Genomic DNA, 144,179 nt, shown 5'->3' on the forward strand with positions numbered 1-144,179 from the left:
GTCTCCTTATTTAAGAAAGGATGAGCTGACGTTGGAGAGGGTACAGAGAAGATTCACTAGAATGATTCCAGGAATGAGAGGGATAACATATGAGGAACGTTTGTCCGCTCTTGGACTGTATTCCTTGGAGTTTAGAAGAATGAGGGGAGACCTCATAGAAACATTTTGAATGTTAAAAGGCATGGACAGAGTGGATGTGGCAAAGTTGTTTCCCATGATGGGGGAGTCTAGTACGAGAGGGCATGACTTAAGGATTGAAGGGCGCCCTTTCAGAACAGAAATGCAAAGAAATTTTTTTAGTCAGAGGGTGGTGAATCTATGGAATTTGTTGCCATGGGCAGCAGTGGAGGCCAATTCATTTCGTGTATTTAAGGCAGAGATTGATAGGTATCTGAGTAGCCAGGGCATCAAAGGTTATAGTGAGAAGGCAGGGGAGTGGGACTAAATAGGAGAAAATGGATCAGCTCATGATAAAATGGCGGAGCAGACTTGATGGGCCGAATGGCCTACTTCTGCTCCTTTGTCTTATGGTCTTATGGTCTTATGATGCACTAACTTGAACTGTATCAAGGAATAATGGGCACAAGTAGATGAGTTATTAACCAAATGAAAAATTTTACTCCATTGATTATCAGAAAATGACTCTTGAAATTCTGATTCCCAAGCACATTTAATTTTATCATTAGAAATAATTCATGACTTTGATAACCTTTTATAGATTATAGCTATCAACCCTTTTTGAAATGGTTTACACTGAAAGAGAACATATTAAATGGATAAGCAGAAGGGTAATTTGGCAACAAACCACGTAAAAAATTCCTAATTTGTAAATATCTAAAAAAGTGTACATTAGATAAACCTTATTAAAAAGACATTAAACAGTCTCCTAAAAACAAATCTGAAAAAGTTATTATTCCCTTGGTTTTCCAAATTAAAAAGGCTTTATGGTTTAAAAAATAATTGAGATGGATATTACTGTACTGGAAAGAATAAAATTATTTAACTTAAAAGATTTGCGAAACTGAAACTAAATTCTTAATGTATGTCTAATAATGGGATTAAAATCTTGTCTACTAATCTTAGGAGACAAAAAGGGAAGAGGAGCTCCCAGTAAAGTGGCCAAAGAGAATCCTTTCACCGAATTTTCCTCCAAATCCAACCATGAAGGACATTCATATATATCTGAATAGTGAACCCAAAAAATAATATATCGAATATTAATTGCCCAATAGTACATTCTAAAATTAGGCAAAGCCATGCCACCAATATTTTTTAGTTTCTGCAATAATGAGTTACTCAGTCTAGGATTTTTATTGTTCCAAATATAAGATAAGATTACCAGGATCATTCTTGTGAACCTCCTCTGGACTCTCTCCAATGCCAGCACGTCCTTTCTTAGATAAGGGGCCCAAAACTGCCCACAGTACTCCAAGTGCAGTCTGACCAGTGCCTTATAAGGCCTCAGCATTGCATCCTTACTTTTATATTCCAACCCCATCTTGAAATGAATGTTAATATTGCACTTGCCTTGTTCACCACTGATCAACCTGAAAGTTAATCCTTAGGGAATTCCGCACAAAGACTCCCAAGTCCCTTTGCACTTCGAGGTGTATAAGATGAGAGGCATTGATCATGTGGATAGCCAGAGGCTTTGTCCCAGGGCTGAAATGGCTAACACGAGGGGGCACAGTTTTAAGGTGCTTGGAAATAGGTACCGAGGGAATGTCGGGGGTAAGTTTTTCACACAGAGAGTGGTGGGTGTGTGGAATGCACTGCCGGCAACAGTGGTGGAAGCGGATACAATGGGGTCTTTTGTGAGCCTCTTAGATAGGTAAATGGAGCTTAGAAAAATAGAGGGCTCTGCGCTAGGGAAATTCTAGGCAATCTCTCGAGTAGGTTACATGGTCGGTACAACATTGTGGGCTGAAGGGCCTGTTATGTGTTCTATGTTCTATGTTCCAATTGCTGAATTTGCTCCCTGTTTAGAAAATAGTCGACGCCTTTATTCCTTCTACCGAAGTGCACGAGCATAAACTTCCTTACACTGTATTCCACCTTTCAAATCCCAGTGTGACAGCTGGCGGTTTTAAATCTGGAATGAAGAGGCAATGGTGATGACGAGCAGAAAACTATTGCACAATGGTAGCGTGCCAGTCAGCGTGATGCAGTTACAGCGTGGGGCACCCAGAGTTCAGTTCCAGTGCTGTCATGGAAGTTTGCATGTTCTCACTGCCAACTGCGTGCGTTCCCTCCGGTGCTCCTGTTTCCAAAGGCGTACCAGTCAGCAGGCTGATCGGTCGTTGTAAACTGCCCTGTGATTAAGTTAGGGTTATGGGCAACGCAACTCATTGGGCTGGAAGGGCCTGTTCTGTACCGTATCTGTACAATAAATACATAAATAAAGAGATTTGGGCTGGCATTTAACACCCAGGTTTCGAAGAGTATTGAATTTCTGGATTTCTCCATCATGGACACGAGACTCTCCAGCATTAGACCACAAGACATAGGAACAGAATTAGGCCATTCAGCCCATCAATTCTGCTCTGCTATTCCATCATGACTGATCCTGGATCCCATTCACCTGCCTTCTCACCATATCCCTTGATACCCCGACCTATCAGGAATCTACCAACTTCTGCTTTGAGTATACCCAGGGACTTGGTCTCCAGTCTGTGGCAGAATCTTTCACAGATTCACCACTCTCCGGCTAAAAAAAAATCCCCCTTACTTCTGTTCTAAAAGATCGCCCTTCAATTTTGAGGTTGTACCCTCTAGTTCTGGATACCCCCACCATAGGAAACATCCTCTCCACATCCACCCGTTCAACATTAGGTAGGTTTCAATGAGATCCCCACGCATTCTTCTAAATTCCAATGAGTACAGGCCCAAAGCTGCCAAATGCCGCTCATATATTAACCCCTTCATTCGCAGAATCATCCTCATGAACATCCTCTGGAATCTCTCCAATGACAACACATCCTTTTTGAGATAAATAGCCCAAAACTATTCACAATACTCCAAGTGCAACCTGACTACTGTCTAATAAAGCTTCAGCATTAACTCCTTGTTTTTATATTCTACTCCCCTTGAAATATGTGCCAACATTGCATTTGCTTTCTTTACCGTAGACTCAACCCGTGAATTCTGGGAGTCTTGCACAAGGACTCCTAAGTCCCTTTGCAGCTCAGATGTTTGAATGTTCTCACCATTTAGATAATACTTTGCATTACTGTCCCTTTTACCAAAATCTGTTATCATACATTTTACAACACTGTATTCCATCTGCCACTATTTTTGCCCATTCTTCCAATTTGTCTAAGTCCTGCTGCGATTGCATTGCTTCCTCAGCACTACCTACCCCTCCACCTATCTTTGTATCATCCACAAACTTTGCCACAAAGTCATCAATTCCATGATCTAAATCACTGACAAACAATGTGAAAAGTAGCGGTCCCAATACTGACACCTGAGGAACACCACTAGTCACTGATAGCCAAACAGAAAAGGCCCCTTTATTTCCACCTCCTGCCTCTTGCCTGTCAGCCCTTCCTCCATCTTTGCCTGTATATTTCCTGTAACACCATAGAATTTTATCTTGTTAAGCAGCCTCACCTGCGCCACCTTATCAAACACCTTCTGAAAATCCAAGTACTTCCTCAAAGTACTCTAACTGATTGGTCAAGCAAGATTTTCCTTTACATGCTGACCATGCTGACTTTGATCTGTTTTATCATTAGTCACCAAGTAGCCCAACACTTTCCCAAACACTGAGGTTAGGCTAACTGGCCTATAATTTCCTTTCTTTTGCCTTCCTCCCCTCTTGAAGAGTGGAGTGACATTTGCAATCTTCCAGTCTTCTGGGATCGTACCAGAGTCAAGTGGTTCTTGAAAGATGATGACCAATACAACTGTTACCTCTGCAGCAACCTCTCTCAGACTCTGGGATGTAGTCCATCTGGTCTGGGATACTTATCCACCTTAAGACCATTGAGTTTGCCTAGCACTTTTTCCTTTGTAATCAAGTCAAGTCACTTTTTATTGTCATTTCGACCATAACTGCTGGTACAGTACACAGTAAAAATAAGACAACGTTTTTCAGGACCATGGTGCTACATGAAACAATACAAAAACTACACTGAACTACGTAAAACAACACAAAAGCTACACTAGACTACAGACAACAGGAATTCTGCAGATGCTGGAAATTCAAGCAACACACATCAAAGTTGCTGGTGAACGCAGCAGGCCAAGCAGCATCCTGCTGCGTTCACCAGCAACTTTGATGTGTGTTACTAGACTACAGACCTACCCAGGACTGCATAAAGTGCACAAAACAGTGCAGGCATTACAATAAATAATAAACAAGACAATAGGCACAGTAGAGGGCAGTAGGTTGGTGTCAGTCCAGGCTCTGGGTATCGAGGAGCCTGATGGCTTGGGGGAAGAAACTGTTACATAGTCTGGTCATGAGAGCCTGAATGCTTCAGTGCCTTTTGCCAGATGGCAGGAGGGAGAAGAGTTTGTATGAGGGGTGCGTGGGGTCCTTCACAATGCTGTTTGCTTTACGGATGCAGCATGTGGTATAAATGTCTGTGATAGTGGGAAGAGAGACCCCGATGATCTTCTCAGCTGACCTCACTATCCGCTGCAGGGTCTTGCAATCCGAGATGGTGCAATTTCTGAACCAGGCCGTGATGCAGCTGCTCAGGATGCTCTCAATACAACCTCTGTAGAATGGGGTGAGGATGGGGGGTGGGAGATGGACTTTTCTCAGCCTTCACAGAAAGTAGAGACACTGCTGGACTTGCTTTGCTATGGAGCTGGTGTTGAGGGACCAGGTGAGATTCTCTGCCAGGTGAACACCAAGAAATTTGGTGCTCTTAACGATCTCTACGGAGGAGTCGTCGATGTTCAGTGGAGAGTGGTCGCTCCGTGTCCTCCTAAAGTCAACAACCATCTCTTTTGTTTTGTTCACATTCAGAGACAGGTTGTTGGCTCTGCACCAGTCCGTTAGCCGCTGCACGTCCTCTCTGTATGCTGACCCATCATTCTTACTGATGGGACCCACCACGGTTGTGTCATCGGCAAACTTGATGTGGTTCGAGCTGTGTGTTGCAGCACAGTCATGGGTCAGCAGAGTGAACAGCAGTGGACTGAGCACACAGCCCTGGGGGGCCCCCGTGCTCAGTGTGATGGTGTTGGAGATGCTGCTTCCAATCCGGACTGACTGAGGTCTCCCAGTCAGGAAGTCTAGGATCCAGTTGCAGAGGGAGGTGTTCAGGCCCAGTAGGCTCAGCTTTCCAATCAGTTTCTGAGGAATGATTGTGTTGAATGTTGAACTGAAGTCTATGAACAGCATTCGAACGTACATGTCTGTTTTGTCCAGGTGGGTTAGGGCCAGGTGGAAGGTGACGGCAATGGCGTCGTTTGTTGAACGGTTTGGACAGTACGCGAACTGCAGGGGGTCCAGTGAGGGGGGCAGCAGGGTCTTGATGTGCCTCATGACGAGCCTCTCGAAACACTTCATGATGATGGATGTGAGTGCAATGGGACAGTAATTGTTGAGGCGGGACGCTGAAGACTTCTTCGTCACGGGGACGATGGTGGCGGCCTTGAAGCATGTAGGAACGACGGCGCTGCTCAGGGAGATGTTGAAGATGTCAGTGAGAATCTCTGCTAGCTGGTCTGCACATCCTCTGAGCACTCTGCCAGGAATACTGTCTGGTCCAGCAGCCTTCTGTAGGTTGACCCTGCACAGGGTTCTCCTCACATCAGCCATGGTAAGACACAGCACCTGGTCATTTGGAGAAGGGGTGGTCTTCCTCGCTGCCATATCATTTTCCACCTCAAAACGAGCGTAGAAGTTGTTTAACGCATCTGGGAGGGAGGCATCACCAGCACAGGCAGGTGGTGTTGCCTTGTAGTTGGGATGTCCTGAATGCCCTTCCACATGCATCGCGTGTCACCGCTGTCCTGGAAGTGGCTGTGGATTCACTGGGCATGTGCACGCTTTGCCTCTCTGATGCAAAGCATCATCCATGGCTTCTGGTTAGCGTGTGTAACTCTGGGACAGTTTGGCCCTCGCTGTTGTTCAGGCTGCCTTGTCGCCTGCTCTGAAGGCAGAATCATGGGTCCTCAGCAGCGCACGCACCTCCACGGTAATCCATGGCTTCTGGTTAGCGTGTGTAATGATGGTCTTGGCCATAGTGACATCATCGATGCACTTGCTGATGTAGCTAGTCACTGATGCCGTGTACTCCTCTAAGTTGGTAGAGTCGCCATCGGTTGCAGCCTCCCTGAACACGTGCCAGTCAGTGTGCTCAAAGCAGTCTTGAAGAGCAGAGTTGGCTCCTGCTGGCCAGGTTTTCATCTGCTCTGAACTGGTCTGGAGCGTCTGACGAGTAGTCTGTATGCTGGGATTAGCATAACAGAGATGTGGTCTGAGTAACTGAGGTGGGGGCAAGGATCCGCCCGGTATGTGCCGGGAATGTTTGTATAAACAAGGTCCAACGCATTCTCCCCTCTCGTTGCAAAGTCCACATTCTGATGGAATCTGGGGAGCACTGACTTAAGATTCACGTGGTTAAAATCTCCGACAACAATAGCAATGATATTACTCCTGCTCCCTGACATTCACAGACTTCGGACACACTGCTTGTGTCTTCCACTGAAGAATGAAGCGAGGTACCCATTAAGTTCATCTGCCATTTCTTTGACCCCCATTACTACCTCACCAGCATCATTTTCCAGTGGTCCAATATCAACTCTCACTTACCCTGTACTCTTTATATAAATGAAATAACTTTTAGTATCCTGTTTATATAATCAGCTAGTTTGTCCTCATATTTCACCTTTCCCCTTCTTATAGTTTTTTAGTTACCTTTTATTGGATCTTAAAAGCTTCACAATCATCCAACTTCTCACTCTCTTTTGCTACCTTACATGCCCTTTCCTTGGCGTTTTGCAGTCCTTAACTTCCCTTGTCAGCCATGGTTGCCTTGTCCTGCCATTTGAGAACAACTTCTTCTCTGGGACATATCCTTCCTGACCCTTGTGAACTATTCCCAGAAACTTCAGCCACCTCTGTTCTGCCATCATCCCTGCCAGTATCCCCCTCCAAGTCAACTGAGAAAGCTCCTCTCTCATGCCTCTGTAATTCACTTTATTCCATTGTGATATTGATACATGTGACTTCTGCTTCTCCCTCTCAAATTGCAGAATGAATTCCATCACTCCCTCCTAAGGGTTCCTTTATGTTAAGCTCACTATTAAGATCTGGGTTCCTACACAACACCCAATCTAAGATAGTCTTTCCCCGCATAGGCTCAAGCACAAGCTGCTCTAAAAAGCCATCATGTAGGCATTCAACAAATTCCCTCTCTTGCAATCCAACACCAACCAGATTTTCCCAATCCCCTTGCACATTGAAGTCCCCCATTACAATTGTGTCTTTACCCTTGTTACGTGCCTTTCCCAGCTCCCTTTGCAATCTCAACCCCATATCTTTGCTACTATTTGGAGGCCAATGTTTTTTTTTACCCTTGCAATTTCTTCATTCCACCCTCAAAGATGCAACATTCTCGGACCCTATGTCACCTCTTTCTGAAGATGTAATTCCATCTCTTACCAACAGAGCCACACTACCACCCATGCCATCCTGCGTATCCTTTCAATACAGAATATATCCTTTGATGTTAAGCTCCCAACTAAAACCTTCTTTCAGCCACAACCAGTGATCCCCTCAACATCATACCGACCAATCTCTAATTGCGCCATGAGTTCATCTACCTTATTCCGAATGCTACGTGCATTTAAATACAGCACCCTCAGTCCTGCATTCTTCACCGTTATGAATTTTGCCTCTGTGGTACAACTTAACTCTTTGCTCTATCTGCGGTTGTACCCAGTCATTGGCTTGTCCTTCCTTACGCTCCATGTTACACCCATCATTTACTTGTAAACCTGCTGGCTCATCCTTAGCTCTCTCACACTGGTTCCAAACCCCCTGCCATATTAATTTAAACCACTCCCAATAGATCTAGCAAACTTGCCCGCAAGGATATTTGTCCCGCTCGGATTCAAGTGCAACCCGTCCCTTTCGTACAGGTCACACCTGCCCCAGAAGAGGTCCCAATGATCCAGAAATCTGAATCCCTGCTCCCGCTCCAATTCTGCAGCCATGCAGTTATTTTTTATTAGCTCTTCCTTCAGTTAGTCCTGACGAAGGGTCTCGGCCTGAAACGTCGACTGTACCTCTTCCTAGCGATGCTGCCTGGCCTGCTGTGTTCACCAGCAACTTTTATGTGTGTTGCTTGAATTTCCAGCATCTGCAGAATTCCTCGTGTTTACAGTTATCTGCCACCTCATTCTGTTCCTGTCCTCACTGTTGCATGGGAAAGGCAGTAATTCTGAGATAACTACCCTCGAGGTCCTCCTTCCTATATTCTGTTTCAGGACTTCCTCCCTTTTTCTACCTATGTCATTGGTAGCAATATGGACCACGACTTCTGGCTGCTCACCCTCCCTGTTCAGGATACTGTGGACACGTTCAGAGAAATCGCAGACCCTGGCAACTGGGAGGCAAACTACCATCTGTGTTTCTTTTTCACGTCCACAGAATCGCCTATCTGTCCCCCTAACTGTAGAGTACCCTATTACTGCTGCCGTCCTCTCCAGTTTCCAGCCCTTCTCTGCCACAGGACCAGCATTAGTGCCACAGCTGCTTCCCCCCAGTTAGGTCATACCCCCAACAGTACTCAAAATGGAGTACTTATTGTTGAGGGGAACGGCCATAGGGGTGCTCTCAACTATCTGACGTTATCAGATATCAGCTTCCACATTGCCTCCCCTATCAGCATCCAGGACACCTTCCAAAGGTGATGCTTCGAAAAGGCGGCATCCATCATTAAGGACCCCCATCACCCAGGACATGCCCTCTTCTCATTACTACCATCAAGGAAGGAGGAAGAGGAATGTGAAGGCACATACTCCGTGTTTTAGGAGCAGACTCTTCCCCACCACCAACAGATTTCTGAATGGACAATGAACCCCTGAACACTACCTCCATATTTTTCCTCTCTTTTCACACTAATTATTTAATTTTCTTTTTTATGTATACTTTTTTATTGCAATTTATATTTTTATTACTAGGTATTGCAATGTATGGCAATGTACTGCCACTGCAAATCAACAAATTTCACGACATAAGCCAGAGATACGATTCTGATTCAAACTGCGAGAAAGGGATTCAAACGCACAAACGACCAGGTCGCACCCCCTCCTCACGGAGCACCGCGGAGATGGTGAATCAGCAAGAACAAAGTGCCTCATTTTGTGGGCTGGAGATGTAAACAGGAAATCCACTCTCAGATTTTGTGAGGGGCTGCTAGGCGCTCATCTGGACTGGCAGAAACTCTGTGCAAGTTCTTTGATAAAGTTAATCCTTCAATTTAGACCACGGACATTGGTCAAGTGGATTATGGTACCTTGTGCTACACTACAACCAACATGATACGTCAATAATTAGAAGTAGAATTTCGCAGTCCTGGGACATCCTGAAGTTGCAATGGGGTCAAATAACGTGGTTTTCAAGTGTTGCAATGCGGGTAGTTCTGCAACCAAACGGAACTCAGCAATCTCTCGCAATCTGTGAATGCCTAACTCGTCCACTTTCAGAGCCGACGGCTGGGAAATCCGAAGGCAAAACAGGGAATGAAGGAAGTGCTGGGCATGAGAGGGGAGGGAAAGAGCAGCGACGTTGCCACAAAGGCTCTTGGCTGGAAAATCGAATAGAAGACACGTTAAATGCAGGAAGGTGGAGATCTCCTGAGGTAATACGTGCTTGTGTGGAGTAAACTTTCGCAACTCTTTATTGGAATCAGGGTATCTGAATTAGAATCAGTTTTTTTATTACTAACATTTGTTGTGAAAATTGTTGTTTGCGGTAACAGTACAGTGCAATACGTAAAATATACTAAAATTACAAAAATATACAGTAAATACGTAAATAAATAAAACAAATTGACTATATTTATTTATTCATATGTATATATTTATACACACTCAATGGCTACTTTATCAGATACACCTATACACCCGCTTGTTAATGCAAATATCTAACCAGCCAGTCATGTGGCAGCTACTCAATGCATAAAAGCATGCAGACATGGTCAAGAGATTCAGTTGTTGTTCAGACCAAACATCAGAATGGGGAAGAAATGTGACCTGAGAGACTTTGATCGTGGAATGATTGTTGGTTCCAGACGGGGTGGTTTGAGTATCTCAGAAACTGCTGATCTCCTGGGACTTTCATGCAAAGGAACTCTCCAAAGTTTACAGAGGATGGTGTGAAAAACAAAAAAAAACATCCAGTAAGTGGCAGTTCTCTGGGTGAAAACACCTTGTTCATGAGAGAGGTCGGAGGTGAGTGGCCAGACTGGCTCAAGCAGATGAGAAGGTGACAGTAACTCAAAAACCATATATTACAAAACCAGTGTAATCCTACCATGGACAGTCATCAGCCTGTCTGTGACAGGAGGAGGGTTTGGCACGGGACCAACAACCTCATTTCATAAAAAAACTCAGAGCCACAGACCGGCCAACAGATGCTCTAAAATCCTCATCCTTGAGAGAGGAATGATAGCAGGTGGGCTGCACTTGGGGGCAATTTAGAAGTTTGATCCAGGACGGAGGACTCTGGTAAGCTGTTGGTGGCAGCCTGTGCCCCGGTAGGACGATGGGCTTAAGAAGAAGACGATAACAGCGGTGTGCAGCAGAGCATCTCTGGATGCACAACATGTTGAACCTTGAAGTAGATGAGCAACAGCAGCAGAAGACCACACACACACACACACACACTTAATGGCCACTTCATTAGGTACAGCAGGTACGTAGTAAAGTGGTCACATGTTCTGTAATTAAACAAGTAGTGCAAAAGTTGTGAGGTAAAGCTGATGAGGTATTTGTCCATTTAGAGATCTGATGGCGGAGGGGAAGAAGCTGGTCCTGAAACATTGAGAGTGTGTCTTCAGGCTCCCGTACCTCCTCCCTGATTGTCATTATTCATGAGAAAAGTCCCATGTTGATGGTGTGAAGACAATTGACTGAATCATGGCCGAAAGTAGGTCACAGTTGAGAGTTTAACATCAAATGATATACTTTGCATCGAAAGGATAGGCAAGAAGGCATAGGTGCTAACGTGGCTTTGTTGGTAAGAGATGGAATTACATCCTTAGAAAGAGGTGACATCGGGTCAAAGAGTGTTGAATGTTTGTTGGTGGAGTTAAGAAACTTCAAAAGTAAAAGAACAAATCGGGATTGAGATTGTAAAGAGAGCTGGAAAGGGTAATTAAGTTATTGTCTCAATTGTAATGGGGGACTTCAATATGCCAGAAGACTGGGAAAATCAGATTGTTGTTGGATCACAAGAGAGGGAATTTGTTGAATGCCTATGAGAAAAACTTCTTAGAGCAGCTTGTACTCAAGCCTCCTAGGGGGAAAGGCTATCTTAGATTGGGTGTTGTATGATTATCCAGATTTTATTAGTCAGTTTAAGGTAAAGGAACCCTTAGGAGGCAGTGATCATAATATGATTGAATTCCTACTGCAGTTTGAGAGGGAGAAGCATAAGTCACATGTTTCCGTATCGCAGTGGAATAAAGGGAATTACAGAGGCATGAGAGAGGAGTTTGCCCAAGTGGATTGGAAGAGGATATTGTCCGAGATGACAGCAGTGGCTGAAGTTTCTGGGAATAGCTTATAAGGTGCAGGATAGATACAGTACATCTCACAGAAGAAGAAGTTCTCAAATGGCAGGGCTAGGCAACCATGGCTGACAAGGGAAGTTAAGGACTGCATAAAAGTCTAGGAAAGGTCTTATGAGGTAGCAAAAGTGAGTGAGAAGTTGGACATTCGTGAAGCTTCTAAAATCCAACAAAAGGCAACTAAAGAAGCTATAAGAAGGGAAAAGATTCTTCAAGGAAGTAACAAGCAGCATGGACAAAGGAGAGGTGGAGAATGTCATTCACTTAGATTTGCAGAAGGCATTTGATAAGGTGCCTCACAAGATACTGGCACGGACAGAGGAATGGCTGACAGGCAGGAGGCAGTGAGTGGGAATAAAGGGGGCTTTTTCCAGTTGGCTGCCAGTGACAGGGGTCAGTATTGGGACCGCTACTTTTCACATTGTTTGTTAATCATTTAGACCATAAGACCATAAAACATAGGAGCAGAATTAGGCTATTCAGCCCATCAATTTTGTTCTGCCACTGAATCACAGCTGATCCTTTTTTCCCCATCTCAACCCCACTCCCAGCCTTCTCCCTGTAACCTTTGATGCAGTGTCCAGTCAAGAACCTATCAAGCTCTGCCTTAAATACACCCAATGACCTGGCCTCCACAACTGCCTGTGGCAATAAATTCCACAAATTCACCACCCTCTGGCGAAAGGAATTTCTCCGTATCTCTGTTTTAAATGGACGCCCCTCTATCCTGAGGCTGTCCCCTTTTGTCCTAGACTCCCCCACCATGGGAAACATCCTTTGCACATCTACTCTGTCTAGGCTTATCAACATTCAAAATGTTTCTATGAGATCCCCCCTTATCCTTCTAAATTCCAGCGAGTACAGACCCAGAGCTATCAAACGTTCCTCGTAAGATAACCCTTTCATTCCTGGAATCATCCTTGTGAACCTCCTCTGAACCCTCTCCAATGCCAGCACATCTTTTCTTAGATGAAGAGCCCAAAACTTTTCACAATACTCAAGGTGAGGCCTCACCAGTGCCTTATAAAGCCTCAGCATCACATCCTTGCTCTTGTATTCTGGACCTTTTGAAATGAATGCTAACATGGCATTTGTCTTCCTCACCACTGACTCAACCTGCAAGGTAACCTTCAGGGTGTTCTGCATAAGGACTCCCAAGTCCCTTTGCATGTCAGATTTTTGGATTTTCTCCCCATTTAGAAAATAGCCTACACATTTATTTCTACTGCCAAAGTGCATGACCATGCATTTTCTAACATTGTATTTAATTTGCCACTCTCTTGCCCATTCCCCTAATCTGTCTAAGTCCTTCTGCAGCCTACCTGTTTCCTCAACACGACCTGCTCCTCCACCAATCTTCTGCAAACTTGGCAACAAAGCCATCTATTCCATCATCTAAATCATTGATATACATCATAAAAAGAAGCGATCCCAACACTGACCTCTGCAGAACACTGCTAGTCACTGGCAGCCAACCAGAAAGGGATCCTTTTATTCCCACTCATTTCCTCCTACAAATCAGCTAATGCTTTAACTACATCAGTAATTTATCTGTAATACCATGGGCTTTAAATCTGGTAAGCAGCCTCATTTTTGTGGCACCTTGTCAAAGACCCTCTTAAAGTCTAAATAGATAGTGGAATTGGTGGCTTTGTGGCAAAGTTTGTGGATGATACAAAGATAGGTGGAGGGGTAGGTAGTGCTGAGGAAGTGATTGCAGCAGGACTTAGACAGATTGGAAGAATGGGCAAAAAAGTGGCAGAAGGAATACAGCGATGGGAAATGTATGATAATGCATTTTGGTTAAAGGAACAATAGTGCAGAATATTACCTAAATGGGGAGATCATTCAAACATCAGAGGTGCAGAGGGACTTAGGAGTCCTTGGGCAAGACTTCCAGAAGGTTATCTTAAAGGTTAAGTCTGCAGTAAAGAAGGCAAATGCAATGTTGGCATTTATTTCAAGGGGAATAGAATATAAAAACAAGGAGATAATGCTGAGCCTTTATAAGACATTAGTCAGATTGCATTAGGAGTATTGTCAACAGTTTTGGGCCTCTTTTCTCAGAGAGGATGTATTGTTATTGGAGAGCATCCAGAGGAGGTTTATAAGGATGATTCGGGAATGAAGGGGTTAACATGTGAGGATCGGTTGGCAGCTCTGGGCCTGTGTTTACCAGAATTTAAAGACACACACAAAAAAAAAGAAACCTACCAAATGTTGAAACGACTAGATAAGGTGGATGTGAAGAGAATGTTTCCTCTGGTGAGGCTATGGGAGAGAGGCAGAGAGCAGGGAGAGATTGAGAAGGAGAGAGGATTGGAGAGGGAAGGGTGGGGATGGATTGTAAAGGGAAGGAGAGGAATTTGGAAATGGGGAAATTGGGGAAGAAGAGATTGAGGAGGGTGGAGGGAGAGATTGAGAAGGGTGAGGAGAGTGAGGATGAGGGAGGGATCGAGGAGGGTGGGGAGAGAGTCAGAAGGTGAAGGGAGAGATTGAGGAGGATGTAGGGAGAGATTGAGGGGGATGAGGGTGGGGAGAGTTTCAGGAGGGTGTAGGGAGAGATTGGAGGATGAGGGAGGGATCGAGGAGGGGGAGAGATTGAGGAGGGTGGGGATAGATTCAGAAGGGTGATGGGAGAGGTTGAGGAGGGTGAGGGAGAGATTCAGAAGAGTGACGGGAGAGGTTGAGGAGGGTGAGGGAGGGATTGAGGAGGGAGGGGGAGAGATTCAGGAGGGTGGAGGGAGAAATTGAGGAGGGTGGGGATAGATTCAGAAGGGTGGGGAGAGATTGAGGAGGGTGGGGTGGGATCTAGGAGGGTGTGGAGAGATTGAGGAAGGTGGGGAGAGATTCAGGAGGGTGTAGGGAGAGATTGAGGAGGGTGAGGGAGGGATTGAGGACGGAGGGGGAGAGATTCAGGAGGGCGGAGGGAGAGATTGACGACGATGGGGAGGGTGGAAGGGGAAGGGGAACTGGCTGACGTTCTGAGCTGCGGACAGAATTTGGCCGAGGCGTACGAAGCAGCCTCTGGAGAAGAGCTGCCCGCTGGAAGTGGATCTCGGCCCGCAGAAGTACTTCCCCAGTGCTCGGGGCTGTTGTCCAACAGGCTGCAAGTGAACACATCATTTGCAGGAAGTGGGAACGGCGGACTCTCTCTCTCGCCCCCGGAGCGGAGTTTCCCTGTGAAATACCGCAGTGAGTCGGAGCGTCAGACAGTCGCACAGAGATAGAGAGGCAGAGAGCGGTAAGCTTCCATTCCTCGTCGGGGCGGGGGGACGGATGGTGTAGTTTCCGCTCAGGGTCAGCAAGCTGGAGTTGAGAGAAAGAGAGAGAAGTGTTGTTCGGGCGGGGGGAACAGAGTGACAGAGGGGGATGGAGAGGGAGAGAGAATGAATACCATACAAATAAAGAAAGATGGGGGGGGTGGGGGGAGGAGAGTCACACTCAAAGTCCTGATGCAGAGTTTTAGTTTGAAACATTGACAGCTCCGTTTCTCCCACAGAGGCTGCTCGATCCGCTGAGTTCCTCTAGCAGATTGCTTGTTCCTACAGGTATCCACCATCTCTTTTGTCTCCATTAAACGGGCTGGACTGTTTCCTCTGGACTCTCGAAGCTGAGGGGCCGCCAGATAGGAGTACTGTATATAAAATTATGCAAGGGACTGATAAGTTCAGTCTTTTCCAAGATGAAATTGTCAAATACTAGAAAGCATTGTGGGCAGTTTGATCCCAAATATAAGAAAGCATTTGCTGGTGTTGCAGAGGGTCTAGAGGCCACTCATGAGAAATGATCCTCATGAGAAAGGGTTAACGTACACAGAGCATTTGGGCCTGTTCTCACTGGAGTTTAGACGAATGAGGGCTGATCTCATTGAAATCTTTTGAATATCGAAAGACCTCAACAGAGTGAATGTGGAGTGGATGTTTCCAATAGTGAGAGAGTCTAAGGCCAAAGGGCACAGGCACAGAATACAAGGACATCCCTTTAAAATGGGGATGAGGAAGAATTTCTTCAGCCAGAGGGTGGTGAATCTGTGGAATTCGTTGCCACAGACAGCTGTGGAGGCCAAGTCATTGAGTGTATTTAAAGCAGAGGTTGATAGGTTTTTGATTGGTAAAGGTGTCAAAGGTTATGGTGAGAAGACACGGCAATGGGGTTGACAGGGATAATAAATCAGTCATGATCGAATGGTGGAGCAGACCCAATGGGCTGAATGGCCTGATTCTACTCCTATGGCCTTGGAATTGGGGTGAGAATGGGGATGTTTAAATAAGATTTCTAAGGCAGGTATTTTATACAGAGGGTGGTAGGCGTAAGGAACACTGTGCCAGGAAAGTAGCATACCGTGTACATAACAGTTACAAAAATGGCGTAAGGGCCATGTTGAAATGTTGTCACTTTAGAGCAGAAATTCCCAACTGTTTTTATCCCATGGGCCAATACCATTAAGCAAGGGCTCTGTGGACCTCAGGTTTGGGAACCCCTGCTCTAGAAGCAAATAGTAGTTGTCTTATATGACCTTGTGTTTCTCCTGCACAAATTTAACGATCATCTCTCACCCTGCCCTCTCAACTCTTCATACCAGCTATTTCTGATTCAGGTTCAGACTTATTTATCACATGTACATCAAAATGCATTGTTTGTGTCAACAGCCACTACACCCAAGGATGTGCTGGGGGCCACTACGCATTCTGTTGCCAACATAGCATGTCCACCATTTCCCCTCCACATTCTCATCCCCGGCGCTCTGGTTCTCATCCCCTTCAGCTCTAGTTTAACTCCCCCGTAGCTGCACTAGCAAGGATATTAGTTTCCTGCCAGATCAGTTGCAAACCTTCCCATCTGTACGGGTCCTACCTTTCCTGGAAGAGAGCCCAATGATCCAAAACCCTGAAGTCCTCCTACCCACACCACCTCCTTAGCCACATATTAAACAGCATTATCCTTCTAGTTCTCATCTCACCAGCATGTGGCACAAGTGATAGTTCTGAGATTATAACCTTGGAAGTCACATTCTTTAATTTAGCACCTAACTCCCTGAATTCACTTTGCAGGAATTGGTCACCATTCCTACTGATGTTATTGGTCCCGACATGGACCACGATCTCTGGCATTTCTGATATAATGTCTATTTCTTTGCTTCCACTGATGCTGCTTGACCTGCTGAGTTCCTCCAGCAGTTTGTTTCTTTTCCTCAGATTCTAGTATCTTGATAGCAATCATCTTAATTGCATTTGATCTGCTTCCAGTTTCTTTCTCTGTTCTCAAAGTTCAAAGAAAATTTATTACCAAAGTACATATATGTCACAGCAAAAAATCTTGAGATTTATTTTTTGCAGGCACACTCAATAAATCCAATAACCTTAGCGCAATCAGTGAAAGACCGCATCAACTTGGGCATTCGACCAGTGAGCAAAAGACAAGAAACTGCAAATACAAGAAGAAAGAAATAATAATAATAAATAAATAAACAAATATTGAGAAGATGAGATGAAAAGCCCTTGAAAGTGAGTCTATAGGTTATGGGAACAGTTCAGTGATAGGGCAAGTGAAGAAATCCCCTCTGGTTCTGGAGCCTGAAGGTTGAAGGGTAATAACTTTTTCTGAATCTGTTGGTGTGAGTCTTGAGACTGTTCTACCTCCTTCCTGACGACAGCAGCGAGAAGAGAGCATGTCCCGGATGGTGGGGGTCTAGATGATGGATGCTGCTTCCTGCAGCATTGCTCCATGCAGATGTGTTCAATGGTGGGGAGGGATTTACCCGTGATGGAGTGGGCCGTATTCACTACTTGTGGGATTTTCCATTCAAGGGCACTGGTGTTTCTATACCAGGCTGTGACGCAGCCAGTCAACATACTCTCCACTACACCTCTATGGAAGATTGTCAAAGTTTTAGATGTCATGCGGAATCTCTGCAAACTCCTAAGGAAGTAGAGCTGCTGCCCTGTTTTCTTCATAATTGCACTTATGTGCTGGCCCAGGACACGTCCTCTGAAATATAACACAGAGATATTTATTGAGAACTAAATGAATCATAGAAATACATGCAATATCATTTTTTAACAGGCTGACTTTTACAACGTTATACAGCTGTTGAAGTTGGAGTGTCATTCAATCTTCTTTTGCCTATGACAGTCCTGAATATTTTGGCCTCCTTTCTCATCCACTTTGTAATCCAATCTACTCAGCTGGATTAATATTGTTCAAGTAACAAAGTTCAAGTGTATTGCCATGGTCATACCACACCCAGGGTATAAATACAGTGAAAATTAGATTTTTTTCTGCAGCACAGTGCACTACAAACGTAACAAACATACAATAATGTAAACTTAAATTAACGAGTAGTACACGAGGTGACAGGGTAGCTTAGCGGTGAGCAGAGCATTGTAGAGTGCCTGCGGCGGTTCAATCCCTAATGTTGTTTGCACATTCTGCCCGTGACCATGTCGGCTCCTGCAGGTGAGGGTTAGTAAGTTGTGGGCACTGGAATCACGTGGGCTGCCTTGGACTGTATTGGTCATTGATGCAAACGACACATTTCACAGTACATGTGACAAATAAAGCTAATCTATCTACCTGTCTAATCTACGTAACTCGCACGGTTGTAGGTGAGTTATTGCTGTAGGGTAATAACTGTTCTTGAGCCTGTTGCTGTGGGACCAAAGGCTTCTGTGCCTGCTGCCCGATGGTGGCAGTGAGAAGAGATCATGGCCTGGCTGGTGGGGGTACTTGATGATGAGTGCTGCTTTTGTGTAGCAGTGCTTCTTGTGGACGTTCTCAATGGTAAATGAAGACATCGCCTTTTATGGGAGCTTGCTGTGCCCAAGTCTGTCCCACAATGCACTGCAAGGGTCCCGGAAACACCCTGAGGTTGTGGCAGATGCGACAAAATGGCAAGTCTTGGGTTCTATCATTATTCTGTGATCTTGAACACCTATTAAATCTTCTTGACTTTGTTGCCTTAAGGAGGTCAGTACTGTACCAGCTTCTCCACCTCCTTGAGCTGCTGATAATTTTACTGTTGTAGTTCTTGGAACCTAAAAACAGGTTCATTGAGTATTAGGATAAAAATCAACTGGATTATCAGTAAGGCTTCCACTGTGTTGAAGTGGATACATTTTTGGAGTAAGCTTGGCCTTGAGTTAAATCCTTCCATCTTTCTGTCTCATGACATGGTTTGTTCTGGGAATAATTCATTACGTGAGCGTGTGAGTGATAATTGGAGATTTTATGGGAAGGTCTTATCTCAGTCTGTCTATAATTTGACAGTTCCAGTGCTGTCCTCTCCTCCCACCTTCTGCAGATTCTTAGAATATGAATCAGAATCGGGTTTAATTTCACTGGCATATACGAGGGGTAATTGATAAGTTCGTGGCCTAAGGTAGAAGGAGTCAATTTTAGAAGACCTAGTTTTTCAACATAGTCCCCTCCTACATGTACGCACTTAGTCCAGAGTCATGGAGCATACGGATCCCTTCTTTGTAGAAGTGGTCCACAGCCGGGGTGATTGATAAGTTCGTGGCCTAAGGTAGAAGGAGATGAGTTATTAACTTCAAACTTTCTGCATTATCACTCAAAGAGTTGAACTGCACGTGCATGTAATGAAAGTGTCTTGGGCCTCCAGGTGCTGATTGATAAGTTTGTGGCCTAAGGTAGAAGAAGATGAGTTATACAGCTCTCGTTACATGCATGTGCAGTTCAACTCTTTGAGTGAAGATGCAGAAAGTTTGAAGTTAATAACTCATCTCCTTCTACTTTAGGCCATAAATTTATCAATCACCCCTGCTGTGGACCACTCATGGAGGTCCAAGATGCTGACTTCTACAAAGAAGGGATCTGTATGCTCCACGACCACTGGACTAAGTGTGTAAATGTAGGAAAAGTAAATGTGCAGGTTTTCTAAAATTGACTCCTTCTACCTTAGGCCACAAACTTTTCAATCACCCCTTGTATTGTGAGATTTTTTGTTTTGTGGCAGCAGTACTTTGCAATACATAATAATACATTAATTACAATAAGAAATGCTGTTTGTGCGTATACATGTGTATATACACACACGGGATGAAGCAGAGAGAAATAAGCTGTTCCTGAAACATTGAGTGTGTGCCTTCAGGTTCCTGTACCTCCGTATTGATGGTAGCAATGAGAAGAGGGCATATCCTGGGTGATGGGGCCCTTAATGATTGGCATCATCTTTTTGAGGTATCACCTTTTGAAGATCTTCTCGATAATGTGGAGGCTAGTGCCCATAATGGAGTTGGCTGAGTTTACAGCCCTCTGCAAAACTTCTGTAAAAGTTAATTTCTGATGATCCAAAGCACTTCAGTTTGTCCACAGGTCTTGTGCTTACTTACTGCTAAATAATGAATCAATTTTGAATTTCTAGGCTTTTGACAGCATCCTCTGCCAATCCCTCATAGTCGTAGTCATAGTCATACTTTATTGATCCCGGGGGAAATTGGTTTTCGTTACAGTTGTACCATAAATAATTAAATAGTAATAAAACCATAAATAGTTAAATAGTAATATGTAAATTATGCCAGGAAATAAGTCCAGGACCAGCCTATTGGCTCAGGGTGTCTGACCCTCCAAGGGAGGAGTTGTAAAGTTTGATGGCCACAGGCAGGAATGACTTCCTATGATGCTCTGTGCTGCATCTTGGTGCATCTCACCATTTAGAGTCAGTGTTATACGGCTCAGAAGCGGTCCCTTTGGCCTAACTCAGCCATGCCAGCCATGGTGCCCTTCTAAACTTGTCACATGCTCATGTGTTTAATCCCAAACCCTCTAAACCCCCCAAATGTATTTTAAGCAAAATTGATTCTAATTCCCACATTCCCGAAATTCTGACTCCTTGTTTCCAATTGACTGGACTGGAGTCAATGAGGGATGCTCTTCAGCTATGGCAAGGTTTGAATGCCATCACCTCCTACAGAGTTAAATCTTTGAATACAGGGCACAGCCAGATGAGCTCAATGCCTTCTATGCTTGCTCTGATCACCAGAACTGTGAGGAACTGGGAGTGCACCCCCATGTCTTCCAATGATCCTTTGGTCTCAGTATCTGAAGGTGACGTGTGGGCTGCCTTCAAGAGAGTGAATCCAAGGAAAACATCTGATCCGGGCAGAGTGCCTGGCCGAGTACTGAAGAATTGTGCTGACCAACTGGCTGGTGTATTCATGAATATCTTCAACCTCTTGATCCAGCAGTGTGTGGCACCCACCCGCTTCAAATGGGCTTTAATTGTGTGGCTGTCCTGTATTAACTTGTCTAAATGATTATCGCCCAGTGGCACTTCCATCCACAGTGATGAAGTGTTTTGAGAGGCTGTTGTTGAAGCATATCAGCTCCTGTCTGAGTGGCGACTTGGATCTGCTCCAGTTCACCTACTGAAGCAACAGATCCACAGCAGATGCTATCTCGTTGGCTCTTCACACAACCCTGGAACTTCAGAACAGCAAAGATGCATACACCAGGATGCTGTTTACTGATTGAAGCTCAGCATTTAACACCATCATCCCCTCAAAACTAATCAGCAAACTCCAAGACCTGGGCATCAGCACCCTCTTGTGCAATTGGATCCTGGATTTCCTCACTTGTAGACCCCAGTCAGTTTGAACTGGCAAAAATATCTCCTCCACAATCTTCAGCACAGGAGAAGGGCAGGGATGTGTGCTTAGCCCCCTGCTCTGCTTGCTTTACACCGCTGACTGTGTGGTTAAGTACAGCTCTAACACCCCATATAATTTTGCTGATGACACCACTGTTGTGGGCTGTGTCAAAGGGGTTGATGAATCATCACACAGGAGGGAGGTTGGAAACTTGGCTGAGTGGTGTAATAACAACAACCTCTCACTCAGCTTCAATAAGATCAAGGAACTGATTGTAGACTTCAGGAAAGGGAAACCAGAAGAAACCAGAGAATATGAGCCAGTAATATTCGGTGCCACAATCTCAGAGGACCTGTCCTGGACCCATCGTATAACTATAATTGTGAAGAAAGCACAACAATAACTCTACTTCCTCAGGAGTCTGCAGAGATTCAGCATGTCATCGAAAACCTTGGCAAACTTCTATAGATGTGTGGTGGAAGGTGTGCTGAGTGGCTGCATTACGGCCTGGTACGGGAACACCAACAACACCTTTGAGCAGAAAATCTTACAAAATGTATTGGATTTGGCTCAGTACATCACGGGTAAAGCTCTCCCAATCATCGAGCACATCTACATGAATTGTTGCCGTAGAAAAGCAGCATCCATCATCAACAACCCTCACCACCCAGGCCGTGCTCTTTTCTTGCTGCTGCCAACAGGTAGAAGGTACAGGTGCCTCAGGACTCACCAGGTTCAAGAACAGTTACTACCCCTCAGCCATCAGGCTCTTGAACAAAAGGGGTTAGCTACACTCTTTTCAGGACTCTTTTAGCTTGTTCATTCATGCTCGTTATTTATTATCTGCATTTAGACCATAGGACCATAAGACAAAGGAGCAGAAGTCGGCCATTTGGCTCATCGAGTCTGCTCCACCATTTTATCATGAGCTGATCCATTCTCCCATTTAGTCCCACTCCCCCGCCTTCTCACCATAACCTTTGATGCCCTGGCTACTCAGATTCCTACCAATCTCTGCCTTAAATACACCCAATGATTTAGCCTCCACTGCTGCCCGTGGCAACAAATTCCATAGATTCACCACCCTCCGACTAAAAAAATGTCTTCGCATCTCTGTTCTGAATGGGCGCCCTTCAATCCTTAAGTCATGCCCTCTCGTACTAGACTCCCCCATCATGGGAAACAACTTTGCCACATCCACTCTGTCCATGCCTTTCAACATTCGAAATGTTTCTATGAGGTCTCCCCTCATTCTTCTAAACTCCAAGGAATACAGTCCAAGAGTGGACAAACGTTCCTCATACGTTATCCCTCTCATTCCCGGAATCATTCTAGTGAATCTTCTCTGTACCCTCTCCAACATCAGCACATCCTTTCTTAAATAAGGAGACCAAAACTGCCCACAGTACTCCAAGTGAGGTCTCACCAGCGCCTTATAGAGCCTCAACATCACATCCCTGCTCCAATACTCTATTCCTCTAGAAATGAATGCCAACATTGCATTCGCCTTCTTCACCACCGACTCAACCTGGAGGTTAACCTTAAGGACTCCCAAGGACTCCCAAGTCCCGTTGTATCTCAGAACTTTGAATTCTCTCCCCATTTAAATAATAGTCTGCCCGTTTATTTCTTCTGCCAAAGTACATAACCATACACTTTCCAACATTGTATTTCATTTGCCACTTCTTTGCCCATTCTTCCAATCCATCCAAGTCTCTCTGCAGACTCTCTGTTTCCTCAGCACTACCCACCTATCTTCATATCATCAGCAAACTTAGCCACAAAGCCATCTATTCCATAATCCAAATCGTTGATGTACAACGAAAAAAGAAGCGGCCCCAACAAGGACCCCTGTGGAACACCACTGGTAACCGGCAGCCAACCAGAATAGGATCCCTTTATTCCCACTCTCTGTTTCCTGCCAGTCAGCCAATGCTCTATCCACGTATGTAACTTCCCCGTAATTCCATGGGCTCTTATCTTGATAAGTAGCCTCATGTGTGGCACCTTGTCAAAGGCCTTCTGAAAATCCAAATATACAACATCCACTGCATGTCTCTTGTCTAGCCTACTTGTAATTTCCTCAAAAAATTGTAATAGGTTTGTCAGGCAGGATTTTCCTTTAAGGCATCCATGCTGAGTTCTGCCTATCTTGTCATATGCCTCCAGGTACTCTGTAACCTCATCCTTGACGATCAACTCCAAACTATTTGCATAGTTTGTTTACAGTTTACAGATCCTGTTTACAGTTACTGTTCTATAGATTTGCTAAGTATGCCCAGCAGTAAAAGAATCTCAGGGTTGTATGTGGTGACATGAATATGCTCTGATAATAATTTTTACTTTGAACTTTGAACAATTGGAAATCCTGCTCTGGGCCAGCTGGTGGCGCAATGATATCAGCGCCAGACCCGGGAGCGGAGGTTCCTGGGTTCGAAACCAGTCGGGTCCGCTCCCGAGTACGCTTTCCATCCATGCTGGGTTGAGTGTCGAGATCGCAACTCGACCCCGTAAAATAAAGGGAAAAAATGCTGCGAAAATGTCTGTGTGAGGAGTAATGCGCCACACAGTCTCTCTCTCTCTCGCTCCGCGCCTTGTTAAAAGCCATGAAAGTGACATCGTCATGGATGCACACGTACAGACGTGCACACAAGCACATGCACAGACTCGCACGCACACAGGTAGTATATGCCAAAAAAAATTTTTAAAAATGGATATCCTGCTCAATCTCTCAGGCCTTCCTCCACCAACCTCTTAAATTTAAACAATCTTCCTCAAAAGACAATTGTCAGCTCAGCTTTTCTGGACTATGCTCCTGAACTGTGGAATTCAATGCCTAAAACTATAAGGGATGCAGTCTCAGTTGGCACTTTCTAATGCCAGCTCAAAACCTATTTATTGAACCTTGCTTCTAAGTAACATGTTGCACTTTATCCCAGTGTAAAGCACCTTGAACTACATCAGCTATATGAAAAGTGCTCTATAAATAAGTTATTTTTGTTATTATCATTATTATGATTTCCAATGCCCCACTTTTGGTTAGCATGTCAACGGCTGCCTGGGCCCTAATCTCTAGAATATCTCCCTCAAACCATTTCCTGTCCCTCCCACACTTCCTCCTTAAAACATAGAAACATAGAAAATAGGTGCGTGAGTAGGGCATTCGGCCCTTCGAGCCTGCACCGCCATTCACTATGATCGTGGCTGATCATCCAACTCAGAACCCTGTACCTGCCTTCCCTGCATACCCCCTGATCCCTTTAGCCACAAGGGCCATATCTAACTCCCTCTTAAATATAGCCAATGAACTGGCCTCAAAAACCCACCCCCTTCATTTAAGATATTAGGACAAATGATTCTGCAGATGCTGGAAATCCAGAGTAACATACATAAAATGCTGGAGGAACTCAGGAAGTCAGGCAGCATCTTTGGAGGGGAATAAACAGTTGACGTTTCAAGCCAAGAAATTTCATCAGGCAGGACTGGAAAGGAAGCATGTACTTCTTCCTCTGCCTCACCCCCTCCTTCTTACTCTGTCCTCTTCCTGCTTTCTTTCCAGTCCTGGTGAAGGTCACTGTCACACGCATGAGGGGAAGGACGGCACCTGTTAGATACAGAGTGAAGTTCCCTCTGCACTGTTCCTCATGGCCAACCCTGGGTTATACTGCGTCTGAGTTCCTCCAGGTTTTGTGGGTGTTGCTCTTTCATGTGTGATTCTGTGTCTGTTAAAACACTAGTGTGACTCATCTCAAGCTCCGTTGCTATGTTAGAGAGGCTGTATTAAGTGATTTATAAATAAGACTGGTTTTCCTTTCCCGTTGACAGTGGAAACGCTTGAGACACGTCCTGACTGGTGCCATTAGCAGGCTTGCCAAGATAATTCACTTCACGTCTCTCTCCTGAAGTTTGGCCTACGAGCTGTCGTTGTCAACTTTGACGGTTTGCACTTCGGCCTGTAAGTATCTGCTAGTTTCAAACACAGTATCAACCCAGGGTTGACCATGGGGAACATGAGGAATAGTGCAGAGGAAGCTTCACTCTTCATCTAACTAGTGCTTGTCCCTTCCCCTGGTGTGTGTGACAGCACAGGATGGAGGGAGCTCCAATCCAGTACTAACCTCTGCCTAGGGAGTGTGGTATGGGATGGTGCAGATTTAATTGCCGGCCCTGTCCCCTTGGGAGTGGATGATAGAATGGTTTGGAGGGACCTTCAACCTGTCCTATCCTGTGGGTGAGTGTCATGGAATGGTCGGGGGGGGGTGCGGGGGGAGCTTTGCCATATATCTAAATTGTCCCATCCCTTTGTGGGTGGGTGATGGGATACCGTGCTTAGCTTGACAGTGAACCTATTCTGTCCCTGTGGATTCGGGTGACAGGTCAGTGTACAGGGTGCTTTGCTCAAGGTATCCCTCTGGAGGAGTGTGATGGGATGGTGTGGAAGGAGTTTTGCTCAACTTGTCCCTCTGGAGGTTTTTGGTTGGGATGATGGGGAGGAAGGTTTATATCTAACTTGTACTGTCCCTGCCCTGGGAGTGTGTGATGGGACAGTGTAAAGGCAACTTCATTCTGAGTCTAACCTGCGCTCTCTTACCCTGTGTGTGTGTGTGTGTGTGTGTGTGTGATGGAATGGTAAAGACCGTAAGATTATAAGGCATTGAATTTGGCCATTCTGTCCATCGAGTCTGTACCACCATTCCATCATGGCTAATTTATTATCCCTCTCAACCCCATTCTCTTGCCTTCTCTCTATAACCTTGAACAGTCTTACTAATCCAGAAACTATCACCCTCCTCTTTAAATACACCCAATGATTTGGCCTCCACAGCCACTTGCAGTAATGAATTCCACAGCCACTATTTGGGCCTGTGCCCTCTGGTCCTTGACTCACCTACTACAGGAAGCATCCTTTCCACATCCACGCTATCTTTCAATATTTGAAAGGTTTCAGTGAGATCCCCACTCATTCTTCTAAGTTCCAGCGAGTACAGGCCCAGAGCCGTCAAATACTCCCAACATTAAACCCTTTCATTCCCAGAATCAACTTTGTGAACCTCCTCTGGACCCTCTCCAATGCCAGCACATCTTGTCTTATATAATGTGCTCGAAACCACTCACAATATTCTAAATGTGGTCTCAGTACCTTATAAAGAGTGATTCTTGCTCTCTACCTAACCTTTGCTGACCCCGTCCTGGGGAGAATGAGATGGGACCCCAGAGAGGGATCCTCACTCTCTACCTAACCAGTGCTGTCCCTGCCTTGGGAAATTTAATTAAAATTAAGTGGCACCAGCATCTCACTAGTTAGTAGCAAAACACATTTTACCAGATGGGATCAGATCAATCAATTGCTGTTGAAACTGAGCATCAAACAGTTGTTGACAGCAGACAAGAAGTGACCTACTTTTCCACACAGTATCAGCACATAGCAGGGTTACTGATCAGTTGGTTGAACCACTGCCATGGGGCACCGGGGACCCGGTTTGATCTTGACCCCCCTGTGCTGTGTGCGTGGACCTGTTGTGTGATCATGTTGGCTTTCCATCCCGGTTTCCTCCCATGTACCAAAGATGTGCGGGGTCAGTAGTTTAAATGGCTGCTGTAAGTTGTCCCTAGAGTCACAGTCCATAAGACCGTAACACATAGGAGCAGAATTAGGCCATTTGGCCCATCGAGTCTGCTCCAACATTCAATCATGGCTGTTCCTTTGAACCCTTTTTCCCCTCCTTAGTCCTCCAGGGGTTGACAATACTCCAAGTGCAGTCTGACTAGTGTCCTATAAAGGCTCAGAGTAATCTCCTTGCTTTTATATTCTATTCTCCTTGAAATAAATGTCAACATTGCATTTGCCTTCGTTACCACAGACTCAACCTGTGAATTAACCTTCTGGGAGTCTTGCATAAGGACTCCTAAGTCCCTCTGCACCTCTGATGTTTGAACCTTCTCCCCATTTAGATAATAGCCTGCATTATTGTTCCTTTTCCCAAAATATATTACCATGCAATTCCTAAAATTGTATTCCATCTGCTACTTTTTTGCCCATTCTTCTAATTTGTCTAAGTTCTGCTGCAATCGCATTGCTTCCTCAGCACTACCTACCCCTCCACCAATCTTCGTATCATCTACAGACTTTACCACAAGGCCATCAATTCCATGATCTAAATCACTGACAAACATTGTGAAAAGTAGTGGTCCCAATACTGACCCCTGAGGAACACCACTAGTCATTAGCAGCCAACCAGAAAAAGCCTCTTTTATTCCCACACACTGCCTCCTGCCTGTCAGCCATTCCACTATACATGCCAGTATCCTTCCTGTAACATCATAGGATTTTACCTTGTTAATCAGCTTCATGTGTGGCACCTTATTAAATGCCTTCTGAAAATCCAAGTAAATGACATCCACTACCTCTCTTTTCTCCACCCTGCTTGCTACTTTCTCGAAGAATTCTAACAGATTTGTCGGGCAAAAATGTTTCTCTTTACAGAAACATAGTCATAGTCATACTTTATTGATCCCTGGGGAAATTGGTTAACCAAGCTGACTTTGATTTATTTTATCATTAAGCTCCAAGTACTGTACCTCAAAACCTCATCCATAATAATAGACTTAAACACATTCCCAACCACTGACGATAGGCTAACTGGCCTATAATTTCCATTCTTTTGCCTTCTGCCTTCCTCCTTTCTTAAAGAGTGGAGTGATATTTGCAATCTTCCAGTCCTTCAGGACCATGATGGAATCAAGTGAATTCTTGAAAGATCATGACCAATACATCCGTTATCTCTTCAGCAACCTCTCTCAGTACTCTGGGATATAGTCCATCTGGTCTGGGAGACTAATCCACCTTAAGACCATTGAGTTTGCCTGCACTTCCTCCTTTATAATAGCAATGGCACTCACTCCTGCTCCCTGACACTCATAGATGTTTTGCACACTGCTAGTGTCTTCCACTGTAAAGAGTGATGCAAAGTCGTCATTAAGTTCATCTGCCATTTCTTTGCACCCCCCCCCCCCATTACTACCTCACCAGCATCATTTTCTAGTGGTCCAATATCAATTCTGTCATCCCTTTTACTCTTTATATAGCTGAAGAAAAACTTTTTGTATTTTGCTTTATAGTATTGGATAGTTTGTCCTCATATTTCATCTTTTCCCTTCCTATAGCTTTTTAAGTTGCTTTTTGTTGGATTTTAAAAACTTCCCAATCATCCAACATCCCACTCACTTTTGCTACTTTACATGCCCTTTCCTTTGTTTATGCAGTCCTCAACTTCCCTTGTCAGCCACGGTTGCCTAGCCCTGCCTTTTGAGAACTACTTCTTTTGAGGGACATATCTACCCTGCATCTTGTGGACTATTCCCAGAAACTTCAGACACCTCTACTCTGCTGTCATCGGCACCAGTGTTCTCCTCCAATCCTTCTGGGAAAGCTCCTCTCTCTTGCCTCTGTAATTCCCTTTATTCCATTGTGATACTGATACATGTGAGTTATGCTTCTCCCTCTCAAATTGCAGTATGAATTCAATCACGTTATGATCACTGTCTCTTAGTCATAGTCATACTTTATTGATTCCAGGGGGAAATTAGTTTTCGTTACAGTTGCACCATAAATAATAAATAGTAATAGAACCATAAATAGTTAAATAGTAATATGTAAATTATGCCAGTAAATTATGAAATAAATCCAGGACCAGCCTATCGGCTCAGGGTGTCTGACTCTCCAAGGGAGGAGTTGTAAAGTTTGATGGCCACAGGCAGGAATGACTTCCTATGACGCTCTGTGCTGCATCTTGGAGGAATGAGTCTCTGGCTGAATGTACTCCTGTGCTCTTAAGGGTTCTTTGACATTAAACTCCCTAATAAAATCAGATTATTACACAACACCCAATCTAAGATTGCCTTTCTCTGAGTAGGTTCAAGGACAAGCTGCTCTAAAAAGCCATCTCGTAATCATTCAACATATTCCCTCTCTTGCGATTCGACACAAACCTGATTTTCCCAATCCTCTTGCATACTGAAGTCCTCCATTACAATTGTGACATTATCCTTATTACGTGACTCCTGACAGGTGGCTGTGGAATTCAGTTCCAAACTGTGGAACGCCTCGAGCTGTAATAGCATTGTGCTAACCACAACTCTACCTTGATGTCTTTGTAATCATGATGTTTTTCTAAATAAAATTAAAAATACTGTCAGGGATTAGGCTCTTTGGCTCATCTGGTCGATACCGACCAAGGTTCCCATCTAAATCTTTTCTATCCATGGTCATGACCAAGTACCTTTCAATTGTTCTATCAGGACCAACATCTGAGCTATAGGGAAAGGTTGAACAGGTTAGGACTTGATTCTTTAGAGTTCAGAAGATTGAGAGGAGATTTATTAGTGGTATCGAAAAGTATGCGTGGTGTAGGTAGGGTAAATGCAAACAGGCTTTTTCCACTGAGGTTGGATTAGACCACAATTAGAAGTGCAAACACGAGGAAATCTGCAGATGCTGGAAATTCAAGCAACACACACAAAAAATGCTGGTGAACGCAGCAGGCAAGGCAGCACATCTAGGAAGAGGTACAGTCGACGTTTCGGGCCCAGACCCTTCGTCAGGACTAACTGAAAGAAGAGATAGTAAGAGATTTGAATGCTATCTCTTCTTTAAGTTAGTCCTGACGAATCTGTCCGCCAGATTGCTGAACAGCTACGCTCTGTCCGCCAGAGAAAGCAGGATCTCCCAGTGGCCACACATTTTAATTCCACATCTCATTCCCATTCTGACATGTCTATCCACGGCCTCCTCTACTGTAAAGATGAAGCCACACTCAGGTTGGAGGAACAACACCTTATATTCCGTCTGGGTAGCCTCCAACCTGATGGCATGAACATTGACTTCCCTAACTTCCGTTAAGGCCCCACCTCCCCCTCGTACCCCATCTGTTACTTATTTTTATGTACGCATTCTTTCTCTCACTCTCCTTTTTCTCCCTCTGTCCCTCTGAATATACCTCTTGCCCATCCTCTGGGTCCCCCCCCCCCTTGTCTTTCTTCCCGGACCTCCTGTCCCATGATCCTCTCGTATCCCCTTTTGCCTATCACCTGTCCAGCTCTTGGCTCCATCCCTCCCCCTCCTGTCTTCTCCTATCATTTTGGATCTCCCCCTCCCCCTCCAACTTTCAAATCCCTTAATCACTCTTCCTTCAGTTAGTCCTGACGAAGGGTCTCGGCCTGAAACGTCGACCGCACCTGTTCCTACAGATGCTGCCTGGCCTGCTGCGTTCACCAGCAACTTTGATGTGTGTTGCTCAAAATGCTGGAGGAACTCAGCAGGTCAGGCAGCGTCTGTGGAGAGAAATGGGACAGTTGACATTTTGGGTTGAGACCCTTCATCAGGACTGAAAAACAGAGGGGAGATGGCTAGTATAGAAAGTGTGGAGTAAGAGCTGGGAGGTGACGGGTGGATCCAGGTGAGGAGGGATGATAGGCAGATGCAGGAGGGGATAGTGAGAATAGAGGCTGGGAGGTGATGGGTGGATCCAGGTGAGGGGGGATGATAGGCAGATGGAGGAGTGGAAAGTGTTAGATGATGGGGGTTGTGGTTGTAGAACACAGAGCACAGAACAGTACAGCTCAGGAACAGGGCCTTCGCCCCATGGTGTTGAATAGGTGAGGACTTTATTCCCTGGAGTGTAGGAGAATGAGGGGAGATTTGAAAGAGGGGTACAAAATTATGAGGGGTATAGCTAGGGTAAATGCAAGCAGGCTTTTTCCAGTGAGGTTGGGTGAGGCTCGAACTCGAAGTCATAGGTCAAGTGTGAAAGATGAACTGTTTAAGGGAAACATGAAGGGAACACCTTCCCTTCAGAGAGTGGTGAGAATGCGGAACGAGCTGCCATCAGAAGTGGTGGATTCAGGTTTAATATCAACGTTTAAGAGTAAGTTGGATAGGTATATCGATGGGAGGGGTATGGAGGGCTATGGTCCCAGTGTAGGTCGATAGGACGAGGCGGATTAATAGTTCGTCATGGATGAGATGGGTCGAAGTGCCTGCTTCTATGCTGTATGTCAAAGTTGTGCCTAAGTAATTAAACTTGTAATTAAATGTGTAACAGATCCATTTTACCTATCTGTCCCTCAGTTCTCTGTACATCCAAGTGCCTATCTAAGAGCCTTTTGAAATCTTCTCTTGTTCAGTCTAGATGAAGGGTCCTCACTTGAAAATATTAACTGCCCATTTCCTTCCTTGGATCCTGCCTGACTTGCTGAGCTCATCCAGTGGACTGCTGGGTTAGATATTCTGAGAAACTGTTTCCTGAACTTTTCTTCCGTACAGTGTTGGAGCATTTACAGCAGGAAGCCTGTTCTGTGCCTGTGGTCACAGCTCTCTTGCCTTCGGCTTCAACTCTCTTCTGTGTTCTTTAATGAAGTGCTAAGGCTGCTCTTGCTCTGTACCAGGATGCGTCGTGCCCTCTCGATCTTGGTCCTGGGCCTGTTGGTCAGCACTGAAGTCAGGGAGATCCACGGTGAATCTGGTGAGTGAGACCCTGCGATTGGTTGACTTTTTCAGTAGCATCAGAATGCGACCATGCTTGTAGGCAATATGACAGCCAAATCAATGGGGCCATTCAGCCCATCTGGTTTAAGGCAAGCCTATAAATTGGTGTTCAATGAGCTTTCATGCAAATCTCTCCTTTTCATCTGCACTCAGTGGCCACTTTATTAGGTACACCTGTATATCTTCTCGTTAATGCAAATATCTAATCAGCCAATCATGTGGGAACAGCTCAATGCATAAAAGCAAGCAGACATGGTCAAGAGGTTCAATTGTTGTTCAGATCAAACATCAGAATGGGGAAGAAATGTGATCTAAGTGACTTTGACCATGGAATGATTGTTGGTGTCAGACAATATGGTTTGAGTATCTCAGAAACTGCTGATCTTCTGAGATTTTCACGCACAACAGTCTCTAGAGTTTACAGAGAATGCTGCGAGAAAGAGAACAAAATCCAGTGAGCAGCAGTTCTGTGGGCAAAAATATCTTGTTAATGAGAAAGGTCAGAGGAGAATGGCCAGACCGGGTCAAGCTGACAGGAAGGTGACAGTAACTCAAATAACCACACATTACAACAGTGGTGTGCAGCAGAAGATTGCGAACATAACACCTAGTGGCCATTTTATTAGGTACAGGACATATCCTTTTAACACCTCAGTGGGAAGACACCTCTTCAACTCCTCAGACCCTGAAGCCCACTCTTGGAGATGGATATTTTATGAGTCCTTAGAGTGGCAGTTGATCCAAATCTCTGAGTTTGTTCAGTCTTTGAGTATTATCTTTGCATTAGATTAAAGCCAAGATAGTAATTAACCATCCTTGTTACTTTGTGGAACAGTTTCCTTTGTACTTATTGGTTGCATAGTTTAGTCACAGTCATTGAACCCTACAGCATAGAAACAGGCCCTTCAGCCCATCTAGTCTGTGCAAAACTATTAATCAACTGAGTCCTATTGATCTGTTCTTGAACCATAGCCCTTCATAGCACTCCCATCCATGTACCTATCCAAACTTCTCTTAATTGTTGAGATCAAACCCGCACTCCCCACTTCCAGCGACAGCTCGCTCCACACAGTCCCCACCCTCTGAGTGAAATCCCCACTCATGTTCCCCTCAAGCATTTCACCCTTCACCTCTAACCCATGACCTCTAATTCTAGCCCCACCGAATCTCAGTGGAAAAAGTCTGCATGCATTTATCCTATCTGTCCCGCTCATAATTTTGTATACCTCAATGAAATCTCCCCTCATTCTCCTATTCAACTGTTCCTTATAGCTCAGGTCCTCAAGTCCTGGCAACATCCTTCAAAATTTTCCCTGTACTCTTACTGACATCTTTCCAGAAGGCAGGTGACCAGACCTGCGCCAAGTTGTCCTCACCAATGCCTTCCCTACAACTTCAGCATTTTAGTTTTATTTAACGATACAGCACAAAGCAGATCCTTCTGGCCCTCCAAGCTACACCACCCCAGCAACACTCGACAAACCCCATTAACCCTAACCTAATCACGGGACAATTTACAATGACCAATTCACCTACCTGGAACATCTTTGGACTGTGGGAGGAAACCGGAGCACCTGTGGAAAACCAACACATGCAGGCCACTGTGCCAGAAGCACTCTTTACGACCCTGATGGGTTTTTTTTGGATGGTTATTTCTCTCATGCTCTGTGGACATGGGCACGGACATGTTTATTCATGGTTGCTAGCGAATTGCTGGATGGGTACATGGAGTTCGTCCATTAAAATTGTGATTCAACCTTGAAATAGAAAGTCTCACACTGATATGGTGCATTTAACAGCCTTTGGATCTCCCGAATTTAACCTGTCTGTGGCACTTGGAGGCCATGGAGAACTAACCAGCCAATTAGTATCCCCTTTATATGGTACCTAATGTGCTGACTGGCACAGTAAGTGCCTCATTGACACGACCTCACACTGACTCTGAGCTGGTTCTTGCTTCATAGAGACCAGCTGTGTGCTGGAAAAGGCACAACAGCGTCTCTTTCACCTCAGACGGTTGAGGAAGTTTGGTATGGACCCCCAAATCCTAAGAACTTTCACAGGGGCACAACTGAAAGCATCCTGACTGGCGGTATCGCTGCCTGGTATGGGAACTGTACCTCCCTTAATCGCAGAGTGTGGTGTGTACAGCCCAGCGCATCTATAGTTGTGAACTTCCCACGATTCAGGACATTTACAAAGACAAGTGTGTAAAAAGGGCCCAAAGGATCGTTGGGGACCCGAGTCACCCCAACCACAAACTGTTCCAGCTGCTACCATCTGGGAAACAGTACCGCAGCATTAAAGCCAGGACCAACAGGTTCTGGGACAGCTTCTTCCACCAGGCCATCAGACTGATTAACTCACTTTGATTTGAGTGCACTCTATGTTACATTGACTGCTATATTTATTATAAATTATAATAAATTGCTACAATCGCATATTGCACATTTAAACGGCGATGTAACGTAAAGATTTTTACTCATGTATGTGAAGAATATAAGAAATAAAGTCAATTCAATTCAATACGTCATAGAAGCAGGCCCTTCAGCCCATCTAATCTGTGTTGACCAAGATTCCAATTAAGCTAGTCCCATTTGCCCACATTTGGCCCATAGCCCTCTGACAATGTACTTGCCAAATAGAACATAGAATATAGGTTACTGCAGCACAATACAGGCCCTTCGGCCCGTGATGTTATGCTGACCTTTTAGCCACTCGAAGATCAATGTAGCCCTTCCCTCCCACAGAACCCTCCAATTTTTCTATCATTCAATAAATCTCTGAGTTTATTTAATGTCCCTAATGTATCTGCCTCGACTACCACCCGAGGCAGGGTGTTTCTGTCTCTCTCTCTCTCTCACACACACACACACACACACACACACACACACACACACACACACACACACACACACACACTTATGGGGACAGCCCACAAGTGGCACCAATGTAGCACACACACAATATTCAGCCTAACATCACTGAATCAATATACAACAAATAGCAGCAGGAAAGCAGACCACTTTTCTACCAAACCCCCTGCCTCCACCCGCACACAGCCTTGACCTTGGGGTGCTCCAACCTGAGCTCTGACCTCTGGCCCCTTCCGCTATATTTGTCACATTAGACTGTTGGATATCCTGTGGAACAATCTCTTCCTGTCTTCCCGTTCACATTTCATTGTACTTGTTCCCTGGTCTGTGATCTTGAACATCATTTTCAGATTCAGATTTATTTATCACATCACACACACACACACACACACACACACACACACACACTTATGGGGACAGCCCACAAGTGGCACCAATGTAGCACACACACAATATTCAGCCTAACATCACTGAATCAATATACAACAAATAGCAGCAGGAAAGCAGACCACTTTTCTACCAAACCCCCTGCCTCCACCCGCACACAGCCTTGACCTTGGGGTGCTCCAACCTGAGCTCTGACCTCTGGCCCCTTCCGCTATATTTGTCACATTAGACTGTTGGATATCCTGTGGAACAATCTCTTCCTGTCTTCCCGTTCACATTTCATTGTACTTGTTCCCTGGTCTGTGATCTTGAACATCATTTTCAGATTCAGATTTATTTATCACATGACACACACACACACACACACACACACAGGCCTCCAACACCACAGGCCGTCTCTAAGGTCCCAGGCTTCCGATGTCCAGACTTGCCTGCCTTGGGGCTTTCACCTTCAGACTTCAAACTCTGGATTTGCCAACTTCTAGCCTTTGATCTCTGGACTCACCAATCACAGGCCTCCAACCTCTGGGTCTGCTGACTGAAATCGGACCTCCGGTCCTAGGACTGAACTGACATCGGACCTCTGCTCCCAGGACTCACTGATCTCGGGAGTCACCGGCTCTCATTTATCAGGTCAGGGCTTCAGATCTTGGTCTTCGGAGATCACTGCCTTCCAACCTCGGTGCAATCTGACCTCCGCTCCTTCTCCTTGCCTCATTACAGTGTTGGATGTCCTGCGGAAGGATGCCCACATTGTTCAGCTGAACAACACAGAACAAAACAACATCGTAAATGACAAAGCAACAACAGCAAAACAAGCCCCTTTCCTCCTTGCACACGCACAGTCCTACAGTGCATTGTAGATTCACAGACTCTGGACCTTCAATATCCCCAGCATCCTCACAGAGATTTGCAAACTTGGGGCTTCAGCCATCAGGCCTCAACTTCTAGACCTTCAGTTGGCCTTTGCGCTTTGATCTGGACTTCTGTGGGACCTTCAGGCTTTGATCTTTGGTATTAAGCCAGGACTCATCGATGACAACGAATGAGGTCCCTCAATGAGGACCCCAATTCCAGGCCTTGAGTTTCGGACACACCGGTGTGAGGACCCCAAACATTCTCACAGGTCTGCAGGCCTGACATCCGACTACGCCCTCTTCTAAGGTGGAATGGAGACTCAGACTCTGGCTTGTCCTCTAATTCCCTCACATCCCTGTCCCTAAACCCTAACCTGGCTTCTAACTCCCATTTCTGCCCCAAAACAATCCTTAAGAACCTAAAAAAACTAACAGACAGCTAAGTCTGAGCCACCACCTCAGTGGAGGGAGACCATAGCTCAGCACCATCTTGACTGGAATACAAATCATTTTAATTATTCCAGTGCTTGGAAATATTGCGAATGATCAGAGATGGCAAACACAGAGGAATCTGATTGTAATATTAACTAATTTTCTAATTAACCTAATAAAGTGGCCACCGTGTATATGAAGTGCCTCAGACTACTTAAATTCCAAGCATTGCTTTAAACATTGTACAAACCGTAAAGTAGGACACAGTATAAATGCTCTTGGTTGGAGTGGCACAGTTGTACATACAAAGCAATGTTGCTTGGACAATAAAATTCAAATCAGTTTGTAGTCAACTTGTCCAGGTGTGTGAAGAGTTCCTGTGGTTTACTCTGCAGTTTTGTTGTTGGTTTTATATACAAGGCAAGAGAAATGCACCACAAGATAGATAATGTCCAGTGTTATCTGTGGCTGTGTTGCTTCTGAGCGACCAGATCAGCAGCTTCTACCATGGCTTCAGTCTTCTTACTGTAATAATCAGAATCAGGTTTAATATCACCGGCATATGTCATAAAAGTTATTGTTTTGCGGCTGCAGTGCGGTGCAATACACAAAAAACTGTAAAATAAGAAATATATGTAATTAAATTAGAGAAAAAAGAGAACAAAGATATGTACCTGTCTTCATTGTCTGTTTGTGTGGGCACGTGGCCAAGTGGTTAAGGCATTGGACTAGCTACCTGAAGGTCGTGAGTTCGAGCCCCAGCCAAGGCAACGTGTTGTGTCCTTGAGCAAGGCACTTAATCACACATTGCTCTGCGACGACACTGGTGCCAAGCTGTATGGGTCCTAATGCCCTTCCCTTGGACAACATCGGTGTCGTGGAGAGGGGAGACTTACAGCATGGGCAACTGCTGGTCTTCCATACAACCCTGCCCAGGCCTGCGGCCTGGGATCCATGGTCTCACAAGACTAACGGATGTTGTCTGTTCAGAAGACAATGAGCAGCTGCTTGTAAGGAGTTTGAATGTTCTCCCTGTGACCTCATAGGTTTCCTCTGGGTGCCCTCACAGTCCAAGAGCCTACTGGTTGGTAGGTTAACTGGTCATTGTAAACTGTGCCATGGTTAGGCTGGGGTTAAATTGGGGGTTGCTGGGTGGCGTGGCTTGAAGGGCTTGATGGGCCTGTTCCATGTTGTATCTCAATAAATAAAATAAAAAATAAACTCTGATAGCAGAGGGGAAGATTCTGTGCCTTCAGGTTCCTTTCCCTCCCCTCGTTGGTAGCAGTGAGAAGAGGGCATGTCCCGGCTGACGAGGGCCCCTCATGACGGATGCTGCCTTTTTGAGTCATCTCCTTTTGAAGGTGCCCTTGATGCTGCAGACACCATTGCCCATGATAAAATTAGCTGAATTTGCAGATTCCTGCAGCTTTTTCTGACCCTGTGCAGTGGCCCCTCCATACCAGATGGTGATGCAACCAGTTAGAATGATCTCCAGTTAGACTTTACAATTCCTAAATTGTAAAAATACTTTTCCTTTACAAGGATCCCTGGTGGACAGAGTACAGGACTAGAACACCATAAGGCTAGATTAAAACATTTTTGGGTTTCTGAGTAAGAATCTCCTTTCCACCTTCTTTATAGGCCCTCTGCCTCTTCTCTCTTCAGTCCTGATGAAGGGTTCCGGCCCGAAACGTTGACCAATCGTTTCCACGGATGCTGCCTGACCTGCTAAGTTCCTCCAGCGTGTTGTGAGTGCTGTTAGTGAGAGATTTAGCATGGTAACGACTATCTTAACCGCATGAGCTCACGCTGCCCAATACAGCCACGTGACCAATTAACCTGCACGTCACTGGAATGAATGAGGGGAACGGGAGGAAAGCCATACAGTCAAGGGGAGAACACACAAACTCCTCAGAGACAGCAGTGGGAATTGAACCCCACATGGCACTGTAGTAATTGGTTGCCCCTTGTATCGGATGATGACACTAGAAAACCTGTGAGGGAGAGTTTTAAAAGTGGAAAAGCTGCTGCAGTGGGGCGGTTCCACCTTCTCGACTTCGGAAGTCCTGGTCCAGTGGTACAAGTAGTTATCACAACTGGAATCTTCCTTGGTTGCATTGGATGACCGTGTCTGGTCATGTCTTTTGCTCCCACAAAGTGTTGCAGAACTGACTGGCTGGCCGTTAGATCTCACTGTTCATCTCATCTGACTGGTGTGATGAAGCTGACTTTACATGCTAGGACAGGTACGTCCCAATCTTACTGGCTCTCCTCACCTGGTTTGGCCTGGGGTCGAAGCGGCGTACTGGGACGGGCTGCTCTTGCAAGCAAACAGCTACTTGGAGCCACAGGAGAGTGTCTGGTGGGGAACAAATTGAGCGAGCTGCCCCAGAATTGACATGACAAACCCCTCCACCAGAAGCACTAGCCCTCCCTGGATGCCCCATATACACCCTAGGGTGGGTGGCGGTCTCTATAATCGTGAGTTTATGCATTGCTCTAAAATCGAATGGTGAAGAGGAAGAAGTTGTTCCTAAAATTTTGAGCTAAAGTCTCTTCTGTCCCAATGAGCCTGCCCTACCCAATTATACCATGCCTTCACACTGTGGGAGGAAACCCCAGCACCCAGAGCAGTCTCGTGTGGTCACGGGGAGAACTGACATGTGTAATGAAATTGCTGTTCTGTGGCAGCAGTTGCAGCAAGGCATATAAATTGCTTTGTTAATAAATAAACAGTGCGAAAAAGAAATTGAGTGGTTGTAGATTCATGGATTGCTTAAAAGCCTGATGACAAGAGTGGAAGAAGTTGTCGCCCCCATCACCCTCTTCTTATTGCTACCATCGATGACGAGATACAGGAGCCTAAAGACACACGCTCAGTGTTTCAGAACAATTTCTTCCTCTCTGCCATCAGATTTCTGAAAGTACAATGAACTCAGGAACACTGTTTTACTGTGCTTTCCCTCTTTTTGTACACTTATTTAATTATACATATACTTATTGTAATTTATATTTTTTATTATTATGTATTGCAATGTACAGCTGCCACAAATCAACAAATTTCAAGATGTATGCCGGTGATATTAAACCTGATTGTGATTCTGGTTGTCTTCTGCCTGTAGTGTGTTTACCTGTGCTACAGTCTTCCCCTGTGTGTGCTGTTTCAGGAGGATGTGTGGTCTGGGGTGCCAACGGTGGCATTGCAGTGGAGGCCTACGACGGAGAGCCAGTGAAAGTGAGCTGCCCTCTCCCCCTGGCAGACATCAGGACTAACCACAGTGAGTCAGGCCTGACACTATTGTGGTACAGAAGCAGGCAGGGCGAAGAGCTGGACGAGCCCATCGATTTTCAGCAGGCGGAGGAGCGGGTGTCAAGTGAGGAAGAGGGGCTGTGGTTCTGGCCAGCGTTTGTCAACGATTCTGGGAACTACACTTGCATGTTGAGGTACAGAAGCTCCAGCAAATTGATTGATTTCAATTTCAAGTTCAACTGTCATTAAACCATACATATGAATATGGCATTCCTCTGTGGCCAAGGATCAAAACGCAGTACTGACAGTCACACACAACACACAGTGCATATAGCCGAAAAATACACGGTTACAAAACAAGATTAAAAATAATAATAGCCTAGTCCAAGTTCCCAAGCGTCATGGTCTGTAGACTGATGGCTCATGGGATGTTGGCCCGGAGCCATGTTTCTGCAAGAACACACCCACAGCAGTTCCTCATTTCTTTCAAGTGCAGCCGCAGTTGAAAACAATCCAGCTTGTCTTCTTGAACAGGTTTGCCATGGAGGCAGAGAGGCATAGAGGCATGGGGCATAGGGTGGAATTTCACACTTGCTCAGCCTGTGTGCTCGCTCTATGAGCAAGCTCTCAAGTTAGTCCTTTCTTTTTTTCAGTACAATGTCCATATATATCTTTCATCTTCATGTATCTTCAATGCACCCCCCTCCCACATAGCTCTCCATTTTTCTATCATCAGTTTGCCTGTCACAGTAGTGTAGGGGTTAGCACAATGATTTACAGTACCAGCGACCCGGGTTCAATTCCTACTGCTGTCTGTAAGGAGTTTTACGTTCTCCCTGTGACCACGTGGGTTTCCTCTGGATGCTCCAGTTTCCTCCCACAGTCCAAAGAGGTACTGGTTCGTAGGTTAATTGATCATTGTAAGTTGTCCTGTGATTTGGCTAGGGTGAAATCGGCAGTTGCTGGGGGCCATGGTTTGAAGGTTGGAAGGGCCTATTCTGCACTGTATCTCAATAAATAAAATAAATAATAAATATTTTTAAATTTTCTTAAATATTGCTAATGTATCTGCCTCTACCACGACCCCTGTCAGGTTGTTACATGCACCCACCACGATGTGTGTAAAAAAAAAACACTACATCCCTCATTCCCTATACTTTCCTCCAATCACCTTAAAATTACTATTATTAATTAGTTAACTTTTCATTATCTATTATTATCCATTTCCATCTCGGGAAATTGTGTTTGACAACCTACTCAATCTATGCCTCTTATCATCTTGTACACCTCTATCAGGTCATCTCTCATCTTCCTTCTCTGCAAAGAGAAAAACCTTAGCTCGCTCAACCTTTCCTCATCAGACATACTCTCTAATTCAGGCAGCATCCTGGTAAATCTCCCCTGCACTCTTTCTAAAGCTTTCATATCCATTCTATAATGAGGCGACCAGAACTGAACACAATAGTCTAAGTGTTGTCTAACCAGAGTTTTATGTAGATGCCATATTACCTCGTGGTTCTTGAACTCATGACTAATGAAGGTCAACACAACAAACACCTTCTTAACAGCCCTATCAATGTGTGCGGCAATTTTGTGGGATCTGTGGCAAGATCCCTCTGTTCCACCACACTGCCAAGAACTGAAGTTAAATAGCCTTTGGAGTGAGAGGGTTGTCCCATCAAGACAGGCTGGATAGTTAAGGTGTGTATTCCAGGAGTTTAGAAGAATGAAGGGTGAACTTATTCAAGCATAGAGTATAATAGCACAGAAGCAAACCCTTCGGCCCAACTGGTCTATGCTAACCAGGATGACCCAAGCTGCTTGGTCCCATTTGCCAGTGTTTGGCCCAAAACCTTCTCAACCTTTCCAATCCATGTACGTGTCTAACTGTCTTTGAAATCTTGTTACTATGCCTGCCTCATGTCCTTGAAATTTTCTATGAGATCTTTACCTTCTCTCCTTAAACCTATGCCCCCTAATTTATGATTCCCAAACTCTGAGAAACCGCCAAGAGGAGCACAATCTCGTTGTAGGGTTTGGAGTCCTGCATGCCTCAGTGACCTGAAGAGCTGTGCTGGCTGGAGTTAGGGCTTCGTGCTTTGGCTCTTGGTCTTTTTGACCCATGCCAAACAGGTCAAAGGGTAGAGGCCAGGCTAAACGTGGCCTTCTGCATCTGTGTGCTGCTGAGGACCCTGAGTAACATCAGAGGCACAATAGAAAAGATGGCAATGACAGACAGAGATAGAGTGGAAAAGCCATTCCCCCCTGGACACTCATTGCTGCATTAAACACCAATGATGTAACAGGCAGTAAGAAACACTGGAGAAAATGTCTATTCATGCCTTTCATGGTTTTATACACCTCCGTGAGATCACCTCTCAGTCTCCTATGTTCTAAGGAATAAAGTCCCAGCCTGTTCAATCTCTCCCTTTAACTCTGTCTCTAAAATATATAACACCCTAAACTATGTTGAAGTACACTAAAAAAATTGAATACATTAAAGATAAAGTCTGATTCTGATAAATGGCTCCCACTCTGTCTGTCCCATGTGTGAGATCGGAAAATTTATTCCCTCACTTTTGTCTCTCTTGAGAGATTATACCCCCAAAGTGAAAACTCAAAAAGAACAGTGGATGTTTAAAATCTGAAACAAAAACTGAATAACACTCAGTGGCCATTTTATTAGGTACACCTGTACACCTGCTCATTAACGCAGATCTCTAATCAGCCAATTGTGGCAGCAACTCAATGCATAAAAACATGCAGACATGGTCAAGAGGTTCAGTTGTTGTTCAGACCAAACATCAGAATGGGGAAGAAATGTGATCGAAGTGACTTTGACTGTGGAATAATTGTTGGTACCAAACGGGGCCGTTTGAGTATCTCAGAAACTGCTGATCTCCTCAGATTTCCACATAACATAGAAACATAGAAAATCTACAGCACAGTACAGGCCCTTCGGCCCACAAAGTTGTGCCGAACATGTCCTTACCTTAGAAATTATCCAGGCTTGCCCATAGCCCTCTATTTTTCTAAGCTTCATGTAGAGTTTACAGAGAATGGTGTGAAAAACAAAAAGCATCCAGTGAGCAGCAGTGCTTTGGGTGAAAACACCTTGTTAATGAGAGAGGTCAGAGGAGAATGCCCAGACTGGTTCAAGCTGACAGGAAAGTGACGGTAACTCAGATAACCACGTGTTACAACAGTGGTGTGCAGAAGAGCACCTCTGAATGCACAGCACATCGAACCTTGAAGTGGATGGGCTACAGCAGCAGAAGACCACAAACACACACTCAGTGACCACTTTGTGAGGCACAGGAGGTTCACAATGAAGTAGCCACTGAGCGTATGGAGATAAACATAAAAATGCTGGAAACATGCTGCACATTTGGAAAGCAAAATGGTCGACGTTTCAGGTCTCAGGTGAAATGTTCTTGGAGTTAAGCTTTAACCTGTTTCTCTCTCCATGGTTACCAATTAACCTGCTGAGTGTTTCCAGCAAATCGTATTTCCATTATAACCCTGAGGATTTAATTTGAGTGCATGCTCCTTTTCAATCCTTCCAAGTGGATCAAGTTGGGATGAAATCTTCCTTGATCAGCATTTCAATATAAGTGTGAGGTGTTGCACTCTGGGAGCACCAGCCAGAGTAGGTCTTACACAGAGAGCACAGGGAACTGAGGAGTGCCGTAGAACAGAGATTCATTATTCCATGAAGGTGGTGTCACAAGTAGAGAAGGTCTCAAAGAAAGCTTTTGGCACAATGGCCTTCATTAATCAATGCATTGAGTACAGGAGATGGGATGTTATGTTGAAGTTGTATAAGACGTTGGTGACGCCAAATTTGGAGTATTGTGTGTAGCTTTAGGAAAGACGTCAATAAGATGGGAAGAGTGCAGAGAAAATTTACAAGGATAGTTCGTATTCTGCATGGTGGACGCTGACTAGTGGTATTACACAGGGAACAACAGGAATTCTGCAGATGCTGGAAATTCAAGCAACACACATAAAAGTTGCTGGTGAACGCAACAGGCCAGGCAGCATCTCTAGGAAGAGGTGCAGTCGACGTTTCAGGCCGAGACCCTTCGTCAGGACTAACTGAAGGAAGAGTGAGTAAAGGATTTGAAAGTTGGAGGGGGAGGGGGAGATCCAAAATGATAGGAGAAGACAGGAGGGGGAGGGATGGAGCCAAGAGCTGGACAGGTGATAGGCAAAAGGGATACGAGAGGATCATGGGACAGGATCCTACCCAAGATCCACAAACCTGCCTGTCCTGGCCGACCTATTGTCTCAGCTTGCTCCTGCCCCACCGAACTCGTTTCTCCATACCTCAACACGGTTTTATCTCCCCTTGTTCAATCCCTTCCTACCTATGTTCGTGACACTTCTTACGCTCTTAAACTTTTCGATGATTTTAAGTTCCCTGGCCCCCACCGCTTTATTTTCACCATGGATGTCCAGTCCTTATCTACTTCCATCCCCCATCAGGAAGGTCTCAAAGCTCTACGCTTCTTTTTGGATTCCAGACCTAATCAGACCCCCCTACCACCACTCTGCTCCGTCTAGCGGAATTAGTCCTTACTCTTAATAATTTCTCCTTTGGCTCCTCCCACTTCCTCCAAACTAAAGGTGTAGCCATGGGCACCCGTATGGGTCCTAGCTATGCCTGCCTTTTTGTTGGCTTTGTGGAACAATCTATGTTCCATGCCTATTCTGGTATCTGTCCCCAACTTTTCCTTCGCTACATCGACGACTGCATTGGCGCTGCTTCCTGCACACATGCAGAGCTTGTTGACTTTATTAACTTTGCCTCCAACTTTCACCCTGCCCTCAAGTTTGCCTGGTCCATTTCCGACACCTCCCTCCCCTTTCTAGATCCTTCTGTCTCTGTCTCTGGAGACAGCTTATCCACTGATGTCTACTATAAGCCTACTGACTCTCACAGCTATCTGGACTATTCCTCTTCTCACCCTGTCTCTTGCAAAAACGCCATCCCCTCCTCGCAATTCCTCCGTCTCCGCCACATCTGCTCTCAGGATGAGGCTTTTCATTCTAGGACGAGGGAGATGTCTTCCTTTTTTAAAGAAAGGGGCTTCCCTTCCTCCACTATCAACTCTGCTCTTAAACGCATCTCCCCCGTTTCACGTACATCTGCTCTCACTCCATCCTCCCGCCACCCCACTAGGAATAGGGTTCCCCTAGTCCTCACCTACCACCCCACCAGCCTCCAGGTCCAACATATTATTCTCCGTAACTTCCGCCACCTCCAACGGGATCCCACCACTAAGCACATCTTTCCCTCCCCCCCTCTCTCTGCATTCCGCAGGGATCGCTCCCTACGCAACTCCCTTGTCCATTCGTCCCCCCCATCCCTCCCCACTGATCTCCCTCCCGGCACTTATCCGTGTAAGCGGAACAAGTGCTACACATGCCCTTACACTTCCTCCCTTACCACCATTCAGGGCCCCAAACAGTCCTTCCAGGTGAGGCAACACTTCACCTGTGAGTCAGCTGGGGTGATATACTGCGTCCGGTGCTCCCGATGTGGCCTTTTATATATTAGCGAGACCCGATGCAGACTGGGAGACCGCTTTGCTGAACATCTACGCTCTGTCCGCCAGAGAAAGCAGGATCTCCCAGTGGCCACACATTTTAATTCCACATCCCATTCCCATTCTGACATGTCTATCCACGGCTTCCTCTACTGTAAAGATGAAGCCACACTCAGGTTGGAGGAACAACACCTTATATTCTGTCTGGGTAGCCTCCAACCTGATGGCATGAACATCGACTTCTCTAACTTCCGCTAATGTCCCACCTCCCCCTCGTACCCCATCTGTTACTTATTTTTATACACACATTCTTTCTCTCACTCTCCTTTTTCTCCCTCTGTCCCTCTGAATATACCCCTTACCCATCCTCTGGGTCTCACCCCCCCCCCCCGTCTTTCTTCCCGGACCTCCTGTCCCATGATCCTCTCGTATCCCCTTTTGCCTATCACCTGTCCAGCTCTTGGTTCCATCCCTCCCCCTCCTGTCTTCTCCTATCATTTTGGATCTCCCCCTCCCCCTCCAACTTTTAAATCCCTTACTCACTCTTCCTTCAGTTAGTCCTGACGAAGGGTCTCGGCCTGAAACGTCGACTGCACCTCTTCCTACAGATGCTGCCTGGCCTGCTGCGTTCACCAGCAACTTTTATGTGTGTTGCTGGTATTACACAGGGATCTCTTCTGGAACCCCTCCTCTTTCTGATTTTTATAAGTGACCTGGATGAGGAAATAGAAGGGTGGGTTAGTAAATTTGCTGATGACAGAAAGGTTCGGAGTGTTGTGGATAGTCTGGAGGGTTGTCAGAGGTTATAGCGGGACATCGATAGCATACAGTACTGGGCTGAGAAGTGGCAGATGGACTTCAACCCTGAGAAGTGTGAAGTGGTTCATTTTAGTATGTCAAATTTGAAGACAGAATATCATATTAATGGTAAGACTCTTGGCAGTGTGGAAGATCAGAGAGATCTTGGGGTTAGTGTCCATAGGACACTCAAAGCTTCTGTGCAGGTTAACTGTGTTAGTTAGAAGGTGTATGGTGTGTTGGTATTCATCAACCGTGGGATTGAATTTAAGAGATGTGAAGTAATGTTACAGCTATATAAGATCATTGTTAGACCCCACCTGGAGTACTGTGTTCAGTTCTGGTCACCTCACTACAAGAAGGATGTGGATATTATAGAGAGATTGCAGAGAATATTTCCAAGGATGTTGCCTGGATTGGGGAGCATGCCTTACAAGAATAGGTTGAGTGAACTTGGCCTTTTCTCCTAGGAGCAAGGAGGATGAGAGGTGACCTGACAGAGATGAATAAGATGATGAGAGGCATTGATCGTGTGGATAGCCAGAGGCTTTTTCCCAGGGCTGAAATGGCTTACACAAGGGGGCATAGTTTTAAGGTGCTTGGAAGCAGGTACCGAGGGGATGTCAGAGGTAAGTTTTCCACACAGAGAGTGGCGGGTGCGTGGAATGCACTGCCAGCGACAGTGGTGGAGGTGGATACAATAGGGTCTTTTAAGAGACTCTTGGATAGGTACATGGAGCTTAGAAAAACAGAAGGCTCTGCGGTAGGGAAATCCTAGGCAGTCTCTCGAGTAGGTTACATGGTCAGCACAACATTGTGGGCTGAAGGGCCTGTAATGTGCTCAAGGTTTCTATGTTTCTATATATGTTGCTGGGACTATCAGGTTGGTACTGGACCCCAAGAAAGGGAGTTTGTGGAATGCCTCAGAGATGGATTCTTAGAGCAGCTTGTTTTGGAGCCTACCAGGGAGAAGGCAGTTCTGGATTTAGTGTTGTGTAATGAGCCAGATTTGATAAGGGAGCTTGAGGTAAAGGAGCCATTAGGAGGTAGTATGATAAGTTTTAATCTACAATTTAAGAGGGGGAAGAGAAGATCGGAAGTGTCAGTATTACAGTTGAACAAAGGGGACTATGGAGCCATGAGCGAGGAGCTGGCCAAAGTTGACTGGAAAGATACCCTAGCAGGGATGACAGAGGAACAACAATAGCAGGTATTTCTGGGAATAATACAGAAGGTGCAGGATCAGTTCATTCCAAAGAGGAAGAAAGATTCTAAGGGGAGTAAGGGGTGACCGTGGCTGACAAAGGAAGTCAAGGACAGTATAAAAATAAAAGAGAGGAAGTATAACATAGCAAGGATGAGCGGGAAGCCAGAGGATTGGGAGACTTTTAAGAAGCAACAGAAGATAACTAAAGAGGCAATACGGGGGGAAAAGATGAGGTACAAAGGTAAGCTGGCCAAGAATATAAAGGAGGATAGTAAAAGCTTCTTTAGGTATGTGAAGAGGAAAAAATTAATTAAGACTGAAGTTGGGCCCTTGAAGACAGAAATGGGTGAAATTATTATGGGGAACAAGGAAATGGCAGACGAGCTGAACAGGTACTTTGGATCTGTCTTCACTAGGGAAGACACAAACAATCTCCCAGATGTAATAGTGGCCAGAGGACCTAGGGTAATGGAGGAACTGAAGGAAATTCGCATCAGGCAGAAAATGGTGTTGGATAGACTGTTGGGACTGAAGGCTGATAAATCCCCAGGGCCTGATGGTCTGCATTCCAGGGTACTTAAGGAGGTGGCTCTAGAAATTGTGGACGCATTGGTAATCATTTTCCAATGTTCTATAGATTCAGGATCAGTTCCGGTGGATTGGAGGGTAGCTAATGTTATCCCACCTTTAAAGAAGGAGGGAGAGAGAAAACAGGCAATTATAGATCAGTTAGTCTGACATCCGTGGTGGGGAAGATGCTGGAATCAATTATAAAAGATGAAATAGCGGGATATTTGTATAGCAGTAACAGGATAAGTCTGGGTCAGCATGGATTTACGAAGGGGAAATCATGCTTGACTAATCTTCTGGAATTTTTTGAGAATGTAACTATAAAAATGGACGTGGGAAAGCCAGTGGATGTAATGTACCTGGACTTTCAGAAAACATTTCATAAGGTCCCATATCGGAGGTTAGTGGGCAAAATTAGAGCAAATGGTATTGGGGGTAGGGTACTGACATGGATAGAAAATTGTTTGGCAGACAGGAAACAAAGAGTAGGGAGTAATGGGTCCTTTTCAGAATGGCAGGCAGTGACTAGTGGGGTACCGCAAGGCTCGGTGCTGGGACCACAGCTATTTACAATATACATTAATGATTTAGATGAAGGGATTAAAAGTAACATTAGCAAATTTGCAGATGACACAAAGCTGGGTGGCAGTGTGAAATGTGAATGAGAATGCAGGGTGACTTGGACAGGTTGGGTGAGTGGGCAGATGCATGGCAGATGCAGTTTAATGTGGATAAATGTGAGGTTATCCACTTTGGTGGCAAGAACAGGAAGGCAGATTACTATCTGAATGGTGTCAAGTTAGGAAAAGGGGAAGTACAACAAGATCTAGGTGTCCTTGTTCATCAGTCACTGCAAGTAAGCATGCAGGTACAGCAGACAGTGAAGAAAGCTAATGGCATGTTGGCCTTCATAACAAGGGGAGTTGAGTATAAGAGCAAAGAGGTCCTTCTGCAGTTGTACAGGGCCCTGGTGAGACCACACCTGGAGTATTGTGTACAGTTTTGGTCTCCAAATTTGAGGAAGGACATTCTAGCTATTGAGGGAGTACAGCGTAGGTTCACGAGGTTAATTCCCGGGATGGCGGGACAGTCATATGTTGAAAGATTGGAGTGACTGGGCTTGTATACACTGGAATTTAGAAGGATGAGAGGGGATCTGATTGAAACATATAAGATTATTAAGGGATTGGACACGCTAGAGGCAGGAAACATGTTCCTGATGTTGGGGGAGTCCAGATCCAGAGGCCACAGTTTAAGAATAAGGGGTAGACCATTTAGAACGGAGTCGAGGAAAAACTTTTTCACACAGAGGGTTGTGGTTCTGTGGAATGCTCTGCCTCAGAAGGCAGTGGAGGCCAATTCTCTGGATTCTTTCAAGAGCTCTTAAAGATAGTGGAGTCAAGGGATATGGGGAGAAGGCAGGAAAAGGGTACTGATTGTGGATGATCAGCCATGATCACAGTGAATGGCGGTGCTGGCTTGAAGGGCTGCATGGCCTACTCCTGCATCTATTGTCTATTGATTTGAGGACCTGAGTTATAGAGAATGGTTGAATAGATTAGGATTTTATTACCTTGAACATAGAGGAATGAGGGGCGATTTGATAGAGGTGTGCAGAATAATGAGGGATGGACATAGGGTAAACGCATCAGTGTTTTTCCACTGAGGATAGGGGAGATGAGAACGAGAGGTCATGGGTTAAGGGCAAAGGGCAAAATATTTAAGGGGAACATGAGGGTAAACTTCTTCATGCAGAAGATTGTGAGAGTGTGGAATGAGCAGCCAGCAGAAGCAGTGGATGCAGGTTTGATTTCAATATTTGAGAGAAATTTAGATAGGTACATGGTTGGGAGGAATATGAAGGGCTGTGGTCTGGGTTCCGGTCGAGGGGACTAGGCAGAATAATATTTTGGCATGGACTAGATGGGCCAACAGACTTGTTTCTATGTGGTAGTGTTCTATGAATCTATCTTCAGGAGTGGGATTTGAACCTGAGACTTCTAGTACAAGGGGGGCTCCCACCAAAAAAGAATCTCAGGGTTGTATGTGGTGACATGTATGTACTCTGATAATAAATTTTACTTTGAACTCTGAGTGAGTCAGTTGACTCTTTCCCTGGAAGATGAAAGCTGGCCAGTTGATGTGTGTGTGAACCAGAATCAGGTTTATTATCCCTGACATATGTTGTGAAATTTGTTGGAGAGAAAGCTCTAAATTTACAGCCGGAACAAGTGCTACACATGCCCTTACACTTCCTTCCTTACCACCACTCAGGGCCCCAGACAGTCCTTCCAGGTGAGGCGACACTTCACCTGTGAGTCGGCTGGGGTGATATACTGCGTCCGGTGCTCCCGATGTGGCCTTTTATATATTGGCGAGACCCGACGCAGACTGGGAGACTACTTTGCTGAACACCTATGCTCTGTCCGCCAGAGAAAGCAGGATCTCCCAGTGGCCACCCATTTTAATTCCACATCCCATTCCCATTCTGACATGTCTGTCCACGGCCTCCTCTACTGTAAAGATGAAGCCACACTCAGGTTGGAGGAACAACACCTTATATTCCGTCTGGGTAGCCTCTAACCTGATGGCATGAACATTGACTTCTCTATATTCCGCTAATGCCCCACCTCCCCCTCGTACCCCATCCGTTATTTATTTATATACACATATTCTTTCTCTCTCTCTCCTTTTTCTCCCTCTGTCCCTCTGACTATACTCTTGCCCATTCTCTGGGTCCCCCCCCCCCCGTCTTTCTCCCCAGACCTCCTGTCCCATGATCCTCTCATATCCCTTTTGCCAATCACCTGTCCAGCTCTTGGCTCCATCCCTCCCCCTCCTGTCTTCTCCTATCATTTCAGATCTCCCCCTCCCCCTCCCACTTTCAAATCTCTTACTAGCTCTTCCTACAGTTAGTCCTGACGAAGGGTCTCGGCCCGAAACGACGACTGTACCTCTTCCTAGAGATGCTGCCCGGCCTGCTGTGTTCACCAGCAACTTTGATGTGTGTTGCTTGAATTTCCAGCATCTGCAGAATTCCTCGTGTTTAAGCTCTAAATTTGTTATGTTCTGTAAATTTTCTATTTTTAATGCATCTTCTGCCCTTTTTCTCCCATCCCAGAAATGCGTCTGGTTGTCTCAGGGTGTCGATATTGCTGTTCGTTATCCAGAAGAGACCCAACAGATGTGCTAGCAACGTTGAGCTTTATCTTGGTGACGTGAGCTACCAGCTATGTCCAGGAACCAGCGATTTCTCCCCAGCATTATTCAACACGTCAACTGCCTGGTACTGGGTATGGTCAATTAGGAGAGTTTAATTTAAAAACCCCTCCTTGTGAGGAACTTGGGAAGCCGTGCTGTGATTTGTGCCTTTGTTCTGTGTCATGTTACAGGGACTGAGATGAGGAGAACTCTCTTCACTCATAGAGCGCAAATGTAGGCCCTTCAGCCCAACTGACCACAGTGTCCACCCTGCTATTCAGCCCATCTCCCTCGAAATCCTGTCCCTCCATGGACCTGTCCAAGTGCTTTTTAAGTGATACTGTGTACCTGCCTCAACTACTTCCCCTTGCAGCTCGTTCCATCTCTGTGTGAAAAAGCTGTCCCTCAGGACCCTTTTAAATCTTTTCCCCCTCATCCTAAGACTATGCCCCCCAGTTCTGGACTCTCCTACCCTGGGGGAAAGACTGTTACGATCCAGCTTATCCACATCTCTTGTAATTTTAAACATTTCCGTGAGGTTGCTCCTCATTTTCCTATGTTCCAAGGAACAGAGACCAAAATTGAGCAGATAGCCGCAGACTTTTACCCATGCTGGAAATAGCAAATGCAAGTGGGCAGAATTATAAGGTGATTGGATGGAAGTGTCGGGGTGTGTCAGAGGTAGCTTTTTTTTTTACACAGAGAATGAAGCACACTGACAGGGATGGTGGTAGAGGCAGATACATTAAGGACATGGGGAGTTTGGGAAGAGGCTGAAGATCAGGACTTTCAAGGTCATAATCTTTGGGTTGCTCCCAGTGCCACATGTTAGTCAAGGTAGGAAGAAGATGATAGTACAGATGAATATGTGGCTGAGGAACTGGTGCAAGAGGCAGGGTTTCAGATTTCTGGATCATAGTCATAGTCATACTTTATTGATCCTGGGGGAAATTGGTTTTCGTTACAGTTGCACCATAAATAATAAATAGTAATAAAACCATAAATAGTTAAATAGTAATATGTAAATTATTTATGCAGGAAATAAGTCCAGGACCAGCCTATTGGCTCAGGGTGTCTGACCCTCCAAGGGAGGAGTTGTAAAGTTTGATGGCCACAGGCAGGAATGACTTCCTATGACGCTCTGTGTTGCATCTCGGTGGAATGAGTCTCTGGCTGAATGTACTCCTGTGCCCAACCAGTACATTATGTAGTGGGTGGGAGACATTGACCAAGATGGCATGCAACTTGGAGAGCATCCTCTTTTCAGACACCACCGTGAGAGAGTCCAGTTTCATCCCCACAACATCACTGGCCTTACGAATGAGTTTGTTGATTCTGTTGGTGTCTGCTACCCTCAGCCTGCTGCCCCAGCACACAACAGCAAACATGATCGCACTGGTCACCACAGACTCGTAGAACATCCAATCATTGCACTAGTCTCCTGGGGAAAGGTATGACTTGTACAAAAGGGACAGGTTACACCTGAACCCAAGGGAGACAGATATGTTGGAGCTGTTGGGGAGGGTTTAACAATTTGGCAGGGCGGGATGGGAACCGGTGTGATAGGGTGGAGGATGGTCCAGTGAGTATACAAGTTGAATCGGTGTGTAGTGAAACTGTGAGGAAGGACAGGCAGATGAAAGGGCTAAGTTGCAGTTAGTGGGATGAGCTGAAGTGTAACATGGTAGCAAAGTCAAAATGGGCGATGAAAACAGGACTGAATGTAACTGCACCAGTTCAATGAAATAATGGCCACGCAACATTCAAATGTCCTTGAATATTTATTTTTATTTCTCTCCTTCTCCTTCTTCAGTAGACACCTTGAAAACTACAAGGAAATAAAGGACATAAAAGTTTGAAACATACATCTCTCAGTCTTTTAAAGTCTCTCAAGCTAGAGTCTGCCAATAAACAGGCCCAAAAACGTTAGCACATCAGAAGTGTGCTGAAATCAAATAAATCACTAAAACATATCACACTGTTCCTCTAAAGGCACCTCAACAACATTATATAAAACAAATTAAGGAAAGCAATTACCATGTGCGCCTCTTGGACCACATGCAGAATGAGGTTATTTTAGGGCCATGTGTTTTTCTCCGCGTCCATGTTGGTTCTGACCCATAATACCACAGTCATGCTTTCATTGAGCTTGGGTCATGTGACCTGTTAAACTCTGGTCATGTGATCCATTAAACTCTACATTAAATAAACCTTACATAAAGTATTTTATGGTGATGAAATAATCATGAATTTATGACAAAAACATATAAAATAAACATCTCAATGAAACATGTCCCTGAGAAAGTTACACTGAAGATGTTATATTTGAATGCACACAGTATAAAGAATAAGGTAGGCGATCTTGTAGCACCGTTAGAGATTGGCAGGTATAATGTTGTGGCCATCACTGTGTCGAGGCTGAAAGAAGATCATAGTTAGGAGCTTAACATCCAAGGATACACTTTGTATTGAAAGGAGAGGCAGGTAGGCAGAGGGGGAGGTGTCACTCTATTAGTAAAAAATAAGATCAAATCCTTAGAAAGAGGTGACATAGGATCAGAAGATGTTGAATCATTGTGGGTAGAGTTAAGAAATTGCTTGGGTAAAAAGACCCTAATGAGAGTTATATACAGGCCTCAGAAAAGTCACCAGGATGTGGGATAAAAATTTCAAAACAAGAGGTAGAAAAGACATGTAAAAAGGGCAATTTTATGATAGTCATAGGGGTTTTCAATATGCAGGTAGATTGGAAATATCAGGTTAGTGCTGGATCTCATGAGAGGGAATTTGTAGAATGCCTTCAAGATAGATTTTTAGGATAGCTTGTGCTTGAGGCCACTAGGGGAAAGGCAGTTCTAGATTGGGTGCTGTGTAATGAACCAGATTTGATTAGGAAGTTTAAGTAAAGGAACCCTTAGGAGTCAGTGATGATAACACAATAGAAATCACCCTGCAGTTTGAGAGGGAAAAGGTAAAGTCAAATGTATTAGTATTACATGGAGTAAAAGGAATTACATAGGCATGAAATTAGCACGGATAGAGGATTGGTTAATTAATAGAAAGCAGAAAGTTGGGATACATGGGTGTTACTCTGGTTGGCAGTCAGTGGTGGGCGGTGTGCCGCAGGGGTCGATGCTGGGCCCGCAACTGTTCATGATATACATTAACGATCTGGAAGAGGGGACTGAGTGTAGTGTATCTAAGTTTGCTGATGGTACTAAATTGAGTGGAAATGCAAACTGTGTAGAAGATGCGGAGAGTCTGCAGAGAGTTATAGATAGGTTAAGTGAGTGGCCGAGGGTCTGGTAGATGGAGTATAATGTTGGTAAATATGAGGTCAAGCACTTTGGAAGGCAAAATGAAAGAGCAGATTATTATTTAAATGGTAGACAGACTTAATATGTATTTTGCGTCAGTCTTCACTGTGGAATAGATTATGAAGACACGCAGTCCTCTTTTATTGTCATTTAGTAATGCATGCATTAAGAAATGATACAGTAGCAGTATGCCAGAAATTGGATACTATTAGTGGGCAGAAGTAAGTGCGGTTGCCAGTACTAAGGAGAAACTGCTTGGGAAACTGAAAGGACTGAAGATAGATAAGTCCCCTGGACCAGATGGACTACATCCCAGAGCAGAAGGCAATAAAAATATAATTAAAAAGCTGAAGATTGAATACAAAAGTAAGCTCGGCAATAATATTAAAGAGGATATTAAAAGTTTCGCCAGGTATGTGAAGTGTAAAAGAGAGGCGAGGATGGATGCCGGGCTGCTGGAAAATGATGCTGGAGGGTAGTAATGGGGGACAATGAAGTGGCAGATGAACTGAAGAAGTATTTTGCATCAGTCCTCATTGTGGAAGATTCTAGCAGTATGGTGGAAGTTCCAGGTGTCAGGGGTCACAAAGTGTGTGACGTTACCATAACTCGAGAGAAGGTTCTGGGGAAACTAAAAGGTCTGAAGTTAGATAGGTCACTTGGACCAGATGGTGTACACCACAGGGTTCTGAAAAAGGCAGCTGAAGAGATTGTGGAGGTATTAGTAATGATCTTTCAACAATCACTAGATTTTGGAATGGTTCCAGAGCATTGGAAAATTGCAAATGACACTCTACTCTTTAAGAAGGGAGGGAGGTCGAAAATGGAAATTGTAGGCTATTTAGCCAGACTTCAGTGGTTGGGAAGATGTTAGAGTCCATTGTTAAGGAAGAGGTTTCAGGATATTTGAAGGCACATGATAAAATAGACCAAGATCAGCATTGTCTCCTGAAAGGGAAATCTTGCCTGACATATCTGTTGGAATTCTTTGAGAAAATAACAAGCAGAATAGACAAAGGAGAGTTAATGGAAATTGTTCACCTGGACTTCCATAAGGGCTTTGACAAGCTGATGCACATAAGGCTGCTTAATAAGATAAGAGCCCAGAATATTACAGGAAAGACAAAGATACTAGCATGATTTTAAAGACTCCCCTGTACCGCCGGAGTGGAAGAGAAGGCTGGTGGAGAAGATGTTGAAGCTAGGGGATGTCTTTTCTCAGGGCGAGTTTGATGTGGGTTGTTCCAAGAGCACTCGTCACACTATCCAGGTGACAAATGACACCCCATTTAGAGAAAGGTCGCGGTGGTTGGCCCCAGCAGATGTGGAAGGTGTGCAGCAGTTGAAGGATGTAGGGATTATTGAGGAGTCCCGGAGCCCCTATGCGTCCCCCATAGTAGTGGCTGGGAAGAAAAATGGGAAGGTATGTATGTGCGTGGACTATAGGACCCTGAACCGGCGCGCTGTCCCTGACCAGTATACGGTCCCGAGGGTTGAAGACGTGTTGGCCTGTTTGAGTGGTGCCCAGTGGTTTAGTGTATTGGATTTGCGGAGTGGGTATTACCAGATTCCGATGAGTGAGACCGATAAAGAGAAGACAGCCTTTATCTGTCCCCTCGGATTCTTTCAGTTCAAATGAATGCCCCAAGGAATATCAGGGGCCCCAGCCATCTTCCAGAGGCTCATGGAGAGGACGGTGGGGGATATGAACTTGCTTGAGGTGTTGGTGTACCTGGACGACCTGATAGTGTTTGGATCTACGTTGGAGGAACATGAGGAGCGGCTGCTGAAGGTGCTGAGTCGGCTGAAGGAGGAAGGGTTGAAACTTTCCCTGGATAAATGCCAGTTCTGCAAGATGTCTGTCGGCTATGTCGGACACATAATCTTGCGAGATGGAGTGGCTACTATAGAGCAGCTAAGATAGACGCAGTGACCACCTGGCTGAGACCCCAGACTGTGAGCGCCCTGTGCTCGTTTTTGGGGTTCTGTGGGTATTACTGGCGATTCATGAAAGGATACGCTAAAATGAGTCACCCATTGAACCAGCTTTTGTGTGGCTATCCCGCCGTGTGGATGAAAAGGAAGGGATACCGAGGGCAGGAGGCAGGAGGGTATCTGAACCCCTTGGAACCCTTTGGACCGAGGTGGGGTGCTCAATGTGAGGAGGTGTTCTCATCGCTGAAAAGGGCACTGACAGGCCCGTATGTGCTACACACATATCAGTGTGCTACACACTGATGACAGCCGAGAGGGTCTGGGGGCTGTCCTGCACCAGGAGCAGGACAACGGACTGAGGCCAGTGGCGTTTGTCAGCCGAAGTTTGTCGCCTTCAGAGAGAAACTATCCCACTCACAAGTTGGAGTTCCCGGCACTGAAATGGACGGTGGTGGACAGATTAAGTCACTATCTATACGGGGCCAAGTTTGAGGTGAGAATGGACAACAATCCTCTCACTTATATCCTGACCTCGGCAAAGCTGGATGCTACTGGGCATCGGTGGTTGGCGGCCTTGTCTGCCTACGAGTTCAGCCTGAAGTACCGGCCGGGGAGCTGGAACATCGATGCAGATGCTTTATCTCGTCGGGCACATGAGGGATCGGGCACGGACGAGGAGTGGGAGAGTGTCCCTGCTCCGGGAGTGAAGGCTATACGTCAATTTGCGAGCGACGCTGAAGCAGGAGCCCCGATGGGGCCGGATCAGGCAGTGGATCAATTGGGGGCTGATGATGACGTGCTACCCACTGTTTACTGTAATTTGACTGCTCTGAGGAACAGGCAGCTGCCAGAGTTGAGCCCCCAGGAAGTGGAGGCGGCTCAGTGTGATGACCCGAGCATTGGCACTATCTGGTATGCGGCTAAAAGGGGGATATGGCTCAGGCGGAGGGGACAAAACATGCCTCAGTGCCCTAACTACTGAAGGAGTTGAAGCTGAAGAACCAAATCTTATACTGGGTCATGTTCCCCCTCCGGACCACCCCTGGGACCACCCCCGGCGTTGCCAGCTGGTCCTGCCTGAGAAGTATCGGAAGACGGAGCTCAAGTCACTACATGATGATTCCGGGCCTTGGGGGTGGAAAAGACCTATGGAATACTCAGGGACCGGTTTTACAGGCCCCGGATGAGGGGGGAGGTTGAAGAATACTATAAGAAATGCAGTCGCTGCATCTGGAGGAAGCCCTACCTGCGCAGGCGGCTCCTTTGTCCCTCTTGCAGAGTGCGGGACCCATGGGCCTGGTGTGTATGGATTTCCTGTCTATTGAGCCAGACACCAGCAACACCACGAATGTCTTAGTCATCACGGATCACTACACTAGGTATAGAACATAGAACATAGAATAGTACAGCACATTACAGGCCCTTCAGCCCACAATGTTGTTCCGACTCTCAAACCCTGCCTCCCATATAACCCCCAACTTAAATTCCTCCATATACCTGTCTAGTAGTCTCTTAAACTTCACTAGTGTATCTGCCTCCACCACTGAATCAGGCAGTGCATTCCACGCACCAACCACTCTCTGAGTAAAAAACCTTCCTCTAATATCCTCCTTGAACTTCCCACCCCTTACCTTAAAGCCATGTCCTCTTGTATTGAGCAGTTGTGCCCTGGGGACGAGGAGCTGGCTATCCACTCTATCTATTCCTCTTATTATCTTGTACACCTCTATCATGTCTCCTCTCATCCTCCTTCTCTCCAAAGGGTAAAGCCCTAGCTCCCTTAATCTCTGATCATAATGCATACTCTCTAAACCAGGCAGCACCCTGGTAAATCTCCTCTGTACCCTTTCCAATGCTTCCACATCCTTCCTATAGTTGAGGTGACCAGAACTGGACACAGTACTCCAAGTGTGGCCTAACCAGAGTTTTATAGAGCTGCATCATTACATCGCGACTCTTAAACTCTATCCCTCAACTTATGAAAGCTAACACCCCATAAGCTTTCTTAACTACCCTATCTACCTGTGAGGCAACTTTCAGGGATCTGTGGACTTGTACCCCCAGATCCCTCTGTTCCTCCACACTACCAAGTATCCTGCCATTTACTTTGTACTCTGCCTTGGAGTTTGTCCTTCCAAAGTGTACCACCTCACACTTCTCCGGGTTGAACTCCATCTGCCACTTCTCAGCCCACTTCTGCAACCTATCGATGTCTCTCTGCAATCTTTGACATCCTCCACACTATCTACAACACCACCAACCTTTGTGTCATCTGCAAACTTGCCAACCCACCCTTCTACCCCCACATCCAGGTAGTTAATAAAAATCACGAAAAGTAGAGGTCCCAGAACAGATCCTTGTGGGGCACCACTAGTCACAATCCTCCAATCTGAATGTACTCCCTCCACCACAGCCCTCTGCCTTCTGCAGGCAAGCCAATTCTGAATCCACCTGGCCAAACTTCCCTGGATCCCATGCCTTCTGACTTTCTGAATAAGCCTACCATGTGGAACCTTGTCAAATGCCTTACTAAGATCCATGTAGATCACATCCACTGCACTACCCTCATCTATCTGCCTGGTCACCTCCTCAAAGAATTCTATCAGGCTTGTTAGACACGGTCTGCCCTTCAGAAAGCCATGCTGACTGTCCCTGATCAGGTCATGATTCTCTAAATGCCCAGGCGTTTCACACTAAGGATCAGAAAGCGACTACAGTGGCGAAGGCATTATGGGAGAGGTATTTTGTTCATTATGGCCTCCCCAAATGGATACATAGTGATCAGGGATGGGACTTCGAAAGCAGGCTTATCCATGAATTACTGGGTATGCTTGGGGTCGAGAAATCCAGGACCACCCCCTACCACCCGCAGGGTGATCCTCAGGCCAAGGGGTTTAACTGGACCCTGTTGGACATGCTCCGAACTCTGGAGATCAGTCAGAAGAGTAAGTGGAGTCAGCACATCGGGCATTTGGTTCACTGTTACAATTGTACCCGCAATGACACTATGGGGTACTCGCCTTATTATCTGATGTTCGGGCGGGAAGCGAGGTTGCCCATTGACCTTTGTTTTGGGACTGAAGCAGGTAAATTACCTTCGAAGCCATATCTGAAGTATGTGTCCGATATGAGGAGAGAGTTGAAAAGGGCGTACGAGTTGGTGTACTGCGATTTGAAGGTTCTCGACCTGAAACGTCGACTGTACCTCTTCCGATAGATGCTGCCTGGCCTGGTGCGTTCACCAGCATTTTTTGTGTGTGTTGTCGTCTCTCTCTCTGCTTGTTTGGGTTATATTATTGATAAGAGAGGGAACGAACCAATGAGTGTCCATGTTATTCTTTTTGTGGGTGATATTCTGTCTCATATGGCTGGGAACCATGTGGTTTGGCAGGCTTTTTGGGAGGAGAACCGAAGAGGAAGGACGTGCTGAACGCGCTCTAGTCGACCACCGTGGTTGGTCCCAAGCAGCGAGTCGAGGGGGTCAGAGGAGATCAAATGGTGGAAAGAAGACCCCGTTAGCTGAGCTCCAACGGTTGTGCACGAAGTGGTTGAACTCTGATAAGTTTGGTGCCTTTTACTTTCCCTTTTATATAGTATCTCTATTAATTACGTAGTTCCAGTAAGATTTATAAAGTGTAATCTGTAAATCAGCAACCACACAAACAGTGAGACACGGTTGGGCGGACGGACGGGGTTTCCCCTAGATAAACACGAGTTGATAGCCCTGAGCGTTATAGTAAATTTGCTGATGACACAAAGGTTGGGGGTGTTGTGGATAGTGTGGAGGGCTGTCAGCGGTCACAGCGGGACATTGATAGGATGCAAAACTGGCTGAGAAGTGGCAGATGGAGTTCAACCCAGATAAGTGTGAGGTGGTTCATTTTGGTAGGTCAAATATGATGGCAGAATATAGTATTAATGGTAAGACTCTTGGCAGGGTGGAGGATCAGAGGGATCTTGGGGTCCGAGATAGGACACTCAAAGCTGCTACGCAGGTTGACTCTGTGGTTAAGAAGGCATACGGTGTATTGGCCTTCATCAATCATGGGATTGAGTTTAAGAGCTGAGAGGTAATGTTGTAGCTATATAGGACCCTGTTCAGACCCCACTTGGCGTACTGTGCTTAGTTCTGGTTGCTTCACTACAGGAGGGATGTGGAAACAATAGAAAGGGTGCAGAGATTTACAAGGATGTTGGCTGGATTGGAGAGCATGCCTTACGAGAATAGGTTGAGTGAACTTTTTTCCTTGGAGTGATGGAGAATGAGAGGTGACCTGACAGAGGTGTATAAGATGATGAGAGGTATTGATCGTGTGGATAATCACAGGTTTTTTATCAGGGCTGAAATGGCTAGCACAAGAGGGCACAGTTTTAAGGTGCTTGGAAGTAGGTACTGAGGAGATGTCAGGGGTAAGTTTTTTACCTAGAAAGTGGTGAGTGCGTGGAATGGGCTGCCGGCGATGGTGGAGGAGGTGGATACAATAGGATCTTTTAAGAGACTCCTGGACATGTACATGGAGTTCAGAAAAATAGAGGGCTATGGGTAACCCTAGGTAATTTCTAAGGTAAAGATGTGTTCAGCACAGCTTTGTGGGCTGAAGGGCCTGTATTGTGCTGTAGGTTTTCTTTGTTTCTATGTTTCTATGTTTAACTTGAAGGTTGAGTCGGTGGTGAGGAAAGTAAATACAATGTTAGCATTCATTTTGAAAGGACTAGAATGTAAAAGCAAGCATGTAATGTTGAGTCATTATAAAGCACTGGTGAGGCCTCACTTGGAGCATTGTGAGCAGTTTTGGTCCTTTATCTAAAGAAGGTGTGCTGGCATTGAACAGGGTCGAGAGGAGGCTCATGAGAATGATTCTGGGAGTGAAAGACTCAACACATGAGCGTTTTATAGCCCTGAGCCTGTGATCACTGGAGTTCAGAATCATGAGGGGGATCTCACTGAAACCTGTGAATTTTGAAAGGCTTAGATACAAGGATGCTGTCCAAGTTGCATGCCATCTTGCACAACGTCTCCCATCCATTACATAATGTACTGGTTGGGCACAGGAGTACATTCAGCCAGAGACTCATTCCACCGAGATGCAACACAGAGCGTCATAGGAAGTCATTCCTGCCTGTGGCCATCAAACTTTACAACTCATCCCTTGGAGGGTCAGACACCCTGATCCAATAGGCTGGTCCTGGACTTATTTCCTGACATAATTTACATATTACTATTTAATTATTTATGGTTTTATTACTACTTAATTATTTGTGGTGCAACTGTAACAAAAACCAATTTCCCCCGGGATCAATAAAGTATGACTATGACTATGACTATATAGTGGTCGTGGAGAGGATGTTTTCTATATTGGGTGTTTCTAGGACCAGAGGTCACAGACTGAGAATTAATAAAGATCCCTTTAGATGAGGAAGGATTTATTTTCCCAGATTGTGCTGAATCAGGGGAATTATTTGCGCCAAGTCATTGAGTATATTTAAAGTGGAGTAGGCTCTTGATTAGTTAGGCCATCAAAGAAGAAGGCAGGAGAATGGAATTGAGTGTGATAATAAATCAATCATGGTGGAGCAGATCTGATGGGCCGAATGGCCTAATTCTGCTCCTTTGTATGTCTTACGATTTTATGGTCTCGCACCCAACAGTGTCCGTTGTTTATTTACTTGCAAACTAGGTTTGAAGGGCAGAATGGCCTACTGCTCTTCCTAATGTCTGGTGTTCTGGCACTGCTAATTGTGATATTCCCTCTCTCCCTCTCTCCCTCTCCCAGGAGGGAAGAAGAATTGACAGTTTCCTCTTCAGCAGCAATTTGGCCAACGTTAATGGACGACTGAGGATAAATATTGTCAGGGAATTCCACGAAGGAAATTACACCTGCATCGTAACTGTGATGCACAGGGGCTTGGCTTTCAACTTGACCAGGATCCTCTGTGCCACCGTCGCAGGTAAATGCTTTTCCTGTTCTAGTGTCGAAGTCAACTGGCTGCGGATTTTCTGAGATGTTCGGTCAGGAGGGGCAGCCTACTCAGCCAGGGTGGGGGGAGCATGCAGTCTTCTCAAAGTGTAGCTTCTGCCATTAACTTGGATGCAGTCACCTGCCAGTCACGGCAGCATATTAGTGCAATGCTATCACAGCTTAGGGCGTCAGGGATTCGTGTTCAGTTCTGACGCCACCTGTAAGGAGTCTGTACGTTCTTCCCATGATCACATGGGTTTCCTCCGGGTGTTCTGGTTTCCTCCCACAGTCCAAAGATGTACCAGTTAGATGTACCATTGTCCAAGTAGGTGAACTGGTCATTGTAAATTGTCCTGTGAATAGGCTGGGGTTAAATGGGTGGGTGTCTGGTGGAATGGCTCATTGGGCTGGAAGGGCTTGTTCTGCGCTGTACCTCGAAATAAACGAAGGAATGAATAAGCTTGTGCCCGGCATGGTATGGTGCCATGGTGACAAGGTAGCTTAGTGGTTAGCACAATGCTTTACAGCTCCAGTGGACTGGGGTTCCATTCCTGTTGGAGCCCCTCATGGGTTGAAGTGGCAGTAGTGAATTCAAATATAATGTTACTATTCATTTTGTGAGCACTACAATATAAAGGCTATGATCTACTGCTGAGGCTTTATAAGGCATTGATGGCAGGAATCCCATTCCCATTCCTACATGGCCTCGTCTACTGACACAATGAGGTCAAACTCAGATTGGAGAAGCAACACCTCATTTTCCCTCTGCAACTGATGGCATGGATGTTGAATTCTTTAACTTCCAGTAATTTTTCCCACCTTCCCTCCTTCTCCCTCATTCTGGTTCCCCCCCACCCCTTCCCTTCTCACCTGCTCATTACCTCCACCTTGTTCCCCTCCTCCTTCTGTTTTTCCCATGGTCCATTCTCCTCTCCTATCAGATTCCTTCCTTCCTTCAGCCCTTTACCTCCTCCACTAATCACATTCCAGCTTCATCCCACTCCCCTTCCCCCCAACTATCTGATGTCATGATTTCACCAGTCACTTAGTCATAGTCATAGTCTATTGATCCCGGGGGAAATTGGTTTTCGTTACAGTTGCACCATAAATAATAAATAGTAATATGTACTATTACATATAGTAAGTCCAGGACCAGCCTATTGGCTCAGGGTGTCTGACCCTCCAAGGGAGGAATTGTAAAGTTTGATGGCCACAGGCAGGAATGACCTCCTATGACACTCTGTGTTGCATCTTGGTGGAATGAGTCTCTGGCTGAATGTACTCCTGTGCCCACCCAGTACATTATAGAGTGGATGGGAGACATTGTCCAAGATGGCATGCAACTTGGACAGCATCCTCTTTTCAGACACCACCGTGAGAGAGTCCAGTTCCATCCCCACAACATCACTGGCCTTACGAATGAGTTTGTTGATTGTGTTGGTGTCTGCTACCCTCAGCCTGCTGCCCCAACACACAACAGCAAACATGATCGCACTGGCCACCACAGACTCATAGAACATCCTCAGCATCGTCCAGCAGATGTTAAAGGACCTCAGTCTCCTCAGGAAATAGAGACGGCTCTGACCCTTCTTGTAGACAGCCTCAGTGTTCTTTGACCACTGGAGAGGTCAGAATACCAGGGAAGAAAGGGAAGGGGAAGGATCATCGGAGGGTGTTGGTGGAAAGGTAAGGAGATAAGGTGGGAAGGGGAAACAGGACTGGGTACTGCTGGGTTGGGGGGGTGAGGGGAAATTACCGGAAGTTGGAGAAATCAAGGTTCATGTCATATGGTTGGAGGCTGCTCACACTGAATATAAGGTTTTGCTCCTTCATCCTGAGTGTGGCATCATCGTGATAGTAGAGGAGGCCATGGACTGACCAGTCAGAATGGGAATGGGAAGAAGAATAGAAATGGGTGGCTCTGGGAAATCCCACTCTTTGTGGCAGACGGAGTGAAAGTGCTCGATGGAATGGTCTCCCACCCCCTGTCTCTGGTGTATACCTCTTCCCACCCTGTCACTTGTAAAAATGCCATCCCCTTCTCTTAGTTGCACCGTCTCCACTACATCTGCTCTCAGGATGAGTCTTTTCATTCCAGAATCCTTCTTCAAAGAAAGGAGTTGTCCTTCCTCCACCATCAGCACTGCTCTCACCTGCACCTCTTCCATTTCATACTCTCACCTCATCCTTCTGCCACCCTACTAGGGATAGGGTTCCTCTTGACATCACCTACCGCCCCACCAGCCCCTGCGTCCAGCACATAATTCTCTGGAATGTATGTCCTCCAAAGGGACCCCGCCATCAAGCACACCTTCCGCTCCTCACTTCACTTTCTGTTTTCTGCAGGGATCGCTCGCTATGTGACTCCCTTGTCCATTCGTCCCTCCCCACTGACCTCCCTCCTGGCACACATCCTTTCAAGCAAGGACAAGTGCTACACCTGCCCCTACTCCCTCACGACCACTCAGAACCCCAAACAGTCCTTCCAGGTGAGGTGATGCTTCACCTGTGAGTACGTTGGGCTCATCTGCTGTATCCAGTGCTCCTGGTGTGGTGTGGCCTCCTGTATATTGGTGAGATCCAACGTAGATCGGGAGACCGCTTCACTGAGCACCCTCTCTCTGCCCACCACAAAAAAAGAGTGATTTCCCAGTGGCCAACCATTTCAATTCTACTTCCTATTTTTGTACAGGAAGGAGAATTCAATGTGAACTCGGCCCGAAACATCGGCACTTTGTTCATTTTGTGTGCGTTACTCAATATCATCACAAGGTGTCACCCCATCCATTCCACTGTGTTGTACATCTGGTCCATTTCGGTGGTATACGTATGTAGTGTATGGTTGAGCACCCCTTATCCGAAACTTCAAAATCCGAAAACCTCAAATCCAAAATATTTTGAGTGAAAGCATGATTCAATTCAATTCACGTTTAATTGTCATTCAACCGTACATGAATGCTCGTGAATACAGCCAAGCGAGACAGCATTCCTATGGGAGTCAAGGTGCTAAAACACAGGACCGACAGTCACACACAAGAACACGTTCACTGAATGAAAGGGTCCTTAATGATGTCACAAATGGAAAATTCCACAAGGTACTGGAAGACATCTCGGGTGATGGGCAGCGTTCTGCACTTCACACGGTTCTGAGAAGTGGCTTCACATATATAATGAACTGAAGTCAATGCATCAATTAAAATTGAAGGTCTCAATCTTCCATCAAGTAATAATTGAAGGTCTCAATCTTGTATTGAAAGAGATTTGTTAAGGTTGTTATAGCTAGGGATGGTAATGACAAAAAGCTCCCAATCCCTATTAAATGCTGTAAGCAGCGTGCATCTCAAATAGATTCTGACAACCGTCCAGCTCCTGGCCTTCACGTCTGGCTTAGCTACAAAGCCTGGTGGAACTGTTTCTGCTACAGGGAGAAGGGGCGAAGGTGAGGAAGGCTTTGGATGTAAATCTTGTGTTAAACTCCAGAGCTGGAGTCCCCAAGGCAATCCTACGTTGAGTTCAATGCAGACCAGTCACTCCTGTGACCTGGCTGGTGCCAAACTGTGTCAGTCTCTGCCCTTCCTTTGGATTCAGCGGCTGAGTGGAGAGGGGGAGCCTGCTGCCTGGGCAACAGATTGCTCTCCATATCGTACCACAAGGACTTGTGTACAGGCCCGCATGTCACGTGGACTGCTAGATCACAACGTCCATCGTCGACACCGATCAACAAAGGGCCTCAACTGAAAAAGTGATTTCATCAGCGTCAGAGTGAACATATAGTTATAGTCATACTTTATTGACTATGACTATAGTCAATGACTATGACTATGACATATGACTCTATGCCACTTAACAGCGTGCTGATCGTAAAGCAAGCAACGATCTATCGTGACAAACTGAAAATTGAAGGTATTGTTTAATGCACGATATTATTTAAATATTGTATGAAACTAGCTCCCTCCCGTCATAGTTGCTGTAGAATGGGTGACTCTCTGAAATGAATGGTGGATATGAAGCTAATCGCAGTGCTGCAACCCGGTGATGGACGTGTTTGGGAGAGGTCACTCGATTCCGACAGTCTGTGGAGGGCCCAGCTCCATCACTTCAGACTGTCCCTCGACTGCAGACTGTTCACTCTGTGAGCTGCACATAAGCTGTCGATGTGATGTGAGTGGATTTCATGTTTAGACTAGGGTCCCATCCCCAAGGTATCTCATTATACAGATGCAAGTATTCCAAAATCCCCCAAAAATCTGAAATCCGAAACATTTCCGGCCTCAAGCATTTCAGATGCGGGATCCTCAACCTGAGCAACAATGAACTTGACCGCATTAGCAGTGAATCTAACAAACTGATGTAACCTTCCCCTCTCCCATAATATGGTTGTGTCTCAGAGTTGAGTTTATTGTCATCTGCACAAGTACATGAAAAGCCTACTGGCATCAGCCTCACAGGCACAGAGCGCCAGACAGGCAGCATTCACAAGAAAATCATAAATTGTACACAAGATTTACAAGTAGTGTAATGGAAGTGATCAAAGTGCTCGTAGTGTTGCTAACCTGTAGTGATTACGGTTGTGCCGGCTGGTCCAAGAACTGAATGGCTGAAGAGAAATAATTGTTCTTAAAGCAAGCACGAGGAATTCTGCAGATGCTGGAAATTCAAGCAACACACATCAAAGTTGCTGGTGAACACAGCAGGCCAGGCAGCATCTATTGGAAGAGGTACAGTCGTCGTTTCGGACCGAGACCCTTCGGCAGGACTAACTGAAAGAAGAGCTAGTAAGAGATTTCGAAGTGGGAGGGGGAGGGGGAGATCCAAAATGATAGGAGAGGACAGGAGGAGGAAGGATGGAGCCAAGAGCTGGACAGGTGATTGGCAAAGGGGATACGAGAGGATCATGGGACAGGAGGCCCAGGGAGAAGGCCCCGCCCCCCTTTTCTTTCTTCCCGGACCTCCTGTCCCATGATCCTCTCGTATCCCCTTTGCCAATCACCTGTCCAGCTCTTGGCGCCATCCTTCCTCCTCCTGTCCTCTCCTATCATTTTGGATCACCCCCTCTCCCTCCCACTTCCAAATCTCTTACTAGCTCTTCTTTCAGTTAGTCCTGCCGAAGGGTCTCGGTCCGAAATGACGACTGTACCTCTTCCAATAGATGCTGCCTGGCCTGCTGCGTTCACTAGCAACTTTGATAATCGTTCTTAAACCTGGTGGTGTGGGACTCAAGGTTTTTGTACCTCCTGCCCGATGGTAGCTGTGAGAAGGTGGCGTGGTTCGGATGGTGGGGGTCATTGACGATGGATGTTGCCTTCTTAAGGCAGCAGCTCCTGTAGGTACCACCGATGGTGGGGAGGGATGTGCCTGTGATGTAGTGGACAGGGTCCACCACTCTCTGAAGTGTCTTGCTTTCTTTTTGTCATGGTTAATGTCTGGTGGATCACAGGCCATGCTGCTAATTCCTGACCAGCCATTTTCTCTCATTGCAGCTAGCCAGCGTGAACTGATAGCCCCGGTTATAATCCAGCCAGCTGCAGGCCTTCGAGTGGAAGTGGAGTACGGTGGGTTTGTTCGCTCTGTCGGCTGATGTTTGGTTTTGCCAACAAGTGCCAGTGAGTTGTCTGTGAATTTGACGCAAGTCCATAAGACATAGCAGCAGAATTTGGCCATTTGGCCCATCGAGTCTGCTCCACCATTCCAACATGGCTGATTTATTATTCCTCTCAACCCCATTCTCCTGCCTTTGCCCCACAACCTTTGACACCCTGACTAATGAAGAGCCTCTGTTCTATCTAGGCCTTTCAATATTGCATAAGTTTTAATAAGATTCGCCCCCCTTCCATGATTCTAAACTCCAGTGCGTACAGGCTCAGAGCCATCAAATTCTCCTCATACGTTAACTCTTTCATTCTCGGGATAGTTCTCGTGAAATTCCTCTGGACCCTCTCCAACGCCAGCGTATCCGTCCTAAGATATGGACCCCTAAACTGTGGGGAAAAAAGAGCAAAATTTGAGAGGTAATGTACATGAGTTTAAGGACCATTTAGAAATATTATGGCATAGAGGAACAAGGCGTCCCTAAAATGTTGAGTGTGTTTCTTCAGGCTCTCGGATGAGAGGGAGCATGCTTTGAGTGGCGGGGTACTTGCCTTTCTAGGCATTAGTATTTTGAAGATGCCCTCAGTGGTGGTGAAGCAAGTGCCCACGATCTCCGAAGCTACCTCGTTGTGGCCCTTGCACGTTATTTGCTTTCTCTATAACCGTGCTGCAGTTAAGGAGGTCCCTGAAGATTATCTTACACGGTGAGCTTGTGGTAATGGATTTAATTGCATTTTCAGTGTTCATTTCGATAGGACTGGAATATGAAAGCAAGGAAGTACGGCGGAGGCATACTGCTCGACAGCACCACCAGCTGGCCGAGGTGTGCAATTGCAGCTGGCAACTGGTTTTGATTGTCGAATGTACTGAGTGAGATACAGTGAAAAACTTAGCTTGCATTCTGTTCATACAGATCCGATCATTACCCAGTGCATTGAGGTAGTAGAAGGGAAAATAATAACAAATTGCAGAGTAAAATGTTTTGTTAAAAGTTGGATAATCTACACCAGGGGTGTGTAAAAATCAGGGCGGCGATCGAGATTTTGAAAGCAGAGTTTTGCGGCAATTTTTCTGATTTGAGAAGCAACCACTGATTTGAGGAGTGACCACTTATAAAGGAGCAGCCATTCTTTTGAATTGTGCCAGTCTTTAGAATGGCTTTGGCTCATCAGGCTTAGGCGAGGTACGTTGTCTTGCAAGTTACTCTCTCTTCTCTCTCCCTCATTCCTATGCTCCAGGGGCAGTGTTTTATACAGCATGTGGGATGTGGGAAGTCTGGGAAGCTCCCGGTCTCCCTGATAAACACACCTACGCCAGGGGCACTGAGCTGCAGCTCCAGAGAGAATGGGCTAAGGAACTGGTGCTGCAGCTTGATGACCTTCAACTCGGACGGGAGAATGGGCAGGTGATGGACAGGAGCTACAGGGAAGTAGTCACCCCCGGGTTGCAGGAGACAGGTTTACTGGGTGACTGTGAGAAAAAGGAGGGGAGAAGCACAGCCTGTGTACCTGTGGCCGTTCCCCTCAATAACAATTATACAACTGTAGATACTATTGAGGGGGACGACCTACCAGTGGGGGCCACTGTGTGCGGGTCTCTGGTACTGAGTCTGGTCATGTGGCTCAGAAGAGCAGAGAGGTGAGGAGGACTGCAGAGTTAATAGGAGATTCCTTAGTCAGAGGACAGAGACGAGGTTGTGTGGGCGCGATAGGGACACCTAGATGGTAAGTGGCCTCCCTGGTGCCAGGATCAGGAATATCTCAGATCGCGACCATGGATTTCACAATGCTGAGGGTCAGCACCCAGAAGTCTTGGTACATAGTCACAACAGTGACATAGGTGAGGTGGCCCTAAAGAGAGATTTTAGGGAGTTGGGTAGAAAGCTGAGAAAGAGGCCCTCTAGGGTGTTAATCTCTGGACTCCTGCCTGTGCCACGTGAGGGTAAGAATAGGATGATATGGCTGCAGAACTGGTGCAGGGGGCAGGGGTTCAGATTTATGGATCATTGGGATCTCTTCTGGGGAGGGAATGACCTGTACAAAAGGAACTGGGTACAGCTGAGCGTTGTTCGGGTGGGTTTAAACTAATTTGGCGGGGGCGGGAACCGGTGTGATAGTGCTGAGGATGAGGTAGTTGATTGATAAACAGAGGTAATGTGCAGTCGGACTCCTAGCGAGGAGAGGCAGATGAGAGAGCAAAATTACAAGGTGATGAGTTGCAGCGTAAAAGGTGGACAAAGTTGGAAAAGGTGAATGTGCACAGTGTATGAAATAAGGTCGATGAACTTGTGGTACAGTTGTAGATTGGCAAGTATGATGTTGTAGGCATCACTGAATTGTGGCTGAAAGAAGATTATAGCTGGGAGCTTACCGTCAAAGGGTACACGCTGTATTAAAAGGATGGGCAAGAAGGCACAGTGGGTAGTGTTGCTCTGTTGGTAAAAAATGAAATTAAATCATTAGGAAGAGGTGACATAGGTTCGGAAATAGTTGAATCATCATGGATTGAGCCAAGGAACTGCAAGGGTGAAAAGACCCTGATGGGAGTTATATACAGACCCCCAAACAGCAGTAAGGATGTGGTCTACAAGTTATAGTGGGAGATAGAAAATGCGTGCCAAAAAGGCAATGTTACAATAGTCATGGGGGATTTCAATATGCAGGTAGATTGGGAAAGTCATGTAGGTGTGGGATTCCAAGAGGGGGATTTTGTACAGTGCCTATGAGACCAGCTATTTTGGACTGGGTGTCGTGCGATGAATTGGAATTAATCAGAGAGCTTAAGGTAAAAGAACCCTTAGGGGCAAGTGATCATAATATGATTGACTTCACTCTGGAATTTGAGAAGCAGAAGCTAAAGTCAGATGTATCAGTATTACAGTGGAGTGAGAGTAAAGGGAATTACAGAGGTGTGAGAGAGGAGTTGACTAGAATTGATTGGAGAAGAACACTGGCAGGGATAGTGGCAGAGCAGCAATGGCTGGAATTTCTGGAAGCAATTCAGAAGGCACAGGGTATATACATCCCAAAGAACCATATAACATATAACCATATAACAATTACAGCACGGAAACAGGCCATCTCGGCCCTTCTAGTCCGTGCCGAACTCTTACTCTCACCTAGTCCCACCGACCTGCACTCAGCCCATAACCCTCCATTCCTTTCCTGTCCATATATCTATCCAAGAAGAAGTAGTATTTCATTGGCAAGATGACACAACCATGGCTAACAAGGGAAGTCAAAGCCAACATAAAAGCCAAGGAAAGGGCTTATAATACAGCAAAAATTAGTGGGAAGTTAGGGGATTGGGAAGCTTTTAAATACCATCAGAGGACAACTAAAAAGGTCATTAAGAAGGTAAAGATAGAATACAAAATTAAGCTAGCCATTAATATGAAAGAGTGGACCAAAAGTTTCTTCAGGTATATAAAGTATAAAAGTTAGAGGCAAGAATGGATATCAGACCACAGGAAAACGATGCTGGAGAGTTAGTAACAGAGGACAAGGAAATGGCGGATGAACTGAATAAGTAGTTTGCATCAGTCTTCACTGTGGAAGACACGAGCAGTATGGTGGGAGTTCCACATGTCAGGGGGCATGAAGTGTGTGAAGTTACCATTACTAGATCAAAGTTTCTTTGGGAAACTGAAAGGACTGAAGGTAGATAAGTCACCTGGACCAGATAGTGTACACCCTAGTGTTCTGAAAGAGGTGGCTGAAGAGATTGTGGAGGCATAAGGAATGACCTTTCAAAAATCAATAGATTCTGGAATGGTTCAAGAAGACTGGAGAGCTGCAAATGTCATTCCACTCTTCAAGGAAGAGGAGAGACAGAAGAAAGGAAATTATAGGTCAGTTAGTCTGACCTCAGTGGTCGGAAAGATGTTGGACTCGATTGTTAAGGATGTGGTCTCAAGGTACTTGAAGGCACGTGATAAAATAGGCTGTAGTCAGCATTGTTTCTTCGAGGGAAAACTTGCCTGACAAATCTGTTGGAATTCTTTCAAGAAGTAACAAGCAGAATAGACAATGGACAATCGGTTGATGTTGTGTACTTGGAATTTCAAAAGGCCTTTGACAAGGTGCCTCACATGAGGCTGCTGAACTAGCTACGAACCCATGGTATTACAGGAAAGATTCTAGCATGGATAAAGCAGTGGCTGATTGGCAGGAGGCAAGGAGTGGGAATAAAGGGAGACTTTTCTGACTGGCTGCAGTGATTATTGGTGTTCAACAGGTGTCTGTGTTGGGACTGATTCATTTTACATCATATGTCAATGATTTGGATGATGATATTAATGGGTTTGTTGTAAAGTTTGCAGATGATATGAAGATAGATGGAGGGGCAGGTAGTTTTTAGGAAGTAGAATGGCTACAAAAGGACTTAGATGGATTAAGAGAGTGGGCAAAGAATGGCAGATGGAATACGGTGTAGGGAAGAGCATGGTCATGCACTTTGGTAGAAGAAACAGAAAGGTTGACTTTTCTAAATGGAGAAAAAACTGAGGTGAAAAGAGACTTGGGAGTCCTTGTGCAGGATTCCCTGAAGGTTAATTTGCAGGTTGAGTCGGTGGTGAGGAAGGCAAATGCAATGTTAGCACTCATTTCAAGAGACTAGACTATAAAAGCAAGGATGTCACGTTCAGATTTTATAATGTACTAGCGACACCTCACTTGGAGTATTGTGAGCAGGTCTGGGCCCCTTATCTTGGAAAGGATATGCTGAAACTGGAGAGGTTTCAAAGGTGGTTCACGAAAATGATTCCAGGATGGATTGGCTTGTCATATGAAGAACACTTGGTGGCTGTTGTCTTGTATTCACTGGAATTCAGAAGAATGAGGGGTGACCTCATTGAAACCTATCGAATGGTGAAAAGCCTTGATAGAGTAGATGTGGAGAGGAAATGTCCTGTGGTGGGAGAGTCTAAGACCAGGGGACACAGCCTCAGAATAGAGGGGAATCCTCTTAGAAAGGAGGTGAGGAGGGATTTCCTTAGCCAGAGAGTGGTGAATTTGTGGAATTCGCTGCTGCAGGCAGCTCTGAAGGCTAAGTCTTTTTGTATATTTAAGGCAGAGGTTGATAGGTCAGGTCATGGAGGGATACCGGGGGGGGGGGGGTGCGGTAGGGAAGGAGGCAGGAGATTGGGGCTGAGAGAAAAAATGGATTAGCCATGATGAAATGGCAAAGCAGACTCAGTGAGCCAAATGACCGAATTCTGCTCCTATACCTTATAGTCTATATAATAAACAAAAAAAAATGGAGTGCAGGTGGTCAATAAGGTGCAAGATCATAAGGTAGATGGTGAGGTCAAGAGTCCATCTTGTCATACTCCAACAGCGGGGTAGAGGCTGTCCTTGAGCCTGGTGGTACCATGTGCTTTCAGGCTTTTCTATCTTCAGCCCAATGGAGGTTGATGCTGTCTTTGATAATGTTGGCTGACTTACAGAGACAGAGAGAAGTGTAGACAGGGTTCATGGAGGGGAGTCAGGTTTGCATGATCTGAGTTGTGTCCACAACTCTGCAGTTTCCTGTGGTCACGGGGTAGAACAGTTACCTTACCAAGCCGGATCTGACACTTTCTATTACAATTCAGAAATATGGACAGTACAACATGACACCAAAGTTCCGATGAAGGGTGTCAACTTGAAACACCGACCCTCCCTTCTCCTCCATTGAGATTTTCTGATACACCAAGTTCCCCCATCATGCTGTGTGTTCAAACGCAGCCTCGGAGAGCTGTTCCTGGCCATGAACCATGAAGTCCAGATGGAATTTTTTAACATAATCTCTTGCTCTTCATTAGTGGCCTCGCAATATTGTGGGTTAATGGTGGCGTGCATAAATACCAAGGCTTCACACACAAACAGGGGCATTAACATAAGAATTGGGAGCAGCACTCTGCCATCCTGTCCTTTGATCTACGCCAACATTCATCAAGACCACAGTTGATCTTTGACCTTGGCACTATTTTCCCACATTAACCACGCGTCCTTTTACATCCTGAAATCTATCTATCTCTGGTTTGAATGACCTCAAACAATCAGCCTCCGTTATTCCAAAACCTTTGAGAGAGAAAAAGCATTCTCCCCATCTCAGTTGTGCATGGTGCACCTGTCACTCTGAGACAGTAAGCCCCTGGTTCTAGTCATCCTACAGACTCATTTCCCAGGAGTCTACAACTCATGTTCTCAATATTATTTATTTACTTTGTTTTATTATTTGCCTAACTTATATTCTTTTGCACAGTTTTTCAGTCATAGAGACTTGCCCTTTGGCCCATCTAGTCCATGCCAAGCCATTTAAACTGCCTAGTCCATTTGACCAGCATCCGGACCATAGTCCTCCATACCCTTCCCATCGATGTACCTATCCAACCTCCTCTTAAGCACTTAAATCAAAATCACATTCACAATTTGCGCTGGCAGCTCATTCCACACTTTGAGTGACTAAGTTTTCCCTCGTGTTCCCCTTAAATATTTCACCTTTCACCCTTGACCTCTGACCTCTGGTTGTAGTCTCACCTAACCTATATGGGACAGCCTGCTTCCACTTACCTTATCTATGCCCCTCATAATTTTGTATTCTTTTACCAAATCACACTTCAATCTTCTGTGTTCTAAAGCTACACTCTTAACCTATTCAAACTATCCTTATAAGTCGGGTCATCCAGTCCCGGCAGCATCCTTGTAAATTTTCTTAGTACTCTTTCAATCTTATTTACATTAAGATTAAAAGAGTACCGACAATATTCCAAATTGGGCCTCACCAACATCTTGCACAACTTCACCATAACATCCTATTTCCTGTACTCAGTTCTTTGATGTATGAAGGCCAAGCTGACAAAAGCTATCTTTACGCCCTATCTACCTGTGACACCAGTCCTTGCTATTTACAGTTCTTCATAAATCCTATCATATTTGTTCACTTTCCTTTAAATGCCCGAAATAAAGAGGATCTCAAGGTAGTATATGGTAAACATAAACACAAAAGACACTGAAGATGCTGGAAATCCAGAGCAACACACACAAAATGCTGGAGGAACTCAGCAGGACAGGCAGCATCTATGGAGATGAATGACCAGTCGACATTTCATGCTGAGACACGTACTGTAAGTACTTTGATAGTAAATTAACTTTGACTCTGACAGAAGTACTGTCTATCCCTCACAATATAAAGAGTCATCCTGCATCTCCACTGTGGCTGTCTGGAGTTCCCAGTTCCCAGCCATATAAATTACAAAAAGAAAAATATTAAAAATTACCAATAATTAAATTAAATAAATAGTGCAAAAAGAGCAAAAGTAGTGAGGGTGTGTTCATGGCTCAGTTCATTGTCCATTCAGAAATCGGATGGTGGAGGTTCGGAAACAGTTATAACCCCTCAACCGTCAGGCTTTTGAACCACAGGGGATAACTTTACTCAACCTCACTCACCCCGACACAGAACTGTTCCCATAACCTATAGACTCACTTTCAAAGACTCTTCATCTCATGTTCTCGATACTCATTGCTTATTTATTATAATTAATCATTTTTCCCTTTCTTTTGTACTTGTACATTTCATTGTCTTTTGCATATTGGTTGTTTGTCCGTCATTGGGTGGGGTCTTTGACTAGTTCAGTCCTGCCAAAGGGTTTCAGCCCGAAACATCGACTATACATTTTTCCATAGATGCTGCCTGGCCTGCTGAGATCCTCCCAACATTCTGTGTGTGTTGCTCGGATTTCTAGCATCTGCAGATTTTCTCTTGTCTGTACTTGTCTGGAGCTCAGAAGAATGACGGGGGAATCTCATTGAAACCTATCAAATATTGAAAGGCCTAAATAGAGTAGACATAAGACCATAAGACAAAGGAGCAGAAGCCGGCCATTCGGCCCACCGAGTCTGCTCCGCCATTTTATCATGAGCCGATCCATTCTCCCATTTAGTCCCACTCCCCTGCCTTCTCACCATAACCTTTGATGCCCTGACTACTCAGATACCTATCAATCTCTGCCTTAAATACACCCAATGACTTGGCCTCCACTGCCATCCGTGGCAACAAATTCCACAGATTCACCACCCTCTGGCTAAAAAAATTTCTTCACATCTCTGTTCTGAATGGGCGCCCTTCAATCCTGAAGTCATGCCCTCTCGTACTAGACTCCCCCACCATGGGAAACAGTTTTGCCACATCCACTCTGTCCATGCCTTTCAACATTCGAAATGTCTCATTCTTCTAAACTCCAAGGAGTACAGTCCAAGAGTGGACAAATGTTCCTCATATGTTAACCCTCTCATTCCCGGAATCATTCTAGTGAAACTTCTCTGAACCCTCTCCAAAGTCAGCACATCGTTTCTTAAATAAGGAGCCCAAAACTGCCCACAGTACTCCAAGTGAGGTCTTACCAGTGCCCTATAGAGCCTCAACATCACATCCCTGCTCCTATACTCTAATCCTCTAGAAATGAATGTCAACATTGCATTCGCCTTCTTCACCACTGACTCAACCTGGAGGTTAACTTTAAGGGTATCCTGTACGAGGACTCCCAGGTCCCGTTGCATCTCAGAACTTTGAATTAACTCCCCATTTAAATAATAGTCTGCCCATTTATTTCTTCTGCCAAAGTGCATAACCATACACTTTCCAACATTGTATTTCATTTGCATAACCATACACTTTCCAACATTGTATTTCATTTGCATAACCATACACTTTCCAACATTGTATTTCATTTGCCACTTCTTTGCCCATTCTCCCAATCTATCCAAGTCTTTCTGCAGACTCTGTTTCCTCAGCACTACTGGCGCCTCCACCTATCTTTGTATCATCAGCAAACTTAGCCACAAAGCCATCTATTCCATAATCTAAATCATTGATGTACAATGTAAAAAGAAGCGGCCCCAACACGGACCCCTGTGGAACACTACTGGTAACCGGCAGCCAACCAGAATAGGATCCTTTTATTCCCACTCTCTGTTTCCTGCCAATCAGCCAACGCTCTATCCACGTATGTAACTTTCCCGTAATTTCATGGGTTTTTATCTGGTTTTGCAGCCTCATGTGCGGCACCTTGTCAAACGCCTTCTGAAAATCCAAATATACAACATCCACTGCATCTCCCTTGTCTAGCCTACTTGTCCCTCAAAAAATTGTAATAGGTTTGTCAGGCAGGATTTTCCTTTAAGGAATCCATGCTGAGTTCTGCCTATCTTGTCATATGCCTCCAGGTACTCTGTAACCTCATCCTTGACAATCAACTCCAACAACTTCCCAACCACCGATGTCAAGCTAACAGGTCTATAATTTACCTTTTGCTTTCTTGCCCCGTTCTTAAATAGCAGAATGACATTTGCAATCTTCCAGTCCTCCGGAACCATGCCAGAATCTATTGACTTTTGAAAGATCTTTGCTAATGCCTCCGCAATCTCCACAGCTACTTCCTTCAGAACACGAGGGTGCATTCCATCTGGTCCAGGAGATTTATTGACCTTTAGCCTATTCAGCTTCCTGAGTACTTTCTCTGTCGTAATTGTGACTGTGCACACTTCTCTTCCCTGACACCCTTGAGTGTCCGGTATACTGCTGATGTCTTCCTCAGTGAAGACTGATGCAAAATACTCATTCAGTTCCTCCGCCATCTCCTTATCTCCCGTTACAATTTCTCCAGCATCATTTTCGATCCGTCCTATACCTACTCTCACCTGTCTTTTACTCTTTATATACTTGAAAAAGCTCTTTGATATTACTTGCTTGCTTCCTTCCATATTTCATCTTTTCCCTCTTAATGACCTTCCTAGTTTCCTTTTGTAAGCTTTTAAAAACTTCCCAATCCTCTGTCTTCCCACTAATTTTTGCTTCCTTCTATGCCCTCTCCTTTGCTTTAACTTTGTCTTTGACTTCTCTTGTCAGCCACGGTTGCATCCTTTTTCCATTCAAAAATTTATTCTTTTTTGGAATATATCTGTCTTGCACCTTCCTCACTTCTCGCATAACTCCAGTCACTGCTGCTCTGTTGTCCTTCCCGCTAGTGTCCCTTTCCAGTCAACTTTAGCCAGTTCCTCTCTCATGCCACTGTAATTTCCTTTACTCCACTGAAATAGCGACACATCGGATTTCGGCTTCTCTTTCTCAAATTTCACAGTGATCTCAATCGTGTTACGATCACTGCCTCCTAAGGGTTCCTTCACCTCAATCTCTCTAATCACCTCCGGTTCATTACACAATACCCAATCCAGTACAGCCGATCCCCTAGTGGGCTCAACAACAAACTGTTCTAAAAAGCCATCTCGCAGACATTCTACAAATTCTCTCTGGAGATCCAGTGCCGACCTGATTTTCCCAATCCACTTGCATGTTAAAATCCCCCACAATTATCATAACACTGCCCTTCTGACAAGCCTTTTCTATTCCAGTTGTAATTTGTAGTCCACGTCACTGCAGCTTTTAGGAGGCCTGTGTATAACTGCCACCAGGGTCCTTTTACCCCTGCGATTTCTTAACTCAACCCATAAAGATTCTGCACCTTCCGATCCTATGTCACCTCTTTCTAATTATTTAATATCATTTCTTACCAATAAAGGCAACCCACCCCCTCTGCCTACCTGCCTACCCTTCCAATACACCGTGTATCCTTGGACGTTCAGCTCCCAGAGACATGCATCCTTTAGCCACGTCTCAGTGATGGCCGCAATATCATACCTGACAACCTGTAGCTGTACGACAAGATCATCCACCTTATTCCTTATGCTGCGTGCATGTAAGTATAACACCTTAAGTAGTATTTGGTACTTTTTACTTTGATTACGCTGCAACTCATCCGAATGGCTGCAATTTTGCCCCACCACCTGCCTGTCTTTCCTGACATCTTTACTGCTCACTATCTTAGGTCTATTTCTGTTTTTTCCCTCCTCCGCTCTATCATTTGGGTCCCCATCCCCCTGCCAAGTTAGTTTAAACCCTCCCTAACAGCCCTATTAAACTTTCCCGCCAGGATATTGGTTCCCTTCGAGTTCAGGTGTAACCCGTCCTTTTTGAACAGGTCATACTTCCCGCAGAAGAGATCCCAATGATCCAAGAATCTGAAGCCCTGCCCCCTGCACCAGTCTCTCAGCCACGCATTCATCTGCCTGATTCGACTCCACTTGCCCTCGCTAGCACGTGGTACAGGTAGCAATCCCGAGATTACTACCCTGGAGGTCCTGCTTCTCAGCTTCCTTCCTAACTCCTGGAAATCTCTCTTCAGGACCTCCTCCTTTGTCCTATCTATGTCATTGGTACCAACATGTACCAAGACAACTGGCTGCTCACCCTCCCCCTTCAGAATATTCAGGACCCGATCCGAGACATCCTGTACCCTAGCACCTGGGAGGCAACACACCATGCGAGTATCTCTGTCAGGCACACAGAATCTCCTGTCTGTTCCCCTGACTATGGAATCCCCTATGACTACCGCATTTCTCTTCTCCCTCCTTCTCTCCTGCACAACAGCGCCAGGCTCAGTACCAGAGACCCGGTCACCGTGGGCGTCCCCCGTCAGGTCATCCCCCTCAACAGCATCCAGAACAAGATATTTGTTGCTGAGGGGGACAGCCACAGGGGTGCATCCACTATCCGGGCATTTCCCTTTCCCCTCCTGACAGTCACCCAGTTTTCTGACCCCTGTAGCCTAGGGATGACTACCTCCCTGTAGCTCCTGTCTATCACCTCTTCACTTTCCCCGATAAGCAGTAAGTCATCAAGCTGCAGCTCCAGATCCCTAACACGGTCTCTGAGGAGCTGCATCTCGGTGCGCCTGGCGCAGATGTGGCCATCAGGGAGGCTGGAGGTCTCCTAGGATTCCCACATCTGACACCCTGAACAAAGCACTAACCCTGCAGACATGCTGTCTAATTCTACAGGAATGAAACAGGGAAAACAAGTCTATTCACCCACTTACCTTGCCAAACACACAAACTTTTTAAACCGTTAGCTTCTACGGTTAGCTGTGTGAGTTCCTGCTGTTGCTCTGTCTGTCCGGGCCAATTTGCCAAGTGGAAAAAAAAACAGTTGGTGCCTCGCTCTCGCCTCTTCCCGTTACTGCCTAAACCCGTTGAGCCAAAGCCCTGCATTCTGCTGCTCTCTCCAACCGCTGCCCACTGTATAAGGTGGTCTCCATTTTAAACTCTCTGCGCTGTCCTGTTGACGTCACGCATCTGTGCAGTCTCGTCCTTCTTGTACTCAAAGAAGTTTTTAAGAAAACTGCCTTCCTTCAGAATTTAGCACTCACGCTGCCCTTCTTGTCCCGATCCAAAAAACAGCCGTTGGAAGTCCCCTTCCTTTTTAAACTCTCTGCGCTGTCCTGTTGACGTCACGCGCCTGCACAGTCTCGTCCTTCTTGTACTCGATGTAGAGGATGTTTCCTTTAGTGGGAGAGTCTAGGACCAGAGGGCACAACCTCAAAATAGAACAGAGATGAAGGTGAATTTCTTTAGTCAGAAGGTGATGAATTTGTGGAATTCATTGCTACAGACGGCTGTGGAGGCCAAGTTATTGGGTGTATTTAAAGCAGAGGTGGAGAGGCTCTTAATTAGTCAGGGTTTCAGAGGTTGCGAGGAGAAGGCAGGAGAGTGGGGTTGAGAGGGAGAATAAATCAGTCATGATGGAATGGCAGAGCAGACTCGATGGGCTGAATTGTCTAATTCGTTCCCGATGTCTTATGGTCTATTATAGTCTTATTTCCTCTGTACATTAACCTTTGGTGTTCAATTCTTGTCCAGGTCAGGAAGTAAATCTAACCTGCAGTGCATTCTTCCATTACATCCTGGAGTCACCCACTACAGTCCGGTGGTCTGTTGATGGGAGGCCGGCAGAGGAATTGGCACCAGCTATGCAAGTATTTCTGAGGTACCTTTCTCGGTGGTGTCTTCGTATTCGATCTCTGCATTTAGGTTCAAGTTTATGGTCATTCAGCCGTACACATGAATACTGCCAAACGAAACAACATTCCTCCAGACCAAGGTGCACAGCACAGTACACATAACACACACTACACAAGGTAGTATTTCCACACATAAATTAACAAATAAGGTGCATTTATGACGTAAGTTTAAACAGGTAAATGGTTAACATGACTGATGCTAGTGATGAGACCTGGGTGATGGCAGAGAGTTCAGTAGTCTTACAAGTCTGCAGGAGAGACTGTTTCCCATCCTAACAGTCCTTGACCTAATGCGACAGTACCCCCTGCCTGACAGTGGGGGGGGGGGGGGGTCCAACAGACAGTTGGATATATGGGAGGGATCATTGGTAGTGTTGTGGGCACTGTGCTGATCAATATCTCTGATGGGTGAAAGAGGGACCACGACGATCCTCTAAACAGCCCTCACAATCCTTTGTAGCGACTTTACGGTCCGGTGCCTTGCAGTTCCCATACCAGACCGTGATGCAGCTTGTTAGGTCACTTCCGATGGTGCTCCCATACAAATTAGTTAGACTTTGTGCGGTGTGGGTGGGGGCTGGGGGGAGAAGAGCCTTGCTCATGTCAGTCTTTCAGTAATTGAGTCAGAAATCCACGACTGCTCAGTCAGGGATCGCAGAATCCAGTGAAATACCAGCAAAGATTTACAGATGTCAGAAATCAGATGATCAAATTTAAAACAGAAAACGCCAAGATTTCTCAGTGGGTCAGACAGCATGTTGAGCTGAAGCAGAGCTAAGGTTTTTGGACTCGCTCCGAAGTGGAGCAAGCCCCAGTTTAATAGTTGAGCCCGAAAGCCACACTGTTTTGTACCACCATTTCCGAGGCTGGTGTCTATCACTTCTTTGTCACAACCGTGTTTCTGGAGTAGAAATTTCACCACTACTCTTTCAAACTTATTTACATCTTTCCTAAGGTCAGTGACCAGAACTGCACACAATACTCCAGATTAGATCATGGACAGTACAGGCCCTTCGGCCCACAATGGTGTGCCAACCCTTAAACTCTGCCTCCCATATAACCCTCACCTTAAGTTCCTCCATATACCTGTCTAGTAGTCTCTTAAACTTCACTAGTGTATCTGCCTCCACCACTGACTCAGGCAGTGCATTCCACACACCAACCACTCTCTGAGTAAAAAACCTTCCTCTAATATCCCCCTTGAACTTCCCACCCCTTACCTTAAAGCCATGTCCTCTTGTATTGAGCAGTGGTGCCCTGGAAAAGAGGCACTGGCTGTCCACTCTATCTATTCCTTTTAATATCTTGTACACCTCTATTATGTCTCCTCTCATCCTCCTTCTCTCCAAAGAGTAAAGCCCTAGCTCCCTTAATCTCTGATCATAATGCATACTCTCTAAACCAGGCAGCATCCTGGTAAATCTCCTCTGTACCCTTTCCAATGCTTCCACATCCTTCCTATAGTGAGGCGACCAGAACTGGACACAGTACTCCAAGTGTGACCTAACCAGAGTTTTATAGAGCTGCATCATTACATTGCAACTCTTAAACTCCATCCCTCGACTTATGAAAGCTAATGCCCCATAAGCTTTCTTAACTACCCTATCTACCTGTGAGGCAACTTTCAGGGATCTGTGGACATGTACCCCCAAATCCCTCTGCTCCTCCACACTACCAAGTATCCTGCCATTTACTTTGTACTCTGCCTTCAAGTTTGTCCTTCCAAAGTGTACCACCTCACACTTCTCTGGGTTGAACTCCCATCTGCCACTTCTCAGCCCACTTCTGCATCCTATCAATGTCTCTCTGCAATCTTCGACAATCCTCTACACTATCCAGAACACCACCAACCTTTGTGTCGTCTGCAAACTTGCCAACCCACCCTTCTACCCCCACATCCAGGTCGTTAATAAAAATCATGAAAAGTAGAGGTCCCAGAACCAATCCCTATGGGACACCACTAGTCACAACCCTCCAATACGAATGTACTCCCTCCACCATGACCCTCTGCTTTCTGCAGGCAAGCCAATTCTGAATCTACCTGGCCAAACTTCCCTGGATCCCATGCCTTCCGGCTTTCTGATTAAGCCTACCATGTGGAACCTTGTCAAATGCCTTACTAAAATCCATGTAGATCACATCCACTGCACTACCCTCATCTATATGTCTGGTCACCTCCTCAAAGAACTCTATCAGGTTTGTTAGACATGATCTGCCCTTCAGAAAGCCATGCTGACTGTCCCTGATCAGACTATGATTCTCTAAATGTCCATAGATCCTATTTCTAAGAATCTTTTCCAACAGCTTTCCCACCACAGATGTAAGGCTCACTGGTCTATAATTACCCGGACTATCCCTACTACCTTTTTTGAACAAGGGGACAACGTTCGCCTCCCTCCATTCCTCCGATACCATTCCCCTAGACACCGAGGACATAAAGATCATAGCCAGAGGCTCAGTAATCTCTTCCCTCGCCTCGTGGAGCAGCCTGGGGAATATTCTGTCAGACCCCGGGGACTTATACGTCCTAGTGTATCTTAACCAACTACAACACCTCCTCTCCCTTAATATCAACATGCTCCAGAACATCAACCTCACTCATATTGTCCTCACCTTCATCAAGTTCCCTCTCATTGGTGAATACCAAAGAGAAGTATTCATTCAGGACCTCACCCACTTCCACAGCCTCCAGGCACATCTTCCCTCCTTTATCTCTAATTGGTCCTATCTTCACTCCTGTCATCCTTTTGTTCTTCACATAATTGAAGAATGCCTTGGAGTTTTCCTTTACCCTACTTGCCAAGGCCTTCTCATGCCCCCTTCTTGCTTTCCTCAGCCCCTTCTTAAGCTCCTTTCTTGCTATCCTATATACCTCAATAGACCCATCTGATCCTTGCTTCCCCTAAACCTCATGTATGCTGCCTTCTTCCACCTGACTAGATTCTCCACCTCACTTGTCACCCATGGTTCCTTCACCCTACCATTCTTTATTTTCCTCACCGGGACAAATTTATCCCTAACATCCTGCAAGAGATCCCTGAACATTAACCACATGTGCATAGTAATTTCCTTGCAAAAACATCATCCCAATTCACACCTGCAAGTTCTAGCCTTATAGCCTCATAGTTTGCCCTTCCCCAATTAAAAATTTTCCTGTCCTCTCTGATTCTATCCTTTTCCATGATAATGCTAAAGGTCAGGGAGCAGTGGTCACTGTCCCCTAGATGCTCACCCACTGAGAGATCTGTGACCTGACCCAGTTTGTTACCTAATACTAGATCTAGTATGGTATTCCCCCTAGTTGGCCTGTCAACATACTGTGACAGGAATCCGTCCTGGACACACTTAACAAACTCTGCCCCGTCTAAACAATTGAAACTAATCAGGTGCCAATCAATATTAGGGAAGTTAAAGTCACCCATGATAACAACCCTGTTATTTTTGCACCTTTCCAAAATCTGCCTCCCAATCTGCTCCTTGGTATCTCTGCTGCTACCACGGGGCCTCACCGATGTCTTATACAACTTCAGCATAACATCCCATCTCCTGTACTCAGTACTTTTTTTGATTTTCTTTATGACCCGATCTACCTGTGATGCTGCTTTCAGTGAATTGTCTTAACATGTCTTAACATGTCAATAATTGTCTTTACTTCTCCTAGTGAAAAGGTGCAGTCAGTCAAGGACAAGAAGGTTACCAGTACTCTGAACATCCGAGCGGTGAAAAGGGCTGACATTCAGCGGAACTACACCTGCCTTGCCCAGAACAGCAAAGGATGCAAAAGTAGCCAAGTGGTTTTAGTCTGGAAAGGTATCTGAACTTGGAGTTGGAATTGGAATTGGGATTGGAATTGGAATTGGGATTGGAATTAGAATGGAATTGGGATTGGAGTTGGAATTGGATTTGAGATTGGAATGAAATTGGGATTGGAATTGGAATTGGGATTGGAATTAGAATGGAATTGGGATTGGAATTGGAATGGAATCGGGATTGGAATTGGGATTGGAGTTGGGATTGGAATTGGAATGGAATTGGGATTGGGATTGGAGTTGGGATTGGAATTGGAATGGAATTGAGATTGGAATTGGAATGGAATTGGGATTGGAATTGGAATTGGGATTGGAATTAGAATGGAATTGGGATTGGAATTGGAATTGGGATTGGAATTAGAATGGAATTGGGATTGGAATTGGAATGGAATCGGGATTGGAATTGGGATTGGAGTTGGAATTGGAATTGAGATTGGAATTGGGATTGGAATTGGAATGGAATTGGGATTGGAATTGGAATGGAATTGGGATTGGAGTTGGAATTGGGATTGGAGTTGGAATTGGGATTGCAATTGGAATTGGAATTGGAATGGAATGGGTGGCACGGCAACTCAGTGGTCAGCAGAACGCTTTAGAGTACCAGGGACTCGGGTTCAATTCCTACCACTGTCTGTAATGAGTTTGTGCGTCTCCCCATGACCGTGTGGGTTTCCTCTGGGTGCTCCAGTTTCCTCCCACATTCCAAAGAAGTACGGTTGGGGTGATTAAGTTGTGGGCATACTATGTGGCCAGAATGTAGTGAAGCTGTGGAAATCATTGCCCATGGCAACTGTGGAGGCCAACTCGTTGGGTAAATTTAAGGCAGAGGTTGAATGATTCTAGATTGGTCAGGGCATGAAGGGACGTGATGAAATGGCGGAGCAGCCTTAATGAGTCAAATGGCCCAATTCTGCTCCTATATCTTATGGCCTTATGGCCTTGACAACACTGGCAGACTGCCACCACCCATCGGCGGAAGATGTCGGTGGTTGATGCAAGCAATGGAAGACATTGTGGTATGTTTCAATGTTCATGTGACAATTAAGCGAAGTTAATCACCAAGTCATTTAATCTTTATGTACCATTCATACAGATCAATTCTTTACGTGGTGCATTGAGGTAGAACAAAGAGAAATAATAAGAATGCAGAATAAACTGTTTCAGTTCTAGAGAAAGTGCACTTCAGGTAGACAAAAAGGTGGAAGAACATAACGAGGTAGATTGTGAGGTCAAGTGTTCATTGTATCTAACCCACTAACTCATACGTCTTTGGACTGTGGGAGGAAATCAGAGCACCCAAGGGAAACCCACATGTCACGGGAAGAAGGTACACACTCCTTAAAGACAGTGGCAGGAATCGAACCTGCGTTAAGCTAACCGTCTTTTACATGCGGGAACAACATGTTGTCTTCTTGGGGACTTGGCAAGTTGAGTAGCATCTATAGGGGGAAGAAACCAGATTCTGATTCTGATAACGCAAACACGAGGAAATCTGCAGATGCTGGAAATTCAACCAACACACATCAAAGTTGCTGGTGAACGCAGCAGGCCAGGCAGCATCTCTAGGAAGAGGTACAGTCGACGTTTCGGGCCGAGACCCTTCAACAGGACTAACTGAAAGAAGAGGTAGTGAGAGATTTGAAAGTGGGAGGGGGAGATCCGAAATGATAGGTGAAGACAGGAGGGGGAGGGATGGAGTCAAGAGCTGGACAGGTGATTGGCAAAAGGGATATGAGAGGATCATGGGACAGGAGGCCTAGGATGAAAGAAAGGGGGAGGGGTGGAAAACAGAGGATAGGCACGGGGTATAGTGAGAGGGACAGAGGGAGAAAAAGGAAAGAGAGAAAAAGAATGCGTGTATATAAATAAATAAATAACGGATGGGGTATGAGGGGGAGGTGGGGCACTAGCGGAAGTTTGAGAAGTCAATGTTCATGCCATCAGGTTGGAGGCTACCCAGACGGAATATAAGGTGTTGTTCCTCCAACCTGAGTGTGGCTTCATCTTTACAGTAGAGGAGGCCGTGGATAGACGTATCAGAATGGGAATGGGACGTGGAATTAAAATGTGTAGCCACTGGGAGATCCTCCTTTCTTTGGCGGACAGAGCGTAGGCGTTCAGGGAAATGATCTTCCACTCTGCGTTGGGTCTCGCCAATATATAGAAGGCCGCATCGGGAGCACCGGACGCAGTATATCACACCGGCCAACTCACAGGTGAAGTGTTGCCTCACCTGGAAGGACTGTCTGGGGCCCTGAATGGTGGTGAGGGAGGAAGTGTAGGGCATGTGTAGCACTTGTTCCTAATCGAACGCTGCAATGGTCCTGGAATGGAAACATTGACAGTTCCTATCCCTGCAATGTTCCCTAACCGGCAGAGTTTTTCTCCCCAGTGCTTCTGGTTTTTTATTTCAGATTTCCAGAATCTGCAGAGATTTTAAATTTTTCCTTCCTTACTCCTCCTGCTGTCCTTTCCCCTTTAACCCACACCTTCTCACCTCTCCGAACCCAGGGCCCAGCTATGCAGTTGAACTCGGCAGTGCACTGGGGGTCACGCTGCTGATAATCGTCATGTCAGTCGTTGTGTATCACCTCTGGTGGATTGAAATCGTTCTGTTCTACAGATTGTACTTTGGCACAGATGAAACAATAGGAGGTGAGTCATCTATCCTTCCATACAATCATAGAGCATGACAGTACAGAAACAGACCCTTCAGTCCATCTAGTCCCTGCTCATCTGTTCTAGGTCAACCAGCGTTTAACAATCAGAGTTACAACTCTCCGGTTCGACCACACTTTGGAGTATTGTGTTCAGTTCTGGTTGAAGGATGTTAGACAGGGCGACGAGGAGATTTACCAGGAAGCTGCCTGGACTAGAGAGGATGTCTTATGAGGAGAGGTTGAGCGAGCTCAGGCTTTTCGCTTTGGGGTGAAGGACCAGAGATGACTTAGTAGAGGAGTGGGAGATGATATGAGACATAGATTGAGCAAACAGCCAGAGGCTTTTTCTCTGTTGGAAATGGCCTGGGAAATAATTTTAAGGTCATTGGAGTAGAAAGCTATTCAGGTGGGTTTAAACTAATTTGCTAATTTTGCAGGGGGATGGGAACTGGAGTGTCAGTGTTGAGGATGATGCAGTTGGTGTAGTAAGACTGCTGCAAGAGACTCTCTGTCCACATTAATCTGAAGTGAGGGTCAATCATAGAGCCCAGTTCCTGGCCTATATGGAACTTACCAAGGGCTGGCCTGGCTCTCTGTTGAACTCACAAGGAATGTAATGCGGAGTCATTGGTTAGACCACATTTACAAGGCATTGGTCAGGCCACATTTTGGAGTATTGTGAGCAGTCTTGGGACCCATCTCTAAGAAAAGATGTGCTGGCATTGGAGACAGTCCAGAGGAAGTTCACAAGAATGAAAGGGATCTTTGATATGATGAATGTTAGATAGTTCTGGGCCTGTACTTGCTGGAGTTGAGAAGAATGAGCGGAGATCTTACTGAATCCTATCAAGTACTGAAAGGCCAGGATAGAGGGGATATGGAGAGGATGTTTCATAAATTGGGGGAGCCTAGGACCTGAGGGCACAGCCTCAGAAAAGAGGGACATCCCTTTAGACCAGAGATGGGGAGGAATTTCTTTAGCCAGAATGTGGTGAAGCTGTGGATTGTTGTCACAGACGACTGTGGATACTAAGCCATGCAGTATATTTAAAGTGGAGGTTGATAGGTTCTTGATTAGAAAGGGAATCAAAGGTTATGGGGAGAAGGCAGGAGAATGGGGTTGAGAGAGATAGTAAACCAGCCATGCTGGAGCAGTCAGTGGGCCGAACGGCCTAACTCTGCTGCTATGTTTACTGGTGGTCATGCCCTCTGTAGTGTAGCCTTGGCCCAGACCAGTTAACACTGGACCCTGTGCAAGGGGTGGACAACAGTCAACAGCTAAGCGTTAGAGCACTGCCAGTGTTTGTATGCTCTACAGATGGGAAGGAATATGATGCCTATGTGTCATATGCACGGAGCGCCGAAGAGGAGGAGTTTGTCCTGATGACTCTGCGAACCGTCCTGGAAAACGAGTATGGTTACAAGATCTGTATTTATGACCGGGACAGTTTGCCTGGTGGAGGTACGTGTGCGGTTTCTAGCTGATAATCACTTTTTGCCACTGTCACTTGGTACTCTTCCTCACCCTACTCTCGACATCTAAAATCACGGCGTGGTGGTGTAGTGGCTGGCACAATACTTTACAGTGCCAGTGACCCGGGTTCAACTCCAGCTGCCATCTGTAAGGAGTTTGTCTGTCCTCCTCATAACCCTTTGCGTTTCCTCCGGGGGCTCCAGTTTCCCCTCACAGCCAAAGGACAAATGGGCAAGGATTAGTGAGCTGTGGGCATGCTGCGTTGGTGCCAGGAGCATGGAGGCACTTGCAGGCTGCCCCCAGCACACCCTCGGACTGTGTTGATGCAAAACGAAACATCTCACTTTGTAAGGCCATAACATATAGGATCAGAATCAGGCAATTTGGCCTATTGACTCTGCTCTGCCATTTCATAATGATTAATCCATTTTCTCTCTCAGCCCAAAATCTCCTGACTTCTCCCCATATCCCTTCATGTTCTGACTAATCAAGAAATCAACCTCTGCCTTAAATATACCCAATGACTTGGCCTCCACAGCTGTCTGTGGCAAGGACTTCCACAGATTCACCACTGGTGAAAGGAGTTCCTCTTCATTGCCATTCTAAATGGACATCCCTCTATTCTGAGGCTGTGTCTTCTGGTCTTGGACTCTCCCACCATCCCCTCCACATCCACTCTATCTAGGCTTTTCAAAATTTGATCGGTTTCAATGAGATGTTCTCCTCATTCTCCATCTATGTTTCAATGTTTTGATGCACATGTGACAAATAAACCTAATAATTAATCTCAATCATCTTCTAAACATTTCACTTGGACCTTTTACAGAAGCAGAATCAGGGTCTCGGCCCGAAACGTCGACTGTACCTCTTCCTAGAGATGCTGCCTGGCCTGCTGCATTCACCAGCAACTTTGATCTGTGTGTTGCTCAAGTTTATCATCTTTGTCTTACCTGATGATTGTTTGAGTGCCCTGTACTTTCTCTGTAGCTCTCCTGGTCGAGGTTCTGAAAACACAAACCAATGGGCTCAAGAGCTGCCTCTACCCTGATGCTGCACGACTATGAAGTAGTTCCCTAGTACGATAAATTGCACTCAACCTCACAATCCACCTTGTTATCATTTTCCACTTTTTTGTTTACCTGCACTGAACTTTCTCTGTAACTGTTAGCACTTTATTCTGTATAAACAAGAGAAAATCCGCAATGCTGGAAATCCGAGCAACACACACACACACAAAGTGCTGGAGGAACTCAGCAGGCCAGGCAGCATCTGTACAAAAGTACAGTTGCCTTTTCGGGCCAAAACTTTTTAAATCTGTATATGTTATGTGTTGTATTACCTTGGTACAGCACAGGAACAGGCCTTTCGGCTCACAATATTGTGCTGACCTAATTAAATGTCATCAAATGGCCAACTAAACTCATCTCTTCTTAGATTAGATTAGATTAGATTCAACTTTATTGTCATTGTGCCGAGTACAGATACAAAGCCAATGAAATGTATTTAGCATCTGACCAGAAATGCAAAGAATAGTGTTATTTACAAAATAACTGCGAATCAAAAAAGTGCTACAGCACACAAATATAAAAGTACTGAGGCAGTACAATATGGGTGCAATACTGCTTAGCGCTGTGATGAGAGGTTCAGCAGGGTCACAGCCTCAGGGAAGAAGCTGTTCCTGTGCCTGCTAGTGCGGGAGCGGAGGCTCCTGTAGCACCTACCAGATGGGAGGAGAGTAAAAAGTCCATAGTTAGGGTGAGATGCATCCCTGATAATGCTACACAATTTCCATATCCCTCCATTCTCCTCACATTCAGGCACCTATCTAAACACCATCATGTGGGAACAGAGTGGGCTAACCGGTGGTTGGGTTGGGGGTGTCAGTGCTTCATTCTCAGTAGACTTTGGGAAGTCCAGTGGTCCCCGTGGTGGTCTTTTACACGTTGACTGCTGATCGCCAACCCCTGACCTGTCCCTTTTCCATTTTCTCCAGTCATCACAGACGAGACCCTGGCCTGTATCTGGAGGAGCCGCAGGCTGGTGGTGGTGCTGAGCCCAGACTACCTGACGAACGGTACTGTAATGAGAATTATCTTCAAATCTGTTCTGCATTCTTTTTTGGTTCAGTCGGAGGCGTTAGTGTAACAATTTGCAAATAAAGCTGACACAAATCAGCCTACTACCCATCTTTGGGCTGTGCCAGGATCAAGTGATTTTTGAAAGATCACGACCAATGCATCTGTTATCTCTTCAGCAACCCCTCTCAGGACTCTGGCCCAGGTGACTTATCCACCTTACGACTTTCAGTTTGCCTAGCACCTTTTCCTTTGTAATAGCGATGGCACTCACTCCTGCTCCCTGACACTCACGGACCTCTGGCACACAGCTAGTGTCTTCCACAGCGAAGCCTGATGCAAAGTACCCATCAAGTTCATCTGCCATTTCTTTGTCCCCCATTACTGCCTCACCAGCATCATTTTCCAGTGGTCCAATATCAACTCCCATCTCCCTTTTACTCTCTATATAACTGAAAAATCTTTTAGTATCCTGCTTTATATTATTGGCTAGTCTGCCTTCATATTTCATCTTTTCCCTTCCTATAGTTTTTTCAGTTGCCTATTGTTGGATTTTAAAAGCTTCCCAATCATCCAGCTTCCCACTCGCTTTTGCTACCTATTAAGCCCTTTCCTCGACTTTTATGCAGTCTGTAACTTCCCATGTCAGCCACAGTCGCATTCCCCTGCTATTTGAGAACTTCTTCCTCTGTGGGACATATCTATCCTGCACCTTGTGAACCATTCCTAGAAACTTCAGCCATCTCTGCTCTGCCATCATCCCTGCCTGTATCCCCCTCCAATCCACCTGGGCAAGCTCCTCTCTCATGCCTCTGTAATACCCCTTTATTCCATTGCGATACTGATACATGTGACTTATGCTTTTCCCTCTCAAACTGCAGTATGAATTAGATCTGGAGTAACAATCATTCTGTTCTCTTTTACACATATGTACTGGAAAAGGCATCAAACAATCTTACATTTAAAAAATTTTGAAAACTTAACTCTTTCCTGACAGGTACCCAGGCGCTGCTGGAGCTAAGGGCAGGCACGGAGCGGATGGCCAGCACAGGCCAGATCCGGGTGATTCTGGTGGAGTTCCGCCCAGTGGAGAAGGTCAGCCATGTGGCTGAGCTGAGGAGACTGAAGGCAGTGATGGCCACTATCAAGTGGAGAGGGGAGCGATCGCAGGACCCCAAGAGCAAGTTCTGGAAGCAGCTCCGTGTCTCCCTGCCCACGCGGCGGGCAACCCGGGCACCGGCAGCAAAGAGCTCCAGGCTGGTCTACAAGAAACTTGGTTCCTCGGATCTCCCTAGACCTTTGGTTTCAGAGGACCAGTCGTTCTTCCGCGATGGTGTTAGTGACCACGAGAAACGGCCAAGCACAACCAACTCATGTCCCGAGGAGTTGCTACAGGCCGAGTCCTCGATGCTTTACTGAGCGTTGACCCTTTCTGTGGGACCTGCTTTGTGCAAAACATCCACGTTGAGACCCAAGCAATGGGGACAGCAGTTGTACACGTGGACATTGCAGGCATGGTCAGGGCTCACTGGGAGAAGAGTCTGGGCTGCCACTGTCTCAAACTATTACCTGGATGGTTTATGACAATCTAGATGTTTTAAGAGTACCACACACAAAAGGCTGGAGGATCTCAGCAGGTCAGGCAGCATCTATGGAGAGGAAAAAGCAGTCGACATTTTGGGCCAAGACTCTTGACCAGGACTGGGAAGGAAGGGGAAAGGATATGAAGGTGGGGAGAGGGGAAGGATTACAAGCTAGGAGGAGATAGGTGAAGCCAGTTGGGAGGGAAGGTGGGTGGGTGGAGGAGGGGAAGAAATAAGAAACTGGGAAGAGATAGGTGGAAGAGGTAAAGGGATGGAGAAGAAGGAACCTGATAGGAGAGGAGAGTGTGCCAAGGGAGTAAGGGACGGAGAAGGGGGCACCAGGGGACAGTGATCAGCAGGTGAGGAGAGAGAAAAGGTAAGAGAGGAGCCCGAGTGGAACAGAAGAAGAGGGAAGGGGAGGGGGAGAAATTACCAGAAGTTGGAGAAATTGATATTCATGCCATCAGGTTGGAGGCTACTCAGATGGAATATGGGATGTTGCTCCTCCAACCTGAGAGTGGGTCATCTTGGCAGAAGAGGTGGCCATGAATCAACATTTCAGAATGGGAACACGAGGAATTCTGCAGATGCTGGAAATTCAAGCAACACACATCAAAGTTGCTAGTGAACGCAGCAGGCCAAGCAGCATCTCTGGGAAGAGGTACAGTCGACGTTTCGGGCCGAGACCCTTCGTCAGGACTAACTGAAGGAAGTGCTAGTAAGAGATTTGAAAGTGGGAGGGGGAGGGGGAGATCCAAAAATCTAGCCACAGGAAATTCCTGCTTCTTGTGGATGGAGCGAAGGTACTCCACAAAGCGGCCAGATGTTTTAAGAATGATATAATATATTGTTTTAATTAGGTAACTGAACTTACCTTGTGTTCTTGTTTGATTGCTCTTCCTGCACTAGTAACCTCTGAACATTATCTCCCAGGCCTTATCTCGAATTGGCTTTGTGCCGATCGGCAGTCAGCTGTGGTGAAGGAGTTCTAGCCCAGTCCAAGGTGATGAGAAGCACTGACAGAATAGACAGTATCGTTCTGTCAGGATTGAACTGTCTAACACCAGAGGGTTTTCATTTAAGATGAGATGGGGAGACATTCAGTGGAGAATGTGTGGGACAAGAGTTCCCACACACAGTGGTGGGTGCCTGGATTTTGCTCAGTGAGTGGTGGAGACACTTCTTTTGTGTTGCCCCTATCAAAGTTATAAGGTATTGGTCAGACTGCATTTTTAATAAGGTGAGCAGTTTTGGGCCCCTAATCTAAGAAAGGGTGTTCTGCCATTGGAGAGAGTCCAGAGAAGGTCCACGAGAATGATCCTGAAAAAGAGGAGTGTTTGATGGCTCTGGGTCAGTCAGTCAGTGGGTGCCGTCCCAAATCCGGGGTTGGCGGCTATGGCGACCTCCATCTTCTTTGATCTTGTTCAACCTCTCCTCCAGTTTGTTCTCGCTGGCCGCCTTGGCACCACCCACCGCCGCCCCGCTGAACGCGAGCCTGAGGCCGTGTTGGCCTCCAGCCGCGGCCGCTTCTTCGAGTTCAGCCCTTCCTTGGGCGGAGGCCTTGGGCAGGTCCAGGTACACAGTGCAGCGCCCAAGTTTATCATGTCTCTTCTAACTAGGTGCATAGCATACGATTAGTAGATACATGGTGAGGCTTTAATCTCTTCCACGGAAGATGGCCGTTGGCTCACAAGGAGCTCATCCACCCTTTGTCAGGTCTTGTTTTTCTCAGTCCTGCTGGGTGTCCTCACACCCTCCTCACCAGACTAAGTCTGGTGGGGGAGCCCACCCAAGTACTGTACTCGTTGGAGTTTAGAAGAATGAGGAGGGATCTAATTGAATCCTACTGAATTTTGAAAGGCCTAGATAGAGTGGATGTGGAGAGAATGTTTCCTATAGTGTGTGAGTCTAGGACCAGAGGTACAGTCCCAGAATATTAGTACGTCCCTTTAGAGCAGAGATGAGGAGGAACTTCTTTAGCCAGAAGGTGGAGAATCTATGTAATTTATCGCCACGGACGGCTGTGGAGGCCAAGTCATTGGGTATATTTAACGTGGAGATTGCTAGATTAGATTATGAGGACACGCAGTCCTCTTTTATCGTCATTTAGTAATGCATGCATTAAGAAATGATATAATATTCCTCCGGTGTGATATCACAGAAACACAGGACAGACCAAGACTGAAAAACTGACAAAAACCACATAATTATAACATATAGTTACAACCGTGCAACAATACCATAACTTGATGAAGAACAGGCCATGGGCACAGTAAAAAAGTTCAAAGTCTCTTGAAAGTCCCACATCTCATGCAGACGGGAGAAGGAAGAAAATTCTCCCTGCCATACCCGACCACAGTCTGACCCTGAGTCGTCCGAAAACTTCAAGCTCCGACCAGCCCCCTGACACCGAGTACCGACCACCATCTCTGCCGAACGCTTCGACCCCAGCCCCGGTTGCCAGCAGCAGGCAAAGCTGGGGATTTTGGGGCCTTCCCTCTGGAGATTCTGGACCTCACAGTAGCAGCGGCAGCAAACCGGGCATTTCAGAAATTTCTCCAGATGTTCCTCTGTGCCTTCTCACGTCTGTCTCCATCAAATCAGAATTGTGCACAGCATCCTACTTACAAATACGATATCATTTCACTGGAGAGCTGCGCGAGCTGCGTCGCACTGCCATCTTCTCCTCCCGCCGATTAGTAAGGGTTCCAAAGGTCATGGGGGGGGGGGTTGAAGACAGTATAGGATTGAGAGGGCTAATAAATCATCCATGACTGAATGGCATTGCAGATTTGATGGGCCAAATGGCCTAATTCTGTGACTATGTCTCATGGCCTGATTACAGACTCAGACACTGAGGCCCCTGTATACAGTATATCAACGGTTCTGCTCTAAGCAATGCAGGGAGATTAAATGAGGAGTAAAGGAGCTTATATTGTGCAGGTAAAGGCAGGTTCGATTACAGAACGTCTGGGGTGAAAGGGCACCTTGATGATGCTGGCTGCTTTGCTGAGGCCGTGTGGAGTGTAGGGTGACCATGGAGCAGAGTGCTCAGCTGTCCCCTCACCCCTCTGTGTCCCCAACCCTCCGTGTCCCCAACCCTCTGTGTCCCCAACCCCCTGTGTCCCCAACCCCCTGTGTGCTCAACCCCCTGTGTCCTCAACCCCCTGTGTCCTCAACCCCGTGTCCCCAACCCCCTGTGCCCTCAAACCCCTGTGCGCTCAACCCCCTGTGTCCCCAACCCCCTGTGTCCTCAACCCCCTGTGCCCCCAAACCCCTGTGTCCCCAACCCCCTGTGTCCCCAACCCCCTGTGTCCTCAACCCCCTGTGCCCCCAAACCCCTGTGTCCCCAACCCCCTGTGTCCCCAACCCTCTGTGTCCCCAACCCCGTGTCCCCAACCCCCTGTGTGCTCAACCCCGTGTGCTCAACCCTCTGTGTCCCCAACCCCCCGTGTGCTCAACCCCGTGTGCTCAACCCTCTGTGCCCTCAACCCTCTGTGCTTCCTTACAGTCACAGACAGAGCAGCCCTTTCTCACTAGTGGCAGATTCTCTCACTGCATTTAAGATTACCTGAGAGTAGGAAGGGTTAACCATTCAGGACTGACGTACACTCAGTGGCCATTGTATTAGGTACATCTGTACACCTGCTCTTTCATGCAAAAATCTAACCAGCCGGTCGTGGCAGCAACTCAGTGCACTCAAGCATGCAGACATGGACAAGAGGTTCAGTGGTTCAGACCAAACATCAGAGTGGGATGAAATGTGATCCAAGTGATTGACCAAGGAATGATTTTTGGTACTAACCAAGTGGTTTGAGCATCTCAGAATCTGCTGATCTCCTGGGATTTTCATGCTCAGCAGAGTTTACAGATACTGGTGCAAAAACAAATGAGAACATCCAGTGAGCAGTAGCTCTGTGGGTGAAAATGCCTTGTTAATGAGAGAGATCAGAGGAAAATAGTCAGACTGGTTCAAGCTGACAGTAACTCAAATAACCACACGTTACAACAGTGATGTGCAGAAGAGCATCTCTGAATGCACAACACATCGAGCTTTGAAGTGGACGGGATACAGCAGCAGATGACCATGGACACACACCCAGTGGCCACTTTATTAGGTACGGGAGGTAACTAATAAAGTGGCCACTGCGTGTATATGTTGTTCCTGAACAGCGTGTGGTTCAGCTGGGAATACAAGAAGGAGAGGGTGGGGTGAGGGCTGGAGTGGGTTTCATTGCCTCCCTGACAAAAAGAGTCAAAAATTGTGACACTGCCAACTGTGGCCGGAAGTCCAGTAGCAGAGCAACTGTTAAACAGAGACTGGTTGTAATGTAAAAGCTCTGATGGCTTCACCAGGATTAGATATACAGAGAAACCATACCTTACAGTCTCTCGATCTCCTAAGAAAACCAAAATAAACTCCGTTCCATCAGCCAGTTTATCTGCACCTTCACCTGTTGCACAGTAGATCCAGTGCTAACCGAATCTTGCTGATGTAACGGGTTGGCTTCATCGGCAACGACCAGTGTACAGGAGGCAGAGCAGCTGGAGGAATGGAGCGAGTACAACTTGTGTCTCAACGTGGACCAGACCAAAGAGGTGATTGTGGACTTTAGGAAGGTGGAGGCTGACCACTCCTTATCGCACATAACTGGCTCCTCTGTAAAGAGAGGAGCATCAGCTGTCCACAGTGGATGATCTCACCTGGTCCCTTAACACCATCACTTTAGTCAAGAAAGCAGGTCAGTATATCCACTCTCTGAGGAGAGAGAGGCGAGCGAGGCTCCATCTACCTCCCCAATCTCACCAGGTTGTACCGGAGCACCATTCAGAGCGTTCTGACCAGCTCCATCACCGTCTGGTACGGGAATTGCAGAGCATTTAACGCAAATCTCTACAAAGGGTTGTGAGGGCTGCTGGAAGGAGTATCACTTCCACCCATCGAAATATTTATCAGGAGTTCTGTGTACGCAGAGGCCCTTGGTATTGTCAGTGATCTGTCCATCCGTACAATGATCTCTCTGAACCCCTACCATCAGTCAGGAGGTACTGTAGCATTGGGACAAGAACTGTTTCGATGGGAAACAGTGAGACTAACGAACCCCCTGCCACCAGCCAGGTCCCATCACGTATGAAGTACCAGTAATTTTACTTTTTAACTTGTGTTGTAAATGCACCTTATGCTAAGTGTCAGTCTTCTGGAATATATTTTAATATTTGTTAATTTATTTGTGGTAATATTACTTTATGTGTTTTGTGTGAGTTATACGTACTGTGTTGTGTACTTTGGTCTGGAGGAACATTACTTCATTTGGCGATGTACATGTACATGGCGGAATCACAATAAACTTCAACTTGAACTTGTATGTGAACTTCATAAATCGAATTTAGAGTCCACATGCTAGGAACTGAGTTCCAGTTTGTTAGTAAATAAATGACAGGGATAGTGTTGGATGTGAGACAATAACATCATAAAACACCCAGCAGGCCATTCAGCCCGTCGAGTCTGCTCTGCCATTCCATCCTGGCTGATTTATTATCCCTCCCAACCCCATTATCCTGCCTTCTCCCTGTAACCTTTGACACCCTGACTAATCAACAACTCTATCTGGTCTTCAATAGTTGGTGGGTTTTAATGAGATTCTTCCCCCACCCCCCCATTCTTCAGCAAGTACGAAGTTCAAAGTAAATGTAGTTTAATGTCACCATATACAATCCATGGACATATTCAATGAATCTGTAATTGAATAATAATTATAATAAAAGACCGCACCAATTTGGGCGTTCAACCAGTGTGCCAAAGACAACAAACCATGCAAAGAAAGAAATAATAATAAATAAATAAATAAATAGGCAATAAATATCAAGAACATGAGATGAAGAGTCCTTGAAAGTGAGTCCATAGGCTATGGGACCATTTCAATGACAGGGAAAATGAAGTTGAGTGACGTTATCCCCTCTGGTTCAACAGCCTGATGATTGAGGGGTAATAACTCTTCCTAAACCTGGTGGTGTGAGTCCTGAGGCTCCTGTACCTCCTTCCTGATGGCAGCAGCGAGAAGAGAGCATGACCTGGATGGTGGGAGTTCCTGATGATGGATGCTGCTTTCTTGCGACTATGTTTCTTGTAGATGTGCTCAACGGTTGGGAGGGCGTTACCTGGGCTGTTTCCACTATTTTCTGGAAGATTTTCTGTTCAAGGGGATTGGTATTGTGATGCAGCCAGTCAACATACTCTCCACCACACAGCTATAGAAGTTTGTCAAAGTTTTAGATGTCATACGGAATCTTTGCAACTCCGTGGGAAGTGAAGGCCCTGCCATGTTTTCATCGTAGCTGATCTTATGTCCTGGGCCCAGGACTGGTCCTCTAAAAAGATACCACTGAGGAATTTAAGATTGCTGACCTGTTCCACCTCTGATCCTCCAATGAGGATGGGCTCATAGACCTCTGGTTTCCTCCTCCTGAAGTCAATAATCAGCTCCTTGGTCTTGCTGACATTGAGTGAGACGTAGTTGTTGTGACACCATGTAGCCAGATGTTCAGTCTCCCTCCTGATTCGACCTGCAACAGTGGTGTGGTCAGCAAGCTGGAACATGGTGTTGGAGCTGTGCTCAGCCACACAGTCGTAAGTGTAGAGCAAGCAGAGCAGGGCTAAGTGCGCAGCCTTGTGGTGCACCTGCACTGATGGTGATTGTGGAGATGTTGCCAATCCAAACTGGCTGGGGTCTGCAAGTGAAGAAATCAAGGTATCAATTGCACAGGGAGGTATTGAGGCCAAGCTCTTGAAGCTTATTGATTAGTTTTGAGGGGATGATGGTATTGAATGCTGAGCTGTCGTTGATAAAGAACATCCTGCTGTATGCACCTTTGCTGTCCAGATGTTCCTGGATTGAGTGAAGAGCCAGTAAGATGATATCTGCTGTGGACCTATGATGCTGGTAGACAAACTGGAGCGGATCCAAGTCGCACCTCAGGCAGAAGTTGACATGTTTCACCGCCAACCTCTCAAAACACTTCATCACCGTGGATGTCAGAGCTACTGGATGATCGTCACAGAGGCAGGCTACCTCACTCTCCTTACTGCACAGGATCAAAACAAGCTGCAGAAGATTGAACTCAGTCAGCTCCAGCGCAGGCACGAGCCTCTGTAGCATCCAGGACACCTTCAAGGAGCAATGCTTCAAAAAGGCAGCATCCATCAGTAAGACGCAAACATGAACGTTGACTTCTCAAACTTCCGCTAATGCCCCACCTCCCCCTCGTACCCCAGCCGTTATTTATTTATATACACACATTCTTTCTCCCTCTCTCCTTTTTCTCCCTCTGTCCCTCTGACTATACCCCTTGCCCATCCTCTGGGTTTCCCCCTCACCCCCTTTTCTTTCTCCCTGGAACTCCTGTCCCATGATCCTCTCATATCCCTTTTGCCAATCACCTGTCCAGCTCTTGGCTCCATCCCTCCCCCTCCTGTCTTCTCCTATCATTTTGGATCTCCCCCTCCCCCTCCAACTTTCAAATCTCTTACTAGCTCTTCCTTCAGTTAGTCCTGACGAAGGGTCTCGGCCTGAAATGTCGACTGCACCTCTTCCTAGAGATGCTGCCTGGCCTGCTGCGTTCACCAGCAATTTTGATGTGTGTTGCGTCCATCAGTAAGGACTATTATCATCCAGGACATGCCTGTTTCTGATTGCTACCATCAGGGAAGAGGTATCAAAACACACACTCAACGATTCAGGAAGGGGTTCTTCCCCTCTGCCATCTGATTTCTAAATGGATATCACCACTCATAGATACTTACTATCATTCACAGCCCATTACTATCACATATTGTGTTGTACTGCTGCTGCAAACACAACAAATTTCACATCGTGTGCTGGTTTTATGAAACCTGATTCTGATTAGGTGAACTTTAACCTTTTGGCAGATGCAAAAAGTGAACCTTCCCCATGAACCCGGGTTTCTGACACAACCAGCTACTCTGTGTGTGAGGAGAAGGGTTAACGATGTGTGGGCACGTTTGCTCTGGCCAGCTCAGAAGGCAGGGTATCCTACTTCTCATTCCCATTCCAATCTGATGGCATGAACATTGATTTCTCGAACTTCCGGTAACTCCTACCCCTCCTCCATTCCTCATTCTTCTTACCCTCTTACCTCTTCCTCTCACCTGCCCCTGGTGCCTCTCCTCCTATCAGATTCCTTCTTCTTCAGACCTTTACCTCGTCCACCAATGTCCTCTCAGCATCTTACTTCACCACCCCCCACCCAGCCACATTCCCCCTCACCTGGTCTCACCTGTCACCTGCCAGTCGTACTCCCCATCACCACACCTCGCTATTCTGGCTTCTTTTCCCTCCCTTCCAGTCCTGAGGAAGGGTTTTGGCCTGAAACTTACTCTCCATGGATATTGCCTGACCCGCTGAGTTCCTCTGGAATTTTATGTACGTTGGTCAAGAGTTCCAGCATCTACAAAATCCCCAGTGTTGATGCCTGTGCCTGGTTTTGCTCTGGATGATGCTGGGCCTCTGGAGCGAGTTTTATGAGACCCCAGATGATCTCTTGACAAGCTCTGAAGCAAAGGAGGCCATCCCACATAACATGGCGGCCTGCATCTCCAGAGGTACGTGCAACGTTTGTCCGCTCTTGGACTGTATTGCTTGGAGTTTAGAAGAATGAGGGGGGACCTCATAGAAACATTTTGAATGTTAAAAGGCATGGAAAGAGTGGATGTGGCAAAGTTGTTTCCCATGATGGGGGAGTCTAGTACGAGAGGCCATGACTTAAGGATTGAAGGGCGCCCATTCAGAACAGAGATGCGAAGAAATTTTTTTAGCCAGAGGGTGGTGAATCTGTGGAATTTGTTGCCACGGGCGGCAGTGGAGGCCAAGTCATTGGGTGAATTTAAGGCAGAGATTGGTAGGTATCTGAGTAGCCAGGGCATCAAAGGTTATGGTGAGAAGGCAGGGGAGTGGGACTAAATGGGAGAATGGATCAGCTCATGATAAAATGGCGGAGCAGACTCGATGGGCCAAATGGCCGACTTCTGCTCCTTTGTCTTATGGTGTTAAGTACTGACCAGGGAGAGGAGCAGGCGCAGCAGAGACACATTTCAACATTATTGATACAGTATTGGTTTATCATTGTCATCTGCCGCACGGTGCCACGAGAAGATTGTCTTGCACCCTGTTCACACAGATCAGATCATTCCACAGTGCATTGAGGTAGGACAAGGTAAAAGAATAACAATGCAGAATGAAATGAAACAGTGACAGAGAAAGGGCAGTGCTGGTAAACAATAAAGTGCAAGATCATAACGAGGTACAGCGTGAGGACAAGAGCCATTCACGGGTCTGATAACAGTATTTGAGCCCGGTGGCGCATGCTTTCAAGCTTGTGTACCTTGGGAGAGGGGAGAAGAGAGAACGCCCGGGGCGGGTGGGGTCTGTGATTGTGCTGGAGGCTTTGCCGAGGCAGTGAGGAGTGTGGACATGGAGGGAAGTTTGGTTCCTGAGATGTACTGAGCTGTGTCCACGGCTTACTGCAGTTCCTCGCAGTCACAGGCAGAGCAGAGCCGTGATGCATCCAAACACGATGCTTTCTTTGAGGCCTAATTTGGAGTATTGTGTGCAGTTTTAGTCACCTACGTACAGGAGAGATGTAAATAAGATTGAAAGAGTACAGAGAAAATTTACATTGCCGGGTCTGAAGGACCTGAATTATAAGGAAAGATTGAATAGGTTAGAACTTTATTCCCTAGAACGTAGAAGATAGAGAGGTGATTTGATAGATGTATACAAATTATGAGTGATATCGATAGGGTAAATGCAAGCAGGCTTTTTCCACTGAGGTTGGGTGGGACTACAACTAGAGGTCATGGGTTAAGGTGAAAGGTGAAAAGTTAAAGGGGAACATGAGGGGAAAGTTCTTCACTCAGAGGGTCATGAGAGTGTGGAATGAGCTGCCAGTGCAGGTGGTGCATGCGAACGCAATTTCAATGTTTAAGAAAAGTTTGGATAGGTACATGGGTGTTGGGGTATGGAGGGCAGACTCCTGGTGCAGGTCGATGGAAGTGGGCAGCTTAAATGGTTTGGCGGAGACTAGATGACCACACCGTGGAGAGTATTCTGACAGGCTGCACCACTGGTGGTGGAGCTACTGCACAAGATCAGAAGAATCAACAGAAAATTTTAAAATTAGTCGGCTCCATCTTGGGCACTAGCCTACAAAGTACCCAGCACATCTTCAAGGAGCAGTGTCTCAGAAAGGTAGCGTCCATTATTAAGGACCCCCAGCTCCCAGGGCATGCCCTTTTCTCACTGTTACCATCAAGAAGGAGGTACAGAAGCCTGAAGGCACACACTCAGCAATTCAGGAACAGCTTTTTCCCCTCTGCCATCCGATTCCTAAATGGACAGCGAACCCTTGGACACTACCTCACTTTTTAAAAATATATATTACCTGTTTTTGCATTATTTTTAATCTATTCAATATACATATACTGTAATCGATATACTTATTTTTTTCTTCCTTCTATATTTGTCATGTACTGCATTGTACTGCTGCTGCTAACGTAACAAATTTCACGACACATGCCGGTGATAATTCCTGATTCTGATTCTGAGAGTGGGGTTGAGAGGGATCATAAATAAATCAACCATGTTGGAATGATGGATCAGCCTGGATGGGCCGAGTGGCCTAATTCTGCTCTTCTGTTTTACGGTCTTTTGGTCGTAAAAAGATTCCGAATGTTAAAAGGACGGAACAGATTAGATATGGCAAAGCTATTTCCCATGGTAGGAGAGTCTAGGACAAGAGGGCATAACTTCAGGATTGAAGGATGTCCTTTTAGGACTGAGATGCGGAGAAATTAGTCAGAAGGTGCTAAATCTGTGGGGTTTGTTGCCACGAGCGGCTGTGGAGGCCAAGTCACTAGGTATATTTAAGGCAAAGATAGATAGGTTCTTGATTAGCCAGGGCAACAAAGGGTATGGGGAGAAGGCAGGGGAGTGGGGATGACTGAAAGAATTGTATTCTCCCATAGTTGAATGGTGGAGCAGACTCGATGGGCCAAATTGCCTACTTCTGCTCCTATATCTTATGGTCTAAACAAAGCTAATCTTTAAACCTTTATCTCTTTATCCTCAAGTCACCATCATGTGGTATATAAAGTTCTCGGGGAAGGGTGGCCTCCCCTCATAGTGGTTCTACCATCTTCCTCTTGTATCTGGACTCTTGCTGTGCACGAAGCGAAGGCAACTGTCCTCATGCGCATTGAAAAGTCTCGCCAGACGCGTCACTGGGGTTGGATGCTGGAGAAAGGCAGCATGTTTTTTGACTTCTCCTCCATACATTTCCAGTCCTGATGAAGGGTCCTGGTTCAAAACGTTGACTGTTCATTCATTTCCATATGCTGCCTGGTGTGTAGTGGAGAGAACACTAACTGGCTGCATCACAGCCTGGTATGGAAACACCGATACCCTTGAACGGAAAATCCTCCTCCAAGTAGGGGATGTGGCCCAGTCCATCACTCTCACATCCACATGAAATGCTGTCGTTGGAAAGCAGCATCCGTTGTCAGGGACTCCCACCGTTCAGTAGATGCTCTCTTCTCACTGCTGCAATCAGGAAGAAGTTATGGGAGCCTCAGCACTCACACCAACAGGGTCCGGAACAGTTGTAATCCCTCAACCATCAGTCTCCTCACCCAAAGGGGAGAACTTCACTCACCGCCACTTGCCCCATCAGTGAAATGCTTCTAAAGCCTGTGGACTCACTTTCAAGCACTTTTCATCACATGCTCTCGATATTTATTGCTTACTTATTTATTATTATTCCTTCTTTTTGTACTTGCGGTTTGTTGTCTTCCGCACATTGGATGAATACCCGAGTCAGGTGGTCTTTCATTGTTTCTGATTTAGCTACTATTCCATAGATTTATGGAGTATGCCCACAAGAAAATCAATCTCTGGGTTGTATATGATGGCATATATGTACGTCAATAAAAAAAAATACTTTGAATTTTTCGGAGTCCTTCGGCATTTTGAGTGCTAAAAGGCAACGTGGACTTTGCGGCAAGTGGACCACGTCTGACATCTGGTGGTCACTCCAGTAATTACAGCAGATGTGTTCCTGTTCGATCCCGGTTCCTGCATCCAGGAATGCGAGTAGGTTCACGCTGCAACTCCGCCACAACGAGAGATTAATGTCCAGTGTCGTGCCTTCCCCCAAACCTTTGCCGTACAACATAATTTTTTTTTTAATCACACGAGTCTACAAACTTGGAACAGCAGTAGGCAATTTAAGAGTTTAAGTTACTGAGTGTGTCAACATCTCAGAGGACCAACAGACTGATGCAATCGTGAAGCAGGCACGCCAACTATTTCGTTAGAAGTTTTAGGAGAGCGGGTTTGTCACAAAAGACTTACAAATTTCTTTAGCTGGTTGCATCATAGCCTGGAATGGAAGCTCCAATGCCCGGGACTGCAAGTGTTGTAATCAGCCTGCTCCATCACGATCGAGGACATCTTCAAAAAGCAGCACCTCCAGAACGCGGTGTCTATCTCTCGGGCCCTCCCCCATTGCCCTCTTCTCACTACTACCATTAGGGAGCAGCTACTGGATCAGTTTGCAAGACAAGCTTTTCACTGTATCTTGGTGATCGGGTAGCGGGTGTCCAGGGAGGGGTACCTCCTCTGGTGGAGGGGCTTTGTCATGTTCACTCAGGGCCAGCTAACTCACTTTTGGTCCCCCACTGGACACTCCGCTCTCACCTGTGGCTCCAGGTAGCTGTCTACATGCGACAGTGGCCACACCCTGGTACACGGCCTTTCTTTTTTATGCCATTAACCAATACATTAAGCAAGGAATCCGTGGATCCCAGGCTGGAAACCCCAGGGTTAGATTGACTTTAGGGTAGGTTAAAAGGTTGGCACCACATTGTGAGCTTAAGGGTCTGTACTCTGCTGTACTGATAAGAGACAATAGACAATAGGTGCAGGAGTAGGCCATTCAGCCCTTCAAGCCAGCTCCACCATTCACTGTGATCATGGCTGATCATCCACAATCAGTACCCTTTTCCTGCCTTCTCCCCATATCCCTTCACTCCGCTATCTTTAAGAGCTCTATCTAACTCTTTCTTGAAAGAATCCAGAGAGTTGGCCTCCACTGCCTTCTGAGGCAGAGCATTCCACAGAACCACAACCCTCTGTCTGAAAAAGTTTTTCTTCAACTCCGTTCTAAATGGCCTACCCCTTATTCTTAAACTGTGGCCTCTGGTTCTGGACTCCCCCAACATCTGGAACATGCTTCCTGCCTCTAGCATGTCCAATCCCTTAATAATCTTATATGTTTCAATAAGATCCCCTCTCATCCTTCTAAATTCCAGTGTATACAATCCCAGTTGCTCCAATCTTTCAACATATGACAGTCCCGCCATCCCGGGAATTAACCTTGTGAATTCTTATCACACAAAAGGTCCATTCAACTGTTAAACAGTGCGATGGAAGCTGTACTTCAGCCTGGTGGGACATGCTTTCAGGGTTTTGTATCTTCTGCCTGATGGGAGTGGAGAAGAGAGAGTGGCTGGGGTGGGTGTTAGCTAACTTACTGAAGTAATGAGAAGTGTAGACACACCATTATTTGAGAGTTCCTGTATCGGGCAGCACAGCAGCATAGCAGTTAGTGAAACTGTTTTACAGTGCCAACGATCACTGACTGGGATCCGATTCCCACCACTGTTTGTGCGCTCTCCCTGTTCTGGGACCCCTACCCTTTGTGATTTTTATTAATGACCTGGATGAGGAAGTGGAGGGATGGGTTAGTAAGTTTGCTGATGACAAAAACTTTGGGGGGTGTTGTGGATAGTGCAGAGGGCTGTCAGAGGTTACAGCGGGATGGCCTTTTCTCCTTGGAGCGATGGAGGATGAGAGGTGACCTGATAGAGGTGTTCAAGACAACGAGAGGCATTGGTCATGTGGATAGTCAGAGGCTTTTTCCCAGGGCTGAAATGGCTAGCATGAAAGGGCGTAGTTTTAAGGTGCTTGGAAGTAGGTACAGAGGAGATGTCAGGAGTAAGTTTTTTACGCAGAGAGTGGTGAGTGTGTGGAATGGGCTGCCGGCGGCGGTGGTGGAGGCAGAAACGATAGGGTCTTTTAAGAGACTCCTGGATAGGAATATGGAGCTGAGAAAAATAGAGGGCTATGAGTAAGCCTCGATAGCTCTAAGGTAAGGACATGTTTGGTACAACTTTGTGGGCCAAAGGGCCTGTACTGTGCTGTAGGTTTCCTATGTCTCTTTTTTTTTTGTAATTAATCTTTTATTGAATTTCATCATCAAACAAACATTTCCATGAGATGTATTTCAGATACTGTACATATATGAGTTAAATATGGCCCTTGTGGCTACGGGGGTCAGGGGGTATGGAGGGAAGGCTGGGGCGGGGTTCTGAGTTGGATGATCAGCCATGATCATAATAAATGGCGGTGCAGGCTCGAAGGGCTGAATGGCCTACTCCTGCACCTATTTTCTATGTTTCTATGTTTCTATATATCATATAATCATATTTGTCACAAATCTCCACATAATATATATCTGAGGTATACACTTATAGAAAGGAGAGGAAAGAAAGAACAATCAAATGAAGAAAACTATGTACAGAGTTAGGGTTAGGGAGTTATTTTTTTACAACATATTCATTGACTTGTGAGAATAAAATCAGGCCAATGAGGTGTTATGTAAGTGAACCATTTTTTCCAGTATGAATAAAATTGTTCCAACTTATGATTAACAGATGCTGTTATCTTCTCCATTTTGTAAATGTCCATTGTAATTTCCATCCATACGCTTAAAAGTTGAGATCTCCTGAGATAACTATTTCCTGGTAAGGGTGTTTTTACCAGCCACCAGCAGTACGTTCATTAAATATTTATCTCTTTTCAACCATTCTTGAGGTATATAACCAAAATATATGGTCTTACTCTCTAAGGGTATTTGACATTTAAAGATGTCTTGTAGGGCATTATGTATCCCACTCCAATAGTCTTTGATAATGGGGCATTCCCAGAAAATATGATAATGGTTTACATCTTGATTTCCACAATTTCTCCAGCAAGCAGGGGAGTTACTATTACAATGGGATTTCTGAGAGGGTGTAATAAAATATCTTATCAAGTTTTTCCACCCGAACTCCCTCCATTTCTGTGAACTGGAACACTTCTATTGATACCTCCATATTACTGTCCAGTCTTCCTCAGATATTATTATCCCTCCTTCCTTCTCCCATTTTGTTTTAATGTATGAAGTCAAATACGTTTTAAGATTTGACGAACCCTTATGAACGCTTGAAATTATTCTACTACCATTGTCTGAATTATATGCTTTTCTAAATAGCTCTATCAGACATGTACTTGCTTTGGTTACATTTTTAACCGTCCTATTAACATACTGTTGCATCTGTAAATACCGGTAAAAGTCCTGTTTTTCTAATAAGTGTTTCTCTTTGAGCATTTCAAAACTGAACAGTGTTCCTTCTTTCATTATATTGCAAATAGCTGTTATTCCTTTAGCTGTCCAGTTCTTAAATCTAGCATCCACTTTATTCGGTGTAAAATCTGACTCATATGCACACTATTTAAGAATTGCAATGTCTCTCTCTAGTTTATATTCTTTTACAATAGTTTTCCATATTTTAAGAGTCCATTTCACCCACGGGTTATCAATAGTATTTATGTAACTTTGTAGGTTGTTATCAGCCAAAATTGCCTGTATGGGGATGGAAAGTATCCTCTCCTCAATGTTTTTCCATTGAGCGTCATATGATGGTTTGCACCAGCATGTCACAGCTCTCAACTGTGCTGCAAAATAATAATCTCTAAGAGAAGGTAGGCCCCATCCCCCCTTTTCACTGGCTAATTGCAAAGTTTTGAGATGAACCCCAGGCCTTTTACCTTGCCATATATATCTTGATAGCATCTTGTTCCATTCATTGAATTGATTTTGATTAATCTCTATTGGTAGGGCCTGAAAGAGATATAGTAGTCTGGGCAGTATATTCATTTTAATAGATTCAGTCCTTGAACTGAGACCAAGAAAAGGAATTAGGTTCCATCTTGTTACATCTTCCTTAATTTTTTATATATAGGCTGATAATTGCATTTTGATAATTTTGCCAAATCCTTTGGCATAATGATGCCCAAATATTTGACAGACTCTGTTTGCCATGCCCAAGGATATCTACTTTCAATTTCTCTTGGTGGGCTACAGTTATATGAAAGTAGTTGGGTTTTATCTATGTTGATCTTGTATCCTGATAATTGGCCATATTGTTCAAAGGATTGCATCAATTTAGGTAAAGAGTATGTTGGTTGCCCTAGATAGATCAAAATGTCATCCGCGTAACAGGCCGATTTATGCTCTGTCCCTTTAATAGTAATTCCCCTGATATCTTCATTTTGTCTGATGTATTGAGCTGATGGTTCCAGATATAATGCAAAGAGTAGCAGAGACTGTGCACAACCCTGTCTCGTGCCCTTTTCTAGGGTAAAGCTATTAGATAAATATCCATTGATTTTAACCCTGGCAGTAGGATTGTCATATAGTGCCTGTATAGTTTTAATAGTTGTGTCATGTAGACCAAATCTATGTAAAACTCTGTAAAGAAAATTCCAATTAACGGAATCAAATGCCTTTTCAGCGTCCACGCTTATCACTATTGCTTCAATTTCATTTTTTAAAATATGATCCATAATGTGCAGTGTCCTTCGTATATTGTCTTGTGTATAAAACCTGTCTGATCATTATGTATCAGTGTGGGTAGAAACTCTTCTAATCGTTTGGCCATGATGGAGGTAAATATTCTATAATCCACATTAAGAACGGATATTGGTCTAAATGGCCCACATTCAATTTTATCCTTGTTTTCTTGCAGTTATAGCTGAGATTATCGCCTCCTTCCAGCTGGGTGGCATTTGTGCCTTTTTTGGAGCCCAGTTCAGTGTGGGGAGTAAAACAGGAATTAACTCACTTCTACTCTCTTTATACCACTCTGCCGTATATCCATCTGATCCTGGTGACTTGCTTAATTTAAGCCTACTAATTGCAGTTTTTAGTTCAGCTTCAGTTGTGTCAGTAGTCATCGTTCTATTTTGTTCTTTGCTTAAAGTGGGTAACTCTAAAGAATTCAGGAAGGTGTCAATTTGGGTTGTGCTTCCCCCTGGAACTTTGGAATATAGAGTTTTGTAAAACATTTCAAAGGCTTCTTGAATTTCATTTAGCTTATTTTTTTTATCACTTTTGTTCTTGGATCCCTTATTCTATGAATTGTATTTTCTGCTATCTTTTTTTTCAGTTTCCACGCCAGTATTTTCATAGATTTATGTCCACTTTCATAGTGTTTCAGAAACATTAAATTTTTTCTAATTTCCTATGTAGCCAAACTATTAATTTCATTCCTAATTTTTTAAATTTCCTCTAGTGTATCCTGTGCCAAACTCAATTTGTGTTTTTTTTCTAGTTCCTTCAGCTTATTTTGTAATTCCTCTAATGTTTTATTCCTTATTTTTTTCTTATGTGAAGATATCTCTATAATCTTCCCTCTTAAGACAGCCTTCAGAGTATCCCATAGAATGAGAGGTGAAACCTCTCCATTATCATTGAATTCTAAATAAAGACCAATTTCTTTTTTAATTTGTTCCTTAAAATAGGGATCATCAAGTAGACTTGAATTTAATTTCCAAATAGTATTCTTTGGTTGTAGGTCAAAATGAACAGATAAATATATGGGTGCATGGTCGATTCGAAGAAGGAGTCTGAGAGTCTGAGTGGGAGTGCCGAGAAAGACATTTTTGAAATTTTCGTTATTTTTTTTTTCTCCAACGGCGTTCTGAGAGGCGGGACTGCGCAGGCGTGTGACGTCGGGCTGTGCAGCGCGGCAGATTTAAAAGGAACAGAGGCTCATAGAGCGGGCAGCGTAGTTTGCGGGCTGCGGAGTGAGCCGGGAGCAGAGTGAAGGCTTAAGGGCTTCGGCTCAACGGGCTTAGGCAGAAACGGGCGAGGAAAGTTTGGCATTCATTTTCTGTTGTTATTTGAGGAGAGGGGCAGTATGAGTGTGAGGGCAGTTTGCTGTTCTCGGTGTCGGATGTGGGAGGCCCTGGAGTCTCCAAGCCTCCCGGATGTCTACATCTGCGCCAAGTGCATCGAGATGCAGCTCCTAAGGGACCGCGTTACGGAACTGGAGCTGCAGCTCGATGACCTTCGTCTGGTCAGGGAGAGTGAGGAGGTGATAGAGAGGAGTTGCAGGCAGGTGATCACGCTGGGGCCACGGGAGGCAGACAAGTGGGTCACGGTTAGGAAGGGGAAGGGGAAAAGTCGGGTTATAGGGAGTACCCCGGTGGCTGTGCCCCTTAACAACAGGTACTCCCGTTTGAGTACTGTTGGGGGGGAAAGCTTACCCGGGGGAAGCGACAGTGGCCGTGCCTCCGGCACAGAGTCTGGCCCTGTTGTTCAGAAGGGTAGGGAAAGGAAGAGGAGAGCAGTTGTGATAGGGGACTCGATAGTAAGGGGGTCAGATAGGCGATTCTGTGGACGCAGTCCAGAGACCCGGATGGTAGTTTGCCTCCCTGGTGCCAGGGTCCGGGATATTTCTGATCGTGTCCAAGATATCCTGAAGTGGGAGGGTGAGGAGCCAGAGGTCATGGTACATATAGGTACCAATGACGTAGGTAGGAAAAGGGATGAGGTCCTGAAAGGAGAATATAGGGAGCTAGGAAGGGAGTTGAGAAAAAGGACCGCAAAGGTAGTAATCTCGGGATTACTGCCTGCGCCACGCGACAGTGAGAGTAGGAATGCGATGAGGTGGAGGATAAATGCGTGGCTGAGGGATTGGAGCAGGGGGCAGGGATTCAAGTTTTTGGATCATTGGAACGTCTTTTGGCGCAGGCGTGACCTGTACAAAAAGGACGGGTTGCACTTGAATCCTAGGGGGACCAATATCCTGGCAGGGAGATTAGCGGGGGCTACTGAGGTGACTTTAAACTAGAATGGTTGGGGGGTGGGAGTCAAATTAAAGAGGCTAGGCGTGAGGAGGTTAGTTCACTACAGGGGGATGGGAACCAGTGCAGAGAGACAGAAGGGTGTAAAGTGAGGGTAGAAACAAAAAGTACTATGGAGAAAAGTAAAAGTGGCAGGCCGACAAATCCAGGGCAAGCATTAAAAAGGGCCACTTTTCAGCATAATTGTATAAGGGCTAAGAGAGTTGTAAAAGAGCGCCTGAAGGCTTTGTGTGTCAATGCAAGGAGCATTCGTAATAAGGTGGATGAATTGAAAGTGCAGATTGTTATTAATGATTATGATATAGTTGGGATCACAGAGACATGGCTCCAGAGTGACCAGGGATGGGAGCTCAACGTTCAGGGATATTCAATATTCAGGAGGGATAGACATGAAGGAAGGGGAGGTGGGGTGGCATTGCTGGTTAAAGAAGAGATTAACGCAAGAGAAAGGAAGGACATAAGCCGGGAAGATGTGGAATCGATATGGGTAGAGCTGCGTAACACTAAGGGGCAGAAGACGCTGGTGGGAGTTGTGTACAGGCCACCTAACAGTAGTAGTGAGGTCGGAGATGGTATTAAACAGGAAATTAGAAATGTGTGCAATAAAGGAACAGCAGTTATAATGGGTGACTTCAATCTACATGTAGATTGGGTGAACCAAATTGGTAAAGGCGCTGAGGAAGAGGATTTCTTGGAATGTATGCGGGATGGTTTTTTGAACCAACATGTCGAGGAACCAACTAGAGAGCAGGCTATTCTGGACTGGGTATTGAGCAATGAGGAAGGGTTAATTAGCAATCTTGTCGTGAGAGGCCCCTTGGGTAAGAGTGACCATAATATGGTGGAATTCTTCATTAAGATGGAGAGTGACATAGTTAATTCAGAAACAAAGGTTCTGAACTTAAAGAGGGGTAACTTTGAAGGTATGAGACGTGAATTAGCTAAGATAGACTGGCAAATGACACTTAAAGGATTGACGGTGGATATGCAATGGCAAGCATTTAAAGGTTGCATGGATGAACTACAACAATTGTTCATCCCAGTTTGGCAAAAGAATAAATCAAAGAAGGTAGTGCACCCGTGGCTGACAAGAGAAATTAGGGATAGTATCAATTCCAAAGAAGAAGCATACAAATTAGCCAGAGAAAGTGGCTCACCTGAGGACTGGGAGAAATTCAGAGTTCAGCAGAGGAGGACAAAGGGCTTAATTAGGAAGGGGAAAAAAGATTATGAGAGAAAACTGGCAGGCAACATAAAAACGGACTGTAAAAGCTTTTATAGATATGTAAAAAGGAAAAGACTGGTAAAGACAAATTTAGGTCCCCTGCAGACAGAAACAGGTGAATTGATTATGGGGAGCAAGGACATGGCAGACCAATTGAATAATTACTTTGGTTCTGTCTTCATTAAGGAGGACATAAATAATCTTCCAGAAATAGTAGGGGACAGAGGGTCCAGTGAGATGGAGGAACTGAGCGAAATACATGTTAGTAGGGAAGTGGTGTTAGGTAAATTGAAGGGATTGAAGGCAGATAGATCCCCAGGGCCAGATGGTCTGCATCCCAGGGTGCTTAAGGAAGTAGCCCAAGAAATAGTGGATGCATTAGTGATAATTTTTCAAAACTCGTTAGAGTCTGGACTAGTTCCTGAGGATTGGAGGGTGGCTAATGTAACTCCACTTTTTAAAAAAGGAGGGAGAGAGAAACCGGGGAATTATAGACCGGTTAGCCTAACGTCGGTGGTGGGGAAACTGCTGGAGTCAGTTATCAAGGATGTGATAACAGCACATTTGGAAAGCGGTGAAATGATCGGACAAAGTCAGCATGGATTTGTGAAAGGAAAATCATGTCTGACGAATCTCATAGAATTTTTTGAGGATGTAACTAGTAGAGTGGATAGGGGAGAACCAGTGGATGTGGCATATTTGGATTTTCAGAAGGCTTTTGATAAGGTCCCACACAGGAGATTAGTGTGCAAACTTAAAGCACACGGTATTGGGGGTAAGGTATTGGTGTGGGTGGAGAGTTGGTTAGCAGACAGGAAGCAAAGAGTGGGAATAAACGGGACCTTTTCAGAATGGCAGGCGGTGACTAGTGGGGTACCGCAAGGCTCAGTGCTGGGACCCCAGTTGTTTACAATATATATTAATGACTTGGATGAGGGAATTAAATGCAGCATCTCCAAGTTTGCGGGTGACACGAAGCTGGGTGGCAGTGTTAGCTGTGAGGAGGATGCTAAGAGGATGCAGGGTGACTTGGATAGGTCGGGTGAGTGGGCAAATTCATGGCAGATGCAATTTAATGTGGATAAATGTGAAGTTATCCACTTTGGTGGCAAAAATAGGAAAACAGATTATTATCTGAATGGTGGCCGATTAGGAAAAGGGGAGGTGCAACGAGACCTGGGTGTCATTATACACCAGTCATTGAAAGTGGGCATGCAGGTACAGCAGGCGGTGAAAAAGGCGAATGGTATGCTGGCATTTATAGCGAGAGGATTCGAGTACAGGAGCAGGGAGGTACTACTGCAGTTGTACAAGGCCTTGGTGAGACCACACCTGGAGTATTGTGTGCAGTTTTGGTCCCCTAATCTGAGGAAAGACATCCTTGCCATACAGGGAGTACAAAGAAGGTTCACCAGATTGATTCCTGGGATGGCAGGACTTTCATATGAAGAAAGACTGGATGAACTGGGCTTGTACTCGTTGGAATTTAGAAGATTGAGGGGGGATCTGATTGAAACGTATAAGATCCTAAAGGGATTGGACAGGCTCGATGCAGGAAGATTGTTCCCGATGTTGGGGAAGTCCAGAACGAGGGGCCACAGTTTGAGGATAGAGGGGAAGCCTTTTAGGACCGAGATTAGGAAAAACTTCTTCACACAGAGAGTGGTGAATCTGTGGAATTCGCTGCCACAGGAAACAGTTGAGGCCAGTTCATTGGCTATATTTAAGAGGGAGTTAGATATGGCCCTTGTGGCTACGGGGGTCAGGGGGTATGGAGGGAAGGCTGGGGCGGGTTCTGAGTTGGATGATCAGCCATGATCATAATAAATGGCGGTGCAGGCTTGAAGGGCCGAATGGCCTACTCCTGCACCTATTTTCTATGTTTCTACATCTATTGTCCCAATTCCACAGGTGATTATTTTGTCTCTATCTTTTCCAAATGTTATGAAATAGTCTGTTCTTGTATGGGGGGCAGAATAATGAGTGTAATCTCTTCTGTCAGGGAAAAGGTCCCTCCATATATCAATTAGACCAACATCTTCAAAAAGAGTGTTAACTGTCTTACGTAAGTACTTTGTTTCATAAGTTTTTCTATTGGAAGAGTCAAGAGTCAAATAAGAGCCAAGAAACACGAATAATAAAAAAAAGGTAATGAAGGTGTGATTCCAAGGCTGGGGTCTCTAGATGACCCTGGGTTGGGCTAGAAGGAAAGTCTAGCCGTGGGGGATAGCCCCTCCTACCTGTGAGTTGAGGGCCCCGTCGCAGTACCTATAAAAGTAATTGAAAAAAACTATGTCCATTACACAGAAATTATTTCTGTGTATTCCTCCCGTGTATATATTCTCATTTAGGTGGGGAAAAAGGACTGAATAAATGAATTTTTAAAAATTGAGTAATATAAAATCCGCACTATAACATGTATTTCTCGAGGTAGGTATATCACCGTCTATTTTTGCTTCCGTTTAGTTTATCAGCACTTTTAAAGTTAGCCAAACCTTATGGCTCTTCTGGAGGAGGTGAGGGCTGCCCTCGGAGAACTGACAGTCTCTTCCTAATATCCGTCTCTCGTCCTGCTCCCGACCCTGCTTTCTCGGTTCCCTTACTATTTCCCAAGCAGATCGGGACAACTGCTCAGCCAGAGTTTCCCTTGGTTTGACCACGCTAATGGTCAGTCCTCTGTTGTTCATGTCTGTAGTCGCCTCTCCACCGTCTGGTACAGTCGCATCCCTCCTTGGTAAAACACCCTCAGCTTAGCAGGGTACGGGGTTTGGAATTTAATCTTTTCTTGCTTTAATATTCATTTTGCTTCGGAATATTCCTTCCGTTTCTGTAGGACCGCCGGGGGGTAATCATGATCGAAGTATATTAACTTCCCATTCCAAAAAACCCTCTTCTTACCCCAGGCCCTTCGTAGGATCTCTGCCTTGCTCTTGAATCGAAGGAATCTCAGTACTATTGAGCGCGGCTTACTTCCTCTGTCTCCGGGAGGCCTCGGGACGAGTGCACGATGCGCCCTCTCAATTTCAATCTCCATAGTCGGGGGAATCTCCAGCGCGTCCCACAGCAGCTTTTCTACAAACTCCATCATCGACAATCCCTCCGCTCCTTCGGGAACATTATAAATCCTGATATTTTTCCGTCGCGATCTTCCCTCCTGGTCAAGCAATCTCCTCTCCTGTTGATTTAGTATTTTTATCGTCTTACTTAGTATCTGTTCCATGTTTTGCACGCGATCTTCCACCTTCTCAATGCGAGTCTCTGCCACCGCTATTTTCTGATTGATGTTGGCGAGCTTGGACTTTGTATCATTTAGTTGCTGCTTTATATCTTTTTGGGCTTCCCTTATCTTTTCCAAAATCTTTATCATATTTGCCGCTTCACCTGAACGAGGCCCCGCGTCAGCCTCGCCGCCATGCGCACGTTTAGGAGAGCTGCGCGCCGTACCTCTCTCTTCCATAGGCTCTGCAGTGATGCTTTTTTTTAATCTCCATTCTGTTTCCCCATTCTTGCCCCCCTTATCAATTCAGATATTTTCGAAAGATCTTATACTTGATGGATTAACGGTGCAAGATATGCATTTTTCTGGAGGAGCTGTTGATTTAAGCTGCCATTCTGGGCGATGATGTCACCGGAACCCTCAGGTTTTCTGTTTCTATGACCGCCAGGTACTCCATTTCCCTCCCACATTCCAAGACGAACTGGTTAGGGTTAGTAAGTTGTGGCCAGGAAGCAAAAGGACACTTGGAGTCTATCCGGGCACGTTGCAAATGATGATCAAAATTAGACATTAAGACAAAAGGACATGGAAGCAGAATTAGGCTGTTTGAACTTGTGAGTCTGCTTCCTGGCTGATATATTATCCCTCTCAACCCTATTCTCCTGCCTTCTCCCGGTAAACTTTGACACCCTGACTAATCGAGACCCTATCAACCTCCACTTTAAATATACCCAAAGGATTGGCCACCAGAACCCTGTGGTAATGAATTCCACAGATTCACCACCCTCTGGCTGAAAAACTTCCTCCTCATCTCTGTTCTAAATGGACAGCCCTATATTTTGAGTCTGTGTCCTCTGGTTCTAGACTCCCCCACGAAAGGAACAAATTTCGTGACATATGCCACTGATATTAAACCCAATTCTGATTCAGATTCTATAGGAAACATCCTCTCCTCATCCATTCTATGTGGGCACTTAAGCATTTGATAGATTTCAATGAGGCCCCCTGCCATTCTTCTAAACTCCACTGAGTACAGGCCAGGAACCATCGAACGCTCTTCATACATTACCCTTACGTTCCCGAGATCATTCTTGTGAATTTCCTCTGGACCCGCTCCACTGTAGATAATAAATAAATCTGAATGTGGTTTGAGGAGAGAGTGTGACCCAGTGAATCAATTTCTGTCACTCTGATGCCTGATGTTTATTTAAGATCCCATAACACTGCCTTTGGTGTTTGAAAAGATAAAATTTATTCAAAGAACACACTCTGATTTTGTACAATACTGAGGGCTATCCATGAGCGGTGGGTCCTTTGGTGCGATTACTTTGATGACGATCTCTTATTTTCAAGTTCTTCCAGTTTAGACATATGCCATTTGATGGCTTCCTGTAGACGTTTAATCTCCTTATGCTGAGCTGTTATCTGTTCCTCATGGTGGGACTTCAGTGAGTCAATCAGCTCCTTCTCCCTTTTCCTGAAGTACAGTTCCTCCAGCGCCTCTTCCCTTTTAGCGAAGATGCCCCCACCGTCTCGGATCGATCCACCGGACATCTTCCGACATTCTGTTCCCGGAAGCAGGAACAGCCTTGCACCGAGGCAGCTCCGCACCTTGTGGGGCAGGGTGTTCTTCAAGAGACAGCGCAGCCCCGCAGACATCTTGGTTCTGTTGAGTCCTTTGATGGTTTCCGGGGTGAACCCTGTGTGATTGTGATGTCAGGGGCCATAATGTCGAGGGATCATCGCTGTGGTTTCAGTCACATTACATTCCAACCCAACATTCATAGCAACATACCAAGGGAGATTTCTACTGTCATAGGTGCTATCTTTGTGTTCCATTCTGGATGCCGCATTATAGGAAGAATGTGAAAACTTTAGAGAGCATGCAGAGGAGAATTACCAGGATTCTGCCTTTAATAGTGGCCATGTCTTATCAGGATAGGTTGGGTGAGCTAGGGCTTTTCTCTTTGGAGCAATGGAGAATGAGAGGAGACTTGATAGAGGTGTACAAGGAGGCACATGTGGCAGGCTGGAGATATGTCTCTACCAAAGGTGGTGTAAGGTGATCCTTCTCTCCAGGAGCCTGCAGATCACCCTTGGGCAAGGTGTAGCACCTACATAGCCCCCTGATCAGGGTCATGTGAAGCCATGGGAGCAGGTGGGGGATGGTTATAGGAGCAGCCGGTGCAGATCACAAGTCCTGGTTATGCGACCACTGACACCAGGCAGACAATCACGAAAGAGCATTGATCATGGCTGGGGTCACCTGTTCTGTAAAGACACTGCCCAGAACATGTCAATGGCAAACCACTTTTGTAGAAAATTTGCCAGGAACAGTCATTGTCATGGAAAGACCGTGATCACCCTTGTCTTACGACACAGCAAATAATGAACGAATGTATAAGGGGGCTTAGGTGGAATGGACAGCCAGCGTACTTTCTCAGGGTGGAAATCGACTCGTTCAAGGGCACAATTCTGTCAGGCGGCACTGTAGCTTAGCAGTCAGTGTAACACTATTAAGCACGTGTGACCCGGGTTCAGTTACTGCTGCTGCTGAAAAGAGTTTAAGTTCTCCCCTGAATGAATGTGTTTCCTCTGGGTGCTCTAGCTTCCTGCCACAGTCCAAAGATGTACAGGTTAGCACATCTGATCACGTGGTGTAACTGGTCACATCTGGTCATGTGGTGTAACTGGTCACATGGTGTAATTGGTCGCATCTGGTCATGTGGTGTAACTGGTCACATGGTGTAATTGGTCGCATCTGGTCACGTGGTGTAACTGGTCACGTGGTGTAATTGGTCACATCTGGTCACATGGTGTAATTGGTCACATCTAGTCACGTGGTGTAACTGGTCACATGGTGTAATTGGTCACATCTGGTCACGTGGTGTAACTGGTCACATCGTGTAACTGGTCATATCTGGCCACATGGTGTAACTGGGCAGTGCAGGCTAGTTGGACCAGATAGGCATTTTATGGTGCTGTACCTCTAAATATCTTAGCGCTCCACGACGCATTGCTGAGAATCGCCTTTCTGCCCGTTGAACCAGTGATGGTTTCTTCCGCGCAGACCGCCGAATCCAGGCTTCACACGCTAGGTAGACAAGCCCTGAGTGTTGTGGGTCTACGGCAGTTCTTGCGGCGTGCTCGCAAGCCTCCCTACCCATTGTTGGGCATCCTCATCCGCCTTTGCAGCCGCTGGGAGATGTCTCCTCTTCCACCTGCTCCACCATTGGGATGATCACCTTGGTTACTGGCCTATGGAAGCGGGCCCGCAGCTCGCCGCCGCGCAGAGCACAGCACAGAGCAGGAGATGCAGCGTGAAATGGACTGCTTCTCACAAGCCTGCGACAACTTCGGTCTCACTATCAGCACCAAAAAGACCGAAGTTATGTACCAGCCTGCCCCAGGAAAGCCATACCAGGAGCCGCGCATCACGGTGAAGGGCCAGAACCTCCAGGCAGTCGACAACTCCACCTACCTGGGCAGCACACCCTCTCGCTCAGTGAACATAGACGCTGAGGTCAACAACAGGATTGCCAAAGCCAGCGCCGCCTTTGGGAGACTCCGTGAGAACGTCTGGGAGCGGAGAGGACTCAGCCTTACCACCAAGCTGAAGGTCTACTGTGCAGTGGTCCTTACCACCCTCCTTTACGCCAGCGAGACCTGGACTGTCTACAGCAGACACACCAAACAGCTCAACCACTTTCACCTGAGCTGTCTCCGCAGACTCCTCCACATCAGGTGGCAGGACAAAGTCCCTGACACGGAAATCCTGGAACGAGCTGGGCTCCGCAGCGTCTACACCCTCCTGCTGAAAGCCCAAGCCAGGTGGGCTGGACATGTGGTCAGAATGCCAGACAGCCGATTGCCTAAGCAGCTGCTGTACGGAGAACTGTGTCAGGGCAAGTGCTCAGTCGGGGGGCAGAAGAAACGTTACAAAGACTGCCTCAAAGTGTCCCTCAAAGGCCTGGGTGTTGACATCAACACGTGGGAGACGCTTGCCCTCGACCGTCCAGCTTGGCACAGCAAGATCACCACAGGAGCCCGTGCAGCTGAAGTCAGGCGCATCATCGAGGCCCAACGAAAGCGTGCTGTGCGCAAGGCCCGAGCAGCATCCACTGCCACGACAGCACCCACCCACTTGTGTCCCACATGTGGGCGAGCTTTCAGGGCCCGGATTGGCCTCATCAGTCACCTCCAGACCCACAGCCACCAATCTCCCATTTGACTTTGAAGCCATGGCCATCTTCGACTACGAAGGACGAACAACAACAACCTCTAAATATGATGTAAAACATAATGTAAAGTGATTGGAGGAAAGAACGGAGAACGTCGGGTAGGATTGGTGCGGAGTGGTGGGTGGATGGAATGCGTTTCCAGGCGGGAAACATGCATCAATATTCCTGCACCTCCCACCCGATGGTAGAAGTGAGAAGAGAGGGAGGGGGATTTGAGATGTGCACCCCCACCACACCCCCAGGAATCTGAAGCTCTCAACTTCAACGCCGTTGATTTAGCAGCAGCATGTGCACTACCCCCTGCTTTCTGAAGTCCATAAAGATTGAAAAGTTAGATGAGGAATTACTCCCCTCCCACATCTTGAACCTTAAGTTACAGAGAATAAGGAATGAGCTGCCGAGAACACCGAAAGAACCGCGGAGAATACCAAACGAGCTGCCGAGAATACCGAATGAGCGCAGAGTATCCCAAACGAGCTGCGGCGAATACCAAACCAGCTGCAGAGAATACCGAACAAGCTGCCGAGAATACTGAACAAGCTGCAGATAATATGGTTGAGACAGGTACAATAATGACAAAATAGATATTTAATTGGGTGATCATAGTCTTTCCATGACCATGATTGTTCTTGGCAAATTTTACTGCAGAAGTGGTTTGCCTTTGCTTTCTCCTGGACAGTGTCTTTACAAGGTGCAGGTGTAAAATTTGCACAGGTGTGACCTGTACAAAAAGGACGGGTTGCACTTGAATCCTAGGGGGACCAATATTCTGGCAGGGAGATTTACGAAGGCTACTGGGGAGACTTTAAACTAGAATGGTTGACGGGTGGGAATCAAATTGAAGAGACTAGGAGAGAGGAAGTTCGTTCACAAATACAGAACGCTAGTAGATAGTGTGTGAGGGAGGATAGGCAGGGGACAGAGATCAGGGGCACTCAGACCAAAGATGTAGGGGAGAAGGAAGAAACAGATAACTAAGTTGTTTGCACCATTAGTGATAAACAGAGAGTAAGAGGTGAAGAGTTTCTTAAATACATTTATTTTAATGCTAGGAGCATTATAAGAAAGGTGGATGAGCTTAAAGCATGGATTGATACCTGGAAGTATGATGTGGTAGCTATCAGTGAAACATGGTTACAGGAGGGGTGTGATTGGCAACTAAATATTCTTGGATTTCGTTGCTTCAGGTGTGGTAGAATCGGAGGGGCAAGAGGGGGAGGTGTTGCATTGCTTGTCAGAGAAAATATAACAGCGGTGCTTTGGCAGGATAGATTAGAGGACTCGTCTAGGGAGGCTATTTGGGTAGAACTGAGGAATGGGAAAGGTGTAGTAACACTTATAGGGGTGTATTATAGACCACCTAATGGGGAGCGAGAATTGGAGGAGCAAATTTGTTAGGAGATAGCAAATATTTGTAGTAAGCACAAGGTTGTGATTGTGGGAGATTTTAATTTTCCACACATAGACTGAGAAACCCATTCTGTAAAAGGGCTGGATGGATTGGAGTTTATAAAATGTGTGCAAAATAGTTTTTTGCAGCAATACATAGAGGTACCAACCAGAGAAAGGGCAGTGTTGGATCTCCTGTTAGGGCATGAGATAGGTCAGGTGACAGAGGTATGTGTTGGGGAGCACTTCAGGTCCAGTGATCACAATGCCATTAGTTTCAATATAATTATGGAGAAGGATAGGACTGGGCCCAGGGTTGAGATTTTTGATTAGAGAAAGGCTAACTTTGAGGAGATGCGAAAGAATTTAGAAGGAGTGGATTGGGACAATTTGTTTTATGGGAAGGATGTAATAGAGAAATGGAGGTAATTTAAAGGTGAAATTTTGAGGGTACAGAATCCTTATGTTCCTGTTAGGTTGAAAGGAAAGGTTAAAAGTTTGAGAGAGCCATGGTTTTCAAGGGATATTGGAAACTTGGTTCAAAAAAAGAGAGAGAGCTACAATAAATATAGGGAGCTTGGAGTAAATGAGGTGCTCGAGGAATATAAAGAATTTAAAAAGAATCTTAAGGAAGAAATTAGAAAAGCTAAAAGGAGGTATGAGCAACACGCATAAAAGTTGCTGGTGAATGCAGCAGGCCAGGCAGCATCTCTAGGAAGAGGTACAGTCGACGTTTCAGGCCGAGACCCTTCGTCAGGACTAACTGAAAGAAAAGCTAGTAAGAGATTTGAAAGTGGGAAGGGGAGGGGGAGATCTGAAATGATAGGAGAAGACAGGAGGGGGAGGGATGGAGCCAAGAGCTGGACGGTTGATTGGCAAAAGGGATATGAGGGGATCATGGGACAGGAGGCCTAGGGTGAAAGAAAGGTGGGGGGGGGAAGCCCAGAGGATAGGCAAGGGGTATAGTGAGAGGGACAGAGGGAGAAAAAGGAGGGAGAGAAAAAGAATGTGTGTATATAAATACATAGATAACGGATGGGGTACGAGGGGGAGGTGGGGCAGATGGAATATAAGGTGTTGTTCCTCCAACCTGAGTGTGGCTTCATCTTGACAGTAGAGGAGGCTGTGGATAGACATATCAGAATGGGAATGGGACGTGGAATTAAAATGTGTGGCCACTGGGAGATCCTGCTTTCTCTGGCATTCAGAGCGTAGGTGTTCAGTGAAACGATCTCCCTGTCTACGTCAGATCTCACCACTATATAGAAGGCCGCATCGGGAGCACCGGAAGAACTGTCTGGGGCCCTGAATGGTAGTGAGGGAGGAAGTGTAAGGGCATGTGTAACACTTGTTCCGTTTACAAGGAATAAATGCCAGGAGGGAGATCGGTGGGGAGGGATGGGGGGGACGTATGGACAAGGGAGTCGTGTAGGGAGCAATCCCTGCGGAAAGCCGGTGGGGGGAGGGAAAGATGTGCCTCTAGTGGTGGGATCCCCGTTGGAGGTGGCGGAAGTTACGGAGAATAATATGTTTGGACCCGGAGGCTGGTGGGGTGGTAGGTGAGGACAAGGGGAACCCTATTCCTAGTGGGGGTGGCGGGAGGATGGAGTGAGAGCAGATGTGCATGAAATGGGGGAGATGTGTTTGAGAGCAGAGTTGATGGTGGAGGACAGGGGAAGCCCCTTTCTTTAAAAAAGGAGGACATCTCCCTCGTCCTGGAATGAAAAGCCTCATCCTGAGAGCAGATGCGGTGGAGACAGAGTAATTTGTGAGAAGGGATGGCGTTTTTGCAAGAGACAGGGTGGGAAGAGGAATAGTCCAGATAGCTGTGTAAGGGGGGTTTCGTCTCTTATGTTACTGCGTAGGCTAATTAAAATGGCTTCTTTGTTATGTTATACTTTGGAATACTTCTTTGTTATGTTTAACGCTCTGAGAAAGTTTTTGCGCTAGCAGCTTGTTAAGAAGATGTTACGAACCAATTGGGGATGGTTGTTATGATTTTGGTGTATCTGGAAGATTGTTTTGCACGGGTTTTGGAGCAGAAGGCGGGACAGAGAGAGACAGAGGATGGACCAGGTGCTATGATGTCTGCTAACAGGGTCGGACCCCGAGGAGGGCGTTTGGCGAGGAGACGGAGACGGACTTATGTGGAGCGTCTCGGTCGACCACCGTTGTTGGGTCCCAGGCGGCTGGTCGAGGTGGTCTGAGGGGTCGTAGGGTGAATAAGAAGGGTCCTGAGCTCCAACTGTTTTGTGCACGAAGAGATTGAACTTTGATAAATGTGGCGCCTTTTATTTTCCTTTTATATTTTATTCTCTATTAATTATATAGTTCCAGTAATATCTATGAACTGTAAATCATTTAATCGTATCTGGTGTTTTATCTGTTATTTGGGTGGGGTGGGGTACATCACACAGCATCCACACAAACTAATTACCCAGTTTGGTGGGGCCGAAGGCTGTTTCCCTAGACAACAGCGAGCCGAGCGACCCTGAGGCTGGCCAGGGAGGCTACAGCTGTGAGAGTCAGTAGGTTTATAGTAGACATCAGTAGATAAGCTGTCTCCAGAGATATAGACAGAAATATCTAGAAAGGGGAGGGAGGCGTCAGAAATGGACCAGGTAAACTTGAGGGCAGGGTGAAAGTTGGAGGCCAAAGTTAATGAAGTCAACGAGCTCAGCATGCGTGCAGGAAGCAGCACCAATGCAGTCCGTGGATGTAGCGAAGGAAAAGTGGGGGACAGATACCAGAATAGGTTTGTAACATAGATTGTTCCACAAAGCCAACAAAAAGGCAGGCATAATTGGGACCCATATGGGTGCCCATAGCTACACCTTTAGTTTGAAGGAAGTGGGAGGAGCCAAAGGAGAAATTATTAAGAGTAAGGATTAATTCCGCTAGATGGAGCAGAGTGGTGGTAGAGGAGAACTGGTTAGTTCTGGAATCCAAAAAGGAGCAGAGAGCTTTGAGACCTCCTTGATGGGGGATGGAAGTATATAGGGGCTGGACATCCATGGTGAAAATAAAGCGGTGGGGGCCAGGGAACATAAAATCATCAAAAAGTTTCAGAGCGTGAGAAGTGTCACGAACATAGGTAGGAAGGGATTGAACAAGGGGGGGATAAAACCGTGTCGAGGTATGCAGAAATGAGTTCGGTGGGGCAGGAGCAAGCTGAGACAATAGGTCTACCAGGACAGGCAGGTTTATGGATCTTGGGTAGGAGGTAGAAACGGGAAGTGCGGGGTGTGGGAACTATAAGGTTAGCTGCAGCGGATGGGAGATCTCCTGAGTGGATTATGACTCCCGTCTCCCCTTCCCCCACCACCACTCTGCAACCCCGTCTCCCTCAGATTCCATCATCTGCTCCTGGGCCCTCGGAAACTCCTTCTTCCTCTCACCCACCCTCCCCTCTCCACTGACACCACTAGCCTCCCTCCCCCTCCCCCCTCTAATCCCACTTCTCATCTGTGTTGGGTCTTTATCATTCCCTCCGACCTTCAACTGTCTGAGGCAGAGTGCTCTGTCCTCAGTAAGGGCCTTACCTTTGTCCCCCTTCGCCCACACCTCAGCGAGTTCCGCGTTCGCCATGACACTGAACTCTTCTTCCACCGGCTCCATCTTCGAGCCTACTTCTTCGGCAAGGAGTCTTCCACCCCCACCGGTGACCCCTTCTCCCGTCTTCAACCCTCCTCCTCTTCATGGACCCTCCGCTCTGGTCTTCTGCCTGCTCTGGATCTCTTTATTGCTAACTGCCAACGAGACATCAACCGTCTCGACTTCACTGCACCTTGTTCCAATTCCAACCTCACTCCTTCCGAACGCTCTGCTCTGCACTCCCTCCACACTAATCCCAACCTTACTATTAAACCTGCCAATAAGGGGGTGCTGTTGTAGTCTGGCGTATTGACCTCTACCTTGCCGAGGCACAGTGATGACTCGCGGATACCTCCTCTTATTTACCCCTCGATTGTGACCCCACTAAGGAGCACCAGACCATTGTCTCTCGCACCATCACCGACTTTATCCGCTCAGGGGACCTCCCATCCACTGCTACCAACCTTATAGTTCCCTCACCCCGCACTTCCCGAGCCAAAAGAGATGGGGGAGATTTTGAACAACTTCTTTTCTTCGGTATTCACTAAGGAGAAGGATATTGAATTGTGTAAGGTAAGGGAAACAAGTAGGGTGGTTATGGAAACTATGGTGATTAAAGAAGAGGAAGTACTGGCTCTTTTAAGGAATATAAAAGTGGATAAGTCTCCGGGTCCTGACAGGATATTCCCTAGGACCTTGAGGGAAGTTAGTGTGGAAATAGCAGGGGCTCTGACAGAAATATTTCAAATGTCATTAGAAATGGAGATGGTTCTGGAGGATTGGCATATTGCTCATGTTGTTCCATTGTTTAAAAAGGGTTCTCAGAGTAAACCTAACAATTATTGGCCTGTGAGTTTGATGTCAGTGGTGGGTAAATTGATGGAAAGTATTCTTAGAGATGGTATATATAATTATTTGAATAGGCAGGGTCTGATTAGGAACAGTCAACATGGATTTGTGCGTGGAAAGTCATGTTTGACAAATCTTACTGAATTTTTTGAAGAGGTTATGAGGAAAGTTGACAAGGGTAAAGTGGTGGATGTTGTCTATATGGACTTCAGTAAGGCCTTTGACAAGGTTCCACACGGAAGGTTAGTTAGGAAGGTTCAATCGTTAGGTATTAATATCGAAGTAGTAAAATGGATTCAGCAGTGGCTGGATGGGAGACGCCAGAGAGTAGTGGTGGATAACTGTGTGTCAGATTGGAGGCCAGTGACTAGTGGCGTGCCTCAGGGATCTGTACTGGGTCCAATGTTGTTTGTCATATACATTAATGATCTGGATGATGGGGTGGTAAATTGGATCAGTAAGTATACAGATGATACTAAGATAGGTGGAGTTGTGGATAATGAAGTAGGTTTTCAAAGCTTGCAGAGAGATTAAGGCCACTTAGAAGAGTGGGCTGAAAGATGGCAGATGGAGTTTAATGCTGATAAATGTGAGGTGCTACATTTTGGTAGGACTAATCAAAATAGGACATACATTGTAAATGGTAGGGCATTGAAGAATGCAGTAGAACAAAGGGATCTAGGAATAATGGTGTATAGTTCCCTGAAGGTGGAATTTCATGTGGATAGGATGGTGAAGAAAGCTTTTGGTATGCTGGGCTTTATAAATCAGAGCATTGAGTATAGGAGTTGGGATGTAATGTTAAAATTGTACAAGGCATTGGTGAGGCCAAATTTGGAGTATTGTGTACAGTTCTGGTCACCAAGTTATAGGAAAGATGTCAACAAAATTGAGAGACTACAGGGAAGATTTACTAGAATGTTACCTGGGTTTCATCTCCTAAGTTACAGAGAAAGGTTGAACAAGTTGGGTCTTTATTCTTTGGAGCGTAGAAGGTGAGGAGGGACTTGATAGAGGTATTTAAAATTATGAGGGGGATAGATAGAATTGATGTGGATAGGCTTTTTCCATTGAGAGTGGGGGAGATTCAAACAAGAGGACTTGAATTGAGAGTTAAAGGGCAAAAGTTTAGGAGTAACATGAGGAGAAACTTCTTTACTCAGAGAGTGGTAGCTGTGTGGAACGAGCTTCCAGAAGAAGTGGTTGAGGCAGGTTCGATGTTGTCATTTAAAGTTAAATTGGATGGCTATATGGACAGGAAAGGAATGGAGGGTTATGGGCTGAGTGCAGGTCGGTGGGAATAGGTGAGAGTAAGAGTTCAGCACAGACAAGAAGGGCTGAGATGGCCTGTTTCTGTGCTGTAATTGTTATATGGTTTATAAGGTGGGTAACCCCAGCCATTATCAATACTCTTCAGAGATTGTCTGCCTGATGTCAGTGATCACATAACCAGGACTTGTGATGTGCATCGGCTGCTCATATGACCATCCACCACCTACTCCAGTGACTTCACGTTACCCTGATCAGGTGGGCTAAGCAGGGTGCTGCACCTCGCCCAAGGATGACCTGGAAACAACAATGTGATGCTGAGGCTTTATAAGGCACTGGTGAGGTCTCACCTTGAGTGTTGTGAACAGTTTTGGGCTCCTCGTCTGTGCAAAGATGTACTGGCATTGGAGAGGGTTGAGAGGAGGTTCACAAGGACGATTCTGGGAATGAAAGGGTTATCATACGAGGAACATTTGATGGCTCTGGGTCTATATTCGCTGGAATTTAGAAGGATGTGGGGGGGATCTCATTGAAACCTTTCAAATGTTGAAAGGCCCAGACAGAGTAGATGTGGAAGGGGTGTTTCCCACGGAGGGGGGGAGTCTAGGACAGAGAGTAGTCCATTTAAAACAGAGATGGGAGAAATTACTTTTGCCAGAGGGTGGTGAATTTGTGAAGTTTGTTACCACGGGCAGCTATGGAGGTCAGGTCGTAGGGTGTATTTAAGGCAGAGCTTGAGTGGGTTTTGATTGGACACGGCATCAAAGGTTACGGGGGAAGGCTGAGGATCAGCCATGATTGAATGGCGGAGCAGACTCAATGGGCCTATGTCTTATGGTCTTATGTTCACCATACCTAGATTTTTTAGTATTCGATAGGTTTCAACAAGACCCCCTCTTTCTTTTAAGCTCCATTGAGTGGAAGTTCAGAGCCATCATTAACCTTTTCAGTCCCGGGATCATTCCTGTGAACCTTCTCTGGACTGTCTTTATGACTTCAGGAAGGAAATTGTTCATTCTGATCTGCTCTGGGTCTAGTCCCTGTAACCGTGTTTTAACCCTGAAGTGCAGTGGCCCGTGTCCTGAGCTAACTTACCTTTCTCTCTCGCAGACCGGAAACTCTGATGGTTTCTCGAGTGACTGATGCTGCTGAGTGTCGCCAGCACTGTCTGTTCTTGTTTCAGGTTTCCACCGCCCGCGCTTTTGTAAAGTTTGTGGGCATAGAGCGGGGCTCTTCCCTCAGTGGGACGGGGGAAGAGCAAGCGGGTGGGTCGTGTCAAGGGCTCGCCCGAGCTGATTACCTGCCCCTCTTCTGGGGTGACGTCAGAGCCCGGCTGACCTCGGAGAAGGAGCGCACGGTCTCTGCGGGCACAGCGGGGGATTGCAGAGCACGGTGTGCCACCCAGGGGTTTGAGTGTGTTGTAGATAGAATAACTGTATTTTCATTTGAAACTCTAAGTAGTTAATGAAACTATTGGTTTATTGGTGAATAAAGTTTTAGAATATAGAACAGGTCAGCACAGAACAGACCCTTTGGCCCACAATGTTGTGCTGACCCAATTACATTAGTAATCCAGTGGTCAACTAAACTAATCTCCTCTGCTGACACAATATCCATATCCTTCCATTTGCCTCACATTCATGTGTCTATCTAAATGTCTCTAATGTATCTGCCTCTACCACCGCCCCAGGCAGCACATTCCAGGCACCGATCACTCTCTGTGTAAAGGATTGCCCCTCACATCTCCTCTGAAATTACCCCCTCTCAGCTAAATACATTCCCTCTGGTTATAGACATTTCACCCTTGGGGAAAAGATACTGTCTGCCTACTCTATCTACATCTCTCATAATCTTATAAACCTCTATCAGATCAGATCTCTATTTTATTTTGTAAAAGAGAAGTGTCTGGGACGCGTTTTGCACATCCCGTCACTCTCCGGACCCGTCTTTCAGGGTCCGCTGAAGTGTGACAGCTGAAATTATAGGTCGGGCCTCGGCAGCGGGTGTGCCTAATGACAGGTTAGGATTGTGTCAGGAGCCGCACCTGCTCAGGAAATTAAATTAACTGCCGTTAAGAGTTTTAGGTGCGTTGGTGTACACACGGCAGGTAATTCCATCTTCACTGGGGGTCCGTACGGTGAGCCAGTGCAGCAGTGAGTCACCACTCAGAGAGCACCTGTATCATTCACTACTGATAATCATGCCTCAGGAACCCTGGGCCACGTAGGACATAGAACAGGCCCTTCAGCCCACATTGTTGTGCTAACCCTTTAACCTGCAAGATCAATCTAACCTTTCCCTTCCACTGAACCCTCCATTTAAGTTTCATCCACGACATCTGTCTATCTTAATACCTGCTCCTACCACCACCCTGGCAGGGGGGGAGTAGGTGGTTGTTCCACACACTCATCACATCACTCACTGTGTAAAAGACTTACCTCTGACACCACCCCCCTATATTTTCCTGCAAGCACTTTAAAGTTGTCCTGACCCTGAGAAAGCATCTCTGGCTGTCCACTCAATCTATACCTCTTATCATCGTGTGCACCTCTATCAAGTCCCCACTCATCACCCCACCTCCCGCCTTCGCTCCAAGGCAGAGAGTTCCAAGCTTGTTATGCCACGGTCCAATACCATTAAGCAAGGGGTCCGTGGACCTGAGGATGGGAACCCCTGTTCTAAAGGGAAAAGCCCTACTTGGCTCAACCAAACCCAACCGTGCAAACAATAGAAGTAAGCAAATCGTGCTCAGAAGAAAAGGGAGTCCATAGACACGAAACCCAGAGCAGTCAGAGCAGGACACAGCCTCAGCTTCAGTTCAGCACTGAGCAACGTAAACGCTGTGGAGCAGCGAGCAGAACTGGCCTGATTCTCGCACTTGTCCCGGCACCCTTCTCAATCCATCCAGACTGGCATCCAAACATTGAGTCGTTCCTTCACTAGACCCAGGCCCTGTGGCGTCAATACGCTCTGGGCCTGGACACCAGGCAGACAGTCTCTGAGGAGTGTTGACAATGGCTGGGGTCACCCAGCTGGTAAAGACACAGCCCAGAAGAAGACAATGGCAAACGCCTTCTGTAGAAAAAGTTACCAAGAACAGTCATGATCAAGGACCATGGTCATTACATCATACAACACGCCATATAATAATGGTGATGATCCCCCAGGGGAAGGTCAAGGGGATCAGAGGAAGGGGTCAAAGGTCAGCTGAATCAACTCATGCAGGAGATGAGGACGTTGAGAAATAGAACACAGAATATTACAGCACCATACAGGCCATTTGTCCCACAGTGTTGTGCTGATCCTTTAACCTACTCTAAATCCATCTAACCCTTCTTTCCCACATAGACCTCCATTTTTCTATCATCCGTGTGCCTAAGACTCTCTTAAATGTCCCTAATGTATCTGCCTCTACCACCACCCCTGACAGGGCATTCCATACACCCATCACTCTCTGTGTAAACAAACCCACCTCTGACATCCCCTGTACTTTCCTCCAATCACGTTACAATTATGCCCCTTGCACTGGCCATTTCTGCCCTGAGAAACAGTTTCTGGCTGTCCACTCTATCTATGCCTCTTATCATCTTGCACACCTCTATCAGGTCACCTCTCATCCTTTGTTGCTCCAAAGAGAAAATCCCTAGTTCACTCAACCTTTCCTCATAAGACATGCTCTCTAATGCAGATAGCGTCCTGCTACCCGACATCTCTGTGCCTGTGTGATGACACCTGGGCTCTTACCTGAGGTACATTAAAGGAGCAACATAGAGCATACAACGTAGAAGAGTACAGCACAGAAACAGGCCATTTGGCCCACAATGTTGTACCACACCAGCCAAAAAGCAAATCAAAAACAACCTAACGCAAATCCCTCCTACCTAATATCTCTCCATCTTCTTTATATCCTTGTGCCTATCTCTTAAAAGCCTCTAATATATATATATTCCACCACCCCAGGCAACTCATTCCAGGCACCCACCACTCTCTGAATAAAAAACTTACACCTCACATCCCCCTTGAACCTCCCCCCCTCACCTTCAATGCATGTCTCTGGTATTAGAGATTTCAGACCTGAGAAACAAATACTCCCCGTCCACTCTGTCTATGCCTCTCACAATCTAGTAAACATCTACTGGATCTCCCGTCAGCCTCCAATGCTCCAGAGAAAACCAACCCGAGCTGCAGAAGCAAACTGCCGTTGGAGAACATGAGCAAGGCACACGGAGTCACAGAGTTATAGTGGCCAAAACAGGCCCTCTGCGCAACTCGTCCACTCAACAAATCTGTCTTGACCTAGTTGCTTGTAAACCGTTCCTGTCCATGTGCCTGTCCAAAAGTCTTAATTCAAATGGATTATCAAACTACGTACACTCGGTGAACACTTTGTTAAGTACCTGCTGTAACTAATGAAGTGGCCACAGGGGTGGAACCCAGTGTGATCTCCTGCTACTGTAGCTCATCCACTCCAAAGTTTGACGTGTTGTGCATTCAGAGATGTCCTTCTGCACACCACTGTTGTAACGTGTGGTTATTTGAGTTACTGTCGCCTTCCTGTCAGCTTGAACCAATGTGGCCACTCTCCTCTGACCTCTCTCATTAACAAGGCGTATTTGCCCACGGAACTGCAGCTCACTGGATGTTTTTTTTGTTTTTTGCCTCATTCTCTGTAAATTCCAGACACCACTGCGTGTGAAAATCCCAGGAGATCAGAAGTTCCTGAGATACTCAAACCACCCCGGTCAAAGTCACTTAGATCACATTTCTTCCCTGCTCTGATATTTAGTCTAAACAACTGAACCTCCTGACCATGACTACATGCTTTTGTGCATTGACACGCTGCCATATAATTGGCTGATAAGATATTTGCATTAATGAGCAGGTTTACAGGGGTGCCTAATAAGGTAGCCACTGAGTGTTCTTATCACCATATACTTCCTTGAGATTCACTTCCTTGCAGGCATTTGCAGGAAAATAAATAAATACAATAGAATTTATGAAAAACTATACCTAAAAAAGCTGACAAGCAACTAATGTGAAAAGAAAGACAAATTGTGCTAATGAAACATTAAGTAATACTGAGAACATGATTTGTAGAGTCATTGATAGAGAGTGAATAGGTGACTCTCTAGGTATGTGGCAGATACAGGTACAATATATATTGCAACTAAGTGATGGAGAGCACTCGGTAAACGCACTCCTTACACACACGCATTTACACACACAAACTTTGCCGTGCATTCTGCTGTTGTTGTGCTGAGTGTGCACACTTCAATGTCTTCCCTTTATCTTCTCATAATGGGTCCCAAACCAAGCTGATGCGGTCCGGTTGGCTTTACGTTGCCTTTAACGTCAGACATGTTGGAATTTTCCATTTCTTTAGCAATGGGGACGTGTAAATGTGTATATGTTGTCTGTATACTGTATTCAAGGGAGATTCTTCTGCTTATTTTGTAATATGATTGTAACGAGACTGTGGAGTGCATCGTACTCTGATTCATGCGTAGTCTTAAGTTAACTGTTGGTAATTAAAGATGGTATGTCTTAGATTTAAAAAGGAGCTGATTGCGCTCAGTATGAGAGAGAGATTGGGGCTGCCAGGAGTTCTTGCGGTAAGATGGCGGCATGTTCGGATGCAGTGGTCTCACGGGGGACAACGAAAGGTGTTTTTCTTTATTAAATATGTTTTCTATAATTGCTAGATTATACTGGACTCCAAGAACTTCAGGTACAACAGGTCTACCACATCGATGAGCGGCTTGTTGATTGGAAGAGCCAGCTGGAATGTCAAAGGAGCTGGACTGGGTGTTGCCCACTACTCGAAGGTATCGGAGTGATTGTCTCGGACGTTTCTCTTGCAACCGCAAGACCCTGTTGGACATTGATAATGTGAGATGCCAAGGGCCTGTTTCCCTTGTTTAGCTGAGATACAGGTGACATGGGAGCAGTGTAGCCTCAGTTGTAGTGAGGATTAGGCCTCAAGCTGCGAATTTGTATACTACTGTAGTCCAGGCGAGGAGACACTGAAGGCGGTGTAGCGTGGCGTCCGTGCTGAGTTGGGGACTGGCCTTTATTGTCAGTGCTGCCCTCCAGTGTTTGATTGTTGGAATGACAGTCTGGATTGCTTGGAAATGTACCATCAATTTGTGGGATATGTTGCTCAGGGTCTTGGACAATATATGTGTTTTTTGTGTGACTATGGGTTTTTTTGCTCACTATTTTGTATGTGCTGTGTATGTTTTACCATTGGCCCCAGAGGAACATTGTTTCATTCGGCTGTATCCAATGATAATTAAACTTGATTTGATTTGAGCCACTCTGGACAAGAATATAAGTTTTCTGGTCGATACCTTTTTGTAAATATTGGCAGCTTTCTTTTCATTATTTTTGCTAATTTTTGTAAGTTTGATTTTTGATGCACCTAATAAGCACCTTTGCACTAAAGTGCTAAGCAACTTCAGCCATTGTTTGCTTTGGTCATAATGCACGTTTTACCAACCTGCCACTGGCAGCTCATTCCATATACCCAGGGTTCTTTTCAATCTTTCTGTGCTGTCCTTCCCTATGACTCTATCACTCTGTCCTCACATCTGAAACCTATAAAATGTTCAAACTTCAAAGTAAAGTTATTAGCAAAGTACATATATGATACCATATTCATTTTCTTGTGGGCATATTCAATAAATCTATAGAATAATAACCATAACAGTCAAACAAAGACCACCCAACCTTGACGTTCAATCAGAATGCAGAAATCAACAAACTGTGCAAATACAAAAAGAAAAACATAACAACAAATAAATAAGCAATAATTATCAAGAATATGAGATACAGAGTCTTTGAAAGTGAGTCTACAGCTTGAGGGAACAGTTCAGTGCTGGCGTGAGTGAAGTTCAGTGAAGTTAACCCCTCTGGTTCAGGAGCCTGATGTTTGAGGGGTAATAACTGTTCCTGAACCTGGTGGTGTGGGACCTGATGGTTGAGGGGTAATAACTGTTCCTGAACCTGGTGGTGTGGAACCTGATGGTTGAGGGGTAATAACTGTTCCTGAACCTGGTGGTGTGGGACCTGATGGTTGTAGGGTAATAACTGTTCCTGAACCTGGTGGTGTGGAACCTGATGGTTGAGGGGTAATAACTGTTCCTGAGCCTGGTGGTGTGGGTCCTGATGGTTGAGGGGTATAACTGTTCCTGAACCTGGTGGTGTGGGACCTGATGGTTGAGGGGTAATAACTGTTCCTGATCCTGGTAGTGTGGGACCTGATGGTTGAGGGGTAATAACTGTTCCTGAGCCTGGTGGTGTGGGTCCTGAGGCTCCTGTGCTGCCTTCCAGATGGCAGCAGCAAGAAGAGAGCATGACTTCGGTGGTGGTGGTCCTTGATGATGGAAGCTGCTTTCCTATGAAGGTGCTCCTTGTAGATTCCCTCTTGTTTTACCTCCTCTACTCTGGTAATAAGACTGTGACTATCAACTATCTCTAGCCCTCATATTGTCGCTCAGTCTGGTTCATTGCAGGAAAAGCAGTCTAGTTTCTCCTTATAATTGAAGCCCTCCAGTCTCAGCAACAGACTTGTCAATCTTTTTGGAACCCTCTCAAGCATACAAAGTTGCAAAACTGTTCTACAATGTGCCAAGTAAGCAGCGCCAAATTCTTGCCAAGATTTATTGATGGGGCAACATGCTGGGATTGAATCACCGGGTAAGGTGAGACAATTGAAAGGGCGTTAATTTAGTAGTTATAAATAAACAGGTACTGGTTTTGTTTCCTCAGCATGACAGGCTACCATCGGGAGGGAGGTGCAGGAGCCTCAGGTCTCACTCAACCAGGTTCAGAAAATTATTACCCCTCAACCATCAGGCTCTTGAACAAAAGGGGATAACTTCACTCAACACAACAGCAAGCTGATTCTACAGCTTATGGATTCACTTTCAAATGCTCTACAACTTATGTTCTCAGTAATATTTATTTATTTATCTTTGTATGTATCTATTTGTTTATCAGTTTGTTTATTGATTTATCTATCAATCTCTTTATTTATCTGTTTATTTATTTGAGGCCTCCCTTGGCTGGGGTCAACCGTGGATATTACATCCCAGCTGTCTAGATACACAAGCCAGGGCAGTACGATATGGAGAGCAAGCTGTTGCCCATGTAGCAAGCTCCCTCTCTCCGAGAATCTAATGAATCCAAAGGAACTGCCGAGGCTGATACAATTTGGCATCAGCAACGTCCCAGGAGTTGCCAGTCAACATTGAACTCAACATAGGACTGCCTTAGGGACTCCAGCTCCGGATTTTACCCTTGGGCTCTGCTCCTGGAGCTTTCCCCATGAGTGGGTATGGCTGCAAGGCAGCAAAGGTTTGAGATCAGAGTTTTCCTTCTCCAAGATGAGCTGCCAACCACAGCCGGGTAGAACCATCTGCCTGAAGCAGATGGCCAGTAACCTGCCTTTGCCCCTTCTCCTGTCAGTAGAAACAGTTCCACCGTGCTTAGTAACTAAGACACACATGAAGGCCAAGAGCTGGACTTGGTCGTCAAAGGCTACTTGTGGTGGACACCATTGCGGGCATTTAATAGGTAGTGAGAACTTGTCCCCATTACCATCCCTGGCAATAACAGCATTGTGTATTTATTGATTGATTGATTGATATATTTGACAATCTATGTATTTGCCTGTCTGTCTTTTGTTTGTATTTGCAGAATTTGTCTTCTTTTGCACGTTGGTTGTTTGTCAATCTCAGGGTAGTACACAGTATGATAATGTCTATGTAATCCGATAATATATCTACTTTGTGTTTGAGAACTGCCCAGGACAAGAACAGTGACCAGTTAGATACATGCTGTATGTCTCTGTGATAAATGAGTGTTTATCCAGTGTTTACTGAAGTCATGTGGTAATGAGGCCTCTCTGCTGGCTTTTATTTCCTGATTGTCTTCCCTGCTTAGCAATAACGTCATTAAAATGTTGTTTTCCTCCTGAGCTGCCATGGTGCGCACCAGTCCCGAAAAGACTTTTGTAGACCCTTGTGTGGTACATCTCCGGAAATCCTTGTCGTCTTAACTAGAGTCGTTAAGCACTCATGCTTTCTGTTTAATCTTGTCAGTTTATTTTGACTGGCACGGGTTTTCAGCGTACTGTGATTATTTAAAGAGGGCTCCCAATTAGTGCTTATTGTGGGGGCCCTGTATTTGGACAATGACTCTTCTTACAGTATCACTCAATCAAGCCTCCAATGTTCAGTTCCTATGAATCAACTCTTGTTTCTGCCTTTACAAGGGAGTCTCTCATTCCTCTGCACCTGGGTTCAGTCGCCTGCCAATGCACACCACGATAGAAGTTTCCCCTGACTGACCTACACACCTCTTCTACAAATGCCACCTATCAGATTCAGATTCACATGTGGTGGTTGGCGTCCGTCTGTCTCGAAGGACAATGGGTGATGATGATCATCACCACAAGCCTGGGTGGAAGGTATGGAGATCCTGAGATGCCCAGTCGTCAAGATCCCCCTCTCGGCCTCACCAGTGTCGTCCAAAGGAAAGCTTATGGCTGCAAGAGCTGCCAGAAGGATGTTTGGCTGTCTGGGTTTACTCCGTAGCCTTTGTCTCTCCCGAGGCTGCCCACAAGGCAGTGGGGCTATTTACCCATAGCTGGGGATCTGGTTCATGAGCACCAGGGCATGTCCACACACCAGTGGGACTGCATGCTGCATGTGCAGGGCCCAGACCTTCTCCCCGTCTGTAGTTCAGCCTAAGTCCAAAAGATGTTCAGTTTCGGTGTGTCGCCAGTGAGGAGGCACTACATGAGGCTTGCTGTTGGAGAGACTCTGTACTGGTAGGGAGAGACTTACACATTCAGCTCTCCTTTCCGCAAGACTGCTGACCAGCAGTGGAAGCTGAAAGTGAGAGTGACAAGCATTGCCCACTACACTACCACACAAGATGCATCACAACAACCATTTTGACTCCATTTTGATTCACATGTACATTGAAACAATGTGACATTTGGGTTAACAATCAACACAGTCTGAGAATTGTGTTGGGGGAAGCCAGCAACATTCCAGCCCCAACACAGAGTGTCCATCATGTTCAGGAGAACAATACAGGCAACAACAAGGTGACAGGATAAACAAGCCCTTTTCCCATTCCCCCCCCCCATCCACCAGCCACTCACATACACAGATAGGTCCCCAAGCCCAGGACAGGCCACCTCCAGGACTCCAGTCCTTGTGCCCAGACTTTCAGACTCACAAACATCAAAGGTGCAACTTCAGACTTCACTCCGGGGCTGACCTGTCATGTGTTTGACCTTCATGCCTTGGCTATTGAACTTACAAGGACCTCTGACCCCAGTGACCAGGCCCTCATGAATCATTTGCGTCCCTGTGACTCCATCTGGCCTCTACTCTTGATCTTCGGCCTACAAGATTCTAACTCCAGACTGGCCATGATATGGACTACAAACTTTGGTGTTGTGCTACAAGTTGCACCAGATTTGACCTTTGGGCATCGACCTGTGGACTCTCATAGACCTGGGTGGGAAGGCTATTGGACATCATGGGACTTGCCACTTCGTATAGACCTCTGACCCGGAACCAGTATCTTCTCCCTATCAGATGTATTCCCTTTGTCCTTTCCATCTGTCCTCCACTCTCTCTACATCTGAAATCTAACTCTGTGTTCTCTCCATCCTTGTTCTGATGACAGGCCTCAGCCTGAAATGTTAACCTCACCTCCCCCCAGTGCCCCTCCTCCTTCCCTTTCTTCCATGATCCACTCTTCTCTCCAATCAGATTCCTCTCTCCTTAGCCCTTTACCTCTTCCACCTATCACGTCTCAGCTTCTTACTTCAACCACCTATATGGCTTTACCTATCACCTTCCTTCCCTCCCCTCACCTTCTTATTCTGGTGACTTCCCCCTTTCCTTTCCAGTCCTGCTGAAGGGTATTAGCCAAACCATCCACTGGTTATTCATTTCCACAGATGCTGCCTGAACTGCTGAGTTCTTCCAGCATTTTGTTTGTGTTGCTCTGGGTTTCTAGCATCTGCAGAATCTCTTGTTTCTGAAATGTTAACGCTTGTTTTGCTCTCCACAGGTGCTGCTCGGCAAGCTGAGAATTTTGTGTTTTTGTTTTGGACCAGCAACTAGGACTGTGGGGTGGGAGTGCAGGCAGGTCATGAAAAACAGCCCCTTCAAAAACTCAAAGAGAATTCAAATTTCAAAATCCAAAGGGATTTTTTTAAAATTGGGCATCATTAGCTTAATTAGCTGGGTACGATTTTGTGGGCTGAAGGTATTGTTCTATGTTTTCTGCTCCATGATCTGTCATGCCAGTACACCGCAGCAGATTCCAAATACATGTTTGTTTGTGGTTGGCTGCTGTTGTATCCTATCCACTTCAAAGTTCAACATGTTGTACATTCAGAGATGCTCTTCTGCACACCACTGTTGTAACGTGTGGTTATTTGGGTTACTGTCACCTTCCTGCCAGCTTGAACCAGTCTGGCCGTTCTCCTCTGACCCCTCTCATTAACAAGGCATATTTGCCCACAGAATGGCTGCTCACTGGATCTTTTTTGTTTTTTGCACTATTACCTGTAAATTCTAGAGACTGTTGTGTGTGAAAATCCCAGGGGATCAGCAGTTTCAGTTTCCCCTCACTGGCACCAATACTCATTCCACAGTCAAAGTCACTTAGATCACACTCCTTCCTTATGTACACACACTCCTGTACCTAGCTCACTTCATGGGCATACAATCTATTTATATAAGCTATCTTTGTATTTATATTTATTGTGTTTTTTGTGCTGCATCAGATCCAGAATAACAATTATTTTGTCTCCTTCACACTTGTGTACTGGAAATGACATTAAACAATCTTGAATCTTGAATCAGTAATTCAGTGTCAATCTTAATAGCTGTCAACGTCGTCTTCCATTTCAGCTTACCTCAGGGATGTTAATTATCAGCCTCGATCAGTCTGTCTGTCTGTGTAAAACTGAAGAGGACACAGCGAAAGCGTTGCACTTGCCAATTGTTAATTTGAAGTCTGAGGCCGACACACTTCATTAGCGACAGTTATGAGGGCTGGAAAGGCAAAGGCAGGTCACAGTAAGCCTGTACCTCATCCAGTAGCAGAGTACCACAGGTGTCTGGGCATTCTCCAGAAGTCTGCAAGATATAGGAAGAGAATTAGGCCATTCAGCCCATCGTGTTTGTTCCAGTATTCCGTCATAGCTGATTTCCTTCTCAACTCCATACTCCCACCTTCACACTGTAACTGTTAATGCCCTAGCCAATCAAGAACCTATCAATCTCTGCCTTAAACAAACCCACTGACTTGGCCTCCACACCAACTCACTGAAGAAATCTCTCCTGCTCTCTGTTCTAAAGGGACGTCTCTCTATTCTGAGGCTGTGCCCTCTGGTCCCAGACTCCCCCACTAGAGGAAACATACTCTCCAAGTCCACACTAACTATGTCATCTGGTCCTAGACTCCTCCACTATAGGAAGCATCCTCTCCACATACACTCTATCTGTGTCCTCTGGTCCCAGACCCCACCCCTCCAACTATAGGAAACATCTTCTCCACATCCACTCTATCTGTTCCCTCTGGTCCTAGACTCCCCCACTATAGGAAACATCTTCTCTACATCCACTCTATCTGTGTCCTCTGGTCCTAGACTCCCCCAGTATAGGAAACATTCTCTCCACATCCACTCTATCTGTGTCCTCTGGTCCCAGAACCCACCCCTCCAACTATAGGAAACATCCTCTCCACATATCTCTCCACTCTGTCCAGGCCTGACAATATCCAGTAGGTGTCAATGAGATCTGTCACTGTCCCATCCGTCTGAACTCCATTAAGTACAGGTCCAGGGACATCACACACTCCTCATATATTAACCCTTTCATTCCTGGCATCTACTCCATTACCATCAATCCCTACCTGAGGCACGTTTGCTTGCTGTCCACTGAGAGAACACCAGATCTCTCTCTCTCTCTCTCTCTCTCTCTCCCCCCCCCCCCCCTCTCTATTCGATCTATGCCTCTTAACATCTTGTACAACTCTATCAGGTCCACCTCTCATCCTCCTTTGCTTCACAGAAAAAAGCCCAAGCTTGTTGTCTCTCCAGTCCTGTCAACCCCTTTAAAAACATAGAAACATAGAAAACCTACAGCACAATCAGGCCCTTCGGCCCACAAAGTTGTGCCGACATGTCTCTACCGTAGAAATTACTAGACTTCCCCATAGCCCTTGATTTTTCTAATCTCCATGTACCTATCTAAAAGTCTCTTAGAAGACCCTATCGTATCCGCCTCCACCACCGTTGCCGGCAGCCCATTCCACACACTCACCACTCTCTGCGTAAAAAACTTACCCCTGACATCTCCTCTGTACCTACTCCCAAGCACCTTAAACCTGTGTTCTCTTGTGAAAACTATTTCAGCCTTGGGATACACCTCTATCAGGTCACTTCTCATTCTCCGTCGCTCCAAGGAGAAAAGGCCAAGTTCACTCAGCCTGTTTTCATAAGGCATGCTCCCCAATCCTGGCAACATCCTTGGAAATCTCCTCTGCACCCTCTCTATGGTTTCCATGTCCTTCCTGTAGTGAGCCGACCAGAACTGAGCACAGTACTCCAAGTGGGGTCCGACCAGGGTCCTATATAACTGCAACATTACCTCTCGGCTCCTAAATTCAATTCCACAATTAATGAACGCCAATACACCGTCTGCCTTCTTAACCACAGCGTCAACCTGCACATCTCCTGCATTTTCCCCATAACCTTTGACACCCAGACTAATCAACCTCCACTTTAAATATACCCAATAAATCTCAGGATCTGTGGAGAGACAGAAACCGGTCCTCTCTCTGCAGGCCTGCCTGACCCACTAGGTATTCCCAGCATTTTCTGTTTTCGTTAACCGAATTTACGTTAAATTCCCGACATTTGTAGCCTTTTAAATTTGAATTCCTCTGCTGCCAGAATAGAATTTCACATATTATTCAATTTTCTCTTGCTCCTTATGACATAGCCAAAGACTATTCAGCCCATTGAGTTGAGGCCAGCTCTCCGAACAATCCCATTCAATCCCACATTCTTGCAACCTTTGAATGCCACCAATGACCCTCACCGATTTACATCAATGCACCACAGAAAGCATCCTATCTTCACAATGGCTTGGGTACAGCAACTGCTCTGCCCATGGCCTCAAGAAGCTGCAGAGAGTTGTGGACAGAGCACAGCACATCCTGGGAACCAGCCTCCCGTCCATGGACCCTGTTCACATTTCTCACTGCCTCAGCAAAGCAGCCAGAATAACCAAAGACCCCACCCATCCCGGTCATTTTCTTTCCCACCCTCTTGTGTCAGGCATCAACATGATTATTATGTGCCATCGACAGCAGCTTTCCAGGGTCCAGTCTTTCGGTCTTGGATTAGAGAACGTGTCTTATGTTGAAAGGTTGAGTGAGCTAGGGATTTTCCCTTTGGAGCAACGAACGATGAGAGGTGACCTGAGAGAGGTGTAAAAGATGTTAAGAGGCATTGATAATGCGGACAGCCGGGAACTGTTTCTCAAGGAAGAAATGGCCCAAGGGCTTAATTGTAAGGTATTGGAGGACAGTACAGGGGATGTCAGAGGTGGGTTTTTTTACACTGTGAGTGATTGGTGTATGGAATGCCCTGTCAGGGGTGGTGGTAGAGGCAGATACATTAGGGACATTTAAGAGACTCTTAGGCATACAGATGATAGAAAAATGGAGGTCTATGTGGGAAAGGATTGGATGGATTTAGAGTAGGTTAAAGGATCAGCACAACACTGTGGGACAAATGGCCTGTATTGTGCTGTAATATTCGGTGTTCTATTTCTCAATGTCCTCCCCTCCTACATGTGTTGATTCAGCTGACCTTTGACCCCTTCCTCTGATCCCCTTGACCTTCCCCTGGGGGATCATCATCATCGCTATGTGATGTGTTGTACGACGTAGTGACTATGGTCTTTGATCATGATTGTTCTTGGCAACTTTTTCTACAGAAGGTGTTTGCCATTACCTTCTTCTGGGCAGTGTCTTTACAAGCTGGGTGACCCCAGCCATTATCAATACTCTTCAGAGACTGTCTGCCTGGCGTCAGTGGTCACATAACCAAGACCTGTAATGTGCACCGGCTGCTCAGACGACCATCCACCACCTGCTCCCATGGGTTCAGGTGACCCTGATCGGGGGGCTAAGCAGGTGTACATCTTGCCCAAGGGTGACCTGCAGGCTAGCAGAGCAAAGGAGCACCTTTGGCAGAGACGTATCACCACACAGCCATCAGTCCCATCAGGCAGAAGGTAGAAGAGACTGAAAACACAGACCACCAAAACTCAAGGACAGCTTCCAATTCACCGTTACAAGACTATTGAATGGCTCCCTGGTATGATAAGACGGATTCTTGATCTCAAAATCTACCTCGTTATGGACTTGCTTCTTACTGTCTACCTGCACTGCATTTTCTCTGTAACTGCAACATTCTATTCTGCATATTGATATTATTTTACTTTATACTACTTTAATACCCTGTATCATGAATTGACATGCACAGACGCTAACAAGATATATGTTTCTCAGCATACTGGTACACGTAACAATAACAAACTATTTGTCCAACATATTATTCTCCATAACTTCTGCCACCTTCAACGGGATCCCACCACTAAGCACATCTTTCCCTCCCCTCCCCTGCTTTCCACAGGGATCGCTCCCTACGCAACTCCCTTGACCATTGGTTCCCCCCATCCCTCCCCACTGATCTCCCTCCTGGCACTTATCCTTGTAAGCAGAACAAGTGCTACACATGCCCTTACACTTCCTCCTTTACCACCATTCAGGGCCCCAGACAGTACTTCCAGATGAGGCGACACTTCACCTGTGAGTCGGCTGGGGTGATATACTGCGTCCGGTGCTCCCGATGTGGCCTTTTATATATTGGCGAGACCCGACGCAGACTGGGAGACCGCTTTGCTGAACACCTACGCTCTGTCCGCCAGAGAAAGCAGGATCTCCCAGTGTCGCACATTTTAATTCCACGTCCCATTCCCATTCTGATATGTCTATCCACGGCCTCCTCTACTGTAAAGATGAAGCCACACTCAGGTTGGAGGAACAACACCTTATATTCCGTCTGGGTAGCCTCCAACCTGATGGCATGAACATTGACTTCTCTAACTTCCATTAATGCCCCACCTCCCCCTCATACCCCATCTGTTACTTATTTTTATACACGCATTCTTTCTCTCACTCTCCTTTTTCTCCCTCTGTCCCTCTGACTATACCCCTTGCCCATCCTATGTTTCTTTTTCCCCCTCCCCATTTTTCCTTCTCCCTGGGCCTCCTGTTCCATGATCCTCTCATATCCCTTTTGCCAATCACCTGTACAGCTCTTGGCTCCATCCCTCCCCCTCCTGTCTTCTCCTATCACTTAGGATCTCCTCCTCCCCCTCCCACTTTCAAATCTCTTACTAGCTCTTCTTTCAGTTAGTCTTGATGAAGGGTATCGGCCCCAAACGCCGACTGTACATCTTCCTAGAGATGCTGCCTGGCCTGCTGCGTTCACCAGCAACCTTGATGTGTGTCGCTGGTCATTGTAAATTGTCCCATGGTTAGGCTAGTTAAATCACTGGGTTGCAGGGTGACGTGGTTAAAAGTGCCGGAAGGACCTGTTCTGCACTCTATGTCAATAAATAAATAAATTCATTTATTATCAAAGTATGTATACCATATACAACCCTGAGATTCATTTTCTTGCAGGAAGCCACAGTAAAATGAAGAAATACAATAGAATCCAAGAAAAACTACACAAACCACCAAGACTGACAAACAACAGATGTACAGATGTGCTAAAGATGACCAACTGTGCAAATAAAAAAAGTAAACAGGTAATACTGAGAACATCACTCAAAATGCTGGAAGAGCTCAGCAGATCAGGCAGCATCTGCGGAAAGGAATAAGCA

At 45.9% G+C, this 144,179-nt stretch overlaps 1 protein-coding gene across 6 annotated transcripts; it reads left to right on the top strand.

Annotated features, from left to right (window-relative positions):
• The first annotated feature begins 9,378 nt into the window (after nt 1–9,378).
• Nucleotides 9,379–97,674, top strand: LOC140196152 (interleukin-1 receptor accessory protein-like). Of its 6 annotated transcripts, none has more exons than XM_072254891.1 (15): nt 9,379–9,830; nt 15,265–15,313; nt 25,199–25,328; nt 31,817–31,893; nt 39,636–39,912; nt 50,967–51,138; nt 62,073–62,247; nt 67,739–67,810; nt 78,409–78,585; nt 80,585–80,711; nt 84,407–84,555; nt 87,066–87,209; nt 88,533–88,676; nt 90,682–90,762; nt 91,761–97,674. In XM_072254891.1, the coding sequence occupies exons 4-15, from the start codon at nt 31,818–31,820 to the stop codon at nt 92,180–92,182; spliced, it is 2,016 nt and encodes a 671-aa protein (XP_072110992.1). In that variant the 5' UTR covers nt 9,379–9,830; nt 15,265–15,313; nt 25,199–25,328; nt 31,817; the 3' UTR covers nt 92,183–97,674. The 6 variants fall into 6 exon arrangements, with proteins under 6 accessions (XP_072110992.1, XP_072110993.1, XP_072110991.1 ...); XM_072254890.1 differs by lacking the exon at nt 9,379–9,830 and adding an exon at nt 14,775–15,006; XM_072254892.1 differs by lacking the exon at nt 15,265–15,313.
• The last annotated feature ends 46,505 nt before the right edge of the window (nt 97,675–144,179 follow it).

This window comes from Mobula birostris, chromosome 4 (assembly GCF_030028105.1).
Source record: "Mobula birostris isolate sMobBir1 chromosome 4, sMobBir1.hap1, whole genome shotgun sequence".
Classification (NCBI taxonomy): Eukaryota; Metazoa; Chordata; class Chondrichthyes; order Myliobatiformes; family Myliobatidae; genus Mobula; species Mobula birostris.

Bases quoted from the DNA above. Each gene is read 5' to 3' on its own strand.
- LOC140196152 (XM_072254891.1), top strand. From the start codon at position 31,818: ATGCGTCGTGCCCTCTCGATCTTGGTCCTGGGCCTGTTGGTCAGCACT. The intron at 62,248-67,738 runs GTAAATGCTTTT...CTCTCATTGCAG, and splicing joins CCTCTGTGCCACCGTCGCAG to CTAGCCAGCGTGAACTGATA. The intron at 84,556-87,065 runs GTATCTGAACTT...CTCCGAACCCAG, and splicing joins AGTGGTTTTAGTCTGGAAAG to GGCCCAGCTATGCAGTTGAA.